Source organism: Dasypus novemcinctus, chromosome 22 (assembly GCF_030445035.2).
Source record: "Dasypus novemcinctus isolate mDasNov1 chromosome 22, mDasNov1.1.hap2, whole genome shotgun sequence".
In the NCBI taxonomy this organism is placed as follows: domain Eukaryota; kingdom Metazoa; phylum Chordata; class Mammalia; order Cingulata; family Dasypodidae; genus Dasypus; species Dasypus novemcinctus.
In genome coordinates this window covers 30,489,594-30,633,772 of record NC_080694.1, presented here as the reverse complement: position 1 = coordinate 30,633,772, position 144,179 = coordinate 30,489,594, and the positions used below count along the sequence as shown (strand labels likewise).

The 144,179-nt window shown below is 39.9% G+C and overlaps 1 protein-coding gene and 1 long non-coding RNA gene across 11 annotated transcripts; one reads left to right on the top strand and one right to left on the bottom strand.

Annotated features, from left to right (window-relative positions):
• The first annotated feature begins 49,728 nt into the window (after positions 1-49,728).
• LOC101416015 (zinc finger protein 596-like) lies at positions 49,729-113,726 on the top strand. Of its 10 annotated transcripts, none has more exons than XR_009182714.2 (8): positions 49,852-49,953; positions 52,174-52,214; positions 64,471-64,548; positions 71,281-71,407; positions 72,138-72,230; positions 72,766-72,866; positions 112,166-112,329; positions 112,982-113,726. XR_009182714.2 is itself a non-coding variant. In XM_058285150.2 (8 exons), exons 3-8 carry the CDS (start codon positions 64,516-64,518, stop codon positions 112,984-112,986), a joined length of 507 nt encoding a protein of 168 aa, XP_058141133.1. In that variant the 5' UTR covers positions 49,852-49,953; positions 52,174-52,214; positions 64,471-64,515; the 3' UTR covers positions 112,987-113,726. The 10 variants fall into 10 exon arrangements, 9 of the variants coding, with proteins under 9 accessions (XP_058141130.1, XP_058141129.1, XP_071067049.1 ...); XM_058285150.2 differs by lacking the exon at positions 112,166-112,329 and adding an exon at positions 101,943-102,090; XM_058285146.1 differs by lacking the exons at positions 112,166-112,329; positions 112,982-113,726 and adding an exon at positions 73,315-77,145 and having other exon boundaries at positions 49,851-49,953.
• Positions 113,727-129,099: 15,373 nt separating this feature from the next.
• On the bottom strand, positions 129,100-132,288 carry LOC139437292 (uncharacterized). The gene is made up of 2 exons (XR_011647024.1): positions 132,186-132,288; positions 129,100-130,658 (listed from the first exon to the last, which is right to left on the bottom strand). It is a non-coding gene; the product is annotated as an uncharacterized lncRNA (long non-coding RNA).
• Positions 132,289-144,179: the final 11,891 nt, after the last annotated feature.

Here is a 144,179-nt window from a genome sequence, read left to right as displayed (position 1 = left end):
CCCATATAACCCATCCCCCACCCCTATCATTTTTGTAAACTGTATTTTTTGAAGATACATACATCACCAAAAAGGTTACACTATTAAAAAAACATGAGGTTCTCCTATACCCCCATCCTCCCAACCCACTCCTCCCACACTAACAACCTCCCCCGTCATTGTGGCACACTCATCGCACTCTGCAAACACATTTTGGAGCACTGCTTCACCACATGGATAGTAGTTTACTCTATAGTTCACACTCTTCCCTGGTACATTTAGTGGATTATGGCAGGATACATAATGTCCAGTATCTGGCCCTCCAATATCATTTAGGACTACTCCAAAGCCCCACAAAAATGTCCCCTCATCACATGTCTTCTTCCCAGTAGGGGTGGGAAGTTGCCCTCAGCAACTACTGTGGTCACTTTGTCCCTATCAATGATATGATTTTTTCTATTAGTAGTTACAAAAGTTTTATAGTAGAATATCAGTAAGTCCACTCTAATCCATATTTTAGTCCTCCATTCTATGGGCCCTGGGATAGTGATGTCCACTCCACCTCTAAATCAAGAGGGGACTGAGATTCCACATGGAGGATGGATGCAATTGTCCTGCTTGCAGATGAAGGCACTCTCAGTTCCCTGGTGTGGTGATTGACCATCTTCACCTCCATGTTAGCTGATCTGCAAAAGTCCACCAAACAAGAGCATAGGAGTTGCAACTCTGCTGAGGCTCAGGGTCCAGCTGGCACAATGGACAGTTTAGAGATTCAAGTCTCCTGAGTAAACACCGATGCTAGCACCAACCAAAGATTCAGTAAAAGTGACAGAAGAGGCATGTATAGAAAGGTCACATCTGAGTCCAACTTCATCACACTCAGGAACACAAATTACAAAGTCAGGCCTACTGACATGGTACCAAGCTCCAGAACTATCTGCCATGACCATACCCCTATGGGCCTCCGTAGCCCTCAGGAGCACCAGTACCTGGGGTTGTATTCACTTTGGCTGTTTCTGGAGTCCTCCTGAGGAGTGTGTAAGCATAACGCCTCTCATGACCTCCTGAAGCTTTTTTGAGGACTCTTAGCCATATAAACTCATTTGTCTTTGTCATTTCCACCTTTTATTCAAGGCCAAAAAGCAGTTTTTAACACATGATCCTACATGTGGGCTGAGATATTCTGCTGGTCTGAATTCACCCTTTTATTCAAGATCTTTTTCTATTTACATCACCAGCTGGTGCTTGGTAGTAATCCCTTGGCACCAGGGAGGCTCACCTCCGAGTCATATCCCATGCTGGGGGGAGCGAAATGCATTTACATGCTGAGTTTGACTTAGAGAGTGGCCACATTTGAGCAACATGGAGAGTCTCAGGAGGTAACTCTTAGGCAACCTGCAGCTCTAGGCCTAGTTCATATTTCAGGCACACAGACTCATAAGCACAGTCATCAGTATCAAGGGCTCATTGTTGGGAAATCCTTCTTTGTTGGTCTTTGCTGATGCACTTGGGGAATTTTTGCTGTTCCATTGGGCAATGTGATAGAGATCCCTTGGCTGGGAACTCAGCACTCCCTCAGTTGTCATTTGTAACAGTTATCCAAACATTTTTATGTCCCCTATATACATGCCCTGGAGAACGCCCTCCCAAACGTGTATTCCTGCCCCCCATTAATAACACCCCACACCAGTGTTCCTCCCCTGCCATAGTATAGTTGAACCTCTCTGTGGTCCAAAATTACTTTAACAATGAAGCTTAATATATTGCCAAATTCATTTAAAAGGAAAATGAAATATAGTTATAGGTTTGAAGATTAGAAGTATAAATACTAATTTAGAAATACTAAGATAAAATAAAAATAAATTGGTGTATTAATAAAAAGGAGCAATATTATAAAGATTTGTTTTTAACGCTTTGCCTTTCATCACTGTAATAGGTGTTGCCCTGAATGTACAGTGGCAAGGCACTTTTTTTCATTTCTTCCTCAGTGACTAAATCCATTCCTTTAAAAAAAATTTTTCTAATTTTTAATTTTGTCATCAAAAAAGTTTTAGATTACAGCAATTCACATATACAATATATGGGACTTCCATATATCCAATATCAAACACTTTCTCCCTTCCCCAGCAATGATCTTTTTACATGTCCATGTTACATTTGCTGCAGCTGATGTACAGATTTTGAAACATAGCTTTCAAACTGGTTCCATTTTGGTTTACATTATGGTTTATATGTTAGACTACAATTTTCTAAATTTTTAGTTTCCTGATGTTTTACATTATGGTTTACATTTTAGCTTATAGACTTGTATACCTTTTTGGTGTATTTTAACATGTCCTATATCCATTGTTACATGATCTTGTGGAGCACTTCCATTTCTCCCCAGTTGCCCTTCTTCTTCTATTCCTTACCTCTTTCCCCTTCCCCTCAGGGCCCACAGTGACTATAAATCTTCACTACTTAAGGGACCAGATTTTTACAGACACTTGCAACAATGTTGAGGGCTTGACACACTAGACTGCCCTAACCCATGAGGAGCCACCAATTCTCCTGAGGGACACAATTCTCTCCGTTTGAGAACATCAGGTCTCCCCAGATGTGGGTACACCTTCACACTCATTGTATGTTCTCCACCCAATGATTTAACACACTATGACAAACTGAGCACTCACAAACTCCCTAGCAGCCTGCCCCTGTGCCAGATGCACCCCCCCCGACTTGAGCACCTTAAACATGTAATCCTTCCTTATATTTCCTAAAGAGTTTTCTCAACTTTATAGTTTCAACCATATACCTGAGATTCTTCCATATTCAATGGTTTCCCCTGGCCTTCCCCGCAATTCCTTAGGCCATCTGACCCATCCTCCCAACCCTAGTTCCCCTCAAGCCCATAAAGCTCCACCCAATGGTATCCCTATGCCCCCATCTTACCTTTTCCCTGTACAAATACTTACCTCCAGCTTATCATAGACTTCACCCATGTAGGCATCAGCTCACAACCTTCCTATCCCCCTCCAAATTTCCTTTAAGCCTATCTTCCAGTCTCTAGTTCTCTGAGACAGCTTGGTTTGCTTGTTTCATATCAGAGAAGTCATGTATTATTTGTCCTAAAATGCCTGGCTTGCTTCACTCAACATAAGGTTCTCAAGATTCATCCATGTTTTCACATGTGTTTGTACTATATTCATTCTTATAGCTGAGTAGTATTCCATTGTATGTATATTCCACATTTTATTTATCCATTCATCTGTTGATGGGCATTTGGGTTGATTCCAATTTTTGGCAAAAGAAGTGAATAATGCTGCTATGAACATTGGTGTGCATATATAGGTTTGTGTTCTTATTTTCAGTTCCTCTGGGTATATACCCAGCAGTGGAATTGCTGGGTCATACAGCAAATCTATAGCTAACTTCTTGAGAAACTTCCAAACTGTCCTCCAGAATGTCTAGATCCTTCTGCATTCACACCAGCAATGGGTGAGTGTTCCTATTCCTCCACTTCCTCTCCAGCACTTGTAGTCTTCTGTTTTTTTTTCATAGCTGACAATCTTATGTGAGTAAGATGGTATCTCATTGTAGTTTTGATTTGCATTTCCCTAATAGCTAGAGATTTTGAGCATTTTTTCATGTGCTTTTTAGCCATTTGTATTTCTTCTTTGGAGAAGCATCTGTTCAGGTCTTTTGCCCACTTTTCAAATGGGTTGCTTCTCTTTTTATTTTCAAGATATAGTAGCTATTTATATATGCAGGATATAAGTCTCGTATCAGATATATGGTTACCAAATATTTTCTCTCATTGGGTAGGCTCTCTTTTCACTTTCTTGACAAATTCCTTTGAGGTGCAAAAGGCTTTAATTTTGAGAAAGTCCCATTTATCTATTTGATCTTTTGCTGCTAATGCTTTGGGTGTGAAGTTCATCCAGTCATTTCCTGTTAAAAGGTCCTGTAGATGCTTCCCTACATTATTTTCTAGGGTGTTTATTGTCTTGGCTCTTATATTTAGTTCTTTCAGCCATCTTGAGTTGGTTTTTGTATAAGGTGTGAGATGGCAATCCTCTTTCTTTCCTTTGCATATGGATATCCAATTCTCTAGGCACTATTTGTTGAAGAGGCCATTCTCTCCTAGTTGAGTGGGTTTGATAGCCTTGTTGAATATCAGATGACTGTATATAAGAGGATCTATATCAGGACTCTCAATTCAGTTTCATTGGTCAGTGTGTCTATTCTTGTGCCAATACCATGCCGTTTTCACTATTGTAGCTTTGTAGTATGTTTTGAAGTCAGGTAGTGTGATTCCTCCAATTTTGTTTTTCTTTTTCAGTATGTTTTTGGCCTTTTGGGGCCTCTTTCCTTTCCAAATAAATTTCAGAGCTGGTTTCTCTAGTTTATTAAAGAATGCTGTGTTGATTTTTATTGGGGTTGCATTGAATCTGTAGATCAGTTTTGATAGGATAGATATCTTAATAATATTTAGTCCTCCTGTACATGAACAGGGAATACTCTTCCATTTATTTAGGTCTTCTTTGATTTCTGAACAGTGTTGTGTAGTTTTCTGTGCATAAGTCTTTTACATCTTTAAATAAATTTATTCCTAGGTATTTGATTTTTTAATATACTATTGTAAATGGTATTTGTTTCTTGATTTCCTCCACAGATTACTTATCATCAGTGTACAGAAGCTACTAATTTTTGTGGATTGATCTTGGGATCTGCAACTTTACTGGACTCATTTATAAGCTCTAGAAGCTTTGTTGTAAATTTCTCATGGCTTTCTCTTTATAGGATCATGTCATCCCCTAATAGTGAAATTTTGACTTCTGCTTTTCCTATTTAGATCCTTTTTATAACTGGTTCTTGCCTCAGTGCTTGAGCACGTACTTCTAACACAATGTTAAATAGAAGGGGTGATAGTGGGCCTCCTTGCCTTGTTCCTGATCTTAGAGGGAAAGATTTTAATTTCACATTGTAAATTATATTAGCTGTGGTTTTTCATATATACCCTTTATCATGTTCTGAAAGTGTCCTTCTATTCCTATCTTCTGCAGTGTTTTTATCAAGAAAGGGTGCTGTATTTTATCAAATACCTTTTTCTGCATCTATAGATATAATCATGTGTTGTTTTCCTTCAATCTGTTTATGTGGTGTATTACATTAATTGATTTTCTTATGTGGAACTGTCCTTGCATACCAGGAATGAAACCTACTTGGTTACGGTGTATAATTTGGTTGATGTGTTCTTGAATGAGATTAGCAATATTTTCTTGAGGATTTTTGCATCTAGCTTCATTAGAGAAATTGGTCTGTAATTTTCCTTTCTTGTGGAGTCTTTGTTTGGCTTTGGTATTAGGGTAATGTTGGCATCATAAAATGAGTTAGTCAATGTTCCTTCTATTTTGATTTTTTGGAAAAGTTTAAACAAGGTTTAACTTTCTGGAAGGTTTGGTAGAATTCACCTGTGAAGCTGTCTGGCCCAGGGCTCTTCTTAGTTGGGAAATTTTTAATGACTGATTCGATCTCTTTGCTTTTGATTGATTTGTTGAGATCATCTGTTTCTTCTTTCATCAATGTAGCCTGTTTATGTGTTTCTAGGAATTTGTCCATTTTTTCTAAATTGCATCCTTGTTGGAATATAGTTTTTCAAAGTACCCTTTTATGATAGTCTTTATTTCAATGGGGTCAGTTGTGATATCCCCTTTCTCAGTTCTTATTTTGTGTATTTGCATTTTCTCTCTTTTTTTGTTGTTGTTAGTCTAGCTAAGGGTTTGTCAATTTTATTGGTCTTCTCAAAGAACCAGCTCTGTTTTGTTTATTTTTTCCACTGCTTTCTTATTTTCTATTTCATTTAGTTCTGCTCTGATCTTTGTTATTTCTTTCTTTTTCTTTTGGGTTACTTTTTTGTTTTTTTTACTAATTCCTCCAATTGTGCAGTTAGTCCTTCAATTTCAGCTCTTTCTTCTTTTTTGAGGTATGAATATATGGCTATGAATTTCCCTTGCAGTACAGCTTTTGCTGCATGACATAAGTTTTGATATGTTGTGTTATCATTTTTATTAGTTTCAAGGTAGTTATTGATTTCTGTTGAGATTTCTTCCCTGACACACTGTTTTTCTGAGTGTGTTGTTTAACTTCTATATCTTGGTGCCAAATCTGGGTCTCTGGCACTTGCAGACTTCCAGCTTCAGTCCACTTTGGTCAGAGAAATTGTTTTGTGTAATTTCAATCTTTCTGAATTCATTGAGACTTTCTCTCTGGCCTAGCATGTGGTCTATCTTGGAAAATGATCCATGTGCACTTGAGAAGAATATGTATCCTGCTGTATTTGGGTGTAATGTCTATGATGTCCAGATCCTCTAAGATATTGGTTAAAGTCTTTGTATCTTTACTGATTCTCTTTTGAGATGTTCTGTCCAATGGTGACAGTGGTGTGTTAAAGTCCCACACTATAATTGTCAAGGTATCTATTCCTTCCATTAGTTTTTGCAGTGTTTGCCTCACATATGTGGAGGTGCCTTTGGTCGGGGTATAAATGTTTATGATAGTTCTTTCTTCTTGAAAGATTATCCCTTTCACTTATATAAGTGTCCATCTTTGTCTCTCACAATAGTTTTGCATTTAAAGTCTACTTAGTCTGATATTAATATAGCTACTCCTGCCCTTTTTTGGTTATTGTTTGCCTCTAAGATTGTTTTCCAGTAATTCACTTTCAATCTCCTTGAATCTCTGGATCTAAGATATGTATCTTGTAGACAGCACATAGATGGGTCATATCTCCTTATCCAAACTTCCAATCTGTGTCTCTTAACAGGTGAGTTTAATCCATTGACATTCAGTGTCGTTACTTTCAAGAAATTACTTATATTAGCCATATTTTCTTTAAATTTGTGTTTGTCATATGTTGATTTTTTTAAATCTCTTTTGGTTGTTTTAGTTTTTCTTACACTCTCCTCCAACTCTGTCTCTCCTGTTTTTTTCTTTCCTCCTGCAGAACTCCCTTTAGTATTTCTTGAAGGGCAGGTTTCTTGCTGGCATACTCTCTCTGTTTCAGTTTATCTGTGAATATTTTGAACTCTCCATCACTTTTTTAAAAAGATTTATTATTTATTTATTTATTTATTTATTTATTTATTTATTTCTCTCCCCTTCCCCCTCCCCACCCCAGTTGTCTGTTCTCTGTGTCTATTTGCTGCATCTTCTTTGTCCACTTCTGTTGTTGTCAGTGGCACGGGAATCTGTGTTTCTTTTTGTTGTGTCATCTTGTGTGTCAGCTCTCCATGTGTGCAGCACCATTCCTGGGCAGGCTGCACTTTCTTTCGCGCTGTGCGGCTCTCCTTACAGGCACACTACTTGCACGTGGGGCTATCCTATGCAGGGGGCACCCCTGCGTGACATGGCACTCCTTGTGTGCATCAGTACTGCACGTGGGCCAGCTCCACACAGGTCAAGGAGGTCCAGGGTTTGAACCATGGACTTCCCATGTGGTAGATGGATGCCCTAACCACTGCGCCAAGTCCACCACCTCTCCATCACTTTTGAATGCTAGTTTTGCTGGATAGAGTATTCTTGGTTGGAAATTCTTTTCTTTTAGTACCTTCTTGCCTCCATGGTTTGACATGAGAAAACTACTTAATCTTAGGGAGCCTCCTTTGTAAGGGATGATTCTCTTTTCTCTTGCTGCTTTTAATATTTTCTCTTTGTCTTGTGCATGGGATAATTTGACAAGTATATGTCTTGTGGTAGGCCTATTGGGATTTATGCTATTTGGGGTGTGTTGTGCTTCCTGGACATGTACAGGCATCTCCCTCAGTAGCTTTGGGAAGTTTTCAGCCATTATTTCCTCCAACACCTCTTCTGTCCCCTTTTCCTGCTCTTCTCCTTCTGGGATGCCTATAATGCATATGTTTGCACATTTTGCATTGTCATTCAGGTCCCTAAGTCCCTGCTGGATTTCTTCTATCTTTTTATCGATCAATTCTACTGTCTGTTTGATTTCAGATATACTGTCTTCCACGTACTAATTCTTTCCTCTTTCCCTTCAAATCTGCCATTATTTGCTGAACACATATTTTTGATTTCCTGAATTTAGCTGTCCATCCCCATCATATCCATTATCTTTTTGTGTATGATTACAATTTCTTCTGTATACTCCCCAAGTGTTTTCTAAATATCCTCAATCTCTTCCTTTATTTCATTAAATTGGTTCATGATACATGTTTTGAGAGCTTTAATTAGTTGTTCAGTGTTCCACTCGTCTTCCTAGTTTTTAGTTTGCTCATTGGATTGGGTCGTGTTTTCCTGATTTTTGGAATGGTTTGTAGTTTTTTGTTGTTGTCTGGTCATCATTGTATCTTGATGAGTTCATTCAGTTGATTCATTTTTTCATGCCGGGGTTCAATTAGTTGTTGTGTGTGTGTGTGTTGTCTTCCCTTTGTCACTTTATTCGTCTTATCCTATTTCCTTGTTGTTGGCTAAGTTCCCCTGAAGGAAAATATTAGGGCCAGAGACAGCAAAAGGGGTAAGAAAAGAAAATGATAATAGTAGTATTGATAGTGGATATTAGCAGAAGAACAATGTGAGATATAGAAAAATGGATATTGAACTCATGTAAGCGTGTGGGGTTATAACAGTAAAAAAGTCTAGTACCTATAATGGGAGAGTAAACCAAATATGGGGAGGAATATAGAATGAATTAAAAGGCCAGTCTGGAGAGAGGTAATGAGAAAAGAAAGGACAATAATATAAAGAGTGAATAAAAGATAGAAAACAGAATAGAGGCATCAGAGATAAAAAGTCAGAAATATTGGGGGCTAAATGAAAAGAGGTGGAATGTAAGAGAACAATAAATGATGAAGGATAGAAAGGTGTAAAGGAAAGGGGATAGAGTTGGTAGCCAAAATCAGTACACCCAGCAAATAGGAAATTGAGGATGAGGAAGCACAGCAAATGAGAATTGTTGCCTGCAGCACCTAATATAAAAAAAAGAAAAAAGAAGGAAAGGAAAAAAAAAAGCAAGAGAAAGGAAAAAAAGAAATAAAAGGGCTATGGCAGGATAAAGAGGAAGGATAAACAAGAAAACAAGGCGGGAGACGGACTTGGCCCAGTGGTTAGGGCGTCTGTCTACCACATGGGAGGTCCGCGGTTCAAACCCCAGGCCTCCTTGACCCGTGTGGAGCTGGCCCATGTGCAGTGCTGATGCACGCAAGGAGTGCCCTGCCACACAGGGGTGTTCCCCGCGTAGGGGAGCCCCACGCGCAAGGAGTGCGACCCGTAGGGAGAGCCACCCAGCATGAAAGAAAGTGCAGCCTGCCCAGGAATGGCGCCACCCACACTTCCCATGCCGCTGACGACAACAGAAGCGGACAAAGAAACAAGACGCAGCAAATAGACACAGAGAACAGACAACCGGGGGAGGAGGAGAATTAAATAAATAAATCTTTAAAAAATAAAAATAAAAAATAAAAAAAAAGAAAACAAGGCAACAAGACCAAACAAATCCTCAAGGAAGGAATCTTCTTTGCAGTTGAATAAACTGCTTAGGAGTCTGACCTTCCTCCTTTCTCCCTTCCTCACTTCCCCTCTCCCAGGATAGTAGGAAGGCTGTGTGAGGGCTTCTGGAGGAGATTCAAATGGGCCCCTGGTGTCCCAACTCTCCTCAGAAAATAATGTGTCTTAATTTCTTGAGAGAGAACACCCACCCCTTGCTAGGAACCCTAAATATGCTTTTGTAAGCCTGCGAAACAGAACCTACTGTCCCTCTCCCTTAGATGTGCTACAGAGGGGCAAGTTAGTTTTTTGACTCCACCTTCTCCCCGACCAAGTTTCCTATCCCGGGGCCTTTAGGTAAATCATGCTCTCTCAGCAGATTCACCTCTCCTCTCTTCCTAGGCGCTCCTCCAAACTCAGTAAAAGGGGGGAACCAGAAAATTGAACCTGCACTCCTTGGGCCCCTCTGCACCTCCCACCTAAAACTTTCCACTCCCAGAGTTAGCCAGGCTATGGCAATGCCAGATTTCTGGGAGTACTGGGTTTGGGAAACAGGCCCAGGAGAATGTGGACTTGGGGTACATGGGTCTGTGAAATATGGGTTGTGGGGGTTCAGGGATCATGGGCTTATTACGGCTCACGCATTTAGGGGAACACAGGGTTTGTGAACTCTGCCTTGTGGCTGGTAGTTCTCAGGGGGAGCTGCAGCCCTTTGCCCTGGGGGAAAGAGATTTACCTTCCCACAGCTTCTGAGTTCAGTGTTAGAAACCCACAGCTTTACCTTCAGGAAGCACAATTTGTCACAGTCTCTCCAGATCGACATCCAGATGGCTCCTTCAGATCTCATCACCACTCAGCCGGTCCTGGGGTCCATGTAGGTCTTTCGTGGAGAGCTGTGTGGATGCTTTTTAGCCAGCTGGCAGGGCCTTGGTGGGCCCTGCGTCTAGCTCGCACATGCACTCCTGGGACTGCCGGGGGACTGCAGGGTGGGGGTCCCTGCTCCTAGCGGCTCGGCTCACTGTAAACGGTCAAGTCCCCTTGCATGCCCTGAGGACAGGCACTAACCCCCTGCCAGTGGCATCCGCTCTTGCGCTCCCTTCCGCTCTCACCTCATTTACTTTTAATTTCCGCACATGCACTTCCTTGGTGGGCCAACAGACCTCTCAGTTCAAAGGCTGGTTGGAGTGTGTTTTCTGGAAAACAGATGGTATCAATGAGATAGAGGATCCTTCCTGGAGGCTAAGAGCCTTATAATTCAACTTACTCAGAAGTTGTTCTTAACCCTTTGCTGACAGCCCCCTCTCTTTTCCTGGTTAGGAAATAATTCACTCCTCTCTGCTTCCAGTCCTGGTTAGTAGGGAAGGTGACAGGGCTGGATCTCTTTAGTCCCTTGCTGGCTCCCAAGGCAAACAATGGTGTGGCCCTTCCCGACAGGGAAGGAATCCTGGGACATAGCAGACCAAATTTGTGTTTCAAAAGCTGACTCAGGAACTCAGCACTCCCTCAGTTGTCATGTGTAACTCTACCTACTATGACAATACCCAAGGAATATTCAGACATTTTATATAACTTATATACATGCCCTGGAGAACTCCCTCCCAATCATGTGTCCTCCATCAATGATACCCCACACCAGTGCTCCTCCCCTGCCGTAGTTGAACCCCTCTGAGTAGATTTACTGGTATTCTACTATAGAACTATTGTGACTCTAGCAATGGAAGAAGTTGTATCATTGATGTGGAGATGGTGGCCACAGGAATTGCTGAGGGAGGGAGAGGGAAAAAAGGGTGTGATGTGGGGGCATTTTTGGGACTTGGAGTTGTCCTGAACGATATTGTAAAGACAGATGCAGGACGATACATATCCTGCCATAACCCACTGAATGGACTGGGGGAAAAGTATAAACTGCAATGTAAAGTATAATCCATGTGGTGTAGCCGTGCTCCAAAATACATCAGGAAAGGAAAAATAAAATGATATCTCAATAAAGGAAAATATCTCATTTCTCACTGAAAAAAAATGTATTCACCAAATGTAATGAATGTGCCACAATGATGAAAATAGTTGTTGATGTGAGAGGAGTGGGGGTGTGTGGGGTGTGGGGTATATGGGAACCTCTTACATTTCTTAATGTAACATTTTTTTGTGATCTATGCATCTTTAAAGAAAAGCTGAGTCAGATTTAAGCTGCATCCCTCTCTCTCCCATTTCCTGGGAAGGTTGATCCTTGTGGACCCCTTTGTCTGTAGCCATTGGGCTGAGGCCTGAGAATTCAAAATTGTCTCTAAGTTGGGGAGGGCACTGTGAGTTGCAGTTGCAACTTTTTCTTATACTTTTGTCATAAAGATTCTTTTCTTTTGCCCTTCTCTCTTTTCAGCAGTGTCCAGCTTCCCCTGGTGTCATAAACCCTAGAACATTTCTCTGGGCTGTTTCTACCTGTCCTCAAGCCATTTTTCCAGGAGAGGAGAGTTTCTCATGTCTTTCTAGGCTACTGTCTTCCCACGAGACTCTGAAGTATATATTTTTATCCATTGATGCTTCTGTCGATGGAATGTTTGACACAGATGAGGTATGTATTACAATGCAATTTCACCCTGGATATGATATGAGAATGAAAAACACAATCCACATGCAGAAAAAATTCTCCATAAAATGCTCTCATTAAGGTTATGTTTCCATCTAAGACAATATCAATAATAGTGAAAATAAGCATTATTATCTAATCATTAACATATTATCAAATGTATTCATAAAAATGATTTGTGAAATGAAAGCTAATGTGGCTTCCATTAAAGAGATGATACAATGAGGCCTACAAAACTTGCTGAGGGTCACTCATGAAAGTGATGTCATTTTTCTCTCTAATCCAGTCTGCCTCTGGAGCCTGAGGCCTTAGCTTCTTGCAGTTCCACACTTGCACATTCTGAGGACCATTGAATATAGCAAATTGACAATAAGAGACAAAACTGGAACAGTGAAAGTCAAAATTAAGAATAGGGCAACTACCCCTCCTGGGCCCTTGGCCACAATTCAAATATAACTTTATGTATCCCCCAAGCATTTGCCTGCTTGGAGACCTAGATTTCCATCTCTGACTTCACACTAGGATTTTCCCCAGAAATAGCTTTCCTTCCGTGGGCTTACTAATACATTTTCTTTAACTCCATAATCCAATCTCTCACCAATACAAGCTTAACTTTTGTAAGTTAAGTCTTGAGAAGGCAAGACCTGATGATATTAACCTAAAAATTCAATGGTCTTGTACCAATACAAGCTTAAGTGTTACAAGACCATTGAATTTTTAGGTTAATATCATCAGGTCTTGCCTTCTCAAGAAATTTTCTTCTAGGATTAATGTCCCCACTCATTTCCTCCTAGCTATAGAACTGCCTAAAAGGCAAGAAGTCTATAACAAGGCATTTGTTGATGACTTCTGAATTCCATAACTTGTATCTCCTGGTCCAAGACAGAGGTGATGGGCCAGCACTTTCCCCACTGAGCAGCAGGCCTGGAATTCTGCATAAGAGGTGCCTATTTCCCAGAAGATTCCAGCTCTGAACTCAGACGACTCTGGGTCATGGCTACTCCCTTTCTTACCCCAAGTTGGTTGAGTCTGCTCTCTTGGGACAGCTTTTGTTCTCTTAACATTGTATACCTACATAATGAAATTTCATTTATCAATGTAGACATAACATTTGGGGATTTGAACTTATTTATTTCTAATATTATATTGTTAAACTTTTCCCAATAGCTACATTTTCCCAATAATCACCCTCAACTTGTGCAAGTTTCTTTCCTGTATGTGGAATACACTGCCAAGTGTTAAAGTTTTGGGTTATAAGAATATGTGCGTTAAAAATTAATTCATGTATTTCTATTGTTCTCAAATTGCTGTACAAATGCAGTCTCTTCCAAAGTTCGGCGTCATATAAGGGAAAAGGGATTAAACATAGCTTTGTTTCACTTTAATGCCTTTGACCTGAATTGTTACAGTGTCTTCTGTCAAATTCTCCATTGCCAAATAGCTTCCATTCCCTAATTTTCTACTGACCTGTACATGACCTTGGGGGAAAAAATGTTATAAAAATTGACAGGGATTTTTTAGGAGTTCTGATTTTCTTTTTTAATTGGACCTCAAAATCCCTAGTTCATGACTACATTGTGTTCACTTTTGAGGTTTTAAGAGCTAATTAAGACATTTGACCGTTAGATTGCATTGACTTAGAAATTTTTTTTTATGGTACTTGAACAGGCAGCCAGGGAGGGACAATTCTTCCCAAACTGGCCCTTTCAGATGCTGCAAGGACCATGAGAAAAGGAAGAGGGTGATGGGAGTGAAGACATAGCACTCAAGGCAATGTTTCAGAATCAGCATGGTGCAGTGCATGGGGTCAGAGGTTTCCTAGGCACAGAACTTATAACAACAGGATTTTACATTTTCTGTAACAACACAATTTTGCAAGGTATGCAAAACAGATCAACTCTAAATGGATAAGAAACACTTATTTGGGCTATTGTAAGTCCCTTGGATTTGAAAGAACTTGAGTATTGCAGAGGAGCCAACCTTGGCTCATTCATATAACAATTACACACTTCCACCATGACCTTCTCTCTTTATTTCTCTATTCCCAATCTCCTCCTTTGGAATAATGTACAAAACACTTGTGAGTTCTCCACTCAAAATCAAAGCTAGGTTCATAACATTGTTTAATTATTAACAACTTCAAGTACAATGGCATAAGATATCCAATCCCTGTATTCAATTTATCTCATGCCTGCCCCATTCTCATCTGGATTTTCCTTTTCCATGCTTCATCTCACTCTTTTCTCTCTTTGAACTTTCCCAGTCATAATCTCAAACCTTTCTGTCCTTCAATTACTTTCCTTTCTGACTGCAAGCAATGAAGTTGGAGAACTGGAATTTAAATTGCAGTTTCCTGTGCTTCTCTAAGCAGGCCTAGAAATCACTTAAGGAGTTCATTACAATGTACATTCAGACAATCCACTCCAGCTATTTGATTCAGTAGGCCTGGAGGGGGCCAAGGCAATCTGCATTTCTAACAAGCTTCTTTGAGAAGCACTAATAGAAATACATGAAGCCAGATGATTCTGTATTCTGCACTTTTCTTTCATATATATATATATATATAATATTAATTTTAACATTTCTCCTTTGAATTAATTTCCTTGTGGCTATAATGAGCAAACATATATTTTGCATCAGATTATGACTCATTTTTACCCTTTAAAGTAAACTAACTTGTTTTTGCCAGAATTATTGTGGGTAACTTTAAAAGAAAATCTATGTCCAATGTGCTTTCTCCTAGAGCTGCACTGAACTTCTTTTTTTTAATTATTTTTATTTATTTCTCCCCCGTTCCCCCTCCCTGTTATCTGCTCTACGTGTCCATTCATTGTGTGTTCTTCTGTGTCCACTTGCATTCTTGCCCAGCAGCACCGGGAATCTGTGTCTCTTTTTGTTGCATCATCTTGCTGCATCAGCTCCCCATGTTCGTGGCGCCACTCCTGGGCAGGCTGCACCTTTCTCACGTGGGACAGCTGTCCTTGTGGGGCACACTTCTTGTGCATATGTGGCGGGCACCCCTGCATGACACAGCACTCCTTACATGCAGCAGCACTGCATACGTGCCAGCTCACCACACAGGCCAGGAGGCCCTGGGTACCGAACCCTGGACCTCCTGTATGGTAGGTGGATGCTCTATCTGTTGAGCCACATCCACTTCCCTGAACTTCTTTTGACTGAAAATCATAATTCCTTCACATCAAAAAGCCAGTCATTGTAAGATGTGTCATTAATTTATAGTTCTCTAAAAAAATGCTGTTTAATAAACTATGCCACCATGGCAAGGAATAACAAATTTTAAGATACCATGTATACTTAGTTCAGATTTATTAAAATAAGAAAAAAGATTCATCTTATAATTGGTTAAAGTCAGGTATGGGAAACGGACTTTGGCCCAGTGGTTAGGGCGTCCGTCTACCATATGGGAGGTCCGCGGTTCAAACCCCAGGCCTCCTTGACCCGTGTGGAGCTGGCCATGCGCAGTGCTGATGCGCGCAAGGAGTGCCGTGCCATGCAAGGGTGTCCCCCGCGTGGGGCAGCCCCACGCGCAAGGAGTGCGCCCGTGAGGAAAGCCGCCCAGCGTGAAAAGAAAGTGAAGCCTGCCCAGGAATGGCGCCACCCACACTTCCTGTGCCGCTGACGACAACAGAAGCGGACAAAGAAACAAAAAGCAGACAAAGAAACAAGATGCAGCAAATAGACACCAAGAACAGACAACCAGGGGAGGGGGGGAAATTAAATAAATAAATAAATAAATCTTTTAAAAAATAAAAAAATAAAAAAATAAAGTCAGGTATATCTTTTTCCATTCCTTTATTTTAGCTCTAAGTTCTGTGCTATTTTCAGTAGGTATATAATTTTATTTTCCTCCTGAAAATAGATTAGAACTTAGAGGTGTAATTTTTTAGCCTATCCCTATTATTATATTTGTCCCTTCCCAGGGTAGTTCAACACATTGAATTGATTTTGTAAATTGGAAAATCATCTTCCCCATTCTTCCAGCTTCAGATACCATTTTCCATAAATACTTTTAGTTCCATGCCTCACCTTTTCATTCTCTCCATAGAGATTGGTGAATTATCTTGTTGTAAATTTGAGAATGGATCTGGCCATGAAAAGTTCAGTGTCTCCCCTTCCACCTTCTTCTCATAATCCAGGTGCCAATTTAATGTGCACTTTCTAGAGTGTTTGTCTGTCATGGTCTGCATTTCATAGACACACCAGCATCAATTAGGGAGGTCTGAGGTTATACGGTTCTGTTTACAGCTGAATAGATACATGCAATTTTTAAATTCATTGTTGAAGAGCAAATGTGGCTCAAGCAATTGAACACCTGCTTCCCATATGGGAGGTCCTGGGTTCAGTTCCTGATGCCTACGAAAAAAATGAAAAAAAAAAAATCAATAAGCAAACAAATAAAAAATCACTTCAGGGGAACTGATGTGGCTCAGGGTTTGTGTGCCAGATTCCTATATATGAGGTCCCAGGTTCGGGCCCTGGCCCAAGTACCTAAAAAAAAAATTCATTGTTCAGAAATCCATTTTTGTTATAAGGCACACCTTTGAATCTACATTTTAGTGTATGTGTGATTTTTCTGTATCCTAACTCTCCATTCCTGAAACTCAAAACAACAAACCTAAATTCTGAGCTAGTTATTGCATTGCTTATTTTTATATGGTTTTATTTTAGCAATATGTATCTACACATATTGATGTTTATACTTTATAAAATATACCCATGATCTAGACAATCTTTGAAATTTTTGTCCTCTAAATATTTATTGCTAAGATGCAGTCATGCTTTTGAACATTTTTGTTGTTTACTTATTTTTTTCTTGTGAAATATTCCTTTCTGTGTGTACCATAGTTGATTTCATCCACTATTTTATTATAGAACTTTGGTTCCTTCCTCCTGAAAAGATTTTTATTCTGGGAACAGTAAAGATATGGACATTCTCTTGCATGTTTCCTGGAATACACATTAAAGAATTTCTTTCAGGTCTACACATTTGAGTTGCTGGGTTTTGGAATATTTGAAATGCAGTTTCATAAAAATAAAATTTTTCATAGTCTAACAGTTTACATTCCCTTTGGTGATACATTTTAAAAAAACCCTCTAAATATCCACATTGTCCAAAACTTGGTATTGGCAGATATTTTAACTACTGTACTTTGAGCAGGTGAAAAATAGTATCTAATTGTGGCCTTGATTTGCATTCTACTCTTCACTAGTGAAATTTCTTCTTGTTCTTGGCTATATAAATTTCCTTTGCTTGTAAGGCACTGGAATGTGGCAACCTATTTTTATCAGGCATTTCACATATGTTAACTTCTATGAGTTTTCATTTATTATTTTTATTTATACTTTATTGGTTTTGAAAATTGCAAGCTGGATGTACTGGATTATAAATGATTTTTTCCCTTTCTTTACAGGATTTATAAAGAAAGAAGTTCTTAAATTTCCATAATAAGATTTATGGAAACTTTTCTTTATGGTTAGTATTTCTTCGGCTTATTGAAAGAATCCATTTTTATCCCAATGACTAGAAGATACCTATATTTTTACCAATGATTTTAAAATGTTGTTCATGAAATTTGGGTCCTTAATATCTGTAAGGATGAGGAAGGCTACGTCTATGAGAGAGATATAATTTGATATATTTCCCATATGGGCATTTTCTTTTAATTAAAAAAATTATTTTTACATCAATGTTACATGTTAATAAGATAATAACTTCAATAACAAATCTAATTTAGACAGCAGTTACACTTTCATTCCTTAGTCTTCTGGGATTTGGGATGAAGTCCACTCTGCTCAGGCTGAGAAGGGGCATAGATATTATGGTTTAGCTTGCAGTTGAAGATACTCCTTCCTCTTAGACTGGGGCTGGTCTGTCATCATCATTTGTTAGCTGTCCAGGGTGCAGGCCTTAAGAAGTAGAGAGTAGTATTTGACCCCATATCTGCTGGGTTTTAGGGCTCCTCTGGCATAGGAACAATCCAAAGGCTTTATGTCTCTGAGAAATATACTTAACAAGTAAATTGAAGACTATAGGTTCAAACACATGAAGCATAAGAATCATGATTAGGGAATTTATACCTAAGTATAACTATGCTGTATTGGTGAAATAGCTTTTCATATATTTCCTATATTCCCAGATAGATCCTGATTAGGGGCTATTGATTTCAGGTGGTTGTGTGGTTAGCATATGGTATCAGGATGTCCCTAGGGATATTAGGAGCAGTTTTGTTTTGGCTTTGTGTACTGTGGCATTTTGTGGAGACCTGAGTGAGACCTTCATGAGAGTAACCCCTGCCTTGACCTTCAGACTTAGTTTAAAATCTCTTAGCCATAAAAACTCTACTTTATTTAATATTTCCCCTCTTTGATCAAGGTCTTTCTTCAAATGCATTGCTGATTAACGCTTGGTAATAAGTTACTTTTTGAAGCTTAATTTATCAAACACCCCTGTGTTTTCCCACTCTCACTTTATAGTATACCAAAGTTCCACAAATGGTGGATCTCTATTTATGGGGTCAAGGTACATATGTACTCACCAGTATCATACTCTCTTAATTACTGCATCATCTCAATAACTTTTGCTGCCCCCCAGGCCAAGTCTTTCTATCCTTCTTTTCAGCCATGTTCCCTTTTTTCCCTTTTTACTCATTCATATTAATTTTAGAATCAGCTTTTATCATGTTTCATAAAGAATCACTGTTGGGACTTGCAACTCCTACACTCTGGTTTATTGGACTTACCCCACTCAGGTAACATGGAGGTGAAGGTAAACTACCACACCAGGGAGCCAAGAGTGCCTACAACTGAAAGCAGGAGAATTGCATCCAGCATCCATGTGGAATCTAAGCCCTCTCTTGATATAGACGTGGAGTGGACACAACCATTCCAAGGTCCCCAGAATGGAGGAATAGAGTATGGATTAGAGTGGACTTACTGATATTCTATTCATGAACTATTGTGATTAGTAATCGAAGAAAATGTGACCTTGGTGTGGAGAAGGTGGCTATGGTTGCAGCTGGGGGTAGTGGGAGTGGGAGGAAGAGATGAGATGTGGGGGCATTTTCGGGACTTGGAGTTGTCCTGGGTGGTGCTGCAGGGACAGTTACCGGACATTGTATGTCCTCCTATGGCCCACTGGGTGGACTGTGGGAGAGTGTGGGCTATGGTGTGGACCATTGACCATGAAGTGCAGCTGTGCTCAGAGATGTATTCACCAAGTGCAATGAATGTCTCATGATGATGGAGGAGGTTGTTATGGGGGGAGGAGTGGGGTGAGAGGGATGGGGGGTATATGGGGACCTCATATTTTTTGAATGTAACATTAAAAAAATAAAGACAACAACAACAACAAGAAAAAGAATCACTGTTGGGATTTTTATTGCATTGTAATCAATAGATCGTTTGTAGTTGCATCTTAATTTAAGAAAGTAAACTGGCCTTTCTATATCTCTTGATTAGTTTGTGTCTCTGTAAATGTCTCTAAATAGTTTTATGATTTTTCCTCAAACACTTTTTTAAGGAAGTACCAGGTTTTGAACCCAGAGTCTTGTACATAGGAAGCAGGTGGTCAACCACTGAGTTTAATCTGCTCTTCAGTGAGAATTGGCTTTTATGTTTTTGTTTTTTTTATTTTTAGGAGGTACTGGGGATAAAACCTGGAACTGCATACATGGGAAGAAGGTGCTCAACCACTTGAGCTTTATCCACTGCCCTTTCTTCTAGCTTTTGAGCAGCGACTGTAGGTGCCCTCCAATGCAGTGTGTTCCAGCCAACTTATGAATGCCAAGATGACTTTGTCTGATGCCTTTTTTGGAAAGTGTTGTTTTCTACATATAGCAGCCCAGATGGGTCAGAGAAATAATTAACAGTCCCCACAGCAGACCTCATTAAGATTGACAGAATTTAGCATAAAAATACCCAGAATGACTTTCTGCTAGAGTTCCTTAACTCAGAGTCATGTATTTGGCACCACTTTCCAGTGGTGCCAAACCAGTTTAGGTTTGGTATGATTGAATACATATGATTTTATTCTTTTTCATTTGTGATTTGTGGTGACTTTCTCTATGGTTCTGCACAGACAACCACAATGAAAGTTGACCTGATACACACTGTTCATTGGCTTCTTTCTGTTTCCTTTATCACTATCTTCCTCCCCTGCTGGTGTTCCCTACACTTCCCAAATAAACTATTTTTATGCAAACCATTATCTCACTGTATTTTGGAAAACCCAAACTAAGACACTGATGATTTATTCAATGACTGTTCTAAGTAATTTATTGTTCAAAATTGTTTTGGTATTTACAAGTGTACACTACTGTGACTTCCGTATAAAGAAGAAAAAAGAAAGAACTGTTTCAGTTTTGCAATAGAAAGTCTCCCTAAACAGTATTTTTAAAAATTACCTATAGTAGAACTAGGGGTAAATCAGCGAAAGTGACATTTTAGCCACTAAAAAAATATCATTTTAGCCATACCTCGATTTCCTAATTTAAGCAAGTTTAGTTTTCACAGTTCCTAACCTCTTTTTTTAGTTATTGTATTGTTTACCTTGAATAGAAGTCAGTGTATATGATGCTCACTGGAGGGCAGGGCTGAAGGGCTTCCCTCCACAGGAGGAGCAGAGCCAAGTGAGCTATATTGGTGTGCTGGGTCACTGGATACAGAGGGGATCCTGGGGGCTCAGAGCCCATGTGAGGACCAGTCACCAACACAGCCCCATCCCAGGTGTACTTTGGGGGATGGGCTAAGGATTGAGAGTCCATAAGGTGAGGTTCAGATCATGTTGTTACAGCATGACAGAGTCAATTCCCTCATGGGTCACATATTTATAAATCTCCTAGTGTGTGCTGGTGCTGAGTTATCATCAACAAGACAATTCTCCTTGCCTTCATGGAGTTGCAGTGAGAGGCAGCAGGGAAGAAGAATGTGAAATATAACAGACTTTGCTGAAGAAGGAGAGAGGTTGTCAGAACATAGATGGAGCCAACCCTACATTTGAGGCTCTTTTCATACTGGCATCCAGGCCTGCCACTGCCAGCACAGGCAGAGTGAGTTTGGGGAGAGGAGATGCTGTCCCCTGGACAAGCATGTGCAGACACAGGAACCCAGAACCTGTGAGGGTTATACTCAGATGGCCACATATAAGGAAAGCCCATTCCCTTCATTGTGCAGATCACTCAGCTACCCCCAGAAGCACCTCTTCTATCCTGAGCACCTAGCTGGGCCAGGCTTCAGAAGATTTCTTGCAGCCATCAGACTTTCCCTGTCCCAAGCAGCTGGAGGGCTATGCACAGCTCAACATGCCTGACTCAGACCTTGAGCACAATGTCCATCTCTTGTTCAGCGGCAGCACCTGGAACACCCTGATGCACGGAGAGTGAGTAGGACAGGGTTTCATTGCCCATATGCATGGAGGGAGGAAAAGGCCCAGACTAAGAGGAAATTCCACAGACGGCCTTTGTCCATGAGCAAAGATCATCCTCAGATGACTCATCAGGGGGATGGCTATCTGTGGAGATGGCTAGGACTAGGGTTCTTGAGCTGCGGTTTCCTTTCAAGGCAGTGGGACTTTCTCTGGGTTTAAAAGACACCCAGTTGGCCAGTCACGTTGGTCAGCCTTCCTCCTCTTTCAGCCCCAGCTCACAATGAACCTCTAAGGAAATCCTGTATGTGGAAAAGAAATGGATGAATTTCAGGGCTGCAGACTCCTTGGAATCAAACTTTTGTGTTAATTTTTGCTACTTTCAGGCCATTCAATTGGAGGAGGGGGACATTAGAATAGTCTCAACCTTCACTGAACTAATGAATAAATAAACCAATGATGGTATCATGCGGGCCCTATGCCTCAAGGCAGAAGTCTCTCTCCTCTGCCTCCTACACACCCAGTGAGAAACAAAGATTCTTTGAAAAATTTATTAAAATGTCAATTCCAGATGGACTTGTTCCTTGCCAAAGGTACAACTAATTGATGGAACTCAAATTCAAATCCAGGCTGTGGTCATTTATGATCATAGAACAGTTGCCTATCATTGCCCCTGCCAGTTAAGTAAGGAGACCCAAGCCAAGATCTCTTCCTCCACTCACTGGGTCATGTCCAACTCTAAGTTTTGCTATTTTCAAGCAGAAAGTGATGATGGGTGGTGGTTCTGCCAGTTGGACAATGTCTATGCCAAGTGAGAGCATATCCTTCATGGAATTTTCTTATCCACCCAGAGCTAGAGGTCAGCACCCACTATCTTCTCTACATTGAGACCCTAATCAGTTGCAAACATTGCTGGGATTTCCTTTGGCTACTGCATAGGGTCTAGGGAGCCGTGACATGCCCTGACTTCCTAATTGGACCCAGACACAGCTCACCTTGTCATGGAAACACCAGCCGTGGCACAAGGAAACTATCACACATAGTCCACAATCTCCATCTCTTTCTCACCCCTGTTCACTGGCTTCATCATCTTCTTCCTCATCTATACTAAAATCCTACATCAGCTATTCTATCTCTTCGTGAGACTTGACAAAGCTGGAGAAGAGATATGGGGACAGCATGAAACAATGCTGTGTATGTCCTTATGCAGAATGTCTTGGTCATTAGGCGCCTAGGGTAAAATTATGGTGACTGGGCTCAGGCCCTTGAGAAGCTGCTTTGGGAAGTATGGTGTAGAAGTCGGTATTTGTGATATTGACCAACTTCCCAGGGGATTCAAATCAGAAATGTGCCAAAATTTACTTTAAAAACTTTTTAGCCTCCTTGTGAAGGCAGACTGGCTGGCCCATACAGAGTTCTGGCCTGCACAAAGTGCTGGCCTGTGCAGGAGTGCTGCCCCACACAAAAGTGCTGGCCCACACAGAGAGCTGGTGCAGCAAAATGATGCAACAAAAAGAGACACAGAGGAGAGACAATAAGAGACACAGCAGACCAGGGAGCTGAGGTTACACAAGAGAATGATCACCTTCCTCCCACTCTGGAAGGGTGCAGGATCAGTTCCCAGAGCCACCTGTTGAGAATACAAGTAGAGACACAGAGGAATGTGAAGTGAATGGACACAGAGAGCAGACAATGGGGGGAGGGGAGAAATTAAATAAATCTTTTAAAAAACTATCATTATTATTGCTTTTTTTTTCTTCAATTTTTGTCAGTTACTTTGTTGGCTTCATTTTTGAAGAAATTTTGGATTACAAAAGGGTTACAAAAGTGGCAGGGAAGAATCATTGGAGTGGGGTGTCAGTGAAGGGGGATGCATGGGAAAAGGTTCCCTGGAGCATACCTATAAGACATATGATAGAGTTCAAGTGTTCATGGAACATTGTCATAGTGGGTGGAGATCCACATAACCAAAAGAATATCCATTTCTAATCCTGGGGAGTTCTGCCATGTTCTCTAATGGGACAGTAAGAATCTCCTGACTACAGGCACAGTAACTAATGAAGGAGGATGGACTATTGATGGGCCCTTGATATTAATGGCTGCCCTTATGAACCTTTCCTTTTGAAATTGAAGCCTAGGCTAGTATTATACATTTCCTATGAGTTTCCACCTGAGAGTCTCCTTGTTGCTGAAATGTGGCCTCTCTCTAAGCCAAACTCAGCATACAAACACATTACATTCCCACCTGGCATGGGACATGACTCCCAGGCATGAGCCTCCCTGGCACCAAGGGATTACTATCAAGCACCAACTAGCAATGCAACTTGACCAAAAGGGGGAAAGGGTAAAGACAAATGAGCTTATATGGCTAAGAGACTTCAAAGTGCAGAGGTTACACTTATGCACATTACGGCAGGATCTCATTGATTGCCACAGTAAATATTGTCTAAATAATGGGGCTCCTGAGGCTCTGGAGACATGTAGACACTACAGCCAGGGCTGACAACTCAGGAGTTGGCCCTCCTTTGGAATTTATGGTGGTCAGTATGACAGATTTGGACTCAGTTGAGGTTTCCCTCCATATGGCTCTCTGCCCATCATATTTGAACCTGTAGTTAGTACTAGAGTTGATAGATGTATATCCAAGATATTTAAATCTTTGGGCTTTCCACATGCCAGTCAGGCCCTGAATTTCAACAGAGTTGCAACCCCTCTCTAGTTCATTGGACTCCCCCAGGACAACTAACAAGGAAACAATGATGAACAATGACCGTCCCAAGGAACAGAGACAGTCTACAAATGCAAGCAAGATAGTCCCATCCACCAGCCCCATGGGCTCTAAGCCCCCTTTTAGTTAGAGGCAGAGCAGGCATCACCATTCCAGAATCTTCAGGACTGGGGAATGAATGATGGACTAGAGTAGACTTACTGTTATTCTAATATAGACTTAGTTATTCTAGCAATGGAAGACTTTTATCTTTGATGTGGAAGCAGGGTCACCAGTAGTTCTGAGAAGAGGGAGAGGGGAAAATTAAGTGTAATCTGGAGGCATTTGTGGGACATTAGTATTGTTCTGAATGATATTGCAATGTCAGATACAGGCCATTATATATATCCTGTTATAACTTACATAATTGTGCAGAAGACCATTTAAGCTACAATGTAAAATATAATTCACACTTAGTGACAATGCTGCAAAATGTGCTCATCAATTGTAGCAATGTATCGTGCTAATGAACGATGTTGTTAATGTGGGAAAGTGTGGGAGGGGAAGTGAGTGGGGCATATCAGAATCCCCTACACTTTCATGTAGCATTCATACAATCTAAGTATCTTTAAAAAATATTTTTAATTTAAAAATCACATTCCTATAAAGTCTTGCATATGCCTCATGGACTCCATGTATCCCTGAGAATGTACATACCATTTTGTGACTGCATTTTTCTGCAGAGAGTGTCCTACATTGATACAAGTCTGTAATGGGAGTGTGTCCAAACCAAAGCAAAGAACACAGTTCTTGAAATATTCGTGGGGGTGTGTTTAGTTCTCCAACTCTCCTTAAACAGCCCTGGTAGGATTTCCCTGAAAGCAGTCACCTTCTTGTTTTCCCTGTTCCATCTCATTGTCTAACTCATGAGAAATGAGATAGCTCTTGCAAAGCAATGTGCCAGGGACCACAGGCTCCTTTTCACCAGCCTTCACCGATGGAACAAGACAAATTCAGGGCATGATATGCAGCTGGATGACACAGACTGATGTCAGGGCAAAATTGCTCCCTGTTCCCATCACTGTCCTCTGGGCCTCTAAGTCTAGTCTTAGACATCCAGAACACTGGGCCTGCATTCCCAACCCAGGCAGCCTTAGAGTGCTGTCTGAGGGGATGCTGGCTCCTGGGCCTCCTTCACAACTATATCAGATTCTAGATGGTCCCACCTGGGTTCAATGTCTTGGGATAGAGACCATTAGACACTCTTGTTCTTTCTTAGTTGTGTGCCCCAAAGCCTGGATCCCCAAGTTTGTGGGACTCTGCCCCAAGCAGCTCTCACCAGGTCTGTTGAGGTCTCTTGGATCAGGAAGGTCATGGTGGCCCTCAGGTTGTCACTAGTCAGTCCATGGAGGCTATGCTCACTAATAGCTGTGAATTTTCTTCTGTGACTTGCAACAGGGTAGAAGAGTTGGAATATGAAGTTCTAGGGTAGGTCTCTGAATATGTGCCAGTAAATTTTAGGGTGGGGTCTCAGTGATGACGGGGTTCTGTTTAGGAAACTGCACATATTGAAGGTCTATAATCCTCAGGACGGAGGAATAAAATGTGGATTAGAGTGGATTTACTGGTATTCTACTATAGAATTATTGTGACTCTAGCAATAGAAGAAATTATATCATTGATGTGGAGACAATGGCCAGGGAAGTTGCTGAAGTCAGGGAAAGGGAAAAAGAGATGTGATATGGGACATTTTTGTGACTTGGAGTTCTCCTGAATTATATTGCAGGGACAGATATAGGACATTATATTTCCTGCCATAATCCACTGAATGGACTGGGAGTGTAAACTACAATGTAAACTATAATCCATGATGAGTGGCAGCGCTCCAAAATGTACTCATCAAATGCAATGAATGTACCACACCAATGAAAGAAGTTGTTGATGTGGGAGGAATGAAGGGCATGGGGAATGGGGTATATGGGAACCCCTTATATTTTTAATGTAACAATTTGTGTGATCAATTAATCTTAAAGAAAAAAAGATAATAAAGTCTATTTCATCAAGAAAATAAGTAAAAGATAAAGTGTTCCCTGATCCCCTCAAACAGCACACAGAGTTGGGTATGTGACCATGCATATTTTCTGGAGATTTTCATACAGAATTTAATTTTCTCCTCCGTGTCCTCCACCTAACCCCATCACATTTCAACTCCCACAGTTTTTAAAACTTCACTAAGAATAACTGCCTTGAAATGTTCTGCTTTGCAATTTAGAATCTTCCAGTAACATCAGGGGAATTAAGCTTAGGTCCAAGACCCTTATCAATGATTGAGCTCTGTCTAAGAGAACATGAGCCCAAACCCTCCCCCTGCAAATAATAAACACCTGTATTTCTTTGGGGGAGGTAGTGTAGGAGTGGCAGTCTTTCAAAGGGTCCTGTGACCCAAAATGTTTAAGACACACAGATCCCTGGCACATTCTTTCCTTGGAAGAGGTTGTTCATCCTGAGAAGATTATGACTGATCCACAAAATCTTACATGGGCATGGAGAGGTAGAAGCCAAAGAGAAAACAGCAGAAAATGCCTTCAACAAGCCCAGAGCTGCAGCTTTTTATACAGAATAGCTGGTTACCTACATGTGCAACCCACTATTAGCAATGATAAAATAAAATAGTAGAGGGGAGGGCCTTGGCAATTGGGCCTCTGTGTTGTGCCTGGGATCATATATGTGGCACTGCAAAGTGAGAATAGCAGAGCATGACTTGACAGGGCAGGAGGAACCATGGGCTCCCCGGGAGGAAGTTGAAGATGGAGTATGTGAAGTGATACCAGGAGCCAAGCTGGGATGAGTGCATGCCCTGCTACCATGAGCTGCTACTCTACTGCCTGCACAGCTGGCTGCTGGAGCAGTGCACAAGCACTGGTTTAGGGGAATTGGGGCCTGGACTATGCCTCAGATAACTTGGTACTGGTGGTTGGCAGGGGCTCCCTATGCCCCAAAGCCCTGGCTGCTCCAGCCTTGCCCCGCCACCTGCTGCCCAGGCCCATGGCATGGGAGAGCCAGGAAAGGCTGGGGGCAGTGCAGGAGGCCTCGGGGGTCCATGAACCAGACACCAGTAATGTGAGCTTCCCAGCATTTTTGGTGAAAGTAGAAGAAAAATCCGAACAACAAACTGTAACAACAGAAACTGATAATTTACACAACAGTGCTGAACCTTGACAACATCAAAATGCCTTATTTGCCAGAGGAAATAGGAAAGCAGTCTAAAGTTCTCAAAGATCAACAATTAGAATTAAAAAAAAAAACAAGTGTCCATTTGCTCTCTATTGCTGGGGAGAAAAACAGCTATAGGAAGTCAGAAAACTCACAAAGTCTGAGCTTCCGCCTCTGTGCATGAACTTCCTGAGCTGGCATTACAAGCCAAGAGCAGAAGACAGGTGGAAAAGAGGAAACTGGATGCTCAAAGACAATGTGCTAACTCTTTGAACATGGAGAAAAACATAAAGGTCCAATCTTCTTCAGCTATCCCATGGATTACAGAATACATGAGATGTTATTCAACAAGAACTTAAAGAAACAATTGGCTTGTAAAAGTAGAACAACACCTTTTATTTGAACTTATTATTAGCACTATACTTGATAAATATATGTCCCAGAGACTTAAATCTTGAGTCTGTTCATATGTCAGTTGAGCCCAAAATTACAGCAGAGCTGCAATACCTTCTCTCTAGTTCATTGCACTCACAGAGGACAACTAACAAGAAGATGATGTTGGACAACACCCATACCACGGAAAAGAGTGTCTGCAAGTGCAAGCAACTCAGTTCCATCCATCTGCCCCCTAGGATCTATGCTCCCTCTCATTTAGAAGCAAAGTGGGCACCACCATCACAAAATCCTCAAGATTGGGGAATGAACAATGGACTAAAGTAAACACTATTCTATCTTAGACTTATTATTATTCTAGCAATGGAAGAACTGTTATCATTGATATAAAGGCAGTGGCCACCAGAGGTTCTGAGGGACAGGAGAAGGAAGAATAGGTATAATATGGGGGTATTTTTGGGACAATGGAATTGTCCTGCATGACATTGCAATGACGGATACAGGCCATTATACATTTTTTTTTTTAGCAAAGTTTGTTATTGTCTTTTTTTTGAAGATACATAGATCACACTAAATGTTACATTAATAAATATAAGGGGGAAGAGGTCTTGGCCCAGTGGTTAGGGCATCTGTCTACCACATGGGAGGTCCGCGGTTCAAACCCCAGGCCTCCTTGACCCTGTGGAGCTGGCCCATGTGCAGTACTGATGCGTGCAGGGAGTGCCCTGCCACACAGGGGTATCCCCTGTGTAGGGGAGCACCACGCGCAAGGAGTGCGCCCCGTAAGGAGAGCCACCCAGCGCAAAAGAAAGTACAGCCTCCCCAAGAATGGTGCCACACACACGGAGAGCTGACACAAGATAACGCAACAAAAAGAAACACAGATTCCCATGCCACTGACAACAACAGAAGCAGACAAAGAACATGCAGCAAATAGACACAGAGAACAGACAACTGGGGTGGGGGGGGGGGGGTTGGGGAGGGAAGGGGAGAGAAATAAAATAAATAAATAAATCTTTTAAAAAATATATATATAATAGGTTCCCATATACCCCACTCCTCACCCACCACTCCTCCAACATCAACAACCTCTTTCATCAGTGTGTTACATTCATTGCATTTGGTGAATACATTTTGGAGCACTGCTACACTGCATGGATTATAGTTTAAATTGTAGTTTACACTCTATGCTAGTCCATTCAGTGGGTTATGGCAGTCCTGCATCTGTCCCTGCAACATCATTCAGGACAACTCCAAGTCCTGAAAATGCCCCATATCACAGCTTTTCTTCCCCCTCCCTGTCCTCAGCAACTCCCATGGCCACTGTCTCCACATCAGTGATACAATTTCTTCCATTGCTAGAGTTGCAACAGTTCTATAGTAGAATACCAGTAAATACACTCTAATCCATATTCTGTTCCTCTTTCCTGCAGACCCTGGCTGGGCATTTTATCATAACCTACAAAATTGTGCAGGACTGAGTATAAACTATAATGTAAATTGTAGTCCATTGTTAGTAGCAATGCTTCAATATGTTTTCATCAAAGCAACAAATGTACCACACTAATGAGGATATTGTTAATATGGGAAAGTGTGGGAGGAGGAGGGAGTGGGCATATGGGAATCCCTTAAATTTTTAATGTAACATTTATGTAATCTAAAGCATCTTTAAAAATAAAAAAATATTATAAAAAGAAACAGTTGCTTGGCCATATTTCAAAAAGTGGAAAGAAAGTAAAAGAGAGAGAGAGAGAGAAAAAGAAAACCTGGCACAGGTTTAAGAAACCAACTGATTATGCAATGTTTTTCTTGGGGAATTTCCAAGTGTTTTTCGTTTTGATGAATCTTGGCCACTTACCTAAGCAGTAGGGCAGACAGTTCAAGCCATAGATATCTGAAGTTACTTATGAAGATAATTCCTTAAATCTTTGATATTCTTATAAAGGTTTTGTTTTAAAGTATAGTAATCTTTAAGATACTGACACCAAATGCCTGTGAATGGGTATACATACTTAGCATTCAATATCCATTTCACAATTTTAGGAGCCCATTTTTTTTCAATCCCTTTCCCCCCTTGCGGCTTTTTGTGTGTTATCTGCTCTCTGTGTCCATTCGCTATGCATTCTTCTGTATCAGTATTTATTTATTTAATTCCACCCCCCGCCCCCCACCTTGGGGCTTGTTTTGCTCTCTGCTCTCTGTGTCCATTCGCTGCGCACTCTTCCATGTTCTCGCTTGTCTCCCTTCCTTGTTGTGTCACCTTGCTGAGTCAGCTCTCCACGGCACTTGCTGGCTGGGTGGCATTCTGCAGCCTGCGGGCGAGCCTGCCTTCACAAGGAAGCCGCTGGATGCAAACCCAGGGCCTCCCATATGGTAGACGGGAGCCCAACTGATTGAGCCACAGCTGCTTCCCTGGAATCCATTTTTCATCTTTTTGTGAATAACCACACAAAATCCATAGCTTATATGGTCATTCTGTCTTGCAACATAAGACTCATTTCCATTACGTGCAGTTTTCTTAGTGAAAGAATTAACATTAAGTGAAAAATGCATCTCAACAGTAGTACTGACTCCATGTATAATAAAAATAGAATTTTGATAGTTCCTGAAAATGCAAACTTACTTATATTTCAGTTTAGCACCACTTCATGTTGTAGACCATAGTATTTAAGACTTACCTGGGCTGCATAAAGGTAATGCTTTCTCTTTAAATTATCATCCAGACACTTATTATTTAATAGTTCAAATACATTCCAATAAACAAAGCATCAGGGTTATATGGATTTAGAGTAGAAGTGAAATTTATTTTGAGTCAAAGACTGACACATTATTTTTCTCTAAATATTGCAAAGGTGTTTAGAATACATAATGGGGAACTCATCAATTACTGGAGTCTGGCCAATTGGTCTGTACCCACCACGGACCTTAGCACCTTGCATAGTAACTGGCAATGACATTTGGAATTTACAGCATGAATATCGGGCCACGGGGGATGTAGGAAGACTATTGAGATAGTTAGAGATGCTGCGCCGCCCCCCCACACACTTTCTCTGTTTTCCTCTACCAAACTTAGGAATGACCATCATGATGGTGTAAAATATTCATGTTTTTGATTGATACACCTTACTCTTTGATTCCTAGTCAGTACATCCTCAATGGAATTTAATGTGAGAATATGGTGTGTGTATAAGCACAAAAGTAAAAATGTAAATGGAGTGCTCATCCTCTTTAGTACATTTGCTTTAGGGATAGAAAACTGGTTTTTAAAAATACTGATTTTTTCCAAAGAATAAGGTCTTTTCCAGTGCAGACAGGAATCCACTAGGAGGGTGAGATTTAAAATTCTTTACAAGTATATGAGAAAGGTACACTTGCTAATGCCATTAGCACCTCAAGTGGTGTGAATGAGAATTTGCTGTTAGGTGAGACAGCATTTTTTTTTATATTTTACTATGGGTCTTAATATAATATATTCAATTCTTAGAACTATCATCTTATAACTGTTACTAAGCTTTGAAGATTCATACTGAATTATGAACTCTTTTTAATATAGAGTTATATTTGCATAGTTTTAAGGTGAATTCTTTTTTTTTTTAGATTTTATTTATTTATTCATTCATCTCCCCTCTCCCCTCACCCCAGTTGTCTGTTCTCTGTGTCTATTTGCTGTGTCTTCTTTGTCCGCTTCTGTTGTCCTCAGCGGCACAGGAATCTGTGTCTCTTTTTGTTGCATCATCTTGTTGTGTCAGCTCTCTGTGTGGGCGGCGCCATTCCTGGGCAGGCTGCACTTTCTTTCGCGCTGGGCAGCTCTCCTTACGGGGCGCACTCCTTGTGCGTGGGGCTCCCCTACACGGGGGACACCCCTGCTTGGCAGGGCACTCCTTGCATGCATGAGCACTGTGCGTGGGCCAGCTCCACACAGGTCAAGGAAGCCCGGGGTTTGAGGCACCTAAAGATCAAATTAATGTGGCAATGTGCAATGGTGTACAGCTGATTGTGAAAATTGATGCATCTGACAATCTTAGGAAAGATGGCCCTGATGGACTGCCTCAGAAACCTGACTCACTCAGGCTTTGACCTAGCCAATCTTTCTCTAGTTTAGAAACAGACTCATACTTAATATGCTTACTACGTAAACTTGATATCAGTAAGACCTAGAAGGCAAACATGGACTATTTCCCCCCTTCTTTTTACATAGAGGGCAAATGAACAAGAATTTTAAAGTACTTCTGAGGTACATGAACAATAAATGAAGCAAGATGAATTCACTGTGAGTCTCTCTCCAATGTCCAAGTCCTTAGTAAGGTAGGGTTTCTTTCATTTCCTTTTTTAAGGATGACTATTACATCTTTTGAACCTACAAAACTTTCTATATTGTAACATTCTTATGGGTCTACTTTCTTCTTCTCATCACAGAAACTAATGTGCTTATAATAATGTTCTTAACTCTTCAGACAAACTGATAGTTTAAAATGATCGTTCATTGCAAATAAACAAAATAAGAAATGAGAAAGGTGATATCACCACTGACCCCACAGAAATAAAGACTATCATAAGAAGATACTTTGAAAAACTATATTCCAACAAAAATGACAATTTAAAGGAAATGGACAAATTCCTAGAAATACATAAGCAGCCCATACTGACAAAAGAAGAAATTGATGATCTTAACAAACCAATCACAAGCAAAGAGATAGAATCAGTCATTAAAAATCTCCCAACTAAGAAGAGCCCAGGGCCAGACGGCTTCACAGGTGAATTCTACAAAACATTCCGGAAAGAACTAACACCAATCCTGTTGAAACTATTCCAAAAAATCGAAACAGAAGGAAAACTGCCTAATTCCTTCTATGATGCCAACATTACCCTAGTACCAAAGCCAAACAAAGACACCACAAGAAAGGAAAATTACAGACCAATTTCTCTAATGAACCTAGACGCAAAAATACTTAACAAAATACTTGCTAATCGTATTCAACAACACATTAAACGAATTATACACCATGACCAAGTGGGATTTATTCCAGGTATGCAAGGATGGTTCAACATAAGAAAATCAATCAATGTAATCCACCATATAAACAGATTGAGAGAAAAAAACCACATGATTATATCTATAGATGCAGAAAAGGCATTTGACAAATACAGCACCCCTTCCTGATAAAAACACTCCAAAATATCAGAATACAAGGAAACTTTTTGAACATGATAAAGAGTATATATGAAAAACCTAAAGCCAACATTGTTTACAATGGCGAAATCCTGAAATCCTTCCCTCTAAACTCAGGAACAAGACAAGGATGCCCATTGTCTCCGCTCCTATTTAACATTGTCTTGGAAGTACTTGCTCGAGCACTGAGACAAGAACCAGATATAAAAGGCATTCAAATTGGAAGGGAAGAAGTCAAAATTTCATTATTTGCAGATGACATGATCCTATATATAGAAAACACTGAGAGATCTACAACAAAGCTCCTAGAACTCATAAATGAGTTTAGCAAAGTCGCAGGTTATAAGATTAATGTGCAAAAATCAGTAGCATTTCTGTACACCAATAATGAGCAAGATCAGGAGGAAATCAAGAAACAAATACCATTCACAATAGTAAATAAAAAAATCAAATACTTAGGAATAAATTTAACTAAAGAGGTAAAAAACTTATACATCGAGAACTATACAAGATTGTTCAAGGAAATCAAAGAAGACCTAAATAAATGGAAGAATATTCCCTGTTCATGGATAGGAAGACTGAATATTATTAAGATGTCTATCCTACCAAAACTGATCTACACATTCAATGCAATCCCAATAAAAATCAACACAGCCTTCTTTAAGGAACTAGAAAAACTAACTATGAAATTTATTTGGAATAAAAAGAGGCCCCGAATAGCCAAAGACATATTGAAAAAGAAAAACGAAATTGGAGGAATCACACTTCCTGACTTCAAACCATACTACAAAGCTACAGTAGTGAAAACAGCATGGTACTGGCATAAGGAGAGACACACAGACCAATGGAATCGAATTGAAAGTTCAGATATAGAACCTCATGTATATAGCCATATAATATTCGATAAAGCCACCAAACCCTCTCAACTGGGAGAGAATGGCCTATTCAACAAATGGTGCCTGGAGAACTGGATTGCCATATGTAGAAGACTGAAAGAGGATTACCATCTCACACCTTATACAAAGACCAACTCAAGATGGATCAAAGACCTAAATATAAGAGCCAAGACCATAAAGACCTTAGAAAGCAGTGTAGGGAAACATCTACAGGACCTTGTAATAGGAAATGGCTTCATGAATATCACACCAAAAGCACGAGCAGCAAAAGAACAAATAGATAAATGGGACTTCCTCAAAATTAAAGCCTTCTGCACCTCAAAGGAGTTTGTCAAGAAAGTAAAAAGGGAACCCACACAATGGGAGAAAATATTTGGCAACCATATATCTGATAAGAGACTTATAACTTGCATATATAAAGAACTCATATATCTCGAAAACAAAAAGATAAACAACCCATTTAAAAAATGGGAAAAAGATTTAAACAGACACTTCTCCAAAGAAGAAATACAAATGGCTAAAAAGCACATGAAAAAATGCTCCAAATCTCTAGCTATCAGGGAAATGCAAATCAAAACTACAATGAGATACCATCTTACTCCCATAAGATTGGCAGCCATGAAAAAAACAGTAGAATACAAATGCTGGAGAGGATGTGAAGAAAGGGGAACACTCATCCATTGCTGGTGGGAATGCAGAAGGATCCAACCATTCTGGAGGACAGTTTGGCGGTTTCTCAAAAAATTATCCATAGATTTGCCATATGACCCAGCAATAGCACTGCTGGGTATATACCCATCAGATCTGAAAACAAGGACACAAACCGATATATGTACACCAATGTTCATAGCAGCATTGTTCACTATCTCCAAAAGTTGGAATCAATCCAAATGTCCATCAACAGATGAGTGGATCAATAAAATGTGGTATATACACACAATGGAATACTACTCAGCTGTAAGAACCAATACACTACAATCGCACGTGATAACATGGATGAACCTTGAGAATCTTATGTTGAGTGAAGCAACCCAGGCATTGAAGGACAAATACTCTATGACCTCAATGATATGAAATAAGTTAACTGCCTCAGAGAGCTAGAGTCTGGAAAAGTGGCTTACAGGAAATCGGGGGGTGGAGGAAGGATGTGAGTTAATGTCTGCAGGGGTGGAATCTGTGATGAGCTGGCGGTAAGTATGAGCACAAAGAAGGGACAAAATGGGGGCAAGGGGTTACCTTCGGGTGGGGTTTTCTGGGTTTGAGGGGGGCTGGGGATGGGAAGAGGGGTAATATGGTCCAAGAAATAGGTGGGAGGGAGGGGCAACATACGAACATGGGAGCGTGTCAGAAGTTCGTTGAGAACTAAATGTTGAGTAAAACGTACCAAAGTATAAGTAGGAGGGTTACCTGGTTAGGACGCTCAGGGGGTATGGTCTGATGCGAGACAGACTCCGGAGGGAATAGCTGAAGGCTCATTTTGCCAAGGTGGGTTCTACCATTGGGTGGGGTGGACCTATATCCTGGGGAAGACTAATGCCGTCGAATAGAGAGAACTGTATCTCTCGTGAGAAAGGACGGCTCCCAGGGCATTAGATTGGCAGGCGTTGTGGGCCCTAAGGGGAGGGGAAAATGGATGTACAATGGATGGAACAAAGGTAAATAAGGGGACAAAAGAGGAGTTATGTGAGAGTACACGAGGATGAATATAAAACAGCTAATATTACACCAAAAACATAGGGGACGACAGACTAATAATGAAAACCATAAGACAAAACATAGGATAACTAAAAAATTTAGAAAACTGTACAACCTAAAGTATGGACCACATAGTAAGCACAAATGTCACCTTGTTCGAAAACTATAGTTTCGGAATCTGTACATCAGTTTCAGGAAATATGATATGAATAAGTTAAAAGAGTATTGCTGTGGAAGGGAAAAGGTTTTATGGTGGATCTGGGGAAATACTGTATATTGTATATATGAATTTTGGTGATCTAAGACTCTTCTGAAGCTGACATCATGTTGGGATTCACTTTACGGGAAGTTTTGGATCACAGAGTGGTTCAACAATGGCAGCGGAGGAATACTGATATGGGATGTTATTGACAAGATATATATGGTTGACAGGGAGTTATACAGGGCATATGCCCAGGGTATATGGTAATGTCTATATATACTCATAGTGGAAACAATTAAAAACAACAGCTGGGGGGGTACTGGGCTCCTGGCCGGGGGGTCACTGTTGTGGGCCCTGGGAGAGCAGCGGCAATCCTCCAGGTGCAACGGCAAGAACCAGGAAGGAAGGAGGGCCCAACAGTGGGCTCTTGATACTAATGGCTACACTTTTGAGCCTATACACCTGCAATAAGAAGAAGGCCTAGAGTAGCATTGTGCCTGGGGGTTTCCTCCTGACAGCCTTCATGTTACTCAAATGTGGCCACTCTCACAGCCAAACTCAGCGTGTAGATGCGATGCATTCCCCCCAGCGTGGGACACGACACCCGGGGATGAGCCTCCCTGGCACCGAGGGATCACTACCACATACCAGCTGAAGAAGCAACTAGAAAATGACCTTGAATTAAAGATTCAATGCGGAACAGCAGAATATACCTGTCTACATATAATAACATGACTTCGGGAAGTGGTTTGACCTAATGTAAGGGGGAAATGGAAAGGAGAAATGAGATTATAAGGCTGTGAGTCTCTAAAAAAGAGTCTGGAGGTTGTCAGAAGAATACCCCTATGTACAACTGAACAGAGTCTAAGAGACAGATAAGGTAGATACAACCCCAGGTATTGGTTCTTTTGAAGGATAAAGAGACCCACGGGTTCTATGGTCATGGCAGAAGGGGTTCACTGCCATGACAGATGGCCCTTCTTTGGAGCTGGTGTTTCTGTGTGATGGAATTGGACTCAGAGGGGATCTCTTTTCACAAGACTTGCATGCTACTTTATTGGAATTGTAGTTGGTGCTGGGTTTAAGATATATGTAGGGGATTTGAATCTCTGGACTGATAATATGACACCCAGGCCCAGAGCCTCAACAGACTTCAGCTCCTACGCTTTGATTTATTGGACTTACTCCACTCAGCTAACATGGAGTTGAAGAAGGTCAACCACCACAACATGGAGCCTAGAGTGTCTACAACTAGAAGCGGGAGGAGTGCATCCAGTACCCATGTGGAATCTAAGCCCTCACTTGACATAGATGTGCAATGGACACAACCAATCCAATGTCCACAGAGGAAATGTGAAATGGGTGTGGGAACGGTAGCCATGGGGGCTGCTGGGTGTGGGGAACGGGAGGAAGAGATGAGATGTGGAGGCGTTTTCGGGACATGGAGTTGTCCTGGATAGTGCTTCACGGACAATTACGGGACACTGTAGATCCCCCCAGGGCCCACTGGATGGAACGTGAGAGAGTCTGGGCTATGATGTGGACCATTGACTATGGGGTGCAGTGATGCTCAGAGATGAACTTACCAGGTGCAATGGATGTGTCATGATGATGGGAGAGAGTGTTGCTGTGGGGGGAGTGGGGGGCGGGGGCGGTGGGGTTGAATGGGACCTCATATTTTTTTTTAATGTAATAATGTAATAAATAATTAAAAAATAAATAAAATAAAATAAAATAAAATGATCGTTCATGCTGAAAAAAGTCTGAAACTGATAATCCAGTGATATTTAAAATATAGAATAAAATAATTGTTATGTAAGACTCTTTTTTTAAAATTTTGGTTTTAAATTCTTAATTAAGACAATTTCCATTAAAAAAATGAAATAATGCAAGTCATTCGACTCCAGTGACTACCCTTGGCCTCTTCCTGACCTACAAACTCATGATGGAAACTGGGGACGGCAGACTTTCTGGGAATGCCTATGTGAAAATGAGGTGGAGTTTTGGAACCAGTGCTGGGATTAGGGTGAGATAAGTCAGGCAGGGTTTAGCAAGTATAAGGGGAGAAAATCAAGGGCCCCATGAAGAATGCCTTTGGTGGGATCGTCTGTAGACTGGACCCAGTGAGGACATAGCCAGTGTGGTAGAAACTTCCCAAACTAAAGGCAAGGAGAAAAAAGAATGAAATCATTGATACACAATATCCAAGCACTGTGGGAAAATTATAAAAGTTGTGATGTAAGTGTAGTAAAAATAATTGAAGGAGAAGAAGGAGACAATCAGAGGAATATACAATGTAGTATTGCCTGAGTACTATACAAAAGTAATGCCACACACCATCAGTAGATCCAGGATGCTCAAAGAACATTAGGTAAGATAAATATAAAAACCCCTACAGCTAGATATGTCATATCCAAACCAAAGGTCACAAAGACAAAGTATAAATATTGAAACGTATCACAGGATAGGGAAATAACAAACACATATCCTCAAAATCAGTTACCTAGGGAGGGACGAGGCTGAGAATGAGATTGGACTTCTCTTCTGAAGCCATGTAACAAGCTTCATTGAAACTGAGAGCGTTCTTAACCTGTGACCAGAGAGGTCATTGGCAGGTCTAAGGATGGCTAGAGGTCACGGTGAGGACTGAGGAGTTCCTGCAAAGAGGAAAGTGAAATAACTGCTGCATTTGAAATCAGAGATTCTCTTTCCCTCTGTTGGCTTCATTGTGATCTCAAGTTTTAACTCCAGATCATTATAGACACCTTGAGTCTTTCTTGCCCCATCTCTCTCTGTCCATCTCTCTCTAAGGTTTTTCTCTTGCTCTCTCCTCTTTACTCTTCAGGCCTGTGTTTCTGACTCCAGGCCTCTTCTTAGACAACTTCACTTGCGCTCAAGCAGGAAGGCTTGGGGGTCATGAATGAAAACATGGGTACCCTTTTCAGACATGCTCTGGCTCAATAAGGAATATAGAGCATCCTCTACTCTCTGGCTTTCCCTGCCCTGGTGGGTCCTTCCCCGATGAGGTAAGTGATCGAAAGAGTTGGGCAGGAATGGGGGACCATTGATCTTTCTCCCCCACGCATCCTGTTAAATTCCCCATGTTTTCACTAAAGCAATACAGGTTGTTGAGGAACAGGTTTCAAGTACTGAGGGATCAGTCTCTTCCTTGTGGAGAACAGAGCTTGGGGACCATTCCTCTTTGCAAAATTTGTCACTGTTGAAAGATTCCATCTAGCACCTATGAAGGACTTTTATCCATTAGTCAACAGTCCCTCATTTACAGGAGATTTCAGTATAATTTACTGAAATTTAATTATTTTATTTCAAATATTTAATTGAAGTATATCTTTCATACATGAACATACATAAACAGTAAGTGTATAGTAAATGTCGTGAATTCACAAAATAAGCAAGCATATCTTTATATAAGGTTCCCATATCTCACCCCACCACCATCTTAAATTGTTATGAAATATTTATTAAAAACTATGAAAGAGCATCTAAAATTTTATTCTCAAACATTGATAGTATTCATATAATTTATGGGCTGTGCTGTTATTTTGGGATAAGCTAAAGAAACTCATTCTGACATTAAAAACAAAAGAGAAACAGGGAGAGGATGGACTGAGTATCTCACATGCATAAAAGAAAAGAGCTGAGGTGACAGGCGCTGGGATGCACAAGAGCTTGATGTAATAGATTCAGTCAAAAATTTAGGAGTTGATAAAGAGAAGTATTTGTTCTCTAGATGGCAGCAAAACACAACTGTCAGGGCAATCTTTAACAGGTTCGCAGTGCAAGGGTCAGAACCTCACAGCAGGAAGAAATATTCAAGAATTAGGGGCAGGAGGGAGCCCTGAGAGGGGAATTAGGACAAAAAGAAAACTCCCAAACTCTTAAGGAAGAGATCTAGTCAATGTCTCAGATTCATCACAATGGGGAGCCTCTGGGCCAGAAAGCTCCAAACTGCCAAAGGCATGGGGCTTTACAAATGCAGAATTTTTTTTTTTTTAGTGCCTTCTTTTTTTTTTTTGTCTTTATTTGTTTTTTTAATGTTACATTAAAAAATATGAGGTCCCCAGATACCCCCCACCGCCCTCTCCCCACTCCTCCCCCCATAACAACAACCTCCTCCATCATCATGAGACATTCACTGCATTTGGTGAATACATCTCTGAGCCCTGCTGCACCTCATGGTCAATGGTCCACACCATAGCCCACACTCTCCCCCAGTCCACCCAGTGGGCCATGGCAGGACATACAATGTCCGGTAACTGTCCCTGCAGCACCATCCAGGACAACTCCAACCCCCCAAAATGCCCCCACATCACATCTCTTCCTTCCACTCCCTACACCCAGCAGCCACCATGGCCACTTTCTCCACACCAATGACACATTTTCTTCCATTACTAATCACAATAGTTCATGAAAAGAATATCAGTAAGTCCACTCTAATCCATACTCTATTCCTCCATCCTGTGGACCTTAGAATGGTTGTGTCCACTGCACAAATGCAGAATTTTACCTTATCAATGGCCAGCTGATGTTGGGTGCAGATTTACAGGGTGTGCAAACTAAGTTTCTCCTAATGGCCAAATATTCCTTGTTTGGGATAGTTTTTTTAATTGTAGGTGCTATAATTTACTATTAGGCCCACAGGTTTTCATAAAGAGCAATGCTGCTGTGAAGAATTAAACAATATACAGGTGACAAGAGTCTTCCTATAGAAAATTCTAAAGAATCCACAAGAAAATTATTAGAACTCATTAACAAATTCAGCAAGGTTGCAGGCTACAAAATCAGCTGTGACTTTTTACTCCAGCAATGAAAATACCATAAGGGAATTTTTCAAAATCTTCCACAATAGCTCATAGGAGAAAAAAATCACTAGAAATAAATTTAACCAAGGAGGTGAGAGATTTGTACACTGAAAACTATAAACACTGATGAAAGAAATTAAATAAATGACAAGGTATTGCTTGTTCATTGATAGGAACAATTAATATTAAAATGTTAACACTACACAAAACAATCAATGCAATACCCGTGAAAATTCCAGCAGACTTTTTTGAAGAAATGGAAAAGTGGACCCTGGGACTCATATGGAATTGCAACAAGCCCTGAATAGACAAATTGACATTATACAAGAAAAGTAAAGTTGGAGGCATCACAGTTCCTGATTTCAAAACTTACCACAAAGCCACAGTATTAAAAACAGTGCAAAACTGGCATACAGATAGACCAATAGACCCATAGAATAGAACTGAGTTCAAATAACTTGGTTACACATCTGTGGCCAACTGATTTTTGACAAATACGTTAACTGAGGAGGGAAGGTCTCTTTAACAAATGATGCTGGGAAAACTGGATATCCACTTGTAAAAGAATAAAAGACACATTAATCAATATCACTGAATTGAGAGTTCAGAAATAGATCCTCACCTCTATGGTCAATTGATTTATTTTTAGGAGGTACTGGAGATTGAACCCATGATTTCATACATGGGAAGCAGGCGCTCAACCACTAAACTACATCCTCTCCTCTTTTGTTTTTTGTTTTTGGGAGGTACCAGGGGGTCAAACATGGGATGTCATATGTGAGAAGAAGGTGCTGAACCACTTGAGCTACCTCCCTCCCTTAGTCAATTGATTTTTGACAAATCTACCCATCTGGGAGAGACCAGTCTCTTCAGTGAATGGTGCTGGGAGAACTGGATATCCATATTCAAAAGAATGAGAGAGGCTCCTGAGCGTGCTCAAAACCCAGTGCCAAAAAAAAAAAAAAAAAAAAAAAGAATGAGAGAGGACCTCTATCTCATACCTTATATGAAAATAAACACAACAGGGATCAAAGACCTAAATATAAAAACCAGGATTATAATATTCCCAGAAGAAAATATAGGAAAGCATCTTCCAGATCTTGTTGTACAGGTGGTTTCTTAGATCTTACACCCAAAGTACAGGCAATAAAGGAAAAAACAGACACATGGGACCTCCTCAAAATTCATTGTATTTGTGTTTAAAAAGACATTGTCAAGAGGTGAAAGGCAGCCCACTCAACGGAAGAAAATATTTGAAAACCACATATCAGGTAAGAGCGTCATACCCATCACATATAATGAGATCCTCCAATTCAATGATAAGAGGACAACCCAATTTTTTAAAAATGGGCAAAAGCCTTCAATAGACATTTTCCGAAAGAAGAAACACAAATCGCCAAAAAGCACATGAAAACAGAACAAAACAAAACAACATGTTCAACGTCACTATGGAAATGCAAATCAAAACTGAAATGAGGCCTGCTCTCCGGATGCAAGCGGATCAGCCCTTGGCTGCCGCCCCCTCCGCCCCTTCTGCCGCTGCGGACCCTGGGGCTGGCAGACGCGGTGAGGCGGCGGCCGCCCACCTGGCCCGGAGGCCTCTCCAGGGTCCGTGCTCGCAGTTCTGTTCTGGGCGGCACCGAGGGGAGCGCATGTGTCGGGGGGTGGAGGGGATTCCCTCCTGCCCTGGAGACGGTCAACTGGGGAGCAGGGGCGTGGGGTCCCCAGAGCCGCCTCTTGTAACTTTGGGCCGGCACCCGGGAGCCCGCGCCTCCTGGCTGATCCCATCTCGGGCGGCTCCGAGGCGTCACCGGCGATGCCTGGGATTAAGGAACGACGCCCGGCGCTGTCACCTGTGAACGCCCTCAGGCCTCCGGGCCCGATCCCCACCCCAGGCTCGCCCACTGGGAGGTCGCGGGCAAACGCTCCCACTAGCGCCGGGCCTCGCCGGCCTCGCGGAGCCAAGGCCTTGGCCCAAAGCAGCGAATGAAAGAAGCGAGGCGCCCCTGGCGTTCAGCAAACTCGACTCCCGGAAATGAGTCTTAGCGGTCAAAGGAAGGCGGCCTTCCAGCTCTGGGGCGAGATGCAAAGGTTTTATTTGCGTTCTTACCCAATTTCCTTCTTGAAACCATCCTCGTCTAGTCAACGCTCAAATTTTTCATTATTTTATTTTGAGTGTTTGCTTTCACCGAAGTGATTAAACTGCCTGATAGTTATTTCTTGATTGGATGCAGGTGGGTATAGAATATTGCTGACTGTTAATGCATATTAAGGTCCTACAAAATGATTATCACTCCAGCTATTAACTCTTTAGCCTCCCTCCAGTTTTCCTGTTTCTGTATTAAACTAAGGAATATTTTCAGTATCATACACACACACACACAAACAACACAAAGGTAAGCCAAAGAAAGTATTTTATATTTCCTTTAAGCTTGCTGCCTGGTTTCCTATATTCCTACTCTGATTCACATATACACACGTTCTCATTCAAGTATATTATAAATTTCAGGACTTTCCTCTATTAAAAAGGCTGTTCTGGAGAGAGAGATAACTACTGAATCTAGGTTAAAAAGGTTGTGTAAAAATACATATATAATAAAAGTGATACTCTGCTTTTCAAGAAAAAGTTTTGAGGTGTCATTTCATACCTAATAGACTGATCACTATTAAAAACATAAAAATTACAAGTGTTGCAATCTCAAAGCTTTACTTGTAAAATCAGGAACAGGATAAGGATGCCCACTGTCACCACTCTTATTCAACTTTGTATTGGAAATTCTAGCCATACCAATAAGGCAAGGAAAAGAAATAAACATCATACAATTTTGAGAGGAAGAAGTGAAGATTTGCAAATGAGATTATTCCAAATAAAACGCTGAAAAATCTATAAGAAAGCTACTAAATAAATCCATACAATTGACAAGGAGGAGGATGAATATCCCAAAATTTTCCTTTCTTTTCAGCTTGAAGGACTCCATTTAGCATTTCCTGTGGGGCACACAAAGAAGTAATGATCTGTTTCAGCTTTTGTTTTTCTGGGAATGTCTTAGTTTTGACCTCATATTTGAAGGACTATGTTGCTGGAATTTTTTTCATTTAAAAATGTTATCAAAGTACATTATTTTTACATGAACATACATAAACAGTAAGTGTATATTAAAAGTTGGGAATTATAAAACAAACATATATAACATTGTACAGGGCTCCCATACCTCACCCCACCACAAATAGCTTGCATTGTTGTGAAACATTTTTAACAAATTATGAAACAGCATCATCAAAGTATTGGACTACTAACTATAGTCCAAATCTTAAATTTGGGGTATTTTTCCCCAACCCATCCTATTATTATTTTTTGTTCATAAACAATAAAATTTATCTAAAGTGTATAATCAATGGCATTTGGTATAATCAAGTTGCACATTGATCACGTCATTTTTATTATTCCAAAAAAAAAAAAAAAGAAAGAAGAAAGGAAAAACAATCCCGTCATACCCTTATGTTAGGACTACTAGTTACAAATCCTGTGATGTGCTTTCTCTATTTCTATTCATTTCCAGACCTTAGGAAACAATTTTTTTTTTTACCAATTCTGCACAGATTAAGCCTCAGCTACCCATTCTATAAGCACATTCTTTCTTCTGATGACATGTTTTAGTTATTAACTCCATGAGTTTACTTACTGAATATTTAGTTCATCATAGCAAAATCACAATATTTGTCCTTTTGTGAATGGCTTGCTTCACTCAACAGAATTTCCTCCAGATTCGTTCATGTTGCTGCAGGTTTCATGACTTCATTTCTTCTTACAACTGAATAATATTCCATTGTGTGTACATACTACAGTTTATCCATTCATCAGTTGATGGTCACCAGGTTGGTACTCATCTTTCAACAAGTGTGAATAACGGTGCTATGAACATCGGTGTGTAGATGTCTGTTTATATGACTGCTATCAGTTCTTATGGGAATATACTTAGTAGTTGTATTGCCAGGTCACAGGGTAGAGCTATATCTAACTTTCTTAGGAGCTGCCAGACTTTTACAGTGGCTGTACCATTCTACATTTCCGTCACCAGTGAATAAGCATTCCTACCTCTTAACATCCACTCCAGCACTTGGAGTTTTCTGTTTTGTTAATTGTGGTCATTCTGGTAGGTGTGAAATGATACCTCATTGTAGTTTCGATTTGCATTTACCTAATAGGCAGTGATGTTGAACAATTTTGCATGTTTTTCACCATTTCTATTTCTTCTTTAGAAAAATTTATATTCAGGCTCTTTTGCTGTTTTTTAAATTGGGCATTTGTCTTTTTATTGTTGAGTTGTAGGATCATATTATATATCATGGACATTATACCATTGTCAGATATGTGATTTCCAAATATAATCTCCCATTGAGTAGACTCCCTTTTTTAAAAATTAATTTATTGAAATATATCACTCATATATAAACACACATTAGCAAATAAGTATATAATAATAGTTGTGAACTTACAAAACAAACATATGTAACATCATACAGAACTACCATAACTCACCCTACCACCAATAACTTGCATTGTTGTCAAATTTTTTAACTAATGATTAAAGAGCATTGTCAAAATATTACTACTAACCAAAGTATTTTCCCCCAACCAGCCCTATTATTATTATCTTTATATCATTTATATATGAACATAAATAAACAATTAAGTGTATAGTTAAAGTTGTGAACTTACCAAGCAAACATACTTATAATACAGGGGTCCCAAACATCAATCCTCCACCAATACCTTGCATTGACATGAGATGTTTGCCACAAATTACAGAAGAATATTGTCAAAAAATATTGTCAAGGACTATTAATCATAGTCCTTATCTTAAATCTGGTGTTTTTCTCCCAGCCACCCTATTGTTATTTTTTAAATATATCTTTTATAACAGAAGTTGTAAACTTATAAAACAATCATGCATATGTGCAGAATTCCCAAACAACACCCCTCCATCAACAAACTGCACTGTGGTGGAGCATTTGCTACAGATAACATAATATCCTTTGTTATCATGTCCATAGTGTACATTTGGCTCACATTTTCCATACTGCCTTATTATCAGCACAGTACATCTTTCGCATAGATGCAAGAATATTATATCCATAGGTTGTTCCAACTGTATTTTTCCCATGCTACATCGTCTAAACTGTAGCATTTAAATGCCTAGTACTAAGAAGCCATTTTTAATTAGAAACCTAAATTGATATTAATGGCAATGAGTAACTTCATAGCAGGGAAACCTTTCTGGAAGTTACCTCAATTTGCATATTCAAGTGATGTTAATGTAAAGTTACCTGATTCCATTGGGAATCTTCATTTTTCATTTTAAAAATGGAAAAAGTAGGTTTTCCTCTACTGCTAAGGTAAAATACCCGTGTAATTAATGTCTTCTGTTAAAAGTGTAAAAGTAAAAAAAAAGTACTAAAAAGTTCATTTGATATCTTACACATTGCATTGGTAGTGTTAAAAAGGTATGTAAAAATCAAGAGATAGATTTCAGCATTGTCTAACTCTCTTGTGCATTCAAACCAGGCCTTCAATGCACTGTAAGTTGCCTCTCCATTGGAGTTATTGGCTAGGTTGGTTCCTGACCCCTAAACAATAAAGGTATCTACACCTCTGGTTGTGCTCCTGAAATCAATGGAGACTACAGTGCAGTTTCAAACTCCTGCAGCAGCCAATGATGGGTCAATATAGCCAAATGCACAATGGATATCACCTCCAGACTAGCACTGTTTCATAGTGCCAATGGGTGCAATGCACCAGGTTGGTGGAATACTGGAACCTACCTTCCTAGCTTCTCTCTAGAGTCAATGGTGCTGCAGCTTTCTAGCTGTATGAAGGACATAAAAAGTGGAGCAATGATCACCAGACTACTGTGGGTAGAACTTAAACACAATTGGCATTATGGCCTGCTTCCACGAAGAGATAACATGTAAGGTAGAGCAAACCTGGAACTTTAATCTATTAAATGCAGCTCAAAGAGAAACTTATGCATTGAATAGTACATTAATTAGTATTAAGTACTGTACCTATATTCTACTCTAGATATATCCTTGATGATTTTGGTGATATCTTTTCTATTCTATATCATATGCCAAGGGACATTGAACCTACTAAAAGTCTTGGTAAACTTTATTTTCTAAGTAGTTAATGAACATGTCTATAAGATAAAGGAATGGCCATCTTGCCTGAGAGCAGTGGGGCCAACAGCCCTTTTAATCTAAAAAGCCACCAAATTAACTCAGGGGCAACCTCTTACATTCTTCACCCCACAGCAGGTAAAGTATGTGCTTGAGGCCAGGGGCCACCAGTGGCTTACAGGTGGCTAGTTAATTAAATACCAGGCTCAATTACTAGAGACCCCTGGGTACAAATAAGGGTATGTCAGACTCTTAACCCAGTCACTCTACTGGTAGAGGGCCCGAAGTCCTTCTCCACTCTTGCCTTGAGACTCTTAACCAAAACTACTCAAGCTGGCCAGATTTAAAAGATGAGCCTTCGGAAGCAGACTTGGCCCAGTGGTTAAGGCATCTGCTTACCACATGGGAGGTCCGCGGTTCCAACACCAGATCTCCTGACCCATGTGGAGCTGGCCCATGCGCTGTGCTGGTACACACAAGGAGTGCTGTGCCACACAGGGCTGTCCCCCACGTAGAGGAGCCCCATGCACAAGGAGTGCGCCCCATAAGGAGAGCTACCCAGCATGAAAGAAAGTGCAGCCTGCCCAGGAATGGTGCTGCACACACGGAGAGCAGACACAGCAAGATGACACAACAAAGAGAAACACAGATTCCTGGTGCCACTGATAAGGATAGAAGTGGTCACAGAAGAACACACAGCGAATGGACACAGAGAGCAGACAACTGGGGGGGGCGGGGCAAGAAATAAATTTTAAAAATTAAAAAAATAAAAGATGAGCCTCGTGTGAACTGAAACATTGAATGGTTCACAGATGGAAGCAGTTTTATTAAGAAAGGAATTAAAAGGGCAGGCTATGCAACAGTTTCTTAATTTGAAACCATAGAAGCCAAAGCTTTTCCCCCTAGAACTGCAGCCCAGAAGGCAGAGCGATTGCCATTACCTGAAGTTTAAAGCTAGCAGCTGGGAAATGGGCTAATATTTATACAGACTCTTAGTATGTTTTCCTTGTCCTTCACACTCACTCCGCTGTATAGTGAGAATGAAACTTGCTTACTAACTGTGGGTCACCTATTAAGCACAGGCAAGAAATCCTAGACTTACTATAAGTCATAAAAATACCTCAAGACATAGTAGTTATGCACTGTCCAGAGCATCAGAAGACAGACTCTGCTGTAACAAAGGGAAATGCTTGAGCTGATGCAGCTCCTAAAGCAGCAGCACAAACCCAGGTCTGCCTCCTATCCCTTATTCCAGAATCTGTCCCACTCATACCATGGGGAGGCCTGGCAGATCCAAATGCCATGCTACCAGGACTAAGCATGTGCCCACCAGAAGGGAAATGGCAAATGAGGTGGTTGAGACCCACTTCAGCCTAGCCCCTTTGAGATGGTCCTTGGGCAATCTTTCCTTACCCAGGACCTGGAAACGAGCTTCAGATCAAAATTTAGCAAGAAAACGAGCCTCATTCTCAATTAAAGCCAAAATGTAAAGAACTTTGCTCTGTAATTCTGATCGTTCCCACAGCTACTAAAGTTAAAAGGAATTTTCAGCTTGGTGAACTAATCCTGAGTGAAGCCAGCTGCCCAAGAAAGTGCCAGTTCACCTGAAGCACCTGATGAGACACATGGGTGACAGTCATTCGATGGTATGAAATCCCTCTTCAATTGAAAAAGCTAAGTAGTGTCTGTGTCAAAGTCAGCTCTTCCCTAACTTTAGTCCAAATGCCTATTGCTAGGGGGAGGGCAAACCAGACATCCCTTTTAAAACCTTGTTTTCATCTCCTTTAATTTAACTAAAAAAGGCAATGCCTCTTCCCATCTACTGACGGAAGAACACTCTTTCCCATCATCTCACTCTTTCTCACCTCTGCACCCCAATGCACTTCTGCACCCCTGCTTGAATCACTATGCAAGTAAACCTAGGGATTTATAATGGGAAATTGTAGTCTCTAAATCAACTTGCTTTATCACTTTTCAACCCTTCCCTCTCTACCTGGGGCCCTTGATCTGTTGTTTTCTCCCATTTCTCATCCTCCCTGCCTGAATAAATTACTGGCCTAACCCACCTGACATGCTCTTGAAATTCATTTCTTCAGCACAGTCAAGAACCTAGACAAAATCCTGTAACAAAAGGATGAATATTGTATATTCTCACTGATATATACTAAATACTATTAGTAAGCTTATGGAATTACACACTAGAATACAGGTTAACAGGAGATAGAATACGGGCTAAGAAGGGGGAGATGATATGGAATATATGTAAAATGTTCAATAAGGTCAATTTTTTAATGATATTTTGTACTGTTTGTAGTGGATAGAGTTGAAAGGAGCCCATTATGATTATTACACACACCGATTATTTATAACTTGGGATTGTAGTTGAAAGATGTAGTCTAGGGAGTTTAATGTTAATTGAAAGACAACTATAGGATAACTCATGGGCTGTATAACAGTGATTTTGGTGATAGATGAGGATTATATTTAATAATATAAATACAAGAATGTTCAACTACAAGATGTTAAGAATTTTGTGACAAATAAGAAAAATACAGCTAATATAGACAAAAATTACCAATAATATTGTAATATTAATAAGAAAGGCAAAGACAGTACTATATCAATGCTAAAGGTAAAAAAAAAGAGTTTAGCTTTATGAGATATGAATATGATTAAACATTTTTTTCTTCATGTTCTTCATTATGAAGGAAAAATAGGTCATATCATTTAACCAATCTCTTCTCATTTATGTACCTTTTGGAACACTGGCAAAATAATTGAGTTTGTTTTTAGGATTAAATATGATAAATGTGACTGGACAGAAAATTTTAGATTAATGCTTTCATAATTTTTTATGCTGCCTTTCGTATGTTGTTTAATTTTTTGAACCTGAGATAAAGTTAGAAAAAATCAAAGAGGGAGTGACTGCAGCTCAAGTAGTTGATTTCCTGCTTTCCATATGAGGTCCTGGGTTTAATCCCTGGTGCATTCTAAAAACAAAACAAGAAATGAAATAAACCAACTCTCATTGGAGAGTGGGTCTAGCTCAGTAGATGAGTGCCTACTTCTCACATAAGACGTCCTGAATTCAGTCTCTGGAACATCTTGAAAAAAAATCCGTCGTGGAGGGGTGACGTCATCAACCCAGCGACGGAAGCTCTACCCTTAGAAAACCTCCGCAGATACCCTGGAGGGTGGTGGAGACTGGAGAAAGGCCCCACAAAGGCTGAATTGAAGAAAGAGAAATACCAGGTAGGAAACTCCCATCTGAGGGATATTAGTCCTCTTCGCTTCTCTCTCAGTGGGTCCTGTGTAAAACTTCTGGGTTCTCCAGAGGCAGCCTGCAGCCTGGATCGCTCTCACTGCGGAAACAGATTTTAGAAGAACTAAGAGCTGTGAGTTGGGACGCTATGAATGGTCAGGTACGGAGACCCAGTGCTGGAAACAAGGTGCTGAGGAGTGCTGAAAACAAAAGGGCCCCCAATTGGGGGGATTAGGGAGTAAAATCGCAGCAGAATGGCTGTGACTGAGGGGTGCACTCACTACATCCAGTTTCTGTTGGTTGAAACCCCTAAATGCAGAATGGGCTTTTCTGGGGGTCCCACCTTTCTGCAATGACCCGTTCTGACTCACCGAGGCAGGATAACCTAGCAGGGAAGAAGCGGTAGGCAGAAAAGCTCACAGAGAAAAATGGAGAGGGAGGGTTAAACCGAGAGTTTAACTGGAGAGTTCCAGAAATGAAAAGTGTAAGTACATGGGACACTGGGTGAGGAAGAGACTTTAAACAAATCATAGAAGCTGGGGACAAAATTCTACACAGAAACAAAGAAAGCAGATCAAGATTCCTGGAGAAGGAGGAGAGGAAAGAAACTGGCAGGTTATGGCAGGTTGTTATGTTTCAGGTTCTGGGAAAAGGAGCACTTACAAGAAATAGGAACTAAGTTAAGCTTCGGTTTGCTGATGGAGGACTTAGCATAAAGGTCTCCATCAAGGGTCTACTTAATATATTTAACAATTTACCCCAATTTGATCTGGATCTCAGCCACTGAGAGTTGTGATAAAAATTTAAGGTTTTGAACTCATTTTCATTTAATGCCTAAGGTCTTGGGGTAGCATTTCTGGTTGTTTTCATGTTGTGCTCATAGATGGTCATGATGTCAGTTTTTCCCTGATCATAATTTTTAGGTCATCCTAGACATAAAGAAATCATTTGCTGGGTCACAAGTGGTTGGGGACACACATTCAAAACTCTTGGGAAAAAACAGTCAGCCAGGGAGATTATAATGAGTACTACGAGTGATAAAAGGTCCAAATGCTCACCTCATAGTATATGCCTAAGCCCAGTTCCCATGATTTGACCCAAATGAAATCAAAGTGATCAAATCAGGGACTTAAGAAAGGTTTAAATCATTTAGTGCAATTAATTTTTTCATGCAATTATACCTTAACTTCCACAGGATTGTGTACCCAAATACAACAGGTGATATTGGTAATGACAAAAATGCCTCCTTGTTCAGCTAATAAGTAACAAGTTTAGCTAATAAATCTAATGACTTGCTGTGCAGCTATAGCTCTAGCAGTAGATTCAGTAATTTCTCCTATTGTGATTGGTAGATACCTAATTCTTTTTGCATTTGTGTTAACCCCAAGCTAAGGTAGCAGCAATCTGCCCAAAAAACCAAACCCAGAATCATTAAGTCCCTGGATAAATCCTCTCACCTGACACTGTAGATTGAAGGGAGTAGTCCTGTGTGAAGTCTCAGATTTATTATAAATTCCTAAGGGACTGTGATGTGACCAAATGCACATTGCTCAGACATCAACTCTTAAGGTACTTTACAACCCAGTGAAATATCTGATAACATTTCAAAAATAAAAATATTACCTGGGGAAATGGATGTGGCTCAAGTAATTGGGCTCCCATCTACAAAATAGGAGGTCCAAGGTTTGATTCCCAGGGCTCCCCGTTGAAAGGCAAGCTGGCCATCATGTTGAGCTGGCCTGAGGGGAGTGCTGATCCACACAGAGTGCTGGTCTGTGCAGGAGAGCTGGCCCATGCAGAGAGCTAACACAGCAAGATGATGCAACAGAAAGAGACACAGAGGAGAGACAATAAGATATTCAGCAGACCAGGGAGCTGAGGTTGCACAAGAGATTGAGCACCTCTCCCCCACTCTGGAAGGTCCCAGGATCAGCCTGGTGCTACCTAAAGAGAAAACAAGCAGACTTAGAAGAACACACAGAGAGCAAATAGTAAGTGCAAAGCAATGGGGGTTGGAAATAAATAAAATAAATCTTAGAACAATTTTTAAAAAAATATTGCCTGGTAGAACAATGTAAATACATTCAAAGTGATGTTGTTTATAGATTCATAACTAGGAATACTATCATTTGTCCTTAGTATCCAAGCATCTGTCTAATTGAGATTACAGATAAAAGCTGACAAAAATTTGTGTTCTGAATATTTTGCAGATCAAGTACCTTATACCTGAAAGTGGACATGCATTGTTAAGGTAACTTGTAGTTAGTGGAGATATGTGAACTAATATAGTAAGTTTTCCAATTGTTCTATGATATCTTTATAATTCTCTCAATCATTTGTATCTATTGTGTGGTTGACACTGATCAAAAACAGTTTCTTTCCTTCCAATACACTTTATTTTTTTTTAAGGTATTTTTTACTGTCTTGTTTTAAAAGATACTTAGATCACACAAATGTTAAAATAAAAAATATGAGGTTCCTGTAATCCCACACCCCACCACGCCCAATCCTACATCAACAACCTCTTTCATAAGTGTGGCACATTCATTGCATTTGATGAATACATTTTGAAGCACTTGAGTTGATTTTTGTATAAAGTGTGGGATCATATTCCTCTCTCATTCTTTTGCATATGTATATCCTGTTCTCCAAGCACTAATTTTTAAAGAGGCCATTCATTCCCAGTTGAATGGCTTGGTGATTTTGTTTAATATCAGATGAAAATATAAGTAAGGATCTATATCAGAACTCAAAATTCAGTTCCATTGGTCAATATGTCTATCCTTGTGCTAATACCATGCTGTTTTGACCACTTAGCTTTGTGGTATGTTTTAAAGTCAGGTAGTGTGATTTCTCCAATTTCACTTCACTTTTTAAAATATGTCTTTGCCTATTTGGGGCCTCTTTCCCTTCCAAATAAATTTCATAGTTAGTTTTTCCAGTTCAGTAAAAAATGTTGTGTTGATTTTATTGAGATTGCACTGTAGATCAGTTTGGGTAGGATAGACATTTATATTTAGTCTTCCTATCCATGAACAGCAATATTGTTCCATTTATTTAAGTCTTATTTGATTTCCTTTAACAATTTTGTGTAGTTTTCTGTGTATAGGTCTTTTATATCTTTAGTTAAATTTATTCCTAGGTATTTGATTATTTTATTTACTATTGTAAATGGTATTTTTTCTTGATTTACCCCTCACATTGCTCATTATTGGTGTACAGAACGCTACTGATTTTTGCACATTGATCTTATAACCTGTGACTTTACTAAACTCATTTATGAGTTCTAAAAGATTTTTGTAGATTTCTTGGGGCTTTCTATTGATAAGATCATGTCATCTGCAAATAGTGAACTTTTGACTTTTCCTTTCCAATTTGGATTTCTTTTATATCTGTTTCTTGCCTCAGTGCTCAAGCAAGTACTCCTAAAACAGTGTTAAATAGGAGGGGTGATTGTGGGTATCCTTGTCTTTTTCCTGATATTACAGGGAAAGATTTTAGGATTTCACCATTGTAAATTATGTTAGCAGTGAGTTTTTCATATGTAGCCTTTATCATGTTCAGAAAGTTTCCTTCTATTCCTATCTTTTGCAGTGCTTTTATCAGGAAAAGGAGCTGTATTTTGTCAAATGCTTTTTCCGCACCTATTGATGTGATAATGTGGTTTTTTTCCTTCTATCTGTTTGTGGGATATATTACATTAGTTGATTTTCTTATGTTGAGCCATCCTTACATACCAGGGATGAAACCCACTTGGTCATGGTCTATAATTCATTTGTTGTGTTGTTGAATATGATTATCAAGTATTTTGTTGGGGATTTTAGCATCTAGATTCATTAGAGCAATTAGTCTATAATTTTCCTTTCTTGTGGTGTCTTTGTGTGGCTATGGTATTAGGATACTGTTTGCATCATAGAATGAGTTAAGCGATGTTCCTTCTATTTTGATTTTTTTGGAAGAGTTTAAGCAAGACTGATGTTAGTTCTTTATGGGAAATTTGGTAGAATTCACCTGTGAAGCTATCTGTCCCAAGGCTCTTCTTAGTTGGGAGGTTTCTAATGACTGATTCTATCTCTTTACTGATTGCTTTGTTGAGGTCATCAGTTTCTTCTTTTGTCAATGTAGGATGCTTATGTGTTTCTAGGAATTTGCCCATTTCCTCTAAATATCCTTGTTGGCATATAGTTTTTGAAAGTATCCTCTTATAAACTCTTTATTTCTGTGGGTTCAGCAGTGATATCCCCTTTTGCATATCTTGTGTATTTTGCATCTTCTTTCTTTTTTTCTTTGTTAGTGTAGCTAAGGTTTTGTAAATTTTGTTGATCTTCTCAAAGATCCATCCCTTTGTTTTATTTTTTCTAGTGATTTCTTATTTTCTATTTCATTTAGTTCTGCTCTGATCTTTGTTATTTCTATCTTTCTTCTTACTTTGGGGTTAGTTGTTGTTTTTTTACTAATTCCTCCAAGTCTGCAGTTATGTTTTCAATTTTAGCTATTATTTTTTAATGAATTTATGACTGTGAATTTCTCTCTCAGTATTGATTTACTGCATCCCATAAGTTTTGATATATTTTGTTATTTTCATTGGTTTCAAGGTAGTTACTGATTTCTTTTGAGATTTCCTCCTTGATTCATTGTTTTGTCTAAGAGTATGTTGTTTAACTTTCATGTCTTTGAGTCTATCTGGTTCTCTGGCCCCTGCAGATTTCCAGCTTCGTTCCACTCTGGTCAGAGAAATTATTTTGTATGATTTTAGTCTTTCTGAATTTACTGAGCATTTCTCTGTGACCTAGCAGGTGGTCTATCTTAGAGAATGTTTCATGTATACTTGTGAAGAATGTATATCCTACTTTATTTGGGTGTAATGTACTGTATATGTCTATTAGGCCCAGATCCTCTAATATATTAATCAAAGTCTTTCTTTATTGATTCTCTGTTAAGATGTTCTGTCTAATGGTGTATTTAAGTTAATGGTGTAAGTAAGCTATAATTGTAGAGGCATCTTTTTCTCCACTTTGTTTTACCAGTGTTTGCCTCATATATTTTGAGGCACCCTGGTTAGGTACATAAATGTTTATGATTGTTCTTTCTTCTTGAAAGATTATCCCTCTTACTAATATGTAGTGTCCATTTTTGTCACTCACAATTTAAAGTCTATTTTGTCTGATATTGTATTTTTTCCCGGCCTTTCCCATTCAACCTCCCTGAAACTGTGGGTCTAAGGTGGGTTTCTTGGAGACAACATACAGATGGGTATTTCCTTATCCATTCTGTCAGTCTGTGTCTCTTGACTGGTGAGCTTGATCCCTTACCATCATTGTTATTACTCTCAAGGAATTACTTACAGAAAACATATTTTCTTTGCATTTGTTTATGTCATATGTTGTGTCTTTTTTCTCTTTTTGTCTTTTGAGTTCTTACACTCTTCTCCAACTCTGTTTATCCTGTTTTTTTTTCATTCAACATGCAGAACTCTCTTTAGTATTTCTTGAAGGGCACGTTTCTTATTGGCATACTCTCTTAGTTTCTGTTTATCTGTGAATAGTTTGAACTCTCCATCATTTTTGAATACCAGCTTTGCTGGATAGAGTATTCTTGACTGGAAAAATATTTCTTTTCATACCTTGACCTTGTCATACCACGGCATTCTTGTTTTCATGGTTTCAGATGAGAAATCAGCACTTAATCATTTTTATTTATGTCTTTTGTTTAAATTGTCTTTTTTTAAAATACATGGATCACAAAAAATGTTACATTAAAAAATATAAGAGGTTCCCATATACTCCACCCCCCCACCCCACCCCTCTCCTTCCACATCAACAACCTCTTTCATCATTGTGGCACATTCATTGCATTTGGTAAATACATTTTGGAGCACTGCTACATCACATGGGTTATAGTTTACATTGTAGTTTACACACTCCCCCAGTACATTCACTTGGTCACAGCAGGATATATAATGTCCAGCATCTATCCCTGCAGTATCATTTAGGAAAACTCCAAGTCCTAAAATGACCTCACATCCCATCTCTTCTCTCTCCCTGCCCTCAGCAACTACCATGGCCACCACCTCCACATCACTGATACAGTTTCTTTCATTGCTAGAGTCATAATTGTTCTATAGTAGAATACCAATAAGTCCACTGTAATCCATATTTTATTCCTCCATCCTGTGGACTGTGGGATGGTGATGTCCACTCCAACTCTCAATCAAGAGGGGGCTTAGATCCTACATGGCTGATGGATGTGATTCTCCTGCTTGCAGTTGTAGCACTTAATCTTATTGAGCTTTCCTTGTATGTGATAGTTCCCTTTTCTCTTTCTGCCTTCAGTATTTTCTCTTTGTCTTGGACTTTGAATAATTTGACAAGTATATGTCTTAGAATAGGCCAGTTGGGATTTATAATGTTTAGGGTGTGCTGTGCTTCCTGGACTTGTACATGCATTTTCCTCAATAGGTTTGGGAAGTTTTCAGCCATTATTTCCTCCAACACCCCTTCTGACCCCTTTCATTTCTCTTCTCCTTCTGGGATGCCTATAATGCATATGTTTGTGCATTTTGAATTGTCATTCAGATCCTTACACCTGTGCTGGATTTGTTCTAATTTTTTAACTATTGTTTCTACTATCTGTTTGATTTCAGATGTACTGTCTTCTACATCAATAATTCTTTCTTCTGTCTGTTCAAATCTGCTGTTATTTGCTGAGAGTATTTTTGATTTCATGGATTTTGCCATTCATCACCATCATATCCATTATCTTTTTGTGTATGTTTGCAGTTTCTTCAGTATGCGCTCAAGTGTTTTCTTAATATCTTTAGTATCTTCCTACACTTTATTAATTTGGTCCATGATATTTGTTTGGAGACCTTTGATGAGTTGCTCAATGTTCAGCTCCTCTTCCTGGTTTTTAGTTTGTTCATTGGACTGGGCCATGCCTTACTGATTACTGGTATGGTCTGTAATTTTGTGTTGCTGTCTGGCCATCATTTTATTTTGATGGTTTGTTCAGTTGATTAGTTTCTGCCTCAGGTCTCAGGTTTTATTTAGGTGCTGTTTGTGTGCATGTGTTAAGTTTTCTCTTTAACACTTTGTTCTTATTCTATTTCCTTGTTGTTGCCTAAGTTCCCTTGAAGGAAAAAAATTAATGCCATGGAAAGCAAAAACTGTAAGAAAAGAAAAAGAACAATAGTAGTATTGATAGTAAATGTTAGCAGAACTGTGTAAGACCTAGAAGAATGAATATTAAACTCATGTAAGCAGTGTAGAGTTATAGGAATAGAAAAGTGGAGTCTTTACAATGAAATGGGAAACTGAATACAGAGAAAAATATACTATGAATTAAAAGCCAGTGTGATGAAGAGAGAGGAAAAGGGAAAAGAAGGGACAATAACAGAGTTAATAAAAGATAGAAAACAGAATAGAAGTGTTAGAAATAAAAAGCCAGAAAAAGTGGAGGCCAAAAAAAAGAGAGTTGAAATGTAAGAGCAACTACTGAAATTGGAAAATAGAAAAATGTAGAAGGAAAAGAGACAGTGTTGGTAGCCAATATCAGTAAACACAGAAAAGAGGAAATACACAGGAAATGGGAAACAAGCTGGCACCTCCTAATTTAACAAGGGGAAGGGGATAAAGAGCAAAAGAGATAAGACAACAACAACAACAAAAAAACACAGACAAATCCACAGATAAGGAGTCAATCAAACATTAAGAAAAAACAGACTTCCTTTTTAAGCCCCTGTGGAACTTTTCAGGTTGCTGGTGTTTATCAATCATTTACTCTCCAGCTTTCTTGCTGCAGATTTTGAAGTGAGTTTTAGTGAGTAAACTAAGTTAAATTATGTAACAAAAGTAATCTTTTTCTTAGGAAAAATAAGAGACCCAAGGGAAGCTAATACAAGGATAATGTCTATTTTTCCCTGTCCTAAAGTATCAGCTAGATGTTTAATATCCCTGTAGGTCACTACTCTCAGAGAAGCTGGGAATTGAATTAGAGACCATGCACATTGAAGGCTGGAACTCCTCCACTGAGCTAAACTTTCTTTCTGGATTGATTTGCTCTTCAAAGAGTCCCTTTCCCCATGGCAGGATTGACTCTTTGCAATTGGATAAACTGCTAATTAAGTATCTATTCTGCCCCCAATTTTTTTAGCTGCTTTCTCTCCCAGGGTAGCAGAAAGCAATAACTTGTGTGAGAGTTTCATTTTGAAATTCAAATGAGACCCTGGTAAATTAACTCACCACAGAAAATAATGACTCTCATTCTCTTTGAGAGAAAGCACCCACACCTTGTTGGGAACCCTAAATATGCTTTTGGAAGATTATTAAGCACTTCCTACTGTCCCCCTCCCTTAGGTATGATGTACAGGACTAGTTAATTGCCTGACTTCACTTTCTCCCATGTCAATTTTCCCTGTCCGAGGGAGGATAGGTAAATCAGGCTGACTCAGCAGATTCATCTCCCTCTCTTCCTGGCTTCTCATGTCAGCTGGTGTGCTCCTCAAGGCTCAAAAAAGGGAGTCCAAACAATTGAACCCACACTCATGGTACCCCTCTGCACCCTTCACCAGAAACCTCCCACTCTCAGCGTTTGTCTCTTCTGGCTGTGTGACCAGCAAGGTTGAGGGAATGCAATGGCTTCCTCAGCTGGCAGGGGCGGGGGAAGCTTAGGCATCCCACAGTTCCAGTCTCGAGTACCAGAAACTCATGGTTTTAACTTGGGCAATCACTCTTTTTGTTGCACTCTCTCCAAATCGATATCCTGAATCTTCCTGCTTTGTGGTTCCTAAAACAGCTCACTCAGATAAAATTTTGTCCTCACTCAGCTGGTTTTTTTTGTAGGAGAGATGATGTGGGTGGACTTACTCTGACACCATCTTGCCTGTCCTTCCCCCAATACACTTTAAAGTCCACTTTCTGAGACACTGGGGTTCCAAGTGAAAAAGTTTATTTGTTAGGCAAGCAAAGAGATCATTAGTCTAATAAGGGCCCAAAAATGTGCCTCCTGATTTTGAGGAGTTTAGGGTTTTTATGGTTTCATACAGGGGAGGATGGAGTGGTTACAGTCACAATAGTAAATATTCACAAAACTAGTTTTCAAGCCATAAACAAATGTAAGATTAGTCCAGAATAAACACCACAATAGTAAGTAAATACATGGATGAGCCTAGTTTTGAAATAACCTTAAACAAAGGTAAGGTCAGACTGAAATAATCATCACAATAATATGTATACACAAGGGTGTGCTTCTTTTGAAATAATCATAAAGAAGGGTGAGGTTGACTTAGCTCGTTTCAGTAATTTCAGGTATTAGCTTTGGGCTATCCTATAATATAGTGAAAAAATAATCTGTGTAATGATTCAGTAATTATAAACTTTTGCTAATTCTTAATTCTTGGTTACAGGGTCTAAGAAAGCTTAAAACAGAGTAAATAAGACCTTGGTTCTTGTATTCATATTTGATATGAAACATGGTGCAGTCTGATCTGAAGAGACTGAAGCATTTGGGATAAGAAAGAAATTAGTTATGGGTAGAAATATGGGGTCCATTGCAATGTACATATATCAGGGTTTATGTTGACAATTCAAACAGTCTGTTTGGTTACATTCCTTTGAACAGTCTTTGGAGAAACAGTCAATGACATTGTCTTTCCAGGCCAGTGCAAGGGCAAAGCATAAGGAAATAGAAAGATTTTATGCATTGTGAGTATTAGTTAGGTAGAGTCTATATGAGGACTTATTTATGTTAGGATTTGATCTGTCACCTTGGGAATAAGTAGTCTACTTTGTGACGTTGTCTACTTCCCTTCCTGGCTAGTTGGATTTTTAAGTCTCCATAATTAGTCCAGGAGTCAGATGGAACATTTTTTAGTTGAGTAATGTGGACCCATGGCTCAACACCCTGTAATTAATTTGCATTAGCAGTGGTTAGAGGCACTTGGCAGGATTCCTTTTAATGAGGATCTAGGACTATATTTTGTCTGTATCATTTTCAGTAGACCCATTACCCTGGTGTGAGATTGCAATTAATGGATTATCTGTCACGTGGGACAGGAAAAGTGTCCTTTACTTATTGGGGATAATCTTTGGCATAGTGCATTAAGGATTTGCCAGTTGGGTCATGTCATGGTGTGACAATGTTCTCAATTTATTCCCAGAGATAGCTCTGCTAGGAAAAATTTCATTTGGGGAGAATTTGAGTTTCCTAAAATAAATGCTATGAATAAACAGAAGGCCAAAAGTAAAATTTTGGGCCTGGAGAGGCTAGGTTCTTCACTTAATTTACATAGTATTCCTTTAAGTTTATAATTATACCTGTTTTACTAGTAGCTGTTTCTACATGAAAGTATGCAAGTGTATTTTAAAAATATTGAGGCTCAGTCCTTTTAGTGTAAACCTTTATCTTAATGATAGCAACAGGAGATCCGAGTAAAATGGCAGGAAGGTGATAATTTATTTGTCCACAATTTTCAGTTGGCATACCAGATGAAGTGAGGAACTCTCTTTGCTTCCAGAGCATGCTGAAATCACTATAGATCTAGAAAAAGAGAATTTTTATTTTAGATTTCTGGGCTCATGGTGGTAGTAATGTCTTGAGTTATTTTGGATTTTTTGCCTTTACCTACGAAAATAGAGATGTACACTATCATTTTTGAGCCAACAGGGGTATAAAGTGAAGCAATTGAATAGATGTGTGACTGCCATGATAAAGTAGAGAAGTGGGAGAGAAAGGGGTCTATAATTCAGCCTTGAGATGTTCTAATAATACTGTTTGAGTACTGCCATGCAGAACACAAGAAGAAGGAATGCATTCAGGAGACTGAGATGTCAGAGAAGTCTAGGAAAAAGAAAGTTTCCGAAAGGTCCAATTCTTTACTTCCAAGTTATAGACTGAAGCATGCACACTAGATTTATTCATGGGAAGCTTATTGGAGATGGTAGCATGATTTACTTAAGAGGAAGCCTGTCATGTTACTAACTCATTATTTAAGGTTGTGTGAGTAAAGGGTCAAAGTGCTCTTGTAGATTGATTGTGAAAGAATGGAAAAGGAGATCTGGCACAAGAGATGAAATAGGAGAATAGAACAGTAAGGTTAAATGATGAGGTGATTGTGATAAGAGAGAGCAGTTGCTAGTAATGATTTAAAAAAGAAAGAGGAAAGCCAAGAATTCAGTTGGAAACATTCAACTTAATCAGGTGACAAAGCCCTTCAATGAGAGAGAAGGAATAACTAATAGGTATGAATGCAGAAATATCTATAGACATTGTGGTGCTAAGTTGAGGTGATTTTTAAAAGTTGCATCATTCACCTGGTTATTACAATGTTAACCTCATCTGGTAAAAATAATGTGAAATGTGAGAATATATGGTATTCAAACCCTGGGACTTGAAATGATTATGGAAGATGGAAGAATGACTCAATTATCAAAATATAATCTCTTTCCAAGATGTATTTGAAAGCACTAGGAGTTGTGATTCTATATTTAGTCATAAAACAAGAGCTTAGTAATGTGTTGCGTGACATACAATAATAAACATGACACAAAAGTAAAGTCACCTATGTGGACAGGTATGGAAAATAGTAAGATATTTGTTGACACAGCGGGTAAATACAGTGACATCAGAAATGTTTTTCTTGGAAAAAGACCTTGACCAAAATGGGGAAAAGGTAGACAAATGAGTTTATATGGCCAAGAGACTTCAAAGTGAGTCAGGAGGTCATTCCAGAGGTTATGATTATACACATCTCAGCAGGATATCAATGACTGCCAAAGTAGATACTATCCCAAATAGCAGGGACTCCTGAGATCCCTGGAGACATCCAGACACTATAATCAGGTCAGATAGCTCAGGAGTTTGGTGTCTTGCCAGTGTGCTCTACTTTGGAATTTATACTCCCCAGGGTGATAGAGTTGGACTAAGTTGTGGTTTCCCTACATATGGCTCTTCTGTCCTTCTAGTTGAACCTATAATTAGTATTAGAGCTGGTAGGTGTACATCCAAGAGATTTAAATCTTCGGGTTGTCCATATGCCAACTGGTCCCTGAATCTCAATGGGGTTGTAACACTCTCCATTTCATTGGCCACACCCAGGACAACTAACAAGTAAGTGAGAGTGAACAATTTCCATACCAAGGAGAAAGTTTACAACTGTAAGCAAGAGAATTCCATCCATCAGCCCTAATGGATTACGGTCCCCTCTTGATTAAGTGGAATGGACACCTCCATCCCAGAATCCTCAGGAATGGTGAATGAACTATGGAATAAAGTAGATTTACTGGTATTCTACTATAGACTTATTGTGATTCTAGCAATGGAAGAAATTTTATCATTGCTGTGGAGGCAGTGGCCACTGGAAGTTCTGTGGGATGGGAAAGGGAAAGACGGGGATTTTTGGGACCTTGGAATTGTCCTGAATGTCTAAATACAGGTCATTATATATCTTGCCATAATCTACAGAATTGTGTGGGAGAGAGTGTAAATAAACTACAATGTAAATGTTATTTCAAGCTTATTGGCAGTGCTCCAAAATGTGTTCATCAATGCAACAAATATACCACACTAATGAAGGATATTGTTAATGTGGGAATATTTGGGAGGTGTGGGGACTAGAGCATATGGGAATCACCTACATTTTTATATAACAATTATATAATCTAAGTAACAATGATATAATCTAATTATATAATCTATTACAAAATAAAAATTAAATAAAATTGAACAAAGAAATGTTCTCATGAAACATGCTGAAATATGCATGCTTGCTTGGAATACATCTGGCAGTAAATATTACATGAGGTGGAAGGTAATGTTTGGGAAATATGTTTGAAGCAGGCTAGTTAGGGAGTCAATAGATCTGGAATCTGGCTGAAAAACCACCACCATTAAACATGTAGGTATAGGTACCTCCAAGATGGCTGCTGGAAAAACTTGCAAGAATCCCGTCCAGAATGAGATTTACTCTGGAAGCTAGGAGAAGCCCTGGATATTCTTCAGGGACCTTATCATTGATCCCTCCTGGGGATTGATGGGTGGGGCAATCAATCAAAACTGCAAACAGTTGGGACTCCTCCCTTGTCATTAACAAAGGGGTATAATAATCAGTGGTTCAAAAAACAAGTGCAAAGGCCAAACTGGCCCTCTCTTGCCTTTTGACCCCTGTTCTTGCCTTATGCCCCCTGTTCTGGCCTTCTTCACCCTTCCCCTGGATTAATACACAAGGAAATCTGGGGATTTATAATCTATAATGGGAAATTTTAGTCTATCAGTCAACCCTCTTTATCACTGTTCAGCCCTTTCCTCTTTACTTGGGCCCCATGAACTGTTATTTTCTCCCATTTCTCCTCTCACCTTTCCTTAATAAGTTACTGGCCTAACTAACACAGCTTGCTCTTGAAATTCATTTCTTGTCGCTTAGCCAAAAACAGAAAATCTGGCAACAAGTTCAGTGCAAAGATTTCTTGAACAGATTTGCTGTTCATGGTTATAAGTGTAACACACTGTATGATGAGGAAATTTTGACAACAGGGTAAGGATCTGAATATTGAAATGAGAGGTGACATTCCCTGTAATACCTGGATATGGTATGTTACCCTTAAGATGTTTGAAATTGGGATACAGGAAGAAAAAATTCAAACTCTGTGTCTGTCAGTGACCATATAAGTTTGTCATTTTACTTTAGCTCTCTGAACCTCAATTTAGAACATTTATTAACTAAGTAAATTAACCTTTATCAGTTGGGTTACTGAGAAGATTGTTTTTAAAAATATGTAATTCTCCAAACTTGTTGATTACAGTCATTTTCTTCCTGGACTTGAGGTACAAATGGCTATGTTAATCTTGGGTCTGATTAACCTCAAAATAACATATATTCTTTTTTCCTTTTTTGTTTTATTTTAGTAATGTATATTCTTAAGTTTCTTAGCTGATTTCCAAATATATTTTTGTGGGATGTAAAACTCAGTGTTGAGTGGGCTGCATTATACACATGGAAGAATAAAGATGTTTTAGGACAAATGTATCCATAAGGTCAGGTTCATGGTAGAGCAGGAAGGGAGTGAGAATCCAGAAATAAGAAATGGATGTGAGAGAATGAATGCTATTGCAAAAACCAGTAATAATTATAACTGAGATATACCAGTCTGTTTCCTTTTGTAGTGAGGATCCAATTCCAGGTGTGATTTTGGTCAGGATTACTTTGTTTTGGAATCAGCTATGAATTAAAAGTCTTTGAACGTCATGGGCTAATTAATAAATACAATTCATGGATTTTCATGTTATCTATAATATGAAGATAATCGTATCTTTATTAGCTACAGAAGAAAAGACCTCCAACTTCTTGACCCTGGGAAAGGAGAGTCCTCTCTTATTTCACTTGAGCATACCTCATGTTCCTTTTGTTGTTTGGGCAGGGAATCCTCCTAGGTGAAAAGTTTGACATTCATGACAGGGGGGCCTGAAAATTGTGGTCAAGACTTGAATCTTAAGACTTCTTTCTCCATTCTCAGCTTTGCTCTCCTTCTGGTTGTGAGTGAAAATCCAGAGGAAGATAGATGCCCCCTAATGTATTGGCAATGCAATCACATGTGAGTAGGTAATTCTTCTTCAACTGAAATTGTACCTCTGTTGCCAGCAGGTGGGAAGATTTCTCCTATTGGTGTGAATATTTCAAGTGTACTCAGGAGTTATTCAAGGATTTTAGCTCAAATTTATATAGGACTCTTTAATAATTATGGTAAGTTAGGTCCTGAACAATGAGTAATCTTCCAAGGTAAACGCAAGCATTGGTTAAAGCTACCATAAAGGTGTGTATTCTCCGAGAAGATGACAGAAGTTTTCTTTTTCTCACCCATCCCATGGCCTCATTGGATACATAATGAATTCATGGGTCATGTTAGTGCCTGAGATTGGCCTGGGCATATGATGAACACTGGTGACAGAGATGAGCAGAAGAGAAGTTTCCAGTCAGATGGGAGGCTGAGTTTTCAGCTGTGCATTCAGTCAATCCAACATTACAGATACTGAGGTGTAGGGAGTAGGTATATTTTTCAGAGGCACATGAGAAGTTTTGTAAATTAAGGAAATGAGGAATATATATATTTATTCCCCCAATTTTAATTTTCTTAAAGTTTTAATGGAATATATTTGTACATTTTGAAATACTCTTTTGAAAGATGTAAAAAATGTGTTTATTAACTCCCCCTCATTGTTTGCACTCACTGTTTGCTCTCTGTGTCTTTTCATTGTGTCCTCACCTTCTATTTAAGAGGAACCAGGAACTGAACCCAGGGCCTCCCATGTGGGACGGAAGCACTCAATGGCTTGAACCATCTCTTCTCCTGCTTATTGCCTCTCATTGTGTTTCCTCTTTGTGTCTCTTCATTGCATCATCTTTTGCATCAGCTTGCCATGCCAGGCACCATTGCATCATTTTTTCTTTATTGTATCATCCTGTTGTGTTAGCTCACTATGGCAGCCCATTGTGCCAGCTTGCTCTCTTGCTCACCTTCTTTATGGGGGCACCAGGAACCAAACCCGGGGCCTCTCATGTTGAAGGTAGGAACTCAACTGCTTGAACCATGTACACTTTCCTTGAAATAATTTTTTTCAAAACTACAATTTCCCTTACCATTCTTGTTCAGATTTCCCAACTTCAATTTTCTAAATCAAATTTATTCAAATTTAATAAATGGATGTCATGTATAGGAATATTTTTTCCTTCCTTGTGGCTGTGGTTTCAGAAGCTATATAATAGTTGGAATAAAATTTATGTCTCTTTGAACATTTTTAAAGATTTGCAGAGGCCAGAAGCAATGAACAGGATTCTTTTAATCTTGCAAGACAGATAAAATGAAGATAAAAGTGAGACAATGAAAACTGGTCATTGTACACCCCAGAAAAAGTTGAGATTGGGAGGTCTACCACAAGAATGGTCAGTCTAAGGCCATGTATCAGTTCAATTGTCTCAGGAGTCCCTGACCTCTGACCCAGAACCATCTGTATTTATACATTACAGTGAACACCTGAATTTTGTGGCACTGAGAAAGCAGGATTTACTGATTTGAAACTTATTCAGTTTTGCAGATTTGTGGATATTTCTTCAAGATTCCTTGCCGTTTTAATGAATAATAGACATTTGAGTTGAACTTAGATAGAAAGCAATTCATACTTTGACATTTGTCAAAGTGCATAACATATTCTTAAATGATTTTCTTAAATTTTTTATCATTTTTTAAAGATTCATAGATCACACAAATCATTACATTAAAAAATGTAAGAGGTTCCCATATACCCCACTCCCCATGCCACCCATTCCTTCAAAATTGCCAAATTCTTTCTTTACCATGGTACATTCATTGCATTCGATGAGTACATTTTGGAGAATTGCTATACAGCATAGATTATAGCTTATGTTTTAGTTTACACTCTTCTAGTCCAAACAGTGGGTTATGGCAGGATGTATAATGTCCTGCATCTGTCCCTGCGATATCACTGAGCACAACCCAAGTCCTGAAAATGCCCCAATATCACACCTCTTTTTACCTCTCCCGGCCTTCAGCAACTTCTGTGGCTACTGGCCCCACATCAGTGATATAATTTCATTCCTAAAATCACAATAATTCTATAGTAGAATACCAGTAAGCCCATTCTAATTCATATTTTATTCCTCCATCCTGAGGATCCTTGGATGGTGATGTCCACTCCACCTCTAAACCAAGAGGGGTCTTAGATCCCATGTGGTTGATGTATGGAATTCTGCTTGCAGCTATAGATTGTCTCAGTTCCCTGGTGTGGTGGTTAACCATCATCACTTCCCTGTTAGCTGATGTAGGTAAGTCCAATGAACTGGAGAGTAGGTCTTGCAATTCTGCTGAGGCTCAGGACCCAGCTGGCACATGGACAGGCCAGAGATTCAAGTCTCCTGAGCATACACTAACCCCAGTGCCAAGCACAGGGTCAGTAAAAGTGACAGGAGGGGCATGTGTAGAGGTTACATCTGAGTCAAACTCCCATCACACTCAGGAGCACAAATTCCAAAGTAGTGCCCAATGGAAAGGCACTCCAGAGTTATCTGTCATGACCATAGACCTGGGTTTCTCAGTAGCCCTCAAGAGAACCGTTACCTGAGGTTTTATTTACTTTGGCTGTCTCTGAAATCCTTCTTGGATATGCATAAGCAAGACCCCTCTGATGACCTCCTGACTCATTTTGAAATACCTTAGCCATATAAACTCATTTGTCTTTACCATTTCCCCCTTTTATTTAAGGTCTTTTTCTAATTGCCTCATCAGCTGGTGCTTGGTAGTAATCCCTCAGTGCCAGAAAGGCTCATCCCTAGGTGTCATGTCCCATACTGGGTAAAGATAATGTATTTACATGCTGAGTTTGGCTTAGAGAGTGGCCACATTTGAGCAACATGGAAGCTCTCAGAAGGTAACTCTTAGGCACCATGCAGCTCTAGGCCTAGTTGAAATTTCAAGCACACAGGCTCATAAGCATAGTCGTTAGTATCAAGGTCACATCATTGGACCATCCTTCTTCACTTGGGGGATTGTTGCTGCTCCATTGGGGAGTGTCACAGAGTTTCCCAGAATGGGAACTCAGCACTCCCTCCATTTTCATGTGTACTCTATCCCCTATGTCAATATGCAACAAACATACAAACATATCTCCATACCCTATAGGCATGTCTTGGAGTACTTCCTCCCACCTATGCATCCCCCATCAATGATACCCCACATCAGTGCTCCTCCCCTGCCATAGTTGAACCCCTCTGTAATCCAAATTTCTTCAGAAATGAATAATATATTGCCAAATTTAATTAATAGGAAAATGAATTAGTAATGATACAGTTAAAGATTAGAAATAGAATACATAATAATATAGAAAAACTAAAATAAAGTAAAAAATGGAGTGTTAAAAAATGAAAAGTATCATAAAAAAGAGTTTTCTCATAATTATAGTTGACCCAGAAGGACGGTTTGGCTCAGTGGAGGAGTTTCAGCCTTGAATGTGCAAGGTCTCTGGTTCAGTTCCTGGCACTTCTTAGAGCAGTGACCCGCTGGGATAGTAAACATCTGGCTGATACTTTGAGGCAGAGAAAACATAGACACTACCCTTGTATTAGCTTCCCTTCGGTTTCTTATTTTCCTAAAAAAAAGAGAGATTACTTTTATTACAAAATTTGGCTTGGTTTACTCACTAAAGCCCACTTCAAGGTCTGCAGTAAGAAAGCTGCAGGGTGATTGATTGCTGAACACCAGCAGCCTGACAAGTTCCATAGGGGCGAGGGAGGGAAGTCTGGTTTTTCTTAAAGCTTGGTTGACTCCTTGCTTGAGGGCTTGTCTGGGGTTTTTTGTTTGTTTGTTTGTTTTCTTGTCTTTTCTTCTTCTTTACCCCGCCCCCTCTTGCGGGGGGGGGGGGGGGGGGGGGGGGGCGGGGGGGGACTTTTTTTTTTTTTTTTAATTAGGTGCTGCTGGCTAGTTTCTGGTTTGCTGTGCTTCCTCATCCTTGATTTCCTCTTTTATGTATGCACTAATTTTGGCTAGCAATGCTATCTCTTTTCCTTCCTACATCTTTCTATCTTCCACTCCTGTTGTTGCTCTCACATTCTCTCTCTCTGTGTTTAGCCACCAATTTTTTCTGGCATTTTAGTTCTAACACTTCTATTCTGTCTTCTTTTATTAACTCTTTCTGTTATTGTCCTTTCTTTTCTTTTTCCCTCTCTCCTGATCATGCTGGCCTTTCAATTCATATTATATTCTTCTCCGTATTCAGTTTCCCATTTCATTGTAGGTACTCCACTTTTTTATTCCTATAACTCTACGTTGCTAACATGAATTTAATATTCATTCTCCTAGGTCTTATATGGTTCTTCTGCTAACATTTATTATCAGTAGTACTCTCATACTTTTTCTTTGCCTAACTCTCTTGCTTTCCCTGACCCCAATCCTTTTCCTTCAAGGGAACTTAGACAACAACAAGGAAATAGAATAAGAAGAACAAAGTGTCAAAGAGAAATCTTAACACACACAAAAACAGTACCTAAATAAAGCCTGAGGCTAGACAGAGATGTTAATCAACTCAACAAACCGTCAAGATAAAATGATGGCCAGACAGCAACAAAAAAATTACAAACCATACCAATAAGCAGGAAGACATGGCTCAATCCAATGAACAACTAACAACTAGGAAGAGGAACTGAACATTGAACAACTAATCAAAGCTCTCCAAACAAATATCATGAACCAACTTAAAGAAGTGAAGGAAGAGATTAGGATATTAAGAAAACACTTGGAGAGCATACTGAAGAAATTGTAAATATACGCAAAAAAGATAACAGATATGATGGTGATGATTGGCACAATCCAAGAAATCAAAAATACACTCTCAGCAAATAACAGATTTGAACAGGCAGAACAAAAAGTTATTGATGTGATTTCAGTACATCTGAAGTCAAACAGAATTGACAGATAAAAAGATAGAAAAAATCCAGCAGGTACTTAAGGATTTGAATGAAAATGAAAAATGCACAAACATATGCATTATAGGCATCCCAGAAGGAGAAGACAAAGGAAAGGGGACAGAATGGGGTGTTGGGGGAAATGATGGCAGAAAACTTCCCAAATCTATTTAGGGAGATGGATGTACATGTCCAGGAAGTAGAACACACCCCAAACAATATAAATTGCAACAGGCCTACCCCAATACATATACTTATCAAATTATCTAATCACCAAGGCAAAGAGAAAATACTGAAGGCAGCAAGAGAAAAGAGAACCGTCACATATAAGGGAAGCTCAATAGATTAAGTGCAATTTCTCATCCAAAACCATGGAGGCAGGAAGGCAGTGGTATGATATAGTCAAGGTACTGAAAGAAAAAAATTTCCAGCCAAGAATACTCTGTCCAGCAAAGCTGGCATTCAAAAATGATTGAGAGTTCAAAATATTCACAGATAAACAGAAACTAGAGAGTATGCCAATAAGCAACCTGCCCTTCAAGAAGTACTAAAGGGAATTCTGCAGGAGGAAAGGAAAAAAACAGGAGAGACAATGTTGGAAGAGAGTGTAAGAACAACTAAAAAGATGAAAAGAAATAAAAGCCACATATGACAAAGAAAAATCCAAAGAAAATGTGGCTACTGTAAGTAATTCCATGAGAGTAATAATAATGAATGTCAATGGATTAAACTCATCTATCAAGAGACACAGCTTGGCAGAATGGATAAGGAAATATGACCCATCTATATGCTGCCTACAAGAAACCCACATTAGATCCAGGGATTCAAGGAGGTTGAATGCGAATGGCTTGAAAAAAATCATACAAGCAAACAATAACCAAAAAAGGGTAGGAGTAGCTATACTAATATTAGACAAAATAGACTTTAAATGTAAAACTATTGTGAGAGACAAAGATGGACACCACATATTAGTAAAAGAGGCAGTCTTTCAAGAAGAAAGTACTATCATGAGCATTTATGCACCTAACCAGGTCACCTCAAAATACATGAGGAAAACACTGTAAAAAGTAGTTTGAGAAATAGATGCCTCTACAATTATAATGGGGGACTTTAATACACTATTATCACAATTAGACAGAACATCTCAGCATTGAATCAATAAAGAAACAAAGTCTTTGAATATTAGAGGATCTGGACCTAATAGACATATATGGTACAATACACCAAAATACAGCAGGATATACATTCTTCTCAAGCACATATGGATCGTTCTCCAAGGTAGACCAAATGTTAGGCCACAGAGAAAGTCTCAGTGAATTCAGAAAGATTGAAATGATACAAAATAATTTCTCTGACCACAGTAGAGTGAGTCTGAAAATCTGCAAGGGCCAAATGATTTTATAAATTAGGAAAGTGAGCCCATCTATATAGGTATGTAACCTAACCATATTAATTTTTTAAAATCATATTTTTCATGGACACTGCTTGCTTGTCTTATACCAAGTCTGTACATTTACTTAAAATTGTTGAGCAAGATTGATTTAGTTATGAATTCTTAATGAAAGCTTTGTAGTCAGTAGCAAGAAGGCATGGTTACAAATTTATTGGGATATTTCCAGGTGTATGTCACTCCCTATGTCATGTGATTTTCTTTTACAATGGGTTCAGAGTATGGATGTGTCTGTGAGTACATCTGACAGGCAGATGGCAGTTCAGCATTGATAATTATGGTACTGGAACAACATACACCTTTTAAGTTTTATATACACATTGCCTCCTTAGTGCTGTTATTTTATACATCCCACTCAAGACATTGGTAAGGATAACCTTGTGTGAACAGAAATTTATGTTTTAGGAGTTAGTGACCTTCAAGGATGTGGTTGTAGATTTCACCCATGAAGAGTGGGACCTGCTAGACACATCCCAGAGAAAGCTGTTCAGAGAAGTGATGCTGGAGAACATCAATAACCTGGTCTCAGTAGGTGAGACTCTCAAAATTTGTCTATGTCTATATCTATCTTTTATCATCTGTGTAATCTACCTACCTATATATTTATCATAAATAATCTTCCATTTTTAGTTCAGATATCCAAGTAAGCTGCTCCAAATTTTATCTTCTTTCTCTTACATTTTTTTATTTTATAATTTTAAATCATTTATATTGTGCTAAAAAATCCCCAAACGAATTTATTTCCTCATTTTTTATTTATATCTAATTCACCCCAATAGAATTTAATCTTCATGACCACAATTTATTGCGTTTCTTGAATCTCAATTTCCAACACTCCGGGCTGTGCAGAAATAAGTATTCTCCTCCAAGAGCTATGCTGAGGCTTCAGAACTCAGTAGTAAAAACATTGTATATATCCTTTTCCAGAAAAAATTTATGTCATTCTGTTTGAATTTATGTTAATTGGATTATTTTTTAACATAATATTCAGTAGCTTTGGAAACATTTAGAGTATAGACAATTCTGCAGTTACGCTTTTTATAGTGCATGAGTAACAACAACCATTGTTGTCCTCATTGAAATGGGCAAAAGGTCAAGAGTTATAGTTTCCATTGAAATATTGTCATGATCTAAGTTCAAGTTATTATTGCATTGCTGACCTTCAGTGCTTATCTTATTCTTTGATAACATGATGTATGTCGTGCTCATGCCCTGTTACTATCATAACTCAAAACCCAGGTAACTTTTTTTCACACAAACAGGATATCAAGTCTGCAAAAGAGATGTGCTTTCCCATTTGGGACAGGAAGAAGTGTGGAGAGAAGGAATAGGTTTACCTCGGTACCAGAATCCAGGTGAGCTCTAAAGACCTGTGCATTAGAAGAGGGATTCATGATATAGTATGTGCTTGAATATTTTAACTTCAGTATTCCTTAAGTGAGTAATGATTTCTTCAGTGTTCCTAATATAAGTTATGATTTCTAAATGTAGCTGAGGATATTGTGGAAATTTTAGTCACATGTGTTTGTTCCATACACTTCTCAAGCTTTATTGAGTGTCATTGGCATTAGGAAAGGGATATTGATTTGTTACTGCAATTAAACCTTCACATAATTATCGTTGTTCTGGTCCTATTCTTGGAAGATTTTTCCCTCTTTTTTTCCCTCCCTCACATCCCAACTTTTTTCTCATGTTCCATATCTCAAAATCTTTCCTAACTGTAATGCAGTTATCTTACTTATGAATACTTATCCCTAAAGTATTCATTATTTTGATATTCTTTCCCAGCTCATTGTGAATGTGGGAAACATGTTGAAAGGGATACTTGGAACTTTCTAAACTTTTCCTTCCCTAATACAATTCTAACAATTTATTCTGCTTTTTTCCCAGTTACTACAGGGAGAAAATGTGCCTTTAAAACATGGGAAATGATAGAAATGATATTGAAACAACCTACCTGTAGGAAACTCACTTCTAAAATCATGTCATTGGTAAGCTCAATTTTGTGAAATCTAGTATTCCAAATAGATACCTAGGGATAGAATAAATTAGGAATTCAGTAAAATCATGAATTTGTAGTTAAGGTTTGGATTAAGTGCTAATCCAAAAAAAATTGGTGATAGTTTGAATTTTAGGTAAAAATTAACTTAAAACACAAACTCTAACCTGAGGTCACATTAAAAACAAATTGCACAAACAGGTTTCATGAATGTAATCTTTCATGAAGCTAAAAATTGATCAGATACCTCTGCAATTAGATTCTTATAATAGAGATCATCTGTTTGTATGGAATAGAATAATTTTTATATGAAACCAACATGGCAAATATTTTAATTGGAGATGACCACTAGTGGATTAGTCTAAGGTTCATATATAGAGAAATGAAGGAATTCATGTAAATGGATAAAAGTTTTACAGTCTCTCATCAAATTCCCACAGCACAGATCTCACACCCAAAAGAATTCCTTTAAGTGTAATTCTTTGCAAGAAGATTCCTCTCACACAACCACAGTGAGCCAGTATGCATTGATTCACATAGCAAAGAAATCCTATTTCAGGAAACCACCTGCAACAGTCCTCAGTGACTATTCATATTTTAGAGAACATAAGCATCTTCACCATACCAGTAAATCATATGAATGTTACCAAAGTGCTAAAAATTTTATCCAGTGCTCTGACCTCAGACAAGACAGTGTAATTCCCATTGGAGAGAAAACCCATGAGTGCCATCTATGTGGGAAAGCCTTCACTACATCCTCCTCCCTTAAACAACATGAGACATGCCACACTGGAGAAAAACCACATGTATGCCATTTCTGTGGGAAAGCCTTCACTACATCCTCTTACCTTAAGCAACATGAGAGATGTCACACTGGTGAAAAACCACATAAATGTCATCTGTGTGGGAAAGCCTTTAGTCATTATACTTCCCTTAAATATCATGAGAGATGTCACACTGGAGAGAAACACTATGAATGTCATCTTTGTGGGAAAGCCTTCATTCAACTATCTAAACTAAAACAGCATGATAGAACTCACACAGGAGAGAAACCCCATATTTGTCATCTTTGTGGGAAAGCCTTCAGTCAGTATTCTGCTCTTCAAAAACATGAGAAAACTCACACTGGAGAGAAACCCCATCAATGTCATCTCTGTGGGGAAGCCTTCACTACATTCTGTTCCCTTAAGCGACATGAGAGGTGTCACACTGGAGAAAAACCACATGTTTGCCATTTCTGCGGGAAGGCCTTCACTACATCCTCTTACCTTAAACAACATGAGAGATGTCACACTGGTGAAAAACCACATGAGTGTCATCTTTGTGGGAAAGCCTTTAGTCATTATAATTCCCTTAAATATCATGAGAGAACTCACACTGGAGAGAAACCCCATGAATGTCATCTTTGTGGGAAAGCCTTCATTCAACTATCTAAACTAAAACAACATGATAGAACTCACACAGGAGAGAAACCCCATGTATGTCATCTTTGTGGGAAAGCCTTCAGTCAATATTCTGATCTTCAAAAACATGAGAAAACTCACACTGGAGAGAAACCCCATCAATGCCATGTCTGTGGGAAAGCCTTAACTACATTCTCTTCCCTTAAACAACATGAGAGATGTCACACTGGAGAAAAACCCTATGAATGTTATCTATGTGGGAAAACTTTCACTTTTAGGTCTACCCTCCGGAAACATGAGAGAATTCATGCTGGACAGAAACCATAATATATGTATGGGAAAATGTTTAATTTTCTAGTCTTAGACAATTGGAAATTACTCAAACTGGAGAGAATTCTTATAAATGTCAGAAATTTGAGAAATCCATGAGTCAATATTCTTACTTTAAATGTAAATACTAACAGTATAATAGTTTCAGATGAAAGAGACTTCAGCCATAGATGTAAACTTTAAACATAGCAAATAACTCATACAGTGAATAAACACTATTTTTAATCTGTTCAGTAGTTCCTATAGTCATCCATACTACTTCAGATAATCTAATAACTTTCATACTGGTGAGAATCCATATACATGTCATCTAAGTAGCAAAGCCCTCAGTAGACAGATGATAGATATACTATGTGAGAGAATACATACTATAAATATAATGGAATTGGAGAGGCCTCGTCTACCACTCTAATCAGAGAAATCACACATGAGGAATCACACATGTACTCAATGTGGGATTGCCTTAATTCCTAATTTATCCTCTAAATTAATTGAGTGAACTCCAAATAGTGAAACAATAGGTCTGTAATCACTGCACTATCATTCAGTGAAAGCTAAGTCTTAGTGTGCTAAAGGAAACTCAGTTTAAGAATAACCACAAAACATTAAATAAGGGTGAAAAGTCTCCATTAGGAGGATGAAATCCCTTGAGGGATTTCCAGAAAATTCATGGTGAAGAATGCAGTCAATGAAAAATCATAGGACATCATTTATTCAGAGATTGGGGAGGATGTATGCATCATTAATTGTGCTACTCTGAGGTATATTGTTTGAGGGGCTTGGGCAAATGATTGGGTATCTGATGGCTGATTTTATGAATACCAACTGTGGAAATGTTATAGCTTTGGGGATAGAAGAATGTGTGAAGTCTGTGATTTTGAAGTCTTTCCCACATAAATATATTTCTCTAGTTGCCTTTTCTGGGTCACTGATTACATATCTGAAGGGGAGGAACACAGTTTGTCTCTTTGTTCCTAATCTTAGAGGAAACAATACTTCAACTCAGTGACTTGAGTCCTTATTAGTGGGCATGAGAATCATGCATACAGTCATTCTCTGTACCAGGCAGAGGTCCAGCTCTTTCCCACTGCCTATTGCTAACTTCCCTGTAGGAAGTATCCAGGCAAAATGCACTGCAATAATCATCTTGTTAATAATAAAATACCTGATAGAATCCAAAACCTTTAATGCCCATAGGCAATGTAATTATGATGGTCAATATTTGGAAATCCTGTCCTTGACATTAATTATTAAAACATTAAGATCCAGAGCATTCAAATATGGAAATCTTACAGTTAAGTATTTTTTTTTTTAGAACAAATCAAATTTATTGATACTATTAGTGAAGCATACAGTCCATCCAAAATGTACAGTCAATGGTATTTGGCATAATCACATAATTGTATAGTCATCACTTCAATCATTATTAGAGCATTTTCATTATTCAATAATAAAAAAGACAAAAAATAGAAATTTATCACCTCTCAATCTCTCTATGCTTCCCCTGCTGTATATAGCTGCTCTTTCTGGGTATTTCTGCATATTTATTTATTTTAAAACAGTTTTATTGAGATGTATTTACATACCTTACAATCTATCCTAAGTGTATAATCAATAAGTTTTAGTGTAATCACAATGTTTGCCTTCCTTAACAAAGTTTTAGAATGATTTCATTATTTACAAAAGAAAAACTCCACACCCCTTTGCAGTCACCTCACAATCCCTCTCTCTTTCCACAGCCCTACATTAATCTAACTTATCGTTATAGATTGACTTATATTTACATATTAAATAAATGGACTCATACAATTTTGAGTTTATTTTTGTATATGGTGTGAAATAAAGGTCTATCTATTTTTCACTCATGGTAGTCCAACTTTCCCAACACCATTTGCTGAAGAGTCAATTCTTTCCAGATTAAGAGATATTTTCCACCTTGCCAATAATTGGCAGGCCAGAAATGTGAGGGTTGAATTCTGAGATCTCAATTCAATATCATTCTTCTATATGTCTGTCAATGTGAAATTACTATGGTCTTTTGACTACCATGCCTTTGTTAAAACTTTTAAGATTGGTAAATGTCCACAGGATGGAGGGATAGAGTATGGATTAGAGTGGATTTACTGATATTCTACTCATGAACTATTGTGATTAGTAACTGAAGAAAATGTGGCATTGGTGTGGAGAAAGTGGCCATGGTGGCTGCTGGGGGTAGGGAGTGGGAGGAAGAGATGAGATGTGGGGCGTTTTCAGGACTTGGAGTTGCCCTGGGTGGTGCTGCAGGGACAGTTACCAGACATTGTATGTCCTCCCATGGCCCACTGGATGGACTGTGGGAGAGTGTGGGCTATGGTGTGGACCATTGACCATGAGGTACAGTGGTGCTCAGAGATGTATTCACCAAATGCAGTGAATGTCCCAGGATGATGAAGGAGATTGTTGTTATGGGGGGAGGAGGGGGATGGGGGGTATATGGGGCCCTCATATTTTTGAATGTAACATTAAAAAAATAAATAAAGAAAAAAAAAGATTGGTAAATGTGAGTCCTCCAACTTGAGTTTTCTTTTTCAAGATGGCTTTAGCTTCTCAGGGCCCATTATTCATCTGTATAAACTTCATGATTTTCTTTTCCATTTCTGAAATGAAACTTGTTTGAATTTTAATTGGGAATGCTTTGAATCTACAAATTGCCTTGGGTAGTATTGACATAAGGTTAATGTCCAATCTATGAACATGAACTAGCCTTCCATTTATTTAGATCTTTTAAAATTTTCTTCAGGAATAGTTTATTTTATTCTGTTTAGAAGTTCTTTATATACTTAATTTTATATATTCTTTTATATTTGATTTTTTTAATCTGTTACTTTGAATGGATTTTTTTCTTCTCCCAATTGTTCATTGTATGTAGAAGCACTACTGCTTTTTCCTATTGGTCTGCCCTGACACTACTGAATTCATTTATTCTAGGAATTTTTTTTGTAGATTTTTCAGGATTATCTGTACACAAGATGATATGAAGTGCAAATAGGGAATGTTTTATTTTTTCTTTTTAGTTTGGATACCTTTATTTCTTTTTCTTGCCTAATTGCTCTTACAAAACTATAGTGCAATGTTGAACAACAGTGGATAAAGGGAAGCAGATTTGGCTCAATAGATAGAGCATCTGCCTACCACATGGGAGGTCCAGGGTTCAAATCCAGGTCCTCCTGACCCGTGTGATGAGCTGGCCCATGCACAGTGCTAATAATGCACGCAAGGAGTGCTGTGCCACGCGGGGGTGTCCTTGCATAGGGGAGCGCCATGCGCAAGGAGTGCACTCTATAAGGAGAGCCGCCCAGTGCAAAAAAAGTGCAGTCTGCCCAGGAGTCATGCCTCACACATGGAGAGCTGACACAGCAAGATGATGCAACAAAAAGAGACACAGATTCACCATACCACTGACAAGAATATAAGCTGACAAAGAAGACTATACAGCGAGTGGACACAGAGCAGACAACTGGGGCGGGGGGGAGAGGATGGGGAAGGGGAGAGAAATAAATAAAAAATAAATCTTAAAAAAAAAAAGTGATAAAGTGCTCATCCTTGTCTTGTTCCTGATCTTAGATGGAAGGCATTCAGTTTTTCACCATTGAATAGGATGCAAGCTGTGGGTTTTTCATATATGCTTTTTTCATGTGGAGGAAGTTTCCTTCTGTTCCTAGTGTTCTAAGTGTTTTTATATACAAAAGGAGCTGCATTTTTTCAAATGCCTTTTCTGCTTTGATTGAGATGACCATGTGGGTATTTTCTTTCATTCTGTTAGTGTGGTGGATAACATTAGTTGAGTTTCTCATGTTGAACCAAATTTGCATGACAGGGATGATTACCAGTTCATTATCCATTATGTACAATTTTTTAATATGCTGCCAGATTCAGTTTGCTGGTATTTAGTTGGGCATTTTCACTTCTAAGTTAATGAGATTTTTTTCTGTGTTTTTTCTTTCTTATGTTATCTTTATCTGGATTAACTATGAAGGTAATGCTGGCCTCATAGAATGAGTTGGGTAATTTTCCCTCCTCTTTAGGTTTTTGGAAGAGTTTGAGCAGAATTAAAATTGTCTTCTTTAAATGTTTGTTAAAATTTTCCTGTGAACCCAGGAAATAGCTCCTGAACTATTCTTTGTTGGGCGCATTTTGATAATGGATACAATCTCTTTGTCATTGATTTGTTAGATCTTCCATTCCTTCTTCAGACAATGTAGTTAGTTTATATTTCTAAGAATTTGTCTCTTTCATCTACATTATATATTTTACTGTCTTACACCTTGTGACAGTTTGAAGTTCCTTTATGTACCCCAAAAAGCAAAAGATTAAGTTTCTGAACTATTTGCTTCCTGTGCCAAGCCCTTTTGGTTGTAGTATATTAGTGAAATGTGGCACAGTTTGGAATTCTGCTCTCATGCTGCGCCTTATGTAAATGAAACAGAAAAAAAGAAAGCTGTCGTTTTTGTTCCTGCCGTGTGAGACATGGCTTGAGGATCACTAGCATTTAAAATTTAAGTACAATACCTGCAAAAGGATAGGCCCATAGAACAGTTCATGCCTGAAGAGATGAGACATGCATTATAGCCCACAGATGAACTTTGGAAGAAAGCAGAGCAGCCAAGACTGGAGAGGAGGACCTGAAAGAGAATCCCTGTGCCTGCTTGTCCACAGGTGAGCTCCAGGTTATGGTGGGCTCTGTAAGGAAATGCAGAGACCTGAATAGAGAATGGTGACCACCTTGCTTTGCTATGTGGGAAAACCCCAGGTCACCAGTAGCTAACATTGGTGAAATATGCATCTCTGTGAATAACCTGATTTGGACATTTCTTAGCCTCGGAACTGTAAATTTTTACCTTAAATAAAATTCTCATTATAAAACCCAATGCTTTGTGGTATTTTGTACCAACAGTCTGTGCCAAACTAAGACACATCTGTCCATAGAGGCCAGTTATGGCTCTTTTATATTTCACTAAGGATGGTAGTAATATCTCCCTTTTCATTTCTGATTTTCTTTATTTGTATCCTCTCTCTTTTCTTTTTGGGCAATCTAACTAAATATTTGTTGATTTTATTGATCTTACAAAGAATGCACTTATGGTTCTTTAATGCTCTATTGTTTTCTTATTTTCTATTTCAGTTATCTCTGTCCTTATCTTTGTTATTTCCCTCCTTCTCCTTGCTATTGGTTTAGTTTGCTCTTCTTCACAACCTTCCAGTTTTGTGGTTACATGTCTGATTTGAAGTCTCTTCAATTTTAATGTAAGCATCTGGAGCTATAAATTCTCCTCTCAGCGCTGATGTTGCTGCATCCCAAAAGTTTTGGTATGTAGTATTTTCATCTTCATTTACCTTAAGATATTTCCTAGTTATGCTTCTGATTTCCTCTTTATCTCATTGGTTGTTGTAGATTATATTGTTTAATTTTCACATATTTGTGAATTTCCCCTTCCTCCCTCTATTATTGATTTCTAGCTGCATTCTGTTTTGATCAGAGAACATGCATTATATGGTTTCAAAAATTTTTTAATTCATTGAGATCTTCCTTGTGCCCCAATATATATTCTATCCTGGAAAATGATCCATGTGCACTTGAGAATAATATGTACTTTGTTTTTGTCAGGTGCAGAGTTCTATATATGTTATGTCAAGTTGGTTGCATGTATCTTATCATTCAAATCCTGTACTTCCTTATTGATCTTATTAGATCATCTATCCCTTATTGAGAATGGTCTTTCAAATTCTCCTACTATTAATGTGGAACTTATCATTTTTCCCTTCAAATCGGTCAGTACTTCATGCATTTTTGGTTTCTGCTGTTAGGTGCATATATTCTCATAATTGTTAAACCTTCCTGTTGAATTGTTCCCTTTATCAGTATGTAATGATCATCTTTGACCCTCTTATATGTTTTTGATTTAAAGGCTGTTTTTTCCTATATGAATATAGCCACCTCAACTCTCTTTTGGATACAACTTATGTGGTATTTTTTCCATCCTTTCACCCTCAACATATTTGTAATTTGAATGTAATGTAAGTGTCTTAGAGACAGCATATGGTTGGTTCATGTTTTTTTAATGCATTTTACCAATCTCTTCTATGTGAGAACAGAGTTTATTCCATTTACATTTAAGTGAAATATTGGTAATATAGAAATTTCTTCTGTCATTTTTCTGTTTTACCTGTGCAAGTTTTACAGTGTTTTTGTCTCTCACTGTAGCAGATATGGCTTTGAATTTTTCCCACAACCCTTTTAGCCACAGAAACATTTCATTTCTTAATAGTTACACAGCAATCCTTGAGAAATAACTGTGAGCCCCTGACTGATAAATAAAATGTGTGCTTAGACTTTTCTCTCAGAAACTCAAAGAATAATGTGATCTGTGAACTGCTTGACCATTTTTGTATCAGTAGATTCCTTAGTAATTACTATGAAGTTGTAACTTCAACCCTACTGACCAAAATCATAAATGCTTATTTTACACAGTTCCTGTGAATGGGTAACTTCTGACCTGTTGGAAAATACTGTGAATGTTTGGGGAATGATTATCTCTCTTGAGCACTGCACTTTTAATCATGCTCCCTCCTCACATCCCTTCTCCAGCTGCACATAGACATGGTAAAAAAGATTCCTCTTGCTTTGTGGCAAGTATGGCTCAAGCTTCAGAAATGTTATGCTGTCTCTGCCCACTGCCACAGATGAGGATTTAGGCCATGACCAGTTTCAGACTATAAGACTTAGATAGGATCTCCCCTCTGGACCACCAAGTTTGAGCCCCCACATAAGCCCCCTATAAAATGCTCTTTGTTCACTAAGCTTGGCTTGTCTGAATCTTTCTTTGGTCTAATATATCCCTCTCAGTTTGGTGGGAAGCTGTCATTTTACATGGTGCCCTGCTGGGAACATGCAGTTTTATTTAATAATAATTTGCTGGGGGTGGGGTTGAATGGGACCTCACATATATATTTTTAATGTAATATTATTACAAAGTCAATTAAAAAAAAATAAAATAAAAAATAAAAAAAATAAAAAAAAAATAATTTGCTTACTTGTGTTGTGCCATATTAAGTGCCAAATCTATCTGGATATGTTTTTTATTTGTTTTTAACTCATGAGTTTAAAATTTAACATCCTAAATATCTAACAATTATCTTCAGTTTGATAATTACTTAGCTTCAGTACATAACCTAAATAGTTTGCATTTATATTATAGCCCTCTGAACCCCCACAATTTTTTCACTCATTACCACTTATATGTTTGTGCATTGTATGTACAAAAGGGTTTATTTATTACTACCTTTCTTACATTTGCATTTTGGCACTTGTAGGAAACAAGATGTGGAGTTACATACCAAACAATACAATACAATAGTGCTGGCATTTACAATTACCTAAATGGTTACCTGTACTGCAAGTTACTGTTTCTTTAGGCTGTTTTGAAGTACTTTCTAGTGTACTTTCATTTCAGTCTGAAAAACTCCCATTAGCATTGCTTGTGACAAAGGTCTAGTGGTGATGAATTCCCTCAGCTTTTGTTTAACAGAGAATGTCTTAGTTTCTCCTTCATTCTCTCCCCCTTCCCCCCCCCCCCCCCGCCCCACTTGCTGTTTCTGCTGTATCCATTCACTGTGTGGTTTTCCACATCTGTTTCTCTCTCTCTCTTTTTTTTTTTTTTTTTTTTGTCTTCTCTTCTTGTTTTCTCCTCTAGGATTCACCAGGATTTGATCCTGGGGACCTCCAACATGGAGAGAGGTTCCCTGTCATTTGTATCAACCTCAGTTCCAGGTTTCTGTTGTGTCTCACCCTTTGTCTCTCTTTTTTTTGTTGTATCATCATCTTGCTGTGTGGCTCACCATGTGGCCACTGGCTCACTGCATGGGCACTAGCTCACTGTGTGAGCTGCTGTGCAGGCACTGGCTCACAGTGCATAGGTCACTATGAAGACTCTGGCTTGCTGCATGGGCACTGGCTCAGCACATGGGTCACCATGTGAGCACTGGCTCCATGCATGGGCCCCAGGTCACTGTGTGCCTGGCTTCTCCCATTTGGTAGATGGAAGCCCAATCACTTGAGTGACATCTGCTTCCCTCTCCCTCAGTTTTGAAAGAGCAACTCACTGTATATAAATTTTGCACTGGCAGATGTTTTCCTTCAGCATTTTTAAGTATTTCAACCCTCTGCCCTCTTGCCTCCATTGAGTCTGATGAAATCAATCACCATTCAATCTAATTGGGACTTCCTTGTATATAAAATGTTGCTATTCTCTTGTAGTTTTCAGAACTCTCTCAGTCCTTTGGATTTAGTAGTGTAATACATGGTGGGGTATATTTTTTCATGGTAATCCCATTTGGTGATCACTGAGCTGTTGGATTTTCATAGTCACACCTTAAAAGTTTGTGAATTTCTCTGCTATTTTTTTTAAATATCCCTTCTGTTTCCTTTTTATCTTTATTCTCCATCTGGCATACCCATATATATTGGTATGCAATTGATGTTTTTTGCTATTTTCACCTTTAATATTTCTTTTCTCTTTGCCCTCCTTAGCCTGACTCATTTCAAATGTCTTTATTCAAGATCACTGCCCGCTCCAGTCTACACTTAAAATCCTCCTGACATTTTTTTATACCAATTATTGTGATGTTCAACTCCAGTACTATTGTTTTGTTACTTTTACATTTTTCTCTTTACTTAAACTTTTTTTTTTTTTTTACTTTTAACCTTCTTTAATATTCATTTAAGTTTTACATCCTTCATTTTATCCTAGGGACGTCCCGTGTGCTGATCCTGGGCCCAGGAACTCCTGACGCTCTCCAGATAGAATTTAGTTGGAGACAAGTTCCAGGGCCAGGCGGTGTCCGGGGCAGAGGAACGTCTCTCCGAGGCCTTCCCCTAGACTGCCGGGCCGTCCCCAGAACGTACCCGTCTCCCTGAGTCTGAGGAGATCAACCCTGCTGGAGTGGGGGATCTCATTGATCAATCTCGCTGGGGCCTCCAAATGTTATAGACCAGCGATATTGACCAGACTCAGACTTTGAATAGAGTTCCAATTGAGAGCTTTATTAGCCACGCGGCAACTGCCTCATCTGACACAGAGGAGAGAACAGCCTTTACTTAAACTTTTATGTTGCTCATTTATTGTTTTTCTGATATACTTTATTAACTAATCTGGACTTTCATTCACTCTCTTCAGAATTTTTCAGTCATCTTTTTAAAATACTTTGTTCATTATGTCCACATTCTCATCATCTTCATTGGAATTTTCTGCATTTTTATCTGCTTCCTTTGGATAGACCATCATTTCCTGTTTCTTTGTATTTTGTTTTTTTTTCTTGCACACTCTATATGTTAATATTTAAAATGTTAATTTTTGTATGTATGCCTGGAATGTTTTTTTTTTTTTCATTTTGTAAACAGCTGGTGAGAAGACAAACATTTTCTTGGGCTTCAACCCTCCTATCAGGAGAGTTTGTCAAGGCAAATGGAATGTGCAGGGTTTTCCTTGTCTTTCTGGGCCTCTGTCTTGTTTGTTAGTTGTTTTGGAGTTTCACTGTTTACAGGAGTTTGTTTTTCTGCTCTTTTCCTACTATATAGACTGCCTTCTGAGTATTTGAAGCTGCAGCCTTTGTCTCAGACTGTCCACTTCTGTAGTCTTACACTTCTTTCATTGTCTCATGCTGATTTGTGTAGAGTGAGAATTCTGGTAGGAAGGTCACCCCAGGGATGAATTTCCTAGTAGTTTCCTAGCCATACTGGAGCCAGAGACTACTGAAGGGTTGCAGACTTGCTCCAATGTGTCCTGTGGAGGACAGTAAGGACAACAAAATCTTCTTGAATGGCTTCCTAAAGCTGAGCTTTTCTAGCCTGGCAAGCAAATGCAGCACTTCAGCTTACTCTCCCCTATAGGCCACGGGAACTACTGCTGCTTTAAATCACCACTGCCTCTGCCTATGTCCAGGGAAGTTTGAAACATTGACTGCCACAACCTTAGTGCAGAGCAGGTTGAAACAGTAACTTACCTCAGATCTGGTACCCAGTGACCTGAACTCAGTAATCAAAAGCTGTGATCAGTGATCATCTGTGCCTCCCTTGTTCTTGGGGAATAGGATTTTTAAATTCCTTTCTGCCAGTAGCAGCTAGCCAGGGCCTGTACTCCATGGAGGTGGTCTGTTGTGAGATTGTACGATGGGCATGAGTATCTGTCACTCAGAGACAGAAATTACATTTTTTTGCCATAGTTTATTGGCCTCTTCCTCCTGCTCTTCCATGATGTTGTACAGTGTTCTCCTGTACTGTGGACATTTGAAATAGGTATTTCAGAGATTCCCTGCCTGTTTTATAATTGTTGTGGTTGAAGGATTGAGAACTGGAACTCCCTACTCTGTCATCTTCCTAATGTCTCATAATTTTGATTTTACCTCCAGGTCACCATCTTCATTTTTCATAATCCGAACAATCATGGGCCTCACACTCACCACAATATTACTCTTGGAGGCATGATTGAAATCCTGGTTCCATAATGAAAAGAGATATAAGAAACCATGAGCCAGGCACTGGTAGCCCCAACATCATTGATGGCAGGATTAAACCAGCTAGAGAACTCCCTGGTATGCATGGGGGATTCTTAAAAGCCATTTATTGATACCCTTCCTCAAGAGAATGTAGACATCATGCCATTGGTACCCCAGCTGTGGGGCTTTACCCAGGACTGTAGACAAGTTTGAAACATCTTTGTGCAGACCAGGTTGAAACAATAACTTCCCCCAGAGCCATTACCCGGTAATCTGAATTCAGTAATCAAAAGCTGTGATCATTGATCAGCTATAGCCAGTTTACTCCACAAATGCACCATTCCTATTTTGCTAAAGACACCACCAAAGAAAAGGTATGAAAGAAAGATGAAAATAATTGCCAAAATTCAACCAATTCCATTCCATAATTTGCAAGGTACTCTGCTTGCAGTCCCCGAAATCAGTGGAACAAGTGGCTCTTTAGTGCATCTTGGGAACACAGGTTCAGACACAAAAACATCTTCTAGTAAATGAACAGTTTATTGCTTAGCACAAATGGCTGAAAGAGGAGGGGAAAAGATTCAATCATGGCTAGTCTCCTAGTCAGGCCAACTACCCAGGCCAGAGTTGTTAGATGGCTACTCTTTATGCTCCACTAGGAGAGGAGTGACTCTGTATTGTTTCAGTGTTGAGTATTTATACACTCAGAGGGAAGAGGACAAGAAATCTTGACCTGTTTGAGCTTACTCATTTCATAATTTGGAATGTGGTGCACTTACGTACACTGAAAAACTGGCATTATGGTAAATCACTGTCACCTTGATGTGCTTTATTCCCAGCAGACGTAATTAAATGCCAGAAAAGATGCAATTATTCCATGTAAAAACTTGAAGGAATTAAAAAGAGAATTATTATCTATACACTTTGATTAATAGCAATGCTTCAATATTGGTTCATCAATTTTAACAAATGGACCACACTAATCTATGATGTCAATAATAGTGGTAACCATGTGTGAGTGCCAGCATATTGTCCGGGAATTCCCTATATTTTTATTGTAATTTTTCTGTAAACATGAATTTAAACATCTCTAAATATAAAGTTAAAACAGAGTCACACTAAAAAATAAATAAAGGCTACTATGATCATTAATAAAGTATAGGTGATTACAGAGATATCCTTTCATGTGAGGAGAGGAAGTGAGTGTCAGGCTTAGTTATGAAGAATTTGAAGGAGGCAGCCATTCAAAGTGCTAAGGAAAGAGCTTTCCTGGCAGCAGTCACTGGAAGGGCAAATGCTTTAAATGGGGAAAATTGGTTGGGAATGCAATTGGAGCCCTGAGAAGGCAGCTCACATGGGACTTTGGATCTCTATATAGAGAGTGGTGCGAGCAGGGTAGAAGCAATAGGAAGAACATGGCATGTTTCTGGGCAACTTAACCCTTATTTGTTCTAACCTACTGATGTAAGGAATAGTCAAATGGGTAAGAAGATGTTTCTGCCAAACTTAACTGAGTCTATCCTAAATATTGGGTTTTAGGAAAATATGCCAATTGATGAACAAGATACTTGAATAAGAAAATATTAGTAGGCCTATTTCAGTAGGCCTTGACTATGTTCCTTCTCATTTTTCCCCAACAACTCTGTTCAATCCCTTTATATGTCTCCCCTCCCTCTCTCTGGCTTTCTCTTGGCACATAAACATGCTCCCCCCTCTCTTTATGTCTCCTGCAAAACTGAGATAACAGCTTTGCTGAAGGCTTCTACCACTGTAAGTACTGCTCCCCCAATCTCCTCTCAGAGCTAAGGTTCTTAGATGAGTCATTGGTCATTACCTGGCATCATTTTACTCATTTTCAGTTCAACTAGCTGTGATCTTGTCACACTTTAGCCAACTACTCCACTGAAGCTCCTCTTCTAAGGCTGCCATTTACATTCAAGTTCTCAAATGTAGTGGACACACTCCTTTCTTTATCTTGATCTTTTCTTCCTGATTTCTCATCATTATTTATAGGATTGATTATATTTTTCCCTACCCCCACCTTGGCTTACCCATATCAGCCTTTTCAACTTCCTTCCTACCCCTCTGTTTCTTCCTTCTCAGTGTAGTCTTCTGTCATTTATCTTTTTCTTGTTGATGCCCGAAGTTTCAATTCCTGCCCATACATGCCTCATTCTACTACGTTTTTGGAGTAACCACTTCCTAACTTTGGATTCAACTGAATAAAAAAAACAAGTGAACCCAACACTTCACATCTAAATAGAACTGTCTCCTCAGCCCCACATCTGAATTTCCAGTTGGACTCTCATGGGTACCTCAAACTAAAGCGCTTCATACAATATTCTTACCCCTCTTCACTGTCAGGGTTCATATCATTACCAGTGCTAGAAGCCAGAAGATGGAAGATCTCCTTAACGTGTCCTGCTCTCTCATTCATTAGTGCAGTTAGTGATAATGTGTCTACTTCCCAAATATGTTTTCTTAATTTCCCTCCTCTTCCCTGTTTTTCCTGCCATAGACTTAGCCCAAGTCTTCATTACTTGTAGCCTGGCTATCACAAAATTCCTACTTGTTCCTCTGCCTCTTGACAAGATTTTCTCCAATTCATCCTCTATATCGATGCTATTAATAAATATAAAATCCTTATCAAAAAACTTTGTTTATGTAGTCTGCACAGTAAAGTCCAAATACCTCAGCACTTCATACCAAAAATCTCATGGTCTGGCCACAGTTTATCTCTCCATCTCACCCTTACCATCTCATCAGAGTTATGTTACACTAGAGGTCAGGATATTCTAAAAAGGGTTCTGGAGAGAATTCTCAAGTTATTAATGCAATCCTGAACAAATTATTTTAATTTGTGAAAGTGGAGAAATTGGTTTAAACACAGTAATTGGCATAAAGAATATACATGAAAGGAACAGAATGTAAATTTTGAGTACTGAACTCCTGATTTTTCATTGAAAACACATTAAACACTAGGAATTCAGTTTAGAAAATGCTATTGAAGATATTTGGAATAACTTAAACAGTTTCTAGACTATGCTATGCTCCCTTGCTTCTCCATCTCTGTGCGGGGGTACCATCCATTCATTCATTTACTCCTTTTTTTTATGCAAAAGCATTCATTGTATATCAGATGTACATACTAAAACTAGTATAACTTGGATATTCAGAGGGAGAACATGGTCTACATTAGCCAAATTAGTAAACATGTGCTTAAAACAATCAGGCCCAATGCTATGTGCTTGGCAGCATAAAGTAGGAGGAATCGAATTGGGGAAGATCATGAGACAGTAACCATGCTCCCTCCTTCACAGGGCTGTCTCTGAAGTAAGGGTCAGGGTTTTATTTTAGGTATTTTGAGGTTTAAATATTAAGTATACATATATTTAAAGTTATATTTTATTCATGTATTGATTCTTTTGTTATGAAATATCCATCATTGTCTCTAGTAATATTTCTTGTGAAGTCTGTCTTGTCTGATACTAATATAATTACTCTCGTTCTCTAATGATGTCTATTTGAATGGTATGTCTTTTCTCATCATTTTATTTTTACTCCATTTTGTGTAATCTAAGTTGGGTCTCTTGTAGACAGTACATCGTTAGATCTTGTAAATTCATCCAATCTGATGATCTCTAACTTTTATTAGGCTGTTTAGGCCATTCACATTCAACAGGGTTGTTGTTATATCTGGATTTATATATCCCATATTAGTAGCTATTTATTTTCTATGTCTCCTCTCTTGTTTGTTCTTCTGTTTTGTGTAAGTTATTGTTTAGTGTACCATTTAAATTGGTTTGTACTTTTACCATTTCCTTTAGTTATTCCTTTGGGATTCAAATCAAAAGATTGAAATATAGCTTATTTTATGACAGTCTACTTCAGATCAATCCAGAAATATAGCAATTTTGTTCCAATGTACCTCCATTTCTTTCCCCTTTTCTTTAGGTTGTTATGATATATATATATATATTTATATGTTACAAATGCTCCATGTAATGTTATAATTACTGATTTATACAATTTTACATTTCTTAAATTAAAACAAGAAATAAGAAAAATTATACCTATAGAAGCTTTTACATTAACCCACATATTTTTCATTTCTTGTACTCTTCATTTCTCCACAAATGGAGTAAGGTCTTTTCATTCTGAAGTACTTCCTTTCAGTTTTCTTGTAAGGCATGCATGGTAGTTGAAATTATTTGTCCCCAAAATTGCCAAGTTCTTATTCTTAATTTCTCTTAATTTGTGTGTGAACCTATTGGGACATAGAACCTTATTACTGAATACTTTTATTTTCTTTTATTGTCTTGTATTTTTAAGATACATAGATCACAAAAAAAGTTACATTAAAAAATACAAGAGGGAAGCAGATTTGGCTCACCTGATAGAACATTGCCTACCACATAGGAGGTCCAGGGTTCAAACCCAAGGCCTCCTGACTCGTGGTAAGCTGGCCCACGCACAGTGCTGATGTGCACAAGGAGTGCCATACCACACAGGGCTGTCCCCCATGTTGGGAAGCCCCACATGCAAGGAGTACACCCCTAAAGGAGAGCTGTCCCATGTGAATAAAGCACAGCCTGCCCAGGAGTGGCACCATACACATAGAAAGGTGATGTAGGAAGATAACAACAGAAAGAGACAGACTCCCAGTGCTGCTGACAAGAATTCAAGTGGACAAAGAACACACAGCAAATTAACATAGAGAGCAGAAAATGGGGGTGGGGGGGTGGGGAGCGAGAAATAAATAAAAATAAACCTTTAAAAAAATATATAAGAAGCTCCCACATACTCCACACCCCTTTCCCTCCCTCCTACATCAACAACCTCTTTCATCATTGTGACACATTCACTGCATTTGGTGAATACATTTTAGAGCACTGCTGCACTGCATTGTAGTGGATCCTTTATAAGCAGAGTTAATTTGGCAAACATCAGCAGAAGAAAGAGGCATGGACATAAGACATCATCATGTGATAAAGCACTGCTATGAACAAAATGACTGGAAAAGAAAACAGCCTTGCTGACATCTTCATTTTGGATGGCTGGTTCTAAATTGTGAGTCAGTAATTCTTGTTATTTAATCCAACGACTTAAATATTGGGTAGTTGTCTACCTTGGATTGTCTTTATTTTACTTTCATTTTTCTGGATATCGAATTCATATTCATTTTCTTGCAGTGTTTTGACCATGTCATTCCACAGCTTTGTGGCCACCATCCATTAATTTTATTGATACTCCCCTTTATGTAATGCATCATTTTTCTTTTGTTTCTTTGAAGATTTTCTCATTGTACTTGACTTTGCTTAATTTTCTTTTTCTGCCTGAATTAAAATTTGAGTAAGTGTGCCACATAATAAAGGAAGGCATAAGACAGAATAATTCTACCAAGTAACCAATCTTTAAATGATCTGCCTACTAAAATAATTACCATTTTGCAGGAATGAGTAGACAAACTGGGTCATTTAAAAATATAACTTATGTGGGAACAGTAGCAGGGGAGGCTTCTGATGTGGCAGAATCAGTTTTGAGATTAATTTTCTGGTGGGTCCTCCCATGGCAGTGGTATGTAGAAGACTGGCAGTAGCTTCTCTGCTTCTCTCATGGGCTCACAAGTTGGTTTTTTGACTGAAGGACTTTCCACATGTGATGTACTTGAACGGCTTCTCCACTTTGTGAATCTTCTGGTGCACATTGAGTTCTGAGGTCTAGAAGCAACCTTTCTGACACTTGTCACAAGCAAATGGTCTCACATACCTATGTCTTCTCTGGTGGGTGCCTAGCTGAGCTGATACCTAAAGATCCTGGGACAGTTCTCACATTTGTATGATTTGGGGGAACTGTGGACACAGTTTATCCCACATCTGGATGCTACATCATTGCTTGGTTGATAGGAACAGGCTTAGGGCTGGCTTGATCTATCCTGGGAAGAAACTGTGGTTCCACCTCCATAGGGATATCTTGAGAAGAGGGTCCTTCTAGAGATCCTTCCTTAGATATGGAGGAGCCAAGTTCTGCTCTTCTGGACTTATGCAGGTTCTCCCAAGATCCATACCCTTCTTCAGGCCTAGAGTTATCTTCCTGAATAATAACCAGGGAAGGTACTTGATTGCCTCAATTAGTAATACTGTCATCTACTTGATTGGAATATCACAGAAATGTTGATATTCATCTGCTTGTTCTGTTTGAAGGGGAATATTTTGGGGACCGTGGAAGGGTGTCATCATGCTCACTCCTCTTGGGGTTCCTCCTGGTATTATTTTGCATGAGATGAATGACTTCTCTTAAGGTTATATTCTCTGAGAAGTGGGTTTCTTGTCCCTACTTTTGGACATGGACAAAATGAGATGACTTCATTCAATCAGTGGTCATATCTTCCATGAGTTTCTCCAGGATTCTTCCACTTGAATCCCAGCTACCTTTCAAAGTGGAACTCTTTCTGCAGTATCCATTCATCATAAACAGTTCCAGGACCAACTGAGAAATAATTTCTTCCTTGCTGTGTTTTTCTGGCTGCAGCCACAAGTGAAATGCCTTACAGAGTTTTTTTAGTTCCTGCTTTTCAAATGAGCCACTGTTGGTTTGATATAAACTGAGCTGAGGGTCCTGAAACTTAGAGTTTCCATCTCTCTTCTAGACTTTGGTTCCTTGTATGGGTCCTTGTGTTTGGTTTTCATAGTTTGTCTGTGATGTGTGGATCTCTTTGTATACATCCTAGCAGGGTTGTTGTTTTTTTTTTTAGCTTCCTGGATATGAATATTGTTTATCATTAAACCTAGGTAATTTTTGGTCTTTATTTCTTCAAATATTTTTCTTTCCCTTTCTCTTCACTCTTTCTGTGAGTCCTATTACATGGAAGTTAGTATGTTTGATATTTCTCACATGTCACTGAGTTTCTATTAATTTTCTGTCAGTAATTTTTAGTTGGGTTCTGAAGAATGGATTATATTTATTAGTTCAAGATTCATTCTTTTGCCATCTTGAATCATCTGTTGCATTCCTCTACAGAATTTTTCAAGTATTATTGTTTCACCAACACTAAGATTTCCTTTTTTTAAATAATTTCTATCTCCCTCTATAGAAATTGCTTTTGTTTGGGAAGTGATGTGACTCAACTGATAGAGCATCCACCTACCATATAGGAGGTCCAGGGTTCGAACCCAGGTGAGTTTGCCCATGTGCAGTGCTACTGTACACAAGGAGTGCCATGCCATGCAGGGGTGTCCCCCAAATAGGGGAGCCCCATGCACAAGTAGTGTGCCCCACAAGGAGAGCTGCCCCACATGAAAAAACACAGCCCACCCAGAAATGGTGTTGCACACATGGAGAGCTGACACAGCAAGATGATGCAACTAAAAAAGACACAGATGCCTGGTGCTGCCGAGAATGCAAGCAGACACAGAACACACAGCAAATGGACACGAGAGCAGATGATGGGGGGGAAGGGGAGAGAAATAAATAAAATATTTTTTTTAAGAAAAGGAAATTCCTTTTGTTGCCTCATTGTAGCCATACTTTTCGTTCATTAAGTATGATCTTCTTTACTTCTTGGAAAATATTTATAATATCTGTTTGATGTCACCATTTGAAAGACTTCTGAAGATAGGTATGGGCCATTCCTATTCACTGCATTTCCCTCTGGACATAAATCACTTTTATCTTCTGAAAACTGATTATTCTGAATGACGATATATTTTAGCATTTTTGGAGTCTTTATTTTTCATTGTTATATTGATTACTGCTGCTCCTGTTAATTTTTTTCACTCATATTTTTACTTTGGTCTTGCTTGGACTAAATCTGTAACTTCTCTCTCCCCTATACTATACAATGTATGTCTCTTCTTCATATATGTGTGTACATATATATGCATAAACACAAATATGTAACATTTTATATAGCATATGTTACATAATTCTTACTGGATTCCTATGGGTTGTACCCATTTCTGTGTAGATTAACTGTCAGCTAATAAATGGGCAGAGGTGGTTTTCAACCAACTTGGACCACTATGGGTTCAGTCCTTTGCTCATCAGTCTATGTGGGTAGAGAATTATTGAAAGTTCCCTGACATTTTTATATCTGCTCTGACGTTTCCTTTCTGCTGTGCCCTTTCAGTTCTCTTTTGTGCATGTGTACAGCCTCAGGATCAGCTAGAAGTGTTTGAATAATGGGGCCTGTATTAATCAGCCAAAGGAGTGCTGATGCAAAATATCAGAAGTCTGTTGACTTTTGTAAAGGTTATTTATTTGGGGTGGGACTTACAGATGCCAGGCCATAAAGGAGAAGTTACTTCCCTCACCAAAATCTATTTTCACATGTTGGAGAAAGATGGCTACTAATGTCTGCCAGGGTTCAGGCTTCCTGGGTTCCTCTCTTCCTGGGTCTTGCTTCTCTCTGGGCTTAGGGTTCCTCTCTTCCCAGGGCTTGCTTCTCTTTCCTCTGTGTGCTTACTTCTCAGGGTTCCAGCTTAAGATTTCAGTATCAAACTCCAACATCAAAACCCCTAATTCTGTCCTTTTCCATGTCTTTCATCTGTGAGTCCCTACCCACCAAGTGGTGGGGACTCAACACCCTACTGATGTGGCCCAATCAAAGTCCTAATTATAAATTAATCATTCCCAGGTATTGATCAATTTACAAACATAATTCTTTTTTAGGAATTACCAGGATTGAAACTGGTACCTCAAACATAGAAGGGAGTCACTCAGCCACTGAGCTTCATCTGTACCCAATAAGCCCTTTTTGACTGTGTGAGATGTGGTCCTGGTCTCATTGCATATCCTGCCTTCATAGCACCTCTACAATGACCAAGCTGGAATGGGAGATTGAATGGGAGCAAACTCAGATCAGATGTCACAGGCTTCCAGTCTTCTTAGAAGCATAAATGTTACTAAGATTATTGTATTCCTTTGATCACTTCTTAGAGAACTCTAATGGTTGGTTAAACTTTACAGCTCAATGTTATATTTTGGAGAGAGAAATCCTGGAGGCAGGCTTTTTAGTTAAAAATGAGTCGGTTCTTTGAGGGAGGGTAGATGTGTTGGTCCAAGAAATAAGGGGTATAAGACTAAATAGTAGCACAAGGAGAGAAGTTGAGTGATTGGAGAAAAGTTAACTCAGCCATTCTGACTTGTCAGTCACTTTTGGCTACTTGTGCCATGGGGTTTAAAGTAGATTCCCAAATCATTAGAAGGCGTGGTTTGGACAAGATTGAATATCATTGAAGCCCTTACTGAAGTAAGAAGAGCCAGAAATGACGGAGGGAAAGCTGAGAGTAAGATATACTATCTAGGACCTTTCATTTTAAATGGCTGGGATTCATACAGAAGAGCAAAGAATGACTTTATCGTAAGGATAAGTTACAACCAAATATATGAGATTGAGTGTAGGAAAATTAATTTTGTATTTCAAAATCCGTATCATGGGAAAATACTGCTATCCTTCTTGAGGGCACAGTTTGTATAATTTATGGTATGTAACCTTATGTGAGAGTCACCTCTGCCCTGGAGCATAAGCCTGGTACTTAAACCAATATCCCTACATATTCTTTCCTAAAGTGGAGATTACTGTACTTTCTGATACCTTGTGAGAAGGGTGGGCTGTTTCTTAGTTAGCCTCATATTTGTAACATGGTGGGAAGAAACAAACCTTAGTTCTTCACTTCTATTTGATACATACCCACTCTTCTTTGAAAGTGCAAGAATATTGCTTTGATGGATGACAAATATCTTTAGGGTTGTAAAGCTAGCAACCCAAACTAATTACCTAATGGCTACCAGTTAGCAGTGTACACACAAGGTGGAATAAACTCCTGTGCCTTATTCTGACATTCTCTTTGTATGATAAATATGGTAAGGATTTAAGATACTTGGAGTTCCTGAATAATTAAATGTTTGGAAAAACCTGAAAACTAGAACAAACAATACAAATATGTTAAAAGGGGGAAACGGACTTTGGCCCAGTGGTTAGGGCGTCTGTCTACCATATGGGAGGTCCGCGGTTCAAACCCCGGGCCTCCTTGACCCGTGTGGAGCTGGCCATGCGCAGCGCTGATGCGCGCAAGGAGTGCCGTGCCACGCAAGGGTGTCCCCCGCGTGGGGGAGCCCCACGCGCAAGGAGTGCGCCCGTGAGGAGAGCCGCCCAGCGTGAAAAGAAAGAGCAGCCTGCCCAGGAATGGCACCGCCCACACTTCCCATGCCGCTGACGACAACAGAAGTGGACAAAGAAACAAGACGCAGCAAATAGACACCAAGAACAGACAACCAGGGGAGGGGGGGAAATTAAATAAATAAATAAATCTTTAAAAAAAAAAAACAAATATGTTAAAAGGAGTAATAAAAATGTTAAAATGCAATGAGACCTTTTTTTATGCATGAACGATATGAAAACTTATAACCTTGTTCAAATAAATTGTACACTGAAGTACAAAAGTAAGAATGAACATATTTATAAAATTGTAATGTTACAGTCACAAGCCCCTTAGAAAGCTATTGTAAAAACTGAAGAAATGATGTAAAAAATTACAAACTCTAGTTTGGATAAAGAAGAAAGCTGAAGGGAACAATGTGACTCAAGCAATTGGGCTCCCACCTACAACATGGAAGGTCCCTGGTTCAGCTCCTGGTGCCTCATAAATAAGACAGTGAGCTTGCATGACAAGTAGATGTGGCAAGCTGACACAAGAAGATGATGCAACAAGAGGCACAGGAAGAAAATCACAGTGAGAGGCTCAACAAAGCAGGGAATGGAGGTGGCTCAAGTGATTAGGCACCTCCTCTCACATCAGAGTTCTGGGGTTTGGTTCCCAGTGCCTCCTAAAGAAACAAGGATGAGAAAGAGACACAGCAACTGGAAACAATGAATGGATGGGGAGAAATACATAAATAAAACATATCTTTGAACAAAGAAGAAGAAAGCTGAGACACCCTGACCTGCCAAACTGGGAAAATGATACTTTCTGCTTAACCATACTCATCTGTTTTCTTAATCCACAGTCAAGTGCTCAGCAGTCATCTCGAGCCTCCATTAATATTATAAGCACTCTGTCCTGGACTCTGACTTTTACTCACACCTCTTGCACCTTTGCTATCTGTGGACTGGCTTTCAAAAAGCCTTGCAGAACAGAGCTATGGCCTTGGAGTTTGCAGTAGGGTTTGGGCTGATGCTGCCCCAACATCCCACATTCAGTAAGCTCATACCAATCCCATCTCTACCCCCACCTGGCACCATTCTAGATAGGGCTTGGTGCAACAGTGGATTCTGATTTAGGTAGGTACAGAGATCCTGAACTGCACAGGGGAGAAGGGAAAATTCTGTGGGCTATTTCCAAGAATTGGGAAAGCATAGATTAAGGGGCTTCCCACATGAAAGATGTGATCTTTTTCTCAGTGGGCTATTACTTGGACAGAGGAGCACATCTTCATTCTCCCCTGCAAAGAAGCCTGATTTCTGTAAATCTCCCCTACCCTAGAGTAACTCACTGCTCTGTTTCCCATTGGTCTTCACCCACTCAACTCTTACGTTCCATGAAAGCAAGCCACTCAGCTAGCTCTCCTTTCATTCTTGAGACTGGATCTCAGCACAGGGCAGACCTGCAGCCAGCCTGGACCCTCTAATCTGGAGGGAAGAAAGCTCAGATCTGCAACCAGATTGGATGGAGGTCACAGGCTCTGGACCTGGGCTCTCTGATCCAATGGGTGACTGGTGGACAATGAAGAGAGCTCAGGATGGAGAGGGACTGGTGAGCCAGAAGTTCATGCATGGGCTGGACCAAGAGAAGAAGGCACTGGCCTGGGGCTAGGAATCAAATTGATTCTCCAGGATATGCCACTGCTGCCACCAGCAGTCTCTCCTGACATCTTCACTTCTGAATCCTGCCAGTCTGTGTGGGAGGACCAGTGGGCCACTGGTATGTCTATCTGTGTGCTTGTCTCTCTATTGCCAAGAGTGTTCTCATTCATCTACATAGGGGCCCCCTGGAGTTGCTGAAAATGCCATGCAATTTTGGTAAAGATCAGTGGCTGTGAACATGTCTAAGGGGGTCTGAGGCATGGGTGATGGGTCTTGCACTCTGGAGACTGAAGTACAATGGGAATGTGTAGAATGGGGCCCAGTTGTAAAGGGAACAGATAGTTCCCGCATCTCATCAGTGTTGTGCCAGTGAAGGCAACAAAAGACAAGGGTGGCTCCTTTTGGGCCCATTTGCATGCAGGTGCCAAGGAGACTTAGGGCCCCAATGGCCATGAAGAGGTCTAGCATGTGAGAGTTCTTGGCTTCTACAGTTGGAGTCTCTGCTCCCCTTGCCAGGTCTGGGCTTATGCTGATGGAGATGATCCAATGAGTGCTTGGGACAGAGCAGCCTACCTGTGCCCCAGTGAGGGTAAAGTGTGGTAGAGATGATGAGGGAGTCATGCTCTAGCCAGGTGCTGCCAAAAGAGAGAGAGAGAGAGAGAAAGAATATGCATGCATGGGAGAAATACTGCTATCAAAAGCCTACAACATCTAGTATTCCCAAGCAGTCTCCCATGCAAGTACTTACCAGACCTCACTCAGATTAGCTTTAGAAATCAGACATTAGGCTATGTTAGATGTGTTCAGGGTAGTATAGCCATAGATGCTTGGTGTCACAATCTGGGGCCTCAAGAGTCTATGCTGTGCATTGCTGCTAAAACTTGTGCAGCTGCAGGGTCAATGGGCCCCTGGAGCCAAGATCTGGGCCACTGGACTTGCTAATGGCCACCAGTCATCTGGGTGCCCTGGCCACCATGGTACACCTCACTCTTGGGTTTTGTTCACATTCTGAGAGCTAGGGTGGCAGCCAGAAGGCAGACCAGTCATTGAGATGGCTCTGACAGTGTGCAGCTACCCATATAGCAAACCAGAGGTCAAGGGTTCCCTGGGGTACCAGGCCCTTTGCTACACAGTTTTCAAAGAAACTTGCCTCCACTTGGATTCTGAGATCCCACTAAGTCAGGGATCCTCAGGTTGTGTGACCTTGGGTTCTCTGTGCTGCCCCACCCTTCCCAGCCTGGCTTATTCCCTGAAAGCCCCCATCCCCACACAACCACACACACACCCATTTCCAGCACACAAGTGCCCCACACACATCTCTGCTGTGTCCAACTAGAACCACTAGTGTACCCTGATGGCCTGCCCAGTGGGCAGCTGCCCATCCCTGCAGGCCCTTCCTAGAATGTCCTTGGGCATCCAACTGGTCAAGTCCCCACCAACCCAGCAGACTTGATGGAATTCACCAGGCTAGTGTCAGGAAGATGCCCAAGGCCTCATTTTCCACCCGACACTCAGAAACATCACTCCTCTATGGAGCTCAGGCCAACTGTCCCTATGCCTATCTTCCCATAGGGTGAACCCATCCCACAAGGTGTCCTCCCACCCATGTGGCTACAGCACTCTTGCTACTGGCCTCCATAAAATAGTGCATGTCTCAGTCCAGACTCTGCCCTCAGCCATCAGAGCTCAACCAGAATTACTGAAGATGGAAAGCTGACATCTGCTCAGAGGGCTGGGGCTAGGGGAGCCACTGGCACCAAGATCCCACCTGGTCCACCCATGCAAATTCAACCAACACACACACACCCTGCAGTGGGGCATCTGTTCAACTCAGCAGTAGGAGCCAAGTCATGGCTCTGACACAATTCACTATAGTAGGAAACCCCAACCAGGAGCTGTGATGGAGAATGGTGGACTTGGGCTTGTAAGAAGATCATCTGAAGGCATGAGTGACTAGGAGATTCCCCTGGTTCTGGGAACTGGGATGGCCTTGGATAGGCATATCTCAAGGTGTCTGTGAAAAGAGGTAGGACTCCGGAGTCACCCCATGATTCCCTGTCAGCAGCCTCCACAGTCCTGTGCAGTGGGTGGAGCCTCCACTGCCATCTCCTGTGCCTTTGCAGTCTGAGTCTTCCTCAGAAAGGCCCTTGAGGCTTATAGCTATGGACCTGGTGGTGCAGTTGAGTTAGGCATGGTCCTTCCTAACACTCCACGTCCCCAAAAGCCCTCACCCACCCCATCCACATCCCCCATGGGCACCACCCCACTAGGCTTCCCTGCCACAGTGGATTCTGCCCTGGACAGTCACAGAGTTCTTGACCATCCTTCTGAGGGTGATTGGAACATATTTGATGCTGTTTCCAAGACCTCTGGATTACATCAGGCACTTCCTGCTTCTTGGGGGTTCCTTTTCCTAATGTCTATCTCATAGGGGGACACTTCAGAATTCTCCCCAGCAAGGCATCCCTCCCTCTGCAAACCTCCCAGATGACTAGATTGACACCCTCCTCTGTCTCTCAGTGGTCTCCACCCACTTGACTCTAAGCTCCATTAGCTCAGGCTGCACAGCCCTCTCTTCTCTCATCCTGGAGAACAAATCACAGCACAAGGTCGACCTGCAGCCAGCTTGAGCCCTCCAACCCAAGGAAAGGAGTCCCAGGGATGTGGCCTCTGGGCCAAGAATTAGCCAAGGTTGGGGGGATCATGCTGGAATCCTTCTTTCCTGTGTAGGTTGGAGCCCTTGGATATGTCTGACTCCCTCTCTCCCTGCCTGTTTCCTGAGCAATTTGTTCTTTGTCCAAATAAAAAAGGCTTTTGCTGGAGCCATTACCCTAAGCAAATCTTTAAGCTCTATCAGCATTTAACCACCACTCCACATCATTCCAGTCAATATGGTGGACCACACTGGTGTACTGGTTATTTTGTGAAGTGTCTCAAGGAAACCACTCTATAGATAACAAAGATAGAGTCCACTGGCCATGGGAGAAATTTTTGAAGCCCAAGGACTTCCCATACAGAGTGTCTTAACCTTGGGGAAGAAATCTTCGTATGTATTGAAAACCTAAATGTCACCTGGTTACCCCTGGAAGAATTTCCACATGACTACTGTTACAAAATGGTGGGATTTGATTCTGAAGATTGTTTCTTTTGAGCTCACATGAATTTTACATTACAATGAAAAACTACACTATTTCAGGACATGACAAAATAGGCCAATATACAATAACCAGGGCTTACAGGGGGCACATTGGGGAATCTAATACACTGGGGAAGTCAGAGACCCACCTAGAGTCTATCTCACAGCCCTTATCTACTCTCACTTCTATTGTGTATGTATGCTTCAGTATGTTTCCATTCCACAGCCTGGTGCATATGTTAGGTCTAATGGAAAGGCCTGAATGTCCCTTAAATGCAGAAACTGGAAATACATAGCTGCAGCTGCTTAACAGGGAGAGAATTTTCATTTCCAGATCCTCACATGCTGTGGTATATAAATATTGAACATTCAAACAGCCCAAGTCTCTCCTCTCCAAGGAGAAACATACAGAGCTGTCAACTTCCAACACTGGCACAAGCCTTCCTGGGAGACTGGCCATGTTGGAATCTTTTGCCCTGTTCTTTTAGACACTTGGTTTTGTGAAAGGAGTAAAGAGTTCATTTACTAAAAGTTGTTGTTGTGCCTGAGCCTGTGCTCCCATTATGCACCACAGAACAAATTGCTCCAAAGGTTTTAGTCTGGCAAGCAGAGTGGATGGGGAATTACAGAATGGAGTGGGTTTTTCTTTTCTTTTTCTCTTTTGGCCATTATTTTCATTGCTCTTGCATTCCTTTTGTACAAGGGCATTTTGGACAAAACAGGACTGATGTTCTTGTGGGCTAAACTGAAGGTTCACCCCTACCCTACCAAAATGGGTAGAGGTAATGGCCTACACGTGGAGAAACTAGGCATGTTGTTTCCATTCAATTAAGGAAGTGTGGCAATAAATGGGACTTTGAGAACCTACCCAGGAATTCCAGGGAGTTAGCTGGACAGTTACATACTGAGGTCAATGAGATTGGGGCTTCAACTACCTGGAATACATGAATGAGATCTCCAGTGGAGAACTTTGGGAAAAATATAAGCTAGAATAAGGGCCACAGGCTCAATAAGGACAATCCGATTTTCCAGATCTCCTCCCCTCAATTGCCAAATATGGGCAGTAGAGGAAGAGCAAGTTGGAAAGCTCCTGCCTCCACCTTCAAATGTGAGTGAAGAGTCTGGCCCCTGGGAGGATTCTCTTAAACAAGACATGACTGAATTGAAATTAGCCAAGGACTGTGGCCAAGGACCCCAATAATCCTCCAGGACCCTACACCATATGCTTCCATGTATATACAATTTAGGGGCAGTGAACAAACTTTATAGCATTGTTGGATACAGATGCCCAAGTCACTATCATTCCAGGAGATGAAGAGGGGAGATCTTGGGCATTCCACAAGGGTTTGGGGATGTGAGATTACTGCTACCCTGTTCATTGGTCCATTTGGCCTATGGCCACCTCTGTGGTCATGCTTCCTGCCACAGAATACATTGTAGTAATTGATATCCTGCACCACTGCACATCCCAAGCATGACAACAAGTATAAGCTCCCCAATCCCAACAAATTACAGTTATCATGAATGAGGGGGAGCTGGACTCAGTATCTTTCAGTGTTCCCTCTTCGCATTGTTCAACAGTGGCAATACTCCTTCCTGATGGAGAAAGGAATTCATAAAAGACCTTCCTTCTGCAGCTGTCCTTTTCCACCATCTCCATCTATAATAGCCTATTGTTGCCATTGGAAAAAGCAAGAGGAGCATGGTAACTGTTGTTGACTATTCGCGTATGAATGCAGAAGTATTGCCTTTGGCAACTGCAGTCCCAGACATTGTGACACTCTTCTAAATTATCATAGCTTCCCCTGATGTTTGATAGGCTATTTTGATCTGGTGAATACTTATTTTGCCTTCCCACTTTGACAGGAGGACCAGAATCAATTTTCTTTCCAATGTCAAGGCCTACAGTGGATCTTCATTGAAAAGCCACATGTGTATCTTAAACTCAACCACTGTCTGCCATCAATGGGTAGGACAGGCTTTGAGGAAACTATACCTTCCCAAAGAACTCCAGGTGCTCCATTATTATTTTATTTATTTATTTTTTTCTTCCCAAAGAACTCCAGGTGCTCCATTATTATTTTATTTATTTATTTATTTGCCAGTCTCTATCATTGTTTTGGTCTTTATTTTATTAACATTACATTGAAAATATATGAGGTCCCCATACACCCCCACCCCCCTCACCTCACTCCTCCCCCCATAACAACAATCTCCTCCATCATCATGAGACATTCATTGCATTTGGTGAATACATCTCTGAGCACAGCTGTACCTCATGGTCAATGGTCCACATCATAGCCCACAATCTCCCACAGTCCACCCAGTGGGCCATGGGAGGACATACAATGTCCAGTAACTGTCCCTGCAGCACCACCCACGACAACTCCAGGTCCCAAAAATGTACCCACATCTCATCTCTTCCTCCCCACTCCTACCCCAAGCAGCCACCATGGCCACTTCCTCCACATCAATGCCACATTTTCTTCGATTACTAATCACAATAGTTCATGAATAGAATATCAGTAACTCCACTCTAATCCATACTCTATTCCTCCATCCTGTGGACCTTACAATGGTTGTGTTCACTCCACATCCATATCAAGAGGGGGCTTAGATCCCAGATGGGTGCTGGATGCAATTCTCCTGCTTTCAGTTGCAGGCAGTTTTGGCTCCCTGGAGTGGTGGTTGACCTTATTCACCTCCATGTTAGCTGAGTGGGGTAAGTTCAATAAACCAGAGTGTAGGAGTTGCAAGTCAGTTGAGGCATAGAGTCTGGCTATCACATGGTCAGTCCAGAGATTCATGTCCCCTGGGTATACATTAAACCCAAGCACCAACTACAGTTCCAGTAAAAGTAAAAGGAAAGACTTGTGGACAAAGATCACATCTAAGTCCAGCTCCATCACACAGAAACACAAACTCCAAAGAAGGGCTAACTGACAGGACACCGAACTCTATCTGCCATGACCATAGAACCTGTGGGTCTCTGTAGCCCTCAGAAGAACCAATACCCAGGGTTGTGTCTACTTTATCTGTCTCTGGGACTCTGCTGAGGTGTGCATAAGGGCAACCCCTCTGATGACCTCCTGGCTCTTTTTTGGAGACTCATAGCCATAGAAACTCATTTACCCTTTCCATTTCCCCCTTTTATTCAGGTCAAAAAGCAATTTAACTCCTGGTATTATATGTAGACTGAGATATTCTCCTGGTCTGAGTTGACCCTTTTATTCAAGGTCATTTTCTAGTTACATCATCAGCTGGTACTTGGTAGTAATCCCTCGGTGCCAGGGAGGCTCATCCCTGGGAGTCATGTCCCACACTGGGGGGAAGGCAACACATTTATATGCTGAGTTTGGCTTCGAGACTGGCCACATTTGAGCAACAAAGAGGCTCTCAGGAGGTAACTCTTAGGCACCCTGCAGCTCTAGACTTTGTTCTTATTTCAGGTGCACAGGCTCACAAGCATAGTCATTAGTATCAAGAGCTCATGGTTGGACATTCCTTCTTTTCTGGTCTTTGCTGTTGCACTTGGGGGATTGTTGCTGTTCCTTAAGGGACTGTGATAGAGCTCCCCTGGCTAGGAACTCAGCACTTCCTCAGTTGTTGTTTTTAATTGTAACCATATGAAAATATCCAAAAAATTTTATGTACCCTAGATATATGCTCTGGAGAACTCCCTGCCAACCATGTGTCCCCCAGACCAGTATTCCACCCCTGCCATTATTGAACCTCTCTGTGATCCAAACTTTCTTCAAAAGTGAAGCCCAATATATTGCCAGGTTCCATTATTAGTAAAATGGAATAGAGTGATGAGTTTAAAGGTTAGATATAGAATACATATTAATTTAGAAAAATTAAGGTAAGAAGAAAGTGGGGTATCAACAAATTAAAAAATGCAAAAGCTTTGTTTTTGATGTTTTGCCTTCCATCACTGCAATAAGTGTTGCCCTGTATACAAATTGGCAAGGCAACTACTTCCGTCTTTTCCTCAGTGTCTATGTCCTTTTTCTTTTTTTTCCCCCTAGTTATTAAGCTTATCTTCACAAAAGTCTTAGATCACAGGAATTCATATAGATAATATACAGTACTCCCACATATCCAACATAAAACCCTTTTCCCTTCCACAGCAATAATCTTTTTACATATTCATACTATATTTACTGAAACTGATGTACAGATATTGAGACAATAACTTTCAAACAAGGTAACATTTGGGTTTACATTGTGGTTTATATTTTAAACTATACAATTTTCTAAATTTTTAGTTATCTTATGTTTTACATTATGATTTACATTTTAGCCTATCAGCCCATATATATTTTTGCTGTAATTTTACATATCTTATATCCATCCTTGCATAATCTTATGGAAGACTTCTATTACCCACACAGTTACATTGATTCCATCTATTCAATACCTCTTTCCCCCTCCCCTTAGGGCACACAGTGACAGTCAATCATCATTGCTTGAAGGGCCGTGTTCTGAAATACTTGCAACGGTGTTATGGGCTTGACATGCTCAACTGCCCTAATGCACTGGGAGCCACCATTTCTCTTGAGAGATACAATTCCCTCTCTTTGAGAGTATCAGTCCTGCCCAGGATGTGGGTATACCTTCACTCTCATATGGGTCTCTATCCAATGATATAACCCACTATGGCAATATGAGCACTCACATACTCCCTAGGAGCCTGTCCTGCATTGGATTATATCCCCTTTAAGCATCTTAAACAGGTCACCTTCGTTATTATATTTTTGAAAAAGTTTTCTCAGCATTATACTCTCAACCAAATACCTAACAATCTCCTGTGTTTGTATGTTCCCCCACTCTCCCCCCAAATTCTTGGGCAATGTTACCCATCCTCCAATCCCTAGCCTGCCTCAAGCCCGCAGAGCCCCACCAAAAGGTAACCCTATTCCCCCATTTTATCCCTTCCTTGTACAAATACTTACCTCCAGCTTTTCATAGATTTCACCCATGTAGGTGTCAGTTTGCATCCTTCCTCTACCCCAAAATTTCCTTTAAGCCTATCATCCAGTCTCTAGTTCTCTGAGACAGCTTGGTTTAGTTATTTCATATCATTGAGATCATGTAATATTTGTCCTTCAGTGCCTGGGTTGCTTGACTTAACATAAGGTTCTCAAGATTCATTCATGTTATCACGTGTGTTTGTAATGTATTTGTTCCTAAAGCTGAGTAGTATTCCATTGTATGTATATACCACATTTTATTTATCCATTCATCTCTTGATGGGCATTTGGGTTGATTCCAACTTTTGGCAATAGTAAACAATGCTGCTATGAACATTGGTGTGCATATATTGGTTTGTGTCCTTGTTTTCAGTTCTTCTTGGTGTATACCCAGCAATGGAATTGCTGGGTCATATGGCAAATATATGGCTTGTTTTTTGAGAAACCGCCAAACTGTCCTCCAGAATGGCTGGATCCTTCTACATTCCCACCAGCAGTGGATGAGTGTTCCCATTCCTCCACATTCTCTCCAGTTTTTATAGTCTTCTGGTTTTTTTTTTTTTTTTCATAGCTGCCAATCTTATGGGAGTAAGGTGGTATCTCCTTGTAGTTTTGATTTGCGTTTCCTGATAGCTAGAGATTTGGAGCATTTTTTCATGTGCTTTTTAGCCATCTGTATTTCTTCTTTGGAGAAGTGTCTGTTTAAATCTTTTTCCCATTTTTTGAATGGTTTGTCTTTTTATTTTCAAGATATAGGAGTTCTTTATATATGCAGGTTATAAATCTCTTATCAGATATATGGTTACCAAATATTTTCTCCCATTGTGTAGGTTCTCTTTTCACTTTCTTGACAAACCCCTTTGAGGTGCAGAAAGCTTTAATTTTGAGGAAGTCCCATTTATCTATTTGTTCTTTTGCTGCTTGTGCTTTTGGTGTGAAGTTCATGAAGCCATTTCCTATTACAAGGTCTTGTAGATGCTTCCCTACACTGCTTTCCAACGTCTTTATGGTCTTGGCTCTTATATTTAGGTCTTTGATCCATCTTGAGTTGATTTTTGTATAAAGTGTCAAATGGTAATCCTCTTTCATTCTTTTACATATGGATATCCAGTTCTCCAGGCACCATTTGTTGAATAGGCCATTCTCTACCCAGTGAGAGGGTTTGGTGGCTTTATTGAATATTATATCACTATATATATGAGGATCTATATCAGAACTCTCAATTCGGTTCCATTGGTCAGTGTGTCTCTTCTTGTGCCAATACCATGCTCTTTTCACTACTGTAGCTTTGTAGTATGTTTTCAAGTCAGGTAGTGTGATTCCTCCAATTTCATTTCTCTTTTCAATATGTCTTTGGCTATTTGGGGCCTCCTTCCTTTCCAAATAAATTTCATAGCTAGTTTTTCTAGTTCCTTAAAGAATGCTATGTTGATTTTTACTGGAATTGCAATGAATGTGTAGATCAGTTTTGGTAGGATAGACATCTTAATTATATTTAGTCTTTCTATCCATGAACAGGGAATATTCTTCCATTTATTTAGGTCTTCTTTGATTTCCTTGAACAGTCTTGTGTAGTTCTCTGTGTATAAGTTTTTTAATCTCTTTAGTTAAATTTATTCCTAGGAATTTGATTTTTTTATTGACTACTGTAAATGGTATTTGTTTCTTGATTTCCTCCTGAGCTTGCTCATTATTGGTGTACAGAAATGCTACTAATTTTTGCACATTGATCTTATAATGTGTGACTTTACTAAACTCATTTATGAGTTCTAGAAGCTTTGTTGTAGACCTCTCAGGGTTTTCTATGTTTAGGATCATGTCATCTGCAAATAATGAAATTTTGGCTTCTTCCTTTCCATTTTGAATGCCTTTTATATCTGGTTCTTGCCTCAGTGCTCAAGCAAGTACTTCTAAGACAATGTTAAATAGAAGATGTGATAGTGGGCATCCTTGTCTTGTTCCTGATCTTAGAGGGAAGGATTTTAGGATTTCACCATTGTAAATGATGTTGGCTGTGGGTTTTTCTTATATACTCTTTATCATGTTCAGAAAATTTCCTTGTATTCCAATCTTTTGCAGTGTTTTTTATCAAGAAAGAGTGCTGTATTTTGTCACATGCTTTTTCTGCATCTATAAATATAATCATGTGATTTTTTTCCCTTCAGTCTGTTTATATGGTATACTACATTGATTTTTTTTATGTTGACCCATCCTTGCATACCTGGAACGAATCCCACTTGGTCATGGTGTATAATTCATTTAATGTGTTGTTGAATAAGGTTAGCAAGTATTTTGTTAAGGATTTTTGCATTTTGGTTTATTAGAGAAATTGGTCTGTAATTTTCCTTCCTTGTGGTGTCTTTGTTTGGCTTTGGTACTAGGGTAATGTTGGCATCATAGAATGAGTTAGGTAATGTTCCTTCTGTTTCAATTTTTTGGAAGAGTTTCAGCAAGATTGGCGTTAAGTCGTTCCGGAATGTTTTGTAGAATTCACCTGTGAAGACGTCTGTCCCTGGGTTCTTCTTAGTTGTGAGGTTTTTAATGACTCATTCTATCTCTTTACTTGTGATTGGTTTGTTGAGATAATCAATTTCTTCTTTTTTCAATACAGGCTGCTCATGTGTTTCTAGAAATTTGTCCATATCCTCTGAATTGTCCTTTTTGTTGGAATATAGTTTTTTAAAGTATCCTCTTATAATAGTCTTTATTTCTGTGGAGTCAGTGGTGATATCTCCTTTCTCATTTCTTATTTTGTGTATTTGCATCTTCTCTCTTTTTTTCTTTGTCAGTCTAGCTAAGGGTTTGTCAATTTTATTGATCTTCTCAAAGAACCAACTCTTAGTTTCGTTTATCTTTTCAAGTGCTTCGTATTTTCTATTTCATTTAGTTCTGCTCTTATCTTTGTTCTTTCTTTCTTCTTCCTGTGGGGTTACTTTGTTGGGTTTTTTTTTTACTAATTCCTCCAAATATGCACTTAGTTCTTCAATTTTTGCTCTTTCTTCTTTTTTTGATGTATGAATTTATGGCTAAAATTTTCCCTCTCAGTACTGCTTTTGCTGCATCCTATAAGTTTTGGTATGTTGTGTTATTTTCATTAGTTTCAAGGTAGTTATTAATTTCTTTTGAGATTTCCTCATCTACCCAATGTTTTTCTAAGAGTGTGTTGTTTAATTTCCATATCTTTGTGTGAAATCTGGGCTTCTGGCCCTTGCAGATTTCCAACTTCATTCTATGTGGTCAGAGATAATATTTTGTATGATTTCAATCTTTCTGAATTCATTGAGCCTTTCTTTGTGGCCTAGCATATTGTCTGTCTTGGAGAATGATCAATGTGCATTTGAGAAAAATATATGTCCTGCTGTATTCGGGTATAATGATCTGTATATGTCTATTAGGTCCTGCTCCTCTAATATACTGTTCAAAGTTTTTGTTTCTTTATTGATTCTCTTTTGAGATGTTCTGTCCAAAGTTGATAGTGGTATATTAAAGTCTCCCACTAATTGTAGAGGCATCTATTCTTTCACTTAGTTTTTCCAGTGCTTGCCTCACATATTTGGAGGTGCCCTTGTTAGGAGCATAAATATTTATGAATGTTCTTTCTTCTTGAACAATTATCCCTTTCACTAATATGTAGTATCCATCTTTGTCTCTCACAGTTGTTTCATATTTAAAGTCTATTTTGTCTGATATTAATATAGCTACTCCTGCCTTTTTTGGTTATTGTTTGCTTGTAAGATTGTTTTCTAGTCATTCATTTTCAACCTCCTTGAATCCCTGGATCTAAGATGTGTTTCTTGTAGATAGCATATAGATGGGTCATGTTTCCTTATCCAGTCTTCAAGTCTCAATATTTTGACAGGTGAGTTTAATCCATTGACATTCAGTGTTATTACTTTCAAGGAATTATTTATGTTAGCCATATTTTGATTGGACTTGTGTTTGTCATATTTTCTTTGGTTTTTTCCTTCTCTTTTTGTCTTTTTTGTTGCTCTTACACTCTCCTCCAACTCTGTGTCTCCTGTTTTTTTCCTTTCTTCCTGCAGAACTCCCTTTAGTATTTCTTTTTTTTTTTTAAAGATTTATTTATTATTTATTTAATTCCCCCCCTCCCCCGGTTGTCTGTTCTCTGTGTCTATTTGTTGCATCTTATTTCTTTGTCCGCTTTTGTTGTCGTTAGCGGCATGGGAAGTGTGGGTGGCGCCATTCCTGGGCAGGCTGTGCTTTCTTTCACGCTGGGTGGCTCTCCTTACAGGGTGCACTCCTTGCACGTCAGGCTCCCTTATGCAGGGGAAACCCCTGCAGGGCACGGCGCTCCTTGCGCGCATCAGCACTGCACATGGGCCAGCTCCACACTGGTCAAGGAGGCCCTGGTTTGAACCGCGGACCTCCCATGTGGTAGACGGACCCCCTAACCACTGGGCCAAGTCCGAAGGGCAGGGTTCATGTTGGCACACTCTTTCAATGTCTATTTAAACGTGAATATTTTGAACTCTCAATCATTTTTGAATGCTAGTTTAGCTGGGTAGAGCATTCTTGGTTGGAAATTTTTTTCTTTTAGTACCTTGACTATATCATACCACTGCCTTCTTGCCTCCATGGTTTCAGATGAGAAATCAGCACTTAATCTTATGGAGCCTCCCTTGTATGTGATGGTTCTCTTCTCTCTTGCTGCTTTTAGAATTTTCTCTTTGTCTTGAGCATTGGATAATTTGACAAGTATATGTCTTAGGGTGGGCCTGTTGGGATTTATGGTGTTTGGGGTGTGTTGTGCTTGCTGGACATGTACATCCATCTCTATCAGTAGATTTGGGAAGTTTTCAGCCATTATTTCTCCCAACACGCCTTCTGTCCCCTTTCCCTTCTCTGCTCCTTCTCGGATACCTATAATATGTATGTTTGTGCATTTTGCATTGTCATTCAGGTCCCAAGTCCTAGCTGGATTTTTCTGTCTTTTTATCGATCAGTTCTACTATCTGTTTGATTTCAGATGTACTTTCTTCCACGTCCCTAATTCTCTCCTCTGCCTCTTCTAATCTGCTGCTATTTGCTGAGAGTGTATTTCTGATTTCTTGAACTGTGGTGTTCATCACCATCTATCTGTTATCTTTTTCATATGTCTGCAATTTCCTCTCCAAGTGTTTTCTTCATATTGTTAATCTCTTCCTTTACTTCATTAAGTTGGTCTCTAATATATGTTCTGAGATCTTTAATTACTTGTGTGAAGTTTTGCACCCCTTCCTGGTTTTTAGCTTGTTCATTGGATTCAGCCATGTTTTCCTGATTATTGGTTTGGTTTGTAGTTTTTTGTTGCTGCTGGTTATCATTTTATCTTGATCGGTTTAATCAGTTCCTTAGCTTCTTCGTCTAGTCTTGGTGATTAATTAGTTGTTGTTCGTGCATAAGTGTTATTTCTTCTCTTTGCCAGTTTGTTTTTCTTACTCTATTTTCTTTTTTTTTTTTTTTTTTTTTAATTTTTTTTTTTATTGACTTTGTAATAATATTACATTAAAAATATATATGTGAGGTCCCATTCAACCCCACCCCCCCACCCCCCCTCTCCCCCCCCCCAACAACACTCGTTCCCATCATCATGACACATCCATTGGATTTGGTAAGTACATCTTTGGGCACCTCTGCACCTCATATACATTGGTTCACATCATGGCCCATACTCTCCTCTATTCCATCATGTAGGCCCTGTGAGGATTTACAATGTCCGGTGATTACCTCTGAAGCACCATCCAGGGCAGCTCCATGTCCCAAAGACGCCTCCACCTCTCATCTCTTCCTGCCTTTCCCCATACCCTTTGTCCATTATGTCCACTTTTCCCAATCCAATGCCACCTCTTCTATGTGGACACTGGATTGGTTGTGTCCATTGCACCTTTATGTCAAGAGGAGGCTCAGATTCCACCTGGATGCTGGATGCAATCCTCCCATTTTCAGTTGTAATCAATCACTCTAGGTGTGGTGGTTGTCCTTCTTCACCTCCATCTTAGCTGTCTTACTCTATTTTCTTATTGCTGGCTAAGTTCACTTTGAAGGAAATATTAGGGACAGGGAAAACAAAATGAGTAAGAAAAGAAAATTTATAAAGTAGTATTGGTAATAAAAGTTAACAGCAACAATGTGAGATCTAGGAGAATGGATATTAGACTCATGTAAGTTGTGTAGAGTTATAGCAGTAAGTAGAGTATCTATAATGAGACAGTCAACTGATTATGGGTATAGTATAAATTAGAAGACAAGTGTTTTCATGAGAGAGGGAAAGAGAAAAGAAAGACAATAATATCAAGAGTGGATAAAAGACAGAAAATAGAACAAAGATATTAGAAATAAAAAGTCAGACAATTTGGGGCCAAAGAAAGGGAGGTGGAATGTAAGAGAAACAGTAGATGATGGAGGATAGAAAGTTGTGGGGGAAAGGGGATAGTGTTGGTGGCCAAAATCAATACACACAGAAAAGAGGAAATGGAGGATGAGGAAACACAGCAAGTGTGAAGCGCTCCCTGCAGCTCCTATTATATAAAGAAAATAAAATAAAAAAAGAAGAAAAAGAGAGAAAAGATGAAAAAAAGAGAAGAGAAAAAGGAGGGCAAAGAAAATTGGGGGAAACAAGCAAGAAAAAGAAAAAAGGAAAAAAAAACTAAATAAATGAAAAAGGACCTTGGGGGATAGAATGGGAGAAAAGAGCAGGAGACAATGCAATATTAGCAACTACGACAAAAAAAAAAAAGAACCAACGCTTCAAGCTAGGAATCCTCTTTGCAGTTAACTAATATGCTTAGGAGTGTGACCTTCCCCCTTTCTCCCTTCCTCACTTCTCTCTCTCCCAGGGCAGTAGGAAAGCTGCCTGAGAGGTCCGGTAGGTGATTCAAGTAGGACCTTGTTGAAACAACTCAAATTTCCAGCGTGAGGGCACCTACACCTCACCAGAAACCCCGAATATGCTACTGGAAGCTTGGATAGCACCTCCTACAGTCCCTCCCCCTTAGGTGTTCTAGGAGAGGTCTCATTGATTTTCTGACTTCACCTTCTCCCAGACCAAGTTTCCTATCCCAGGATGTTTAGGTAAATTGGTCTTTCTCAGCAGATTTGCCTCTCCTTTCTTCCCAGACTCTCCCCAAGTCAGCTGGTACACTCCTCCAAGTTCAAGGAGAGAGAGAGAGAGAGAAAACAACAACACAGAATGCCGAGGGCTAGGGTAATCAAGGACCTCAGATGGACCTCAGAGCAATGTGGATTCAGGGATGGGAAGTCTGTGATACTGCAGACTCAAGGTGTGTGAGTCTCTGGAGCATGGGCCACCAGGGTTTAGGGGACACAGACCTGGGAACCACGCATCTGATTAACACGGGGCCTGGGAACACCACAGCACAAGAAAGCCTTCAGGTATTGCAGCAGCCAGCCACCGGCCCTAGCGGGAGGGGCCCACAACTTCTGAGCTCCACATCAGAAACCCAAAATTCCACCTCTCACAAGAATCTCTTCTGTCACTGTCTCACTAAATCGACATCCATACTCCTCCTGTCCTGCAAGCCCCTGAAACAGCCTGGTCCAGCAGGACTCCAACCCTACTCAGCCACTTCTTTGCAGGAGAGATTATGAGGTGCACTCACTCAGATGCCATCTTGCCCCGCCTTTCAGCACCCCAGTGTTTTCTTAATATCCTTAATCTCTTCCTTTACTTCATTAAGTTGATTCATGATAGTTTGACATCTCTGATTAGTTGTTCCACATTCTTCATCTATTGTATTTTAGTTTGTTCATTAGACAAATATCAATGCTAAGTATTAAAAAATTGGTTTAGTTTTATGATATATGAATATGATTAAATATTTTTTCTTCCATTTCTTCATTAAGAAATAGACATTGTTCATGACATTTAACCAATCTCTAATCATTTATGTATCTCTTTTTTTTTTTTTACAGGCTAAAAATAGTTTACTTCAAATACTGTGGCAGAACAAACTAAAATTAGATCTTTTCTATCTCTGGACTTACAAACGAACCTTCAACAATTATGAAGCACACAAACCAGTGTCCACATATTCTCCTTTGGTCTAGTTGGTCAGAAAGTATCTAATTATTAAAATGTCCAGGAACATAAGCCCGCTGTCCAAGAGACTCAAGTAATGGAATTCCTTTTCATTCTGGCTAATATTTAAACGTAAATATTACTACTACTACTGCTACTACTAATAATAATAATAATGACCTCAGTCCAATTATTTTATTCAGTAACACTCCAACCCACCACAAAAGTCCACCATCCTCTTTCAGGAAGCCAACAGGCAGGCAGGCGGTGGAGCTTCCATGGAAACACAAACATCCAAGCAGGGAGGAAGGGCCAGGGGACAGGGCAGCCGAGGCAGGGCACTGGATCTGAGAGCGCCCCGCCCCCCCCCCCCCCCCCCCCACACACACACACGGAGCTCCCAGTGCTGGTGCTGCTCACTCAGCTCCTGAGCCTTCTCCGTGGCGGGGGCAGGTGCCCAGGACAGCTAAGGGGGTGGCCGACCAAGGCCGGGGCGGGCAGAGTGGGGTCGCCGGGCCGCCGGGGCTGCCGGAGGACTCAGCCCAAGAAGCCGAGTCGACATGCCCCGCCTTCTCGCCCGCTGGCCCGGCGGGAGAAGGAGGAGGCAGTTATGAATCCTTCTTAACACCAGAGAAACAATTAGGGCTATTTTCAGGATTAATAAATGTGCCTCGACAGAATTTTTTAGATTTTTGCTTCCACACGTTGTTAAGCTGCCTTTTGTCAATTATTTTATTTTTCTAATTTGAGATAAAAAGGAAAAAAATCATTGAGGGAGTTGGTGGAGCTCAAGTGGTTGAGCTCCTGCGTCCCAGGAAGGAGGTCCTGGGTTCAGTGCCTGGTACCTGCTAAAAACAAAACAAATGAAAAAATCACCTTTCATTGGGGGGGTGTTTGTAGCTCAGTGGTTGAGCGCCTACTTCCTAGGTATAAGGTCCTGGGTTCAATTTCTGGTAGTGCTTTAAAAAAATTCAATGGTGGAGGGGTGACATCATCAACACAGCGATGGAAGTCCTACCCTGAAAAAACCTCCCCAGATACTCCGGAGAATGATTGAGATTGCAGGAGGACTCCACAAATGCTGAATTGAAGAAAAAGAAAGATACCAGGTAGGAAACTTCCATCCAGGACCTGCAGGTCTTCTTCCCTTCCCTCTCAACGCTCCCATGCAAAACTTGGAAGTTCTCCAGAGGCAGCCAGCAGTCTGGCTCCCTCTCACCAGTAAAACAGATTTTAGAGGAACTCAGCAGTGAGTAAGAACCCCACACGTAACCAGGTACAGAGACAGAGGCCCACAGAGACCCACAATCAAAACAAGCTGCTGAAGAGTGCTGAAAACAAAAGGACCCCATTTTACAGGGTGGGAAAAATTGCAGCAGAATGGCTGTGACTGAGGGGTGCACTCACTCAATTCAGTTGCTGTTGGTGGAATTCCTTAAATGCCGATTGGGCTTTTCTGGGGGTCCCACCTTTCTGGAATGACCCTGTCTGTCTCTCAGAGACAGAGTAACCTGCTGGGGAAGAAGTCTTTGGTAGAAAATCCTCACAGAACTGTTAGATGTTGGAGTGAGACAATTGGGAAGTGGAGACCAGCGACTGCAGGTAAGGGTTTATTGAGAAGCTCTCCCAACAGAGGGGGTCTGAAGAACAAATTTCAGCCCACTCCTGGCAGAGGCAGGTATGAATTTATACAGTACATCTATAGGTGGGAACATGCTTAGTCAGTGGGAGTGGGATGGGACTTGGGTAAGAGTTGAGGGCCCATCGGGATGCTAGGGGGTGATGGGCTAGGGGCAGTGACTTCTAGGGGTGCAGGAGGGGTCTTGTGAAGAAATGAACTGTATCTGGCCACATTAGCTGAGGATGGGGGCTGTTCTATGTTATGGGATGTGGCTCCTTCTGGTTGCACTTCCACAATGGGGCACGTGAATAATAAACTCACAGCTTTTCCAAGTCGTGGCTGTTATTCAGGTCGGGGGCTAGGAAGGGGACCTAGTCCTGTCATTCTCAGGTTTTGAATATAATGATAAAAAATAAGGCAGGTTTAAGAGTGGACAGCCAGGCTCGCACGTGAAAGGTGGAGGAAAGGAGGGGTCGACTCATTCTGGCTGCTTCCTACTGTCAGGGGCATAGTGGTTTCCTTCTCATGTGGCTTGGCTTGGCCGATAGGGTTTTGCATTGTGAGGTGGTTATTGATTGTTGTTTTCAGAACAGGAAGGCTTGGCCGATAGGGTTTTGCATTGTGAGGTGGTTATTGATTGTTGTTTCAGAACAGAACATATTCTTGGGTGGTGGTTTGAACAACTCGGTGGGTGAATCTGGTGAGGAGCTGTAGGAGACAAGGGCCACACATAGGAAGGAGAAAAATTATTAGTGGGGTCATCTGGGTCCATGTGAAAGCAAAGATGTTTTGAGAGTTTTCATCTAGTGGGATTGTGAACAAGGCATCTTTGAGGTCTATTACTGTGTAATGTGTGGTTTGGGGAGGGATATGTGATGAGGCTATAGGATTTGGGAACTAAGGAGACTAAAGGCTGGGTTGTCTGGTTGGTAGATCTCAGGTCTTGTACTAGATGATAACTGCCATTAGGTTTTTTAACAGCTAGGATAGGTGTATTGAATGGAGAGTTGATGGGCATAACAGCTTTGAGGCACAAAGTTTGTTAATGGTGAGAAGGAGAGAGGATATTGGGGAATGTTGAAAGAACAGCTATCTTTTAGGGTGATTCTTACAGGGGAGAGGTGTGAGGCTATTGAGGGAGAGTCAGTGTTGCAGACTTGGGGGCTTACTTCCTGTTGTAAGATACAAGGGATGTCAGAAGGAGGGGAAGTTGGAGTTAGGGCTGGGGCTGGGGACAAAAGAAGGAAGCTAGCTTGGGGGAAGAGTAGTGATGACATAGAGGAATGCAGTTTGGATAGAATGTCTCATCCTAAGATTGGGGAGGGGCATGATGGTATAACAAGGAATTGGTGTGAGAATGTGAGATTTTCTATAGTGTAAGGAAGGGGGTGTGTAATTAAAACAGAGGAAGGAATACTGTCAACTCCCACAGTAGAGACTGAGGAAGATGGTAAAGGTCCTGAATGTTCTGAAAGGACTGAATATGTGGCCTCTGTGTCAATTAAAAAGGAAATCGGCTTACCTCCAACCTTGATGATAACCCTCAGTTCAGATTTGCCGGTAGAGATGCGGGACCTCTCCAAACTCGGGACTGTCAGACTTCTTTTGTTATTCTGAGTAGTTCAAGAAGGGAAGGTGATTTAGGTTGTAGGCTTGTAAAGAGTTCAGGGTCATGTCAGTTGACCCTACTTTGGAGTTTGTGTTCCTGAGTGTGATGGAGTTGGACTCAGATGTGACCTTGCTACACATGCCTCTTCTGTTACTTTTACCAGACCTGTGGCTGGCGTTTGGGTTGGTGTATACACAGGAGACCTGAATCTCTGAACTGTCCATGTGACGGCCAGGCCCTGGGCCTCAGCAGACTTGCAGCTCCTACCCTCTGGTTTCTTGGACTTACCCTGGCAGCTGGCAGGGAGGTGAAGAGGGTCAACCACCACACCAGGGAGCCAAGAGTGCCTACAGCTGCAAGCAGGAGAATTGCATCCATCATCCATGTGGAATCTAAGCCCCCTTTTGAAGTAGAGGGGCACTGTACATAACCATCCCAGGGTCCACAGGCTGGAGGAATAGAATGTGGATTAGAGTGGACTTACTGGTGTTCTGCTGGGAAAATATTGTGATTAGTAAGGGAAGAAACTATAGCAGTGATGTGGAGAGGGTGGCCATAGTGGCTGCTGATGGTAGGGAGATGGAAGAAGAGATATGGTGTGGGGGCAGTTTCAGGATTTGGAGTTGTCCTGGGTGGTGCTGCAGGGATGGATGCTGGACGTTGTGTGTCCTGCTGAGGCGCATTGAGTGGACTGGGGAGAGTGTGAACTACAATGTGGACCACTGTCCATGTCGTGCAGCGGTGCTCCAGAATGTATTCGCCAGGTGCAGTCGATGTGCCACGATGATGGAAGAGGTTGTTGATGTGGAAGGGGTGGGGGGGTATATGGGGAGCTCATATTTTTTTAATGTAACATTTAAAAGAATATAAAGAAGAAGAAAAAAGAGTGTTGGAGGGATTTTCCTGGAAACTGGGTTTTTGAGGCAATCTGACTTCCAATGCCCTTTATGTCGGCACACTGGACAAGACCCTGGTGGGGATCTTGAATGAGGGCATACATGTGCCCAGTGTCCTTCCTTTCCACATTTAAAGCAGGGTCCAGGTGGTGGCCACAGGGAAGAGGGATGGGGTTTTCGAGAATTGACTCTGAGGCCAGCAGCAAGGAGGCAAGCTTTAGCTTGATCTCCTTTGTGTTTTTCTAATTTGGCTTCCTCCTCTCTATTGTTAAAGACCCTGAAGGCTGGTTTAATTAGGCCTTTCTGAGGGGTTTGAGAGCCCTCCTCTAATTTCTGCAGTTTTTTTTCCACCTGATATCTGGGTCTGTCTGAGTGATAAAGTGGGTATGTAAGTGTCGTCATCTGGAATCAAAATCTGGGTCTAATTTAGTATATTTGAGGAGTGATTCAGTCAATCTATTCATAAAGGCATCAGGGTTTTCATCTGATTTTTGGGAAATTTCTTTGATCTTGTCATAATTTACTGCTTTGAAGCTGCCTTTTCCATGCCTTCTATTGTGCAGGTTAGAAAGTGTGCCATATGATCCAAATCTCTAGAGCCTGCCTGATATTCCCATGGAGGGGAGGCTATGGGAACTGTGTCAGTGCCAGGGGTGTGTCAGTGAGGGTCCTGTGTGTGCAGGGAATCAGCAAAGCAGTGGCCGCAGCACAAATGTGGCTTTTTCCCTCAAGTTTGGTATAAGAGGTTATGATGACATAGGCATCCTGATATGTGAGATCATAAGGGGCGAGTGAAATGTTGGAATTCTTTAATGTATGTAGCAGGATTTTCTGAGAAGGAGCCTAACCACTCTTCTATATGACTAAGATCTGAGTGAGAAAGGAACATGTATTTGGATGATTCCTTCAGCTCCTGCCACTTCCCAAAGGAAAGTAGGGGGGCTGAGAATGGCTCAGTTTGTGGGGTGGAGGGAGGCATTTTGTGGGAATGAATATGAGGGGGACAAAAGGAGGTAACAGCAGAGGGAGGGGACAGAGGCTGAGAGCCTGAGTTGGGAGAGGTCGGAGACTTGGAAGGGGACACTGATGATGATAGGGAGGAGAGGGCGTGTGTTCAGATGGATCAAAATTGGAAGAGTCTTTAGGTGGGAGTGTCTTATGAGAAGGTTTCTGATTGAGCAATAGGATTTGGTAAGAGGAACATGACTGACAAAGGGAAGGACGATTTTGGCGAAATAGGAAAGTCTGAACATAAGGGATCTCTAGCCACTTGCCATTGCATTGGATGAAGTTTTTCAGATCTTTAAGGATCTGTATGTTAAAGGTACCATGTTCCAGCCATTGACTCTTGTGTTCCAATTTGTATTGAGGCCAAATTGTAGTGGAGTAATAGATAAGTTTCTTGGGTCTGACATCTCCTTAAGGACATAAAGTTTTAAGGTTCTGAAGGAGGCAGCCCAGTGGAGTAGTTTTTGGAGCAGCTTAAGGACTGTTTCCCATTTTCAGAAGCTGGGATGAGGTCAGGTCTCAATGGTTAACTGAGTAAGTCAGGCATCCCCAAGTTAGTCAGAGAACCTTATCAGCAGGAAGTCCACACCCAGGATCAGACGTCTCTGATCCCTGAGGGACTTCTGGGATCACAGGTCAGGCACCTGCCATAGTCCTCAAAAATGGAGAGGATCACTGACCTAAGTAGGATTTGCAGAGTTGTCTAAAACAATGGGAGAAAGAAGAGGATCCTTCAGAGAATTCCCTTAACTCACCCAGCTGGTAATCAGAGTCCGTGTGGGATGGAGTTATAGCAGTGGCAAGGGTAGCTCTCTCACCAATCTGCCAGCCTCAACACATGACCAGGTGTCTCTGGGGTTCAATCTGGGGAGTCCAGGAGAGGGTGAAAGGACCAAGAATTGCAAGATAAGGATTGAGGAGCAAGCTCAGGTGAGCTGCTGCTGCCCATTGCTTCCTCTTTCCAAGATCAGGCAACAAGCTCACCAACCAGGATCTGGGAGTAAACCTGAGTGAGCTGCCACTGCTCACTGCTTCTCAGGTTGCAGGGTATGGTTGTGGGGGTCTCTTCTTCCTGGATGCCAGGATTTGGCACCTGTTAGATGTCAGGGTGAGACAATTGTGACGTGGAGACCAGTGATTGCAGGCAAGGATTTATTGGGAAGCTCTCCCAATGGAGACTTCAGCTCCTCTGCCAGCATGATGTGGGTCTGAAGAGAAACATCAGCTCACTCCTGGCAGGGGCAGTCATGAATTCATACATCGATAGGCGGGAACACGCTTAGTCAGTGGGAGTGCTTTGGGACTTGGGTAGGACTCAAGGACCTATAGGGATGTCTAGGGGGTGGTGGGCTAGAGGCAGCAAATGCTAGGGGTATGGGAAGGGTTGGTGGGGTCATGTGGCTTCTTTGTCTATTCTTGTGAGTGAATGAACTGTATCTACACATACAGGCTCAGGATGGGGGGCTGTTGTATGTCATGGGACATAGCACCTTCTGAGTAAATGGCTGGTCACTCTTCCACAATGTGGCAGGTTAATAATAAACTTGCAGCTTCTGCATGTTGTGGCTGTTATGGGGGCTAGGGATGGGGCCAAGTCCTGTCACAATTTATGCCTTATTTTCCAATTCTCTTTCCCCATTCATCCTCCGGTAACCAGTATTCTAGGTTGTGTCTATGAGTTTGCTTATTCTAATCATTTCATATCTGTGAGATCATACTATATTTGTCTTTTTGTGTCTGGCTTATTTCACATAATACAGTGTCTTCAAGGTTCATCCCTGTTGTCACATGTATCAAAACATCATTCCTTTTTAAGATCCTATTCATATTTCTATCCTAACTGGACAGGTTCTACACATCCATTCCTTTTCATATTCCATTACAGGTAAACTGGACAAAAGACATACTCCTCAATGACCACTAGTCAGAGCTGCCTTATATAAAGTCCAGCAGAAAGTTCTCTGCCAAGATGTGCCCACGATTATTACCTTCACAGCCCAAAGGTGCTTGCTGAGTGGATTTTTTTCATTGGTCTTGTGTCGAGTAATCTAGACATAGTCCCCAAGCTCTACAAAAAGAGACTCTATCCAGCTACTGCAGGTTCGGCTAAAAGAATTAGGCCATGAGTGGTGGTCTAATGCTCCCCTCTGCTTAGTAAGAATGAGCTTGTATAATGATGATGATTTTTGACAATCAGGTATTTAAGACCCCCTTCCATTCTAAAAGAGGTGCAGGGATCTAGGCTGCTGGGGTGATGAGAGTGAGAACATCCCAGTGAATGGTGAGGAGGAGATGCCAAAAGGACCTGTTTTGGTCCAGGCCTAAGTAGCCTCCAGAGGGATCTGAACAGTTCATGCTGCATAATGTGTGGGTCTCTCCACTTTTGAGCCTGTTGCTTCTCCTCCCTGAATTCTGTCCCCTTCTCTCATTTGTGCCTCTTGGCTCCTCTGTGGCTTGGCCATCTGGCCCGCTGTCAGCAGGATAAACTTATGCAGTCGTGGTGAAGGCCCAGCAGAGCATCTTGGGTAGGAGAGGAGCAGGACTTAAGGACAGAACTGTTCGGTGCAGGGAGGGGTGACCAGAGCAGCCTTCTCTACCCAAACGGCTGAGCAGCAAGGGCTCCCTGCCAGGCCCCGGGGAGGTGGCAGGTAGGGTCAGGAGAGGACATGGTCTGAGGGTGGAGTGAAGAGGAGGAGGTGTGTGTGTTTCTATACATGTGTGTGTGTGCATACATGTGCACGTGTGTCTGTGCAAAGAGATTCTTTTTCTCCTTTTTAGGAATTTATGGGTTTATGTATAAAACACAGGATTCCCATTACCATCCTTCCACCAACTCCTTGAGTATGGGACATTTGTGATATCTGATGAAAGCACATTTTTATGATTGTACTATCAATTAAAGTTCATGGTTTAACTTAGAGGTCACTATTTGTATAGTGTATTACCATGATTTTTTAAAAAATTTATGAAAAAACTTTAAAAAATAAAAAAAATAAAAAAAATATTATTACCATATGTACAGTCTAATTTCCCCCTTTTAATTATATTCAAGTTTTATTTCATTGTTCTTTATTTCATTTTATTTTAAATAGTATTAAATGTATATAGATGGAAAGGTATAGAGGTTAGAGAGTAGGGATGCCCTATCTCTTTTTCTCTTTTCATTACATTGATTAATACTGGCATCTCATGAAGACCTTGATGAAAGTAAAAAAAGTAAGAAAACTCATTGATTAAACAAACTAATATTTTAAGGCTTAAAAATGTCTTTTAAATCATGTTATTTATAAAGTTATGCTTTGTTGGGAAAGTAAGATATTATAAATATACCCTACAAAAAAGCAAAAAATTACTCAACAAAAATACCTTTAAGGCCTTTTTATTCTACACTAAAAAAATACACTTCAAATTTCTCCAAAAACAAAGAATTCATAATGTTTTTTTTTCTCTACTAAAACCCTAGGTCTTGGATATAGTCAAAAGATTAATGGAAAATAATTTTGGAATAGAGTTCTAAGTATATAAGATGTTGATTTAAAATATAGGAATATGTGGTCACCCTAAAAGTTTTATTTCTGTACATGGTATTCTGTACATGGATTTGGTGGATTTTCTTTCTTCAAGTTACATTTAAAAGTAGCAAATTATGGGGGAAGGATGTAGCTTAAGTGGTTGAGCACCTGCTTCAAATATATGAGATGCTTAGTACAATTCTCAGTAACTCCTAAAAAATAAAATAGCAGACAATTACCTTTTTAACAATTGTGTCCTGCCCTAGGACACAATGCAAATCATTGAAGATTTAATAGTTGACAGTGGGTTTTTGACTGTTTTTTCTCTTTCCATTTGTTGAGCTATTTTAATTAGATCTTAATAGTTTCTTAATCCAAAATGAGATTTTAGAAATCTTGATCTGTAATTCTCAAGATAATTTGCAAGTATATTTACACAGTACGTAATGAAAGAGTGAACTTGAAAATAAAATAACCAAAGTAAAATTAATTTTTTCTCTGAACTTGCTAATATGCATTTCTGGACATTGGTTTTACTTTATGTACCTACTGCAGTTCTACATTTGCACTTTAGATTAGCAAAATTCGATCATGATGCTTGCAAATTGTCTTCCCTGTAATTTTCATTTCTAACGTATTAGTGGCCATGGTTTTTCTACTTCAGACGACTCTGCTAAGGTGTTCTAGAGAAAGCATGTATAAAAGCTTTATGTTTATTTTAAACATTCACGTTACTGGTGTAAAAGTTTTTTTTAAGAGTAGAGTTTTAGGAAAATCTATAAAAAACTGAAAGTTTGAATACAATCTTTTTGGGGCCTGAAGAATTTTTGAAATTGATTATAAACCTATAAACCACTAGGGCCACTGAAAAACCATAACTGGAATTTTTAAAACTGTTTCAGAAGTATTGTAAAACACACCCAAGGAGATTTTGATCAAGGGAGCAGGGGTAACTGTTCCAAGTTGACAGTTTGTATGCCTAAGGGTGGACAAGTCCTACTGTGCGTGCATGGCACTTAAACATAATGGATCTTTTGAAATGATTGGCTAAAGTTCTTTTCTTTTCATGGTATTTTCTAACAACTGAATTTGGAGTTTTTATTATCTGACCACTCAGTTTGAGGTGTGCGGTAGCATTAAAAGTACTCAGACTGGCAGAAAGACAATTTGAATTTTTAGGACTTTGACCCAAGCCCCTTCAGGAGCTCTTCCATCCTCAGTGTTTGAACTGAGCTCTGTACTCAGCCCATCTAAGGCAGCTCACAGGGGAGGGAGCTGAGGCTGCAGCGCAGGCGGTGGCTGCTGCCAAAGGCTGTGGGGAGTTTCTGTCAGAGTTTTTTGTTTTGCTTTGTTTTTGGTGGTGCTGCAGCCACAGGCTGTGGGTCCAGAGTCCAGGGCTGTGTATACATTTAAGACTTTATAGTAATCAAATTTCTCCTACTGGTAAAATACGTTTTTTTTTCCAATGTGGATTTAGAAAATGTGTTTTTAAAATTTAATTTAAAATCCTTTGTAATCTGTCAAAGATATCTTAAGATCAGGGCCATTCTGTTATCGGATTTTGTTAGGTTCTTGACTATGGTGCAGAAATGAATTTCAAGAGCACATAGGGTGAGTTAGGCCAGTATTTTATGCAGGCAGGGAGGGAGGAGAAAAGGAGAAAATAACAGTTCATGGGTCCCAGGTAGAGAGGAAGGGGCTGAAAAGTGGTCAAGCAGGCTGGTTTACAGACAATTTCCCATTATAGGTTATAAACGTGCAGGTTTTACTTGCGTGGCCACATGGCAGAGGAAAAACGGCAGGAATGGTGTGCAGAGGGCAGGAACAGGGATCCACAGACGCTTGCTCTTTGAACTATTAACTATTCCACCTTTTTGCTAATAGTAGGCAGGAGTTCCAGTTGTTTGCTGTTTTGCTCGATCACTCCACACATCAATCCCCTGTGAGGGCCCAATGATAAAGTCCTTGGGGAATATCCAGGGCTTCTCCTGGCTTCCAGAAGTCTTTGGCAGAATGGCAGAATTTTGGGGAGGGCTTCCGGCAGCCATCTTGGAGGTTATTAATGTCCACATGGACTTTCTGCCAGGCTCCAGATCTGTGTATTGATTCCCTAACTTACTAGCCTTCTTCAATACCACCGTGAAGCTTCTCCTTTCTAAGCAATGGAGTATTTGTGGTGGTTTTTTTGGATGTTCATAACGAGTTTGTTTATAGGACTTGGAATTTTACTATTGGAAAAATTGTGGTAGAATAAATAAGTATCCCTAGGCTCCAATACTGAGCCTTGATATGATCCAATACATTTTTCTTTATGCACTGGAAGTTTTGGTCATCCATCTATCTATATTATTTTTTGGTGAAATTATTCTGTAGTTCTAGTGAATTAAGAAGAGTTAGGCAGCGGACTTGGCCCAGTGGTTAGGGCGTCTGTCTACTACATGGGAGGTCCGTGGTTCAAACCCCGGGCCTCCTTGACCCGTGTGGAGCTGGCCCATGCGCAGTGCTGATGGGCACAAGGAGTGTCCTGCCATGCAGGGGGGTCCCCATGTAGGGGAGCCCCACACGCAAGGAGTGTGCCCCATAAGGAGAGCCGCCCAGCGTGAAAGAAAGTGCAGCCTGTCCAGGAATGGTGCCACACACACGGAGAGCTGACACAACAAGATGAAGCAACAAAAAGAAACACAGATTCCTGTGCCGCTGACAACAACAGAGGGGGACAAAGAAGACACAGCAAATAGATGCAGAGACCAGACAACCGGGGGGGGGGGGGGGGGGGAGAGAAATAAATCTTAAAAAAAAAAGTCAAACACTGATTCAAAATCTAGTGTTTCTTTGATACTCTACCACATTGTTCCTCCAAATGGTTAGTAATTCACAGGCTTTCAAAGTCATAAAAAGCCCCTTCAATTTCTAAGACATGTATTCTTCCTGAACCTTTGTGCTTTCTTGATTTCTGTAGCCCCCTGGTTCATGTCCTCTTGGGACCTTATTTCTCCCTCTTCTCCGCACCCCCCCCCCCAAAAGATGGCTCACTCATGTCTGCTTGTCTGCTCATTGTGCCTGTTCCTTTTTTAGGATGCACCAGGAACTGAACCTGGGACCTCCCATGTGGGAGGCAGGTGCCCAACATCTCTTCTCTTCTCTTTTTATACTTCCTTCATATTCTCATTTTGATATTAGTGGTTAAGTCTTTCTACTTTTGCCTTTTTTCCCCTCCTATCTTTTCCCCTTTGGAGATCTTTTACTTACCCATATTTACATGTACTTTTTACACAGTTATCCCCAAACCTGCAACTTAAGCTTTGGCTTTTCATCAATTTATTTGAATCCACCTTTTCCCTTTGGTAGAGCTTCACATGAATGTCCCTTCTTTGGGTCTGATGTAATATGTCCAAAATGTAGTTTATTTATTATCTTCCTGTGAAACCAGCTGCACTTTTGGGACTTTTCTTGAAGTATCACCGAGAACTGGAAACGCATATGTCATCCTTCACCTTACCCCCACCTTGAATGTAGGAACTTACTAGAGTTTTGCAAAGTTTGTCCTTTTTTCAATTCTTACTACTTCATTGCCCCCAGGCAAGTATTTAGAGATGCTTTTCATTTGCTTTAAACAATTTTTTTATTAGAGAGGTTGTAGATTTTCAGAAAGATCATGCAGAAAAGGATTTCATATACCACTCCCATTTTTAACATTTTGTATTAGTGCAGTAGCTTTGTTACAATTAGAAAATACTGTTTTAATTCTATTTTTAATAACATCATTTCAAATTCAAAAAAATTAAAAAAAAACACAGCTCAACAAGCTATGGAAACATTTTTCCTAAAAAGTTCATTCCAGGCACTTTCATATCTCATCTAATTCCAACTACTACCTCAGCTGTTCCTCTCGAGTTCAGAAAGATACACAGATGAACATAGATTAAATGACATAGTCATTCCTTATTAATGAAAAAAATGAGAAAAAAACGCTAATCATATATCTCACAAAACCAAACTCTAGATTCTTTTTTTTAACCTTTAGCATTAAGATAGCACCAGCTTTGCTTTTGCTACAGAATCACTACAATGGTGTTTAGTCCATAAATTACATTATATATATATGTTTCGATTGTATCAGCATTCTTAACAATGTGTAGAAGTTCCATTCCTGTAATTATATGAACCACAATTCTCATCTCCTTCCAATATCGTTATATATTCTCAATATCATCCTCCAGCTGTCCTCCAAATAACATTAATTTCGATTACTTGTTTTAGCCACACTCACATCCATAAACCAGTGTTTGTTACGTTATCTGTTGTCACGAAGTCCAACCATTACCGCATATTTATATTTTACCTGATTAAACATTCTACAGACATCCCACATTCCATCTCCCACCAACCCACACTTCACTGTTCCACACTCCAGAAGTCTCATTGTATTTAGATCATATCAGTGAGACTATAAAATATTCTTCCTTTTGTGTCTGGTTATTTTGTTCAACTTAATATCCTCAAGGTTCCTGCTTGTTGTCATGTGCTTCCCCAACTGATTTCTTCTTACAGCTGAAAAGCATCCCATTGTACAAATATACCGCACTTTGTTTAGCCTTTCATCAGCTGATGGACACTTAGGTTGTTTCCATATTTTAGCAGTTGTGACTAGTATAATTGTACTGTTAATTTTAAGTTTCCTTTAGCGTTCACTATATTGCAGTCTTACAGTTGCTTACCTTAAATATTTATTCTAGCAATGTATATATGACCCAATATTTCCCTTTATTCCACATCGTTATATAATTTAGTAGTGTTTTAAACATTTTTTCTTTCTCTCCCCTTCCCCCCTCCCCCCCCCCATTGTCTGCTCTCTTGTGTCCATTTACTGTGTTCTTCTGTGTTTGCTTGCATTCTTGTCAGTGGCATCAGAAATGTGTCTCTTTTTGTTGTGTCTTCTTGCTGGATCAGCTTTCCATGTGTGTGGTGCCACTCCTGGGCAGGCTGCGCTTTTTTTCACGCGAGGTGGCTCTCCTTGCAGGGCACTTTTTGTGCATGGGGTTCCTCTATGTGGGGGACACACCTGTGTGGCACAGCACTCCTTGTGTGCATCAGCACTGCACGTGGGCCAGATCATCACATGGGCCAGGAGGCCCTAGGTTTGAACCCTGGACCTCCTATATGGTAGATGGATGCTCTATCAGTTGAGCCAAATCCGCTTCCTGGTAGTATTATATTCACAATGTTGTGTTACCATGACTATACATTAGCAAAACTAAGTGATCTTTTGATTCTCAAGGTTCTTCTTCAGTCTGTTCCTGTTCTACTCTATGTGGACGATTCACTTATCATGACTTTACTTTTAGCCCAAGAAGTCTTTAGTTAGTGGCTTGATATTTCCTTATTGGGTCAAGTCTAAACCATTCTCTAGTTCCAGACCTCCTCAGGCTTTCCCCCTTTTTGCAATTTATGGTTCACTAATCCTCTACACAGAATGTTGTTACTGTTTAGCAAAATACTTTTGTTGCATCTAAAAAAGTCACTTTCTAAAACCGTAAGATGCGCTTCCTTTCAAATTTCATTGGCTGATAACATTTAAGTCAAATTGATGCTAGCCATAGTCTTTTTTGTTAAAAATGGTCTTTGTGGAAGTGGATTTGGCTCAACTGATAAAGCTTCCACCTACCACATGAGAGGTCCAGGGTTCAAACCCAGAGTCTCCTAACCTGTGTGGTGAGCTGGCCCACATGGCAGTGCTGATGCACAGAAGGAGTGCTGTGCCACACGGCAGTGTCCCCTGCGTAGGGAAGCCCCATGCACAAGGAGTGTGCCCTGTAAGGAGAGGTGACCTGTGCAAAAAAAAAAAAAAAAAAAAAACGTAGCCTGCCCAGGAGTGGCACTGCACACACGGAGAGCTGATGAAGCAAGATGACACAACAAAGAGCCACAGATTCCAGGTGCTGCTGACAAGAATACAAGTGTACACAGGAAAAAACACAGCAAATGGGCAGAGAGAGCAGACAACTGGGGGAAAGGAAGGGGAAAGAAATAATTTAAAAATAATAGTAAATCTTTTTAAAAAAAGGTCTGTGTTGAGAGAACAGAGTCAAAATGGAAACGGATTCTTCATGAATCAAATTACATCTAAAACATGTTGTTTTATTTGCTTTAATGAAAGACAAAATCCAGTTTAGCAGTACTTTACACAACATTCATGAACCTGGAAATCCAGCTTTGATTCTAAGATACCCATTTTCCACTTTTTAATGTTTCTGAAACATTAAACTGAGGCCTAATTTTTAGTTCTTGTCAAAAGTGACTTGTTTTCCACTAGGCAGACTATCAAGTGGCAGTATGCTGGTAGTAGCCTGCCTGCAAGTATTGACCTTAGGCGTGTAAGACTTCTGTCTCAGTGTATCTCTGAATTCTTAAAAATTATTAAGGGTCCCACAGAGCTTTGATAATTATTTTATTAATAATTGAGAGTTTTTAAAACACAAGAATACATATTCCATTAGCTCTCAGATCAGTGAGATACCGCATCACATAGCCTTTGGAAAACTTTGAACATTCATGAAAATACAAAGAATGGAATAGGCAAATAATGTCTTAGTACTATGAAAAGTTTTTATTTACTCATCTCCTGAAAGGGTACTATTCCCTCTGAAAACTTGAGGTGAAGTTATGTTTAAATAAATGTCTCCTTAGTTGAATTATTTTCATTGGTATCACTGCAGGTGGTTAAGTTAATTTGGTTTGTCATCATTTCAAATGTCTTCCTGTATGTTACATTGCTATATTGCTCTGAAAAGTACATCACTGAATATAGATGATTGCCTGTCACATGCCAGAGAAGTTAACAAGGCAGTAGAAAATCAAGCATTCCTAGGATTTTAGAATTTTCAAAGCCCAGAAAAGTCTATGTGATTAATTTGTGTTTTGTGAAAGACTGCATGAAGGAGTTGAACAATCTCCATGTATCAAAATTAGGAGTTTAAGGAAGATTCAGAGAGCCTCTTTAGGCTTAGACTTGTATATTCAAGAAGGAAGTAATAGTATGTTAATATATGGATAAAGTTATGTATTTACATTTAATATGCTAATGCAATGCATATTTAGTATAGGGATAATCCCCTCCCCCAATTGTTTTTGCATAGATGGAATTCTAGAATCAAGGCAATATAGTAACAGGAAAAGTATTTGTGAAACAATTTAAAGTTGGTGAACTGTCCAATGCATTGTATAGCACCATACTGTTTGTGCTCTTTTGCTTCTCCAAAAACAAAATGATGAAACTATATAGACCTTGTTGTAGAGTTTACACTATTGCCTAAAATGTTTTATTGCCTTGACTTTCAAAATCTTTATACTTTAAAACTAAAGTGAATCATTTTTAAACAAATTAATTTTATTGATACATATTAATAAAGCATACAATTAATCCAAAGTGTACAATCAGTGGTGGGTGGTATAATCACATAGTTGTGAATTCATCACTTCAAACATTATTAGGACATTTTCAGTATTTCAATAGTAATAAACAAAAACCAGAAATAAACACACAGGAATATGATTAACCTCTCTCTGTATGCTTCCTCTTCTGTACATAGCTGTTATTTCTGGCTATTCTTGCACATTTAGCAGTTTTACTGAGATATATTCACATACCATATGATCTAACCAAACTGTACATCAATGGGTTTTAGTATATTTTCAATGTAGTGCATTCATGACCACTAAAAAATTTTTAACCAATTTCATTCCTCCAAAAAGAAAACTCCTTACTCTTTAGCAGACTTCTCCAAGCTCTACATAGCCACTAACATAATTTCATCTTTATAAATGACTATGTATTTACATTCTATATAATCATACAATATGTAGTACCTTCTGTCTGGTTTCTTTCACTAGGATCTTTTTTTTTGTCTAGCATTAAAATACATTTGTTCGGTTTCAAAGAAAAAGTCATATATGTGCCATTTTACCCATATTCATTATTCATATGTAGTTTTATTATGCTATACATTCCCATGATACATTTTTTTAGTGTTCCTTTTAGTAATATACATGACCTTAGACTTTCCCTTTAAACCACTTCATACCCACATATAGTACTGCTAGTTGTAAACGTTGTTGGATTTTCACTTTCTATTCATTTCCAAAGTTTAACGCACATCTTTACCAATTCTGCACAAATTAACCATCAGTTTTCTATTCTCTAACATCGTTCTATTTCCTGGTGACCCATATTCAACTTATTAACCCTACGAGATTACACAATATATGTAGTTCGTATTAGTGCATTCATACAGTGTGTCCTTTTGTGTCTGTCTTCCTTCACTTAGTATAAGGTCTTCCAGGTTCATTTGTGTTGTCAAAAGCCTTATGACTTCATTTCTTCTTCTAGCTGCATACTAGTCCATCATGTGAATACACCACAGTTTGTTTATCCTTTCATCAGTTAATGGACACCTGGTTGTTTATATCTTTTGGCAGTCATTAATAAAACCTGTGTGCAGGTATTTGTTCATATCACTGTTCTCAGTTCTTCTGGGTATATAGCCAATAGTGGTATTGCCAGGTCACATGGCAAATCTACATTCAACTCATTTAGAAACTACCAAACATTCCTTCACAGTGGCTGTACCATTTGACATTCCCACCAACAATAAAAAGTGTTCCTGTCTTTCCACATCACCAAGGTGGAGGAGTGAGATGTTGCAGAGTTCCACTGTCCACACAGAAGCTAGGGGCAACAACCAAAAACTGGCAGAACTTCATCTTTCTCAGAGTGTTGGAAAGTAGTTAAATGGAAGGAGCATGGGAAGTGCCAAATCAGTAAATGAGGTGCTTTAAAATGGGAGGAAAACCTCATAACTGGTGCTTTCTCCACCCACTCCCTTGCTTAGTGTGGAGCCAGACTGTTCCCAGTGCAGGGCCTTGGTCCTGGTAACAGAGAGAGAACAACACTCATCTACATCCTGGGATGCAGGTATTTCTGGACCACTGTCTCTGGTGGCAGCCTGAAAGACTGAACCAGGACACTTGCCTATGACTTGACATCCCAGAGCTTGTTCTCAATGCAAAAGTATCTCACAGTAAACCAGAAAATAATCAAACTTTAGATAGCTGGAGCTGTGGGAATTCCCCCCACTGGAAAGTCCTTAATGGAAGATGGTGCCTAGAATTATCGGAATGGCGCCTGGGTAAACCAGGCGCTGGGAAAGAACAAAAGAGCATGAAAGTCCCAACTAAACAGGTGCGAAGGTAACAAAAGAGTGCCTGGGGCAATGACTCAGCATATACTGGAAACCAGCCCGTTTCCAGGAAAAGGCAACTGAAACCTAGTGAGCACAGACCCAGTAAGGGCAGGGCAACCAGCAACTAGAGCTCTGACGTGCATCTCACTTAACTCAGTATCATCCAATCAACCTTTTACACGATCCTTCAAAAAAGAGTATAAAATAGCCTCCCCCTTGCTGCCCTGGAGGGTGCTTCAGAGGTAATCACCGGACATTGTAAATCCTCACAGGGCCTACATGATGGAATAGAGGAGAGTATGGGCCATGATGTGAACCAATGTATATGAGGTGCAGAGGTGCCCAAAGATGTACTTACCAAATCCAATGGATGTGTCATGATGATGGGAACGAGTGTTGTTGGGGGGGGGGAGAGGGGGGGTGGGGGGGTGGGGTTGAATTGGACCTCACATATATATTTTTAATGTAATATTATTACAAAGTCAATAAAAAATAAAAAAAAATAAAAAAAAAATAGCCTCCCCCTTTACAATAAACGGACTTGCTTCCTTCCATTAAGCAGTCTCCAGAGTCTCATTCGCTGTGTGCTGTGTGTGTACTGTGTGGCTGAATGTGCTAAGTGCTAAATACCTCTGTCGCCTTACCCTCGCCTAAGAGCCTCCTTCCCCTGAGGTTGGAAGGCCTAGACGAGCATTCCCACCCCTCCCGCCCGGTGGAGAAACCCCTACAAGAGTGCGGTCCCTGGCTCACTGGATGGAATGGGGGAGAGTATGGGCCATGATGTGGACCACTGACCATGAGGTGCAGAGATGCCCAGAGATGTACTTACCAAATGCAATGGATGTGTCATGATGATGGGAGTGAATGTTGCTGGGGGGGGAGTGGTGGGGTTGAATGGGACCTCATATATTTTTTTAATGTAATATTTTTACAAAATCAATTAAAAAAAAAGAGTGTGGTCCCTGCGGGCAGCGAAGAGCAACTGACAACAACGACGACATGGAGCAAAGATTTACTGAGTTAAAAATATTTTATAGAGCATCAAAACAAGAGGTAATACACTTTCTGAGTTGAGAAGAGGCATGTGGATCTGTGTGCATGATGAGTATAAGTCACGTGGTAAGAAAAGACCATAGATGGTCCTACACTTTCACCTCAGGCTGTTCTTTAGGATAATTGTTAGGCTAGCTAAATTCTGAAGGAGAATACTCACGTAATCATATCTGCAGAGGGGGAAAGTGTTTTTCTTTTTTGATTGTTGTTATGAGCTCCAGGCATTCAAAAAAATCCCTCACATAACAGACGCTGCATTCCAGCTTAAGGAATAGAGAAGTCAGGGACTAAATTCCAGACATAACACATTAAAATATTAAAATAGCCAGTGTATAACAAAATATTACAGGGCACTTAAAGACAAAATTATTGATGAACCATTCAAATAAACAAGTTAAGACATTTAAAAACCTCAAAGGGGAAGCCTAGAATTTGGACATACCAGAGAAAAACTTCAGATAAATTTTTATTAAAATATGATTAAGTGCTAAAAGATAATGGGGGGGGGAGGGGGAGGAGTCAGCAAAATTATATATGAACAAAATGAGATACTTTCCTTTATTAGAGGGTTGTAGGTTTACAGAACAATCATACATAAGATACGGAATTGCCATCTACTATTCTATTAACACTTTGTATTGGTATGGAACATAACCATTTTTATAACAGTGTTATTAATTACAGCCCATGGTTTACCATATCTAAGCCATGTAGTGAAATTTCATGGGCTTTGTTTTCTTTTTTAATTTTCATTTGGTTACCTTACAAACAATCTAACATGTCCTCCTTTAAGCACACTGTAATCTATATTTCAGTGTTCCTAATCACATTCACAACACTGTGCTGCCATCACTATTACGAAAAACATTTTCATCACTCCTAGTAGAACTCTGCACATTTTAAATCTTAATTTCTTACTCTTTGTGACAAAGCCCTGATAATGAACACTCTACATTCTGACTCTATTAGTGTGGTTATTCTAATTATTTCAAAAACTGAGATAACGTAATATTTCTCCTTTTGTGTATGGCTTATTTCAGTGAACTATCCTTTTTCACAGCTGAATATAAGATTCCATTGTATTTCTCTATCACGTTTTATTTTTCTATTGTTTGATGGACCCTCGGGTTGCATCTATGTTTTGGCAATTGGGAATAATGCAGCTATGAACATCAGTGTGCAAACATCTGTTCAAGTCACGGCTATAAAATCTTTGGGTTATGTAACTATTAGTGGTGTTGCCAGATCATATGGTAATTCTCTGCTTTGTTTGTTAAAGAATCATCAAACTGTCTTCCCCAGGGAATCCATCATTTTACACTGCTGCAAATTCCTATTCCTCCAAATCCTCTACAACACTTGTTATGTTTCCTATGGTTTAACAGACTAAAAGGTGGCAAATTCAGCTGGAAAGAAGGGCCACTCCCACTGTGGAGTCTCACTTATGGCAGCAACCCTGGGAAGCATGTGCTGAGATGGCAGGACCACATGAGGAAAGAAGCTGTGGTCATCAGTCGTCTCCAGAAAGAGCTCCATAGACACTCCACATAATTTTAAGACTTCCAGTCCAAACTAATTTCTCCTGAGAGCTGGTTTTTCTTTTTCTTGTTTTGTTTTTTAAATTTTAATTTGTTTTATTTTTCTCTCCTGAGATCTTATGACTGAGATTCAGGTCTGTTAGTTGATACTTTTGGTGAGACCCTGCTCAAGTCCCCTGCCCCTGCCTGACTTGACAAAATACAAAAAAAACTGGAAAAAGCAAGGGAGGGAGAACTTTTTCTTTCTTTCGTTTTTTAAAAATTAAGCAAAGTTTTTATTCTTTCATTATAAAGTACATTAAGAATTTGAAAAAAACGATTAAAATGTTATTTTTAGAAATAACTATTTTAGGAAAATATATAGTTGTATAGTCACAATCCTGTTATAATTTTAATTGTGATGCTAATTATAGGATAAAAATATATTATCAGACAAGCAAATATTAAAGTCTTACAGATACTTCAAATTAAATGAAAGAAGAACAAAACTTAAAGAAGTTCTATGAGAGAAATATACTCTCATAATCTCATCGGCCAAAGAATGGACGAAAAAATATGCTATCTACATGCTGCCAATTTCTGAACAACACGTAAATTATTAGAATCGATAAACTGTAATGATGGGAAGTGGTTGTGGCTTAAGTGATAGAGCTTCCACCTAACACATGGGAGGACCTGGGTTCGATCCCTGGGGCCTCCTGGTGAAAAAGAAGAGAACGCAAGCCTCTTTAACAAGGCAGTGCCCATGCAAGTACCCGCATGGTGAGCCAGTGCCCCACGCAAGTGATTCATGCAGCAAGATGACGACACATCAAAAACAGAGACAAGGGGAGAGTCAAGGTGAAGCACAGCAGAAACCAGGAACTGAGGTGGTGTAATTGACAGGGAACCTCTCTCCATATCAGGAATCTCCAGGATCGAATCTCAGTGAATCCTAGAGGAGAGAAAATGAGAAGAGAAGACAATACAGACAGCAAAAACAGCAGGGCAGGAGGAGGGGAAGGGGGGAAAATAAAAAAATAAATCTTAAAAAAAAAATAAGTAACTGACATTGAAGGCTTAACTACAAGAAAAATTGCTAAGTCCCTGAGACAAACAGAATACCACAGTCCTCTGAGCAAGAGTTTTCCATTACACAAACACATCTCATATCTTAAAGAATATGATCTAAAGATTCAATAAAGTAATTCTCTCTTATATTAGTACATTAGAGAGGTATGGTAGAAATGCTGTCTCCCATCAATATTTATAAATCTAATGATCTCCTGTCTCTCTGACACATGGTATTTAGGAATGCTTAATAAGAAAAATTAAGCCTTTAATCTGACAGACTCTAATTCATATGAAATGCTTTTTGTCATAATCTCTTCCATAACCACCTAAAATTCCCACAGTAAAAATATAAACATATGAAGGCACACAAACAAAATCATTAACTACAACCCCACTTTTCAACCTTTTCATTCGTTTACCAAAGATTTTCTGAATTTTACCAGGTATCAATTGTTGTCAATATATTAGATGGCCATACTTTAGTATCATTTTAGAGAATTTTGACTGAGTGGGGAAAAAAAGAATTTTGCGAAGCTCTGGATACCAAGTTGCAAAAGGTAGGAGAGCAATTGTAGCTTGTTGAGTGCCTGGTTCCCAAGCAGGAGGTCTTGGGTTCAGTCCCTGGTGACTCCCTCTGATGGACTGGTAAAAGTCAAATAGAGTCATTAAATGTCTGGAATGGTTCCAATTTATGGGACAGGAATTTGCTGGGAGAAGTCCAATTTTATTATTTCAGGGGCAAATAATTTTCATTTAACTTCTCATGGTCTTCCCTCAAATGATTTAACAAACTTATTCTGCTGCATGCTCTCTGCTTGAAAGTGGGTTACTTCAAATATCAGAACAGGACCAGGGCCTATTGACTATTAGAGTTCATCAAAACATTAAGTTTCAAACATTTTCTAAGTGATGGGGATACTGAGGCCCAGAGATGGGGATACTAGAGCAGAGAAGGAACCAGAACCTGAACCCAGGACACCAAATTATCACCATGAACCAGAAGGATACAGTTCCGTTGAATTTTACGGCACTATGGAACAGTAGAGATGACTGAGTTCAAACTCTTCAGTTTTCAGGTGAAGAGACTGTGGGTTCAAAACTCTGTATTCTCTACAGTGTAAAATTTTAGTTTGGTTTTTATAGGAATCAGAACATCTAAACTGCAGATATTGGCTCCTCTAGGCGGAGAGTGAGTTAGATCTCTTTGTCCTTTTTAGGCAGGACCATACTTCCCAAGGGCAGATGGAAAATCTAAGGCAGGAGAATAAGCACATCCAGGTATGTAGACACAGGTAAATCTAATGGTGTGTATCTCTGACATGCTCCTTTGTGGGGGATGGGTTAGGTCATGGCACTATTTAATCCTATGTTTACTGTAAGCCAAGGTCAGAGGCAGGCAGATCAGAGGGCATGAGCTCTCTTTCTGGAGGACATTTCTGAGATGAGTAATTTCATCTACTTAGAACAAGCACCATAATGAACATTGAAATTCAAGGTTATCTTTGGTGAGATTTGGCCATTTTGTTTGATAGGCACAGCTTTCAGCCCCATGATTTTTGACCACATAATTTACCAGAGTGCCGGATGGTGGAGAAACAAAATCTTGTATCTTGTACACAGGGCAAAAAAGTTGACAGTAGCAAAAGTGAAATTATGGACTGCACCATAAGTCTAGAGACTCAGGCTCAAAATGTGAATTTTCTCATTAACAAGACTGACCAGCTGACCTTTGGACTGAAAGCTAGTAATATCGAAGAGCTCAAACACACAAAGACTGGGAAAGCATATCCAAGAGGGACTCACCCATAAATTTTGGAGATGGTGGGGAAGACAGAGACCTCAAAGGATTCAGCAGGAGGCTTTTTCTGTCTGTCTTGTCTCCAGTGTCCTCATCGGCAGCCTTGGAACTTCGTTCTTATCACTAAAACTGAAAAAATGAAATAACACAGGAAATTAACTTTTTGGGATCTCACAGGTTATTAAGTGATCAATCAATTAGGCAACATTCAACCCAAGAGCAAGGCTTCCAGAGGTTAAAAGAGGGAGTCTTAAAGAAAATAATCTTACTGACTGATAAAGGATAGTTTTCTTTACTTAGCTTAACCTTCACTTAGAGGATATCATCTACAGTAGAACAAGGGACTGGTGAATTATGATTGGTTGCTCTCAGATTTCAAGTTCTAAAGGAGCATTTACAAGAGAGGAATTGAGTTAAATTTTGGTTTGCGGTATGTGGTTAGCATGACAGATTCCATATCAGGCATACTTAACTTATTTGTCTTAGGATATACTTGAGTCTTTGACTTGTTTTACCATTAAAATACTTTCTCAAAAAAGAAAAAAAAAGGATGAATTCCACAATTATTCAACAAATGCATTATGGAAGTACCACATCCCAAAAGAGAAAATCTATCTTTAAAGGGCTCATGGACCTTGTGCCAGTTGAGCCATGAATCTCAACAGTCACAACACCTACCCTCCAGTTCACTGGACTTACCTAGGACAATGAACAAGGACATGATGATGGACAAGAACCATCTCAAGGAATAGAAGGCTAAGTCTCCCTCTTTCAATTAGAGGCAGAGTGGGCATCACCATCCCAGAACCCTCAGGATTGCAGAATGAACAATGGACAAGGGTAGACTTTCTGTTATTCTACTACAGACTTCTTGTTATTCTAGCAGTGAAAGAACTTTTATCATTGATATGGAGGCAATGGCAGGCCAACAGAGGTTCTGAGGGGAGGGACGTAATATGTGGGCAGTGTCAGGAAATCACAATTATCCTGTATGACAATGCAATGACAAATACAGGCCATTGTGTATCTTGTCATAACTTAAAAAATTGTGTGGAAGACAGTTGATGCTACAATGTAAACTATAATCAACACTTAGTGGCAATGCTCCAATATGTTTTCATCAATTCAAGAAATGCAGTACACTGGTAAAGGATGTTGTTCATGTGGGAGGGCTAGAGGGTAGAGCATATGGGAATCCCCTCTTTCTTTTTTTTAAAGATTATATTTATTTCTCTCCCATCCCTCCCCACCACTGCCCTGTTGTCTGCTCTCATGTCCATTTGCTTTGAGTTCTTCTGTATCCACATGCACTCTCGGTGGCACAGGGAATGTGTGTCTCTTTTTGTTGCGCCATCTTGCTGTGTCAGCTTTCCGTGTGTGCCGCGTGACTCCTGGGCAGGCTACGCGTTTTTCACGCAGGTTGGCTCTCCTTTAGGGGTGCATTCCTTGTGCGTGGGGCTCCCCTATGCAGGGGACACCCCTGCACGGCATGGCACTCCTTGCACACAGCAGCACTGCATGTGGGCCAGCTCACCACACGGGCCAGGAGGCCCCGGGTTTGAACCCTGGGTTCCACCTCCTATATGGCAGGCGGACAATCCACCAGTTGAGCCACATCCACTTCCCTCCTCTATTTCTTATGTAACATTTACGTAATATAAGAATCTTTTAAAAATAACTATTTGAAACTGAGGAGAGGATCACTCAAAAGGAGAAGGAAATAGCACAGCTTCAGACAAATAAAAGCTAAAACAGTTAATCTCCAGCAGACCTGCATCCCAAGAGATATATAAGGAGATCCTCCAGATAGAGAAAAATGGATATATCAGATGGAACTATGGTTCTATACAAAGGAATGAAGAACATTATAAATGGTAACTACATGGGTAAATAAAAATCATTTATTTTCCAGATTATAAACTTTATTAAAATAAAATCTGGTGATATCACGAAGGTGGAGGAGTGAGATATTACAGAGTTCCACTGCCCATACAGAAGCTTTCGGCAACAACCAAAAATTGGCAGAACCCCACCTTTCTCAGAGTGTTGGAAAGCAGTTAAAGAATGGAAGGAGCATGGAAAGTGCCAAATCAAGAAATCGGGCGACTTTAAAATGGGAGGAAAACCTCATGACTGGTGCTGCTTTCTCCATCCCCTCCCTTGCTTAGTGTGGAGCCAGACAGGGCTCCCAGTGCAGGTATTTGGTCCTAGTAAAAGAGGAGATAGAATAATAATGATGTACATATTGTATCTCTGGACCAGTCTCTCTGATGGCAGCCTGAAGACTGAACCAGGACACTTATCTATGACTTCATGTCCTAGAACTTGTTCTTGATGTGGAAATAGCTCACAGGTAAACCAACTGGTTAAAGAAAATAATCAAAACTTACATAGCTAGAGCAAAGAATTACTGGGTTGGAAATATTTAATAGAGCCCCCAAACCAGAGGGAATACACTTTCTTGGGTGACAAGGGGCATGTGGATTCTTACAGACAAGGAAATCATAAGGCCACGTGTGCATGCCGAGTACAAGTCACATGGGGAGAAAAGACCACAGATGGTTCTACACTTGCACCTCAGGCTGTTCTTCAGGATAACTGTTAGGCCAGCTAAATTCTGAAGAACATTCACACAATTATATCTGCAGAGTGGGGAAGTGTTTTGTTTTTTTTGTTCCAATTTATGGGCCAGGAATTCGCTGGGAGATGTCTAATTTTATTATTTATTTCAGTTAAATAATTTTCATTTAACTTCTCATGGTCTTCCCTCAAATGATTTAATATACTCTGTTGCATGCTCTCTGCTTGAAGGTCGGTTACTTCAACTATTGGAAAAGTCTCAGGGCCTAATAATTTAGAGTTCACCAAAACTTTTAAGATTCAAACATCTTTTGATTGATGGGGATACTGAGACCTAGAAATGGGTATGCTAGAGCAGAGAAGGAACCAGGAATATGAACCCAGGACACCAAATCATCACCATGAACCAGAAGGATACAGTTCCATTGAATTTTACGGTACCATGGAACTGTAGAGATGACTGAGTTCAAACTCTTCAGTTTTCAGGTAAAGAGCCTGAGGATTTAATTCTCTGTATTGTCTAAAGTGTAAAATTTTAGGTTGGTTTTCATAGGAATCGGAACATCTAAACCTGAAGATGCTGGCTCCTTTAGATTGCAATCTCTTTGACCTTTCTAGCAGGACCAATACTTCTCAAGGGCAGATGGAAACCCCTAGTCAGGAGAATAAGCACACCCGGGTATGTAGACACAGGTAAATCTACTGGTATGTGTCCCTGTCATGCTCCTGTGCAGGGGAGGGGTGAGGCTGTGGCACTTTTTAATCCTCTCGCTGTTTGCTGTAGGCCAAGGTCAGAGGCACGCAGACCAGAGGGCATGAGCTGGTCAACTTTGGCTGCCATCGCTCAATGCCTCTCTCTTCAATGCGCAGTACAATTTAACACTGTGTACAAAAAGGACGAAAGTTAGAAAGCCCTGTTTTGGACAACCTTGTTCGTCTCCCCCCCCATTCCCCCCCCACCCAACTGACAGTGTGTCCTGGTTGCCAGGCAACTGTTTTCTTCTGGGAGAGAACCCTCCACAGGATTCTGCAAGGTCAGTTGTGGCTAAGAGGATACTGGCACTCACAAGGAGTACTCTGGTGACCTCTGAGCCATGGAGAACCTGCTGATAGCCACTGAAGTGTCTTTCCAACTGGTACTGGAGCAGCTTTGTGGAGCTCTGCTGTAGCTGTCTAAAAAATCTGAGACGACTCCCAGTTCTCCTTGGGTTTCCTGGGGAGTTCCTGCTATGATCAGTTAATGGTTATTCTGATAGTAAAGTGCCTTCATACTACAAGGAGGCATAATGAGCTAGCCAAATGTATTTCTGCTGCTACTGAAAAATATCATCAAGTCTGTGAGAAAACTACCCTCACGACAACCGCCAATGGAGCCCTTGAGTCTGTTGTGGTAGAGGCCGATTCTAAGACATTACTAACTCTGTGTTTGTCAGCGTTCAATAAACATCTAAACAACTCTTCACCTGAGGATATGGACAACCTGTTGGAAAATGAACAGGAAAGTTGGGAGGCCTAAACTCTCATCTCATGGAATGAGGATGGCTCACTTTCAAGAACAGACTCAGTCACTCCAAAAGGCAGCACAATCCCTTCAGCCCTTTATGATGGATGCAAAAAAGACCTTAAGAGCTTCTCAGTTGAATGGAGAACAATTTCAAAAGAAAAGATATGATGTGAAGGAAAACATTCACCTTCAGGAAAACATCCAAATCATTGCCCAGAAAATAGTGGGATGGAAGCAAAGGGAGCAAGAAATGAGACAACAGATTTAAGTACCTGATTACACCAATGCCGACATGAAGAAGTTGGTTGAGATAAAGAAACATACATAAAATCTCTTCCTGAAACCTTGCTGAAGGTGATAATTTTCCCTGACCACTTAAGAGCAACTTACATGGGTGATGACAACATGGAATTAGACAAAAAGAGAGAATCAGAAAATGAAGAACACCTCGTCTATCCATCAGCAACTGACTGGAACAAACTTATTCATATTGTGAACTTAAATATTTCCTCTAAAATGCTGGAAAGAGAAAAACTAAAAGCATTCAAGAAAGTATGTGAAGAAAGTCACGACTGAGGAGATTACAGGGCACATAAAAAGTCTGCAGAATCAGCAAGCATCTTTGCAGTCAGAAAATTCACACCTGGAAAAGGAGATTGAAAAGCTTGATATGAAACTTCAAATACTTTCTGAGGTTCATCAAAAACATGTGCTGTAACTTGAGAGAAATTCAATGGAGGAGGAATCTTAAACACAGAAAGAGAAGAAACTTTGTGACATATATGAGAAAATGAACTTCATGTATCAGAAGCGAGACCTGTATAAGAGGATGGCTGAAGACATGGACAAAGAATTGGACCACACCAATTCCTTCTTTCACAACCAGATTATATACTATGAAAAGAAAGCTCAGGAAAGGGGATTACAAGTTCTGTTCACTGAGAGAAAGCTCAAGGAGCTAAGAAAGGAAAATGATTCCAGCAGGGAAATATTGGCAAGAATATAGTTGAAGCCCCAGGTTTTCCCAAATGACCCTCTTGCATCAGAAGTTCAAACTGCCACCTTCAGCCTGAAGGGTTGATTCAGGTTTCATGGCTGCTGATTTTTGCCCATCCTCAACTACAGGAAAGTTTCTGCCTGGGTTTTTGCTCTTTAAAAGTAGTTTTGATGGATCTCATTTTAGATTAACTACTGCCATTTAATTGATGAACTTATTGAACTTTGATACTACTATGATGTCTAGGGTAGTACTTTACAAATATATACTTCTTTCGTATAGATGTTTGAATCCCATTTCCTTAGATGCTATAAAATAAGATTAAATACTGTGTTTGAATTCAAAAACGTCAAGCAGTTGGTTTATGATAAAAACGTATTTCTCAGAAAACAAGCAAAAAACAACGGAGCAAAAAAATAAAAGAATTTCTTCTCCCACTCCTCAAAACTATACAGAATGGTTGAAAGATTACTTGTGAATATATGAAACAGGTCTGCTTCAAATATACTACACTTCATAAATGATCTTTTATTTTCGTAAAATATTATTTTAAAGGAAAGTTTAGGTCACAGAAATGTACAATGAAAGGAGAGGGTATTGACATACACCCCATCCTTTTCCCCTCTTATATTTTCCCCTATCAATAACATCTTAAATTAGTATTGTACATTTGTTTCAATTGACGTACAAATATTGAAGCTTTGCTACTGTCCAAGGCCTATAATTTACCCTTTGCATTTTATAATTTATAGGTTTTGACATAATATAAAACGGCCTGTATCTGTCATTGTCCAGAAGCGGGAAAGCAGTTCACCAATTCAAGGAACAGTACAGAGTGGGGAAGAGTGATTGTGGTTGTAACTGGAGACTAGGGCCTAAGGCAGTTCACAAGGGGCCTTGGCGGACTGAATAAGTTTGGGTTTTAGTCCAGAACCTCTACCTGTAAAGCGGGCTGGAAGAAAATAGCATTATGGGGTGGGAGAAGTGCAGAAGCAGCAGGATGAGCCTGGTGAAATAGTAGCTGTGGAATCAGCAGGAATTTCGGGTAGAGATGAAGATTCAGGCTACATTCTGAAGGGCATCATCATGTTCCACTTTTATGATCTGTAAACAACACAGCATTCCTAATTATAAAACTCAGGAATAATTCAGTGAAGTAAATAATTGGAAGAACACCTATATATGTCTAGCCTACTATGGCAGGGAATATGCAAACAGATAAGAAGTGAACTCTAAGCAATTTATTAAGTCTGTCCTAAATATTGAATCTTAGGGAAATGTACCAAAAGATGGAAAACAGAATAGAGTAAAAAGTATCGCTGGGCCTAATGCAGTGAACCTTGGCGATGTCACCTCTGCTGCAGCCTCAATAAACTTGTCAATCCCTTTGGTGGTCACCCTCCCCTCTCTGGCTTCCCCTTGGCACATAAACATATGCTCCTCTCTATTTAATCCTCACCCAACAGTAAGATCGTAAGAGCTTCCGAAGGTCCCTACCACTCCAAATACTGCCCTCCTCTTGCTCTCCTTTCAGGACTCAGCTTCTTAGAAACAATCACACGCAGGCCCTCTGCACAGTTATTCATCTCTACTTCATCCTGTGTTTTTCAACTTGCTGAACCCTTGTGAACCACTCCACTCAAACCACTCTCCAAAGGGTATTTCCAATTACCTCCAAATTCTCATATCAAATTGCCACTTTCCTTTATCATTGTTGATCTTTCCTTCCTGATATTGCAGCATTGTTTTAGATTTGATTATATCCTTCTTCTTCTACCACCTTGCTTTGCCCATATTCTCCTAGTGGTTTTCCCTCCTAATTCTCATTCTTACATCTTAGGGTTCTCTTCTGCTGTTGACCCCTTAAATGCTGATGTTCCCCATATTTCAGTCTTCTTCCCACTTGACTTTTCATTCAACATATTCTATTTCAGTGGCCACATCCAAATCTGATTTCAAATGAATCAATATGCCAACTGCCTCTCAACTGTTCACATCTAACTCAGATCTCTCTCCTGAGTACCACATTTCAGTTTCTCTCTGGACACTTACAGGTACTTCAAAATAAAGCTGTTGCCCCACAGTTTGATCTTTTTTCCTTAGAGGAAAAATGTCACCACCAGCTGCCCAGAATTATCCAAACCAGAAACTGGAAGGTTTCCTTGAACTTTGACCACGTGACCAGTTACAGAAACAAGGACTATGGTAGTCCTCAATCTTTCTTCCCTGTTTTGTTATAAGCATGATTGTACATGAGCATATATGATAAGCAGTCTGCTGTGCTTGAGTTGCCACTCTTATGCATAGCCTATGTATGTGCCTCCTTGCTGGACAGATTGCAATCACTGTCAGCAGTCACATGGCTACTGTGAGTCCTGATGATTTGGCGCATTCTCGTATCTCAGTTGGTCTACTGTGTCCTGTTCTGTGGTGGATCTACCAGGCAATTGTGGCAACTTCTGAGTGCATGGTTGGTTACTATTGAAATTTCAATCATGTTCTGCTTCAATGGTCTTTGCTTTCTGTTGCAGAGAGAGAAGAAGCCTGAGCTCTTTATTTTCTTATTTAAACAAATCAATTTTATTGATATGTTACTAAACCATACACTCCATCCAAAGTGTACATTCACCTGTATTTGGTGTTATCACATTGTTATGCATTCATCAGTTCAATCATTATTAGAC

What these genes read in the sequence shown, in the direction of transcription:
- LOC101416015 (XM_058285147.2), top strand. Translation starts at nt 64,516, where the DNA reads ATGCCCCCTAATGTATTGGCAATGCAATCACAT. An exon ending in CAATAACCTGGTCTCAGTAG is followed by an intron (nt 71,408 to 72,137) that starts GTGAGACTCTCA and finishes TCACACAAACAG; the next exon opens with GATATCAAGTCTGCAAAAGA. An exon ending in ACCTCGGTACCAGAATCCAG is followed by an intron (nt 72,231 to 72,765) that starts GTGAGCTCTAAA and finishes CTTTTTTCCCAG; the next exon opens with TTACTACAGGGAGAAAATGT.